At 45.2% G+C, this 115,720-nt stretch overlaps 1 protein-coding gene across 7 annotated transcripts; it reads left to right on the forward strand.

Moving 5' to 3' along the window:
* Window positions 1-1,894: 1,894 nt before the first annotated feature.
* Window positions 1,895-89,400, forward strand: RAD17 (RAD17 checkpoint clamp loader component). 7 transcript variants are annotated; one of them, XM_032970784.2, is made up of 18 exons: window positions 1,895-2,007; window positions 4,275-4,365; window positions 23,238-23,477; window positions 34,965-35,048; window positions 35,287-35,431; window positions 36,307-36,461; window positions 37,215-37,267; window positions 37,817-37,942; window positions 41,134-41,203; window positions 42,281-42,392; window positions 51,802-51,819; window positions 52,495-52,686; window positions 53,827-53,912; window positions 59,403-59,549; window positions 60,124-60,267; window positions 66,282-66,402; window positions 86,388-86,445; window positions 88,401-89,400. In XM_032970784.2, exons 3-18 carry the CDS (start codon window positions 23,238-23,240, stop codon window positions 88,600-88,602), a joined length of 1,953 nt encoding a protein of 650 aa, XP_032826675.2. In that variant the 5' UTR covers window positions 1,895-2,007; window positions 4,275-4,365; the 3' UTR covers window positions 88,603-89,400. The 7 variants fall into 7 exon arrangements, with proteins under 7 accessions (XP_032826675.2, XP_032826671.2, XP_032826672.2 ...); XM_032970780.2 differs by having other exon boundaries at window positions 4,275-4,361; XM_032970781.2 differs by having other exon boundaries at window positions 1,923-2,020; window positions 4,275-4,361.
* The last annotated feature ends 26,320 nt before the right edge of the window (window positions 89,401-115,720 follow it).

Below are 115,720 nucleotides of genomic sequence, written 5' to 3' on the forward strand. Positions count from 1 at the left end.
GTCTCCTTGTCACTCTGTCTCAATGTATTTGTGATGTTTTCACTCGATGTCTGTGTCTCCGTCTCAATGTCTGTCACACTCAGTCTTTGTGTCTCACTCTATATTGTTGTTTGTCTCACTGTATCTGTCATTGTCTCTGAGGGTGTCTGTCTCACTGTCTCTCTATCTCACTGTCTGTTTTTTTTCACTTTGTCTCTGTAACTTTGTTTCTGTCTCACTTTGTCTCTATCTCACTGTCAATGTCTGTCTTGCTGTCTCACTTTGTCTTCGTCTCACTCTGCCTCTGTCTCACTTTGTCTCTGTCTCACTATATCTCTGCCCGTCTCATTTTGTCTGTCTGTCTCACTCTATCTGTCTTACTCTGTCTCACTTTGTCTACCTTTGTTTCTGTCTCACGTTGTCTGTCTCACTGTCTCTGTCTCTTTTTGTCTCTGTCTCAATGTATTTGTGATGTTCTCACTCGATCTCTGTGTCTCTGTCTCAATGTTTGTCACACTCAGTCTTCGTGTCTATGTCTTACTCTGCCACTGTTTATCTCACTCTGTCTCTGTCCCACTTTGTCTCTGTCTCACTCTTTCTGTCTCACTTTGTCTTACTTTGTTTCTGTCCACTTTGTCTCTCTCATTTTCTCTCTGTCTCACTCTGTTTCTGTCTCACACTGTTCCTGTTTCACCCTGTCTCACTGTGTATTTGTCTTACGCTGTTTGTATTCCTCTGTCTATCTCACTGTCCCTGTCTGTCTTACTCTCTCTGCCTGTCTCACTATCTGTTTCTGTCTCACTGTCTCATTTTCTTTGTCTCACTTTGTCTCACTCAGCCTCTCTTTCTGTCTCACTCTGTCAATGTCTGTCTCACTCTGTCTTTGTCTTACTCTGTCACTGTCTCACTTTGTCTTACTCTGTTTCTGTCCACTTTGTCTTACTGTTTCTGTCTCACACTTTGTTTCACTGTTTGTGTCTCACTGTCTCACACTGCTTCTGTCTGTCTCTGTGTCTCACTCTGTCTCACTGTGTCTTTGTCGTACTGTGTTTGTCTTACTCTGTCACTGTCTGTCTCACTTTGTCTGTGTCTCATGTTGTCTGCGCTTCACTTTGTCTCTCTCTGTTTATGTCTCACACTGTGTTTCTATCTCACTGTCTCACACTGTCTCACACTGTCCCTGTTTCTGCCTCAGTCTGTTTCTGTCTTACACTGTCTCTGTTTCTGTCTCACACTGTCTCTGTTTCTGTCTCACACTGTCTCTGTTTCTGTCTCAGACTCTCTGTCTCTGTCTCACACTGTCTCTGTCTCACACTGTCTGTCTCAATGTCTCGAGCAGCCGCCGTACGCGACCGCCACACCGGTGTGATCAGAAAATATTTGTAAAATGTAATTCTCATCAGGCCCCATGGCGTTAAGTGCAGTCTCCATTCACTATCAACATTATTCCTGGCCTATGTGCTATGAATGAGGGCCATTGCCCGAAACGTCGCCTATTCTACGTTAATATCCACAAATCTAGCTGTTGCCTGATGAAGCTAATTGTAATTACTGGCGAAACGTCGTACTCAGATTGTAAACGTTGTGGCTTGACTCTCAAACACACCGGTGTGCTGTACTAGTGACGAATTGGCACGTTCTGTTTTCGTGACAACCCTTACAAGTTGGCTGTGTCGGGTGGTGGCGGGTTTTAACGACACATTTATATATTTACACGATCTAACCCGAAAAAAACCTCTTTTGTATCCTACGTGTGTTTTTACATCTCCGTACAGCAGCACACTGACATCGAATGCCCCCGTCGTCCCTGTTGTTACGGGCGAACGCGTTGAGACTTTCGCTTATAAATCAACCCGGTCGGCTCTCGGCCAATGGGAGCGTTGTTTTGGCGTGACGTTCAGCGCAGCCACGCGCCGCCCACTTGGCCCCCCCCCCCTGCCAGAAAGCGAGGCAGAGAGCGGCCATGAGTGAGGGACTGGAGTGGTGCTGCTGAGCGACTGTCTTCGCGCGTCGTTTTGTGTCGTGTTCGTAAGTGTAAAAGGCATGCGACAAGCACAAGCCGGATGCACGCACGCAACACGTTAATGCTCACTACGATTTGGCGCTGGAATCTATTTGTGTTGCTGCTGAATGACGGAATAGATTTGAGGAGTCGGCGTAGACGGATATTGTTGTAGTGACTCGGGAGGTACAGTTCGCTAGTAAGTGTCCGGGTTTCCTCGGTCACCACGCGGGTTCGTGTTACACAGCGTTTAATCTTCGTGTTACACAGCGTTTAATCTTCGTGTTACACAGCGTTTAATCTTCGTGTTACACAGCGTTTAATCTTCGTGTCTGAGTGTGATACAGAGTCTGTTCATGTGTTAGTGTGTGTATGTACAGTACATATACGCGTCTTAGTATGTTTGTGTATTCGTGTGTTAAGAGTCCATATGGTGAGTTTTGTGGCCACTCCATACCGTGTGAAGAGTGTTGTGTCCACCCCATACTGTATGAATGGTGTTGTGTACACCCCATACTGTACAAACAGTGTTGTGTCCACCCCATACTGTGTGAAGAGTGTTGTGTCCACCACACACTGTACAAACAGTGTTGTGTTCACCCCATACTGTGTGAAGAGTGTTGTGTCCACCCCAAACTGTGTGAAGAGTGTTGTCCACCTCGTGCTGTATGAAGAGTGTTGTGGCCACTCCATACCGTGTGAAGAGTGTTGTGTCCACCCCATACTGTATGAATGGTGTTGTGTACACCCCATACTGTACAAACAGTGTCCACCACGTACTGTATGAAGAGTGTTGTGTCCACCCCATACTGTATGAAGAGTGTTGTGTCCATCCCGTGCTCTATGAATAATGTTGCGTCCACCCCATACTCTATGAAGAGTGTTTTGTCTATCCCGTGCTGTGGTGATGAGTGTTGTGTCCATCCCAAGCTGTGTGAAGTGTTGTGTCCATCTCGTGCCGTGTGAAAAGTCTCGTTCACCCCCTACTGTATGAAGTGTTTTGTCCATCCTGTGCCGTGTGATGAGTGTTGTGTTCATCCCGTGCTGTGTGAAGTGTTGTGTCCATCCCATGCTGTGTGAAAAGTGTTGCGTTCACCACGTGCTGTGTGAAGCGTGTTGTGTCTACCCCATACTGTATGAAGATCGTTGTGTACACCCCATACTGTATGAAGGGTGTTGTATCCACCCCATACTCTATGAAGAGTGTTGTGTACACCCATGTATGAAAAGTGTCGTGTTCATCACGTGTTGTGTGATACGTGTTGTGTTTACCCCGTGCTGTGTGATGAGTGTTGTGTTCATCCCGTGCTGTGGTGATTAGTGTTGTGTCCACCCCGTGCTGTGTGAAGTGTTGTGTCCATCCCGTGCTGTATGAAGAGTGTTGTGTTCACCCCATACTGTATGAAGAGTGTTGTGTCCATCCCGTGCTGTATGAATAATGTTGCGTCCACCCCATACTGTATGAAGAGTGTTTTGTCTATCCCGTGCTGTGGTGATGAGTGTTGTGTCCATCCCAAGCTGTGTGAAGTGTTGTGTCCATCTCGTGCGGTGTGAAAAGTCTCGTTCACCCCCTACTGTATGAAGTGTTTTGTCCATCCTGTGCCGTGTGATGAGTGTTGTGTTCATCCCGTGCTGTGTGAAGAGTGTTGTGTCCATCCCATGCTGTGTGAAAAGTGTTGCGTTCACCACGTGCTGTGTGAAACGTGTTGTGTCTACCCCATACTGTATGAAGATCGTTGTGTACACTCCATACTGTATGAAGGGTGTTGTATCCACCCCATACTGTATGAAGAGTGTTGTGTACACCCATGTATGAAAAGTGTTGTGTTCATCATGTGTTGTGTGATACGTGTTGTGTCTACCTCGTGCTGTGATGAGTGTTGTGTTCATCCCGTGCTGTGGTGATTAGTGTTGTGTCCATCCCGTGCTGTGTGAAGTGTTGTGTCCATCTCGTGCTGTGTGATGAGTGTTGTGTTCATCCTGTGCTGTGAATAGTGTTGTTCATCCCGTGTTGTGTGACGAGTGTTGTGTCCATCCTGTGCTGTGTGATGAGTGTTGTGTTCATCCCGTGCTGTGTGACGAGTGTTGTGTCCACCCCATACTGTATGAAGATTGTTGTCCATCCTGTGCTGTATGAAGAGTGTTGTGTTCTTCCCGTGTTGTATGAAAAGTGTTGTGCCCATCTTGTGCTGTGTGTTGTGTCCACCCCGTGTCATATGTAGAGTGTTTTGTATACATCCCATGCTGTGTGAAGAGTATTATGTCCATCCCTTGGTGTGCTCTGCATGCACAGGAAGGCCACTGCCAGGTGGCGTTGGCTGAGTCCCGTGACCCGGCCATCATGATTCCAGGAACCATGCAACAGCCATCGAAGCGAAAAGCAAGTACAAACAACGTCCTTACCTATATTTGTAAATTCACCAGCATTGTTTCGACTGCTGATGAGACCCTGAATGTTGAAACGATCCAATGTGTTATTTTACTGAACCAGTTTTGCCTATAGGATGCACTTCCTGAAATATTTCTGAGGATAGACACATGGGAATGAGGCATTATTTATTTTAGGTCACTTGTTTCAATGCTCTGATCCACATTTTACTCTTCTTATGTTATGTTGTTTTTAGCAGCTGTAGGGACATGCTGTTTGCTATGGTAAAAGTTGATTTGCCTATTCTTGGGCCTTTCGGTAAAGTCAGTAGATAAGTTCAAAGAAAATACCAAAAAAGCCACGACGTTTCGATCGCAACACAAGCAATCATCATCAGGGGAAAAAATATTGCAGGAAAGCTGCTGAGGCAGGATGTTTTACAGGTTTGAAATGGGTGTAGCCCAAGGGTCATAAGCGAAGTGGGCAGGGCTAGTGATGTTAAAGTGAGAAATTTGCATGTAAATGTAAGATCGGAGAACTACCTCCACGACGATGAAGCTTCGGAGGTGGCCATTGTATTGTGAGAGATTAACATGTCAATGTAAGATCGCAGAGGCACCGCCACATCGAGGAAAACGAGCAACGGTGGCTGTGTTAGTGAGACATTAACCTGTTAATGTAAAGACATTTAAACCGTTAATGTAAAACCAGAGAGTCTAAAATAACTACTAACATCGGAAGGTAGGATGGAAACATCACAGCCAGTTATGACTTAAACTGTTTAATAACTTCCTTCCAATTATTGCTCAGTTTGTACCCATCTTCTCGGTTGAAATTGTGTCTGTGTAGAAATATATGGATGGCTTCATGAACGAATCTTTGTTGATAGCCAGTGGGCTTGCAAAATACCTTCGCCTGAGAGAAATAAATTTTGCGTGAGCCCACAGCGTTAAAACAAGGATCAGCCACGGCCGAGGTATTGGTCCTACCGTGTTTCAGATCTGCCTTATGTTCACGAACACAGTCCGAGACATGTGGCTTAGTTTCCCTAATGTAACTACTGCTGCAGACACAGCTTAGTTTGTAGACGCCGGGGTATTGCATATCAGGGATCACATCCTTCACTGATGGGATCAATCTTGATTTGAAGCTTTCGTGATTGCAGGAATCTATACTCATTGGTTCTTTCGGTAAAGTCACATAGATAGAAAATTATTAGATCACGAAGCTTCGATCGCAACACTAGCAATCGTCATCAGGTGAGACAAACACAGCAGGAGAACTGCTGAGGAAAGAGAAATAGCTGCTGCAACAAGAGGTTATATAGCTTGAGGTGGGCTCAACCCAAGGGTAAGTGGGCGGAGCTAGAGATGGAATTTGTATGTAAATGTAAGAGATTAGCATGTCAATATGAGACAACTCCAGCAACCGGGGGATGTGCCAATGAGAAGATTAGCATGTCAATGTCAGAGAACCGGGCAACAAAAACAAAAAACGGCAAGAGCAACTATGAGGAGAGACCAGCATGTCAACGAGAGAGAGACACATAGAGAGAGAGAGACACACAGAGAGAGAGAGACATCCACATAGAGAGAGAGACATACACAGAGACACGCACAGAGACACACAGAGGGACAACCACAGAGAGACAACCACAGAGACACATAGAGAGACACATGCACATAGAGAGACACAGAGAGAGAGAGACACACACCCAGAGAGATACAGAGAGAGAGAGACACACGCAGAGAGACAATCCTCACACAGAGAGAGAGACCCACACAGAGAGACACACAAAGAGAGAGACACAAACACATAGAGAGACACACATGGAGAGATACACACAGAGATACATAGAAAGACAACCCCCACACAGAGAGAGACACACACACACAGAGACATGCAGAGAGAGAGAGACACACATAGAGACACATACAGAGAGAGAGACACAGAGAGACACAACACAGAGAGACAATCCTCACACAGAGAGAGACACACACACAGAGACACGCAGTGAGAGAGAGACAAACACATAGAGAGGCACACATGGAGTTATACACAGAGAGAGAGAGACACATAAATAAACACACAGAGAGACACAGAGAGAGAGAGAGACACACACAGAGACAACCCCCACACAGAGAGAGACACACACAGAGACACGCAGAGAGAGACACACATAGAGACACATACAGAGAGAAAGACACAGAGAGACAAACAAACAGAGAGACACAGAAACATCACAGCCAGTTATAGTCTGTTAAAAAAACGAGAGCTCCTGCCACATCGAGGGAAAGGGGGCAACAGTAGCTCTGTTAGTGAGACACTTAGCCCGTTATTGTAAAGACATTTAACCTGGTGATGTACTCAGAGAGTTGGAAATAACTGCTGATATCAGCAGATAGGATGGAAACATCACAGTCAGTTAATACTATCTGGTTAATAACGTCCTTCCAATGATTGCTCAGTTTGTACCCATCTTCTCGGTTGAAGCTGTGTCTGTGTTTATATATCTGAATGGCTTCATGAACACATTTCTGATACCGGTGGGTTTGCAGAGTGCCTTCGTCTTAGTGAGCTCTCGGATCACAAATTTTATGTACTGCGTTAAATCGAACCTGGATTTTGTGTTTGCTCATGATTTTGGAAATCTTTTTTGTGACCCCTGCTATGTATGGCAAGGTCATGGTTTTGATTGGGTCCTCAGATGGTTCTTTCCCAACGGTTGGGGTGATAGCTTTACGGATTGTGTGGACTGAATATCCATTCATCTTGAGAGCTTGTTGTACGTGTTCCACTTCACAGGCTAGGTGATGACGGTTGGAAATACATCGAGCTCTATGGTGTAGCGTTTTAATGAGGGAATTCTTCTGGGATGGATGGTGGTGGGAGTCAGTTTTTAGGTAGGCATCCGAATGGGTGGTTTTCCTGTAGACAGTGTCCCATTGAGCCATCTGGTCTCTTTTCAATTAAAGCATCCAAGAATGGTAACTTGCCATCCTTTTCAACCTCCATGGCGAATTTGATGGCTGGGTGGATGGAATTGATGTGGTTGATGAATTGGTTCAGTTTAACAGCGGATTCCATAACTTCAAGGATTACAGCTTTAAAAAGCTGGATGTTACGTGGTGCATATCCTACAAGAATTGCATTCATACACTTTTAAAGCATAATATGAATACTTTCACAAGCTGCCAAATAGTGTTCATGGTAATTTGAATAGTTGCACTAGTTATGGTCATACAATAATGCTGGCACTATGATAATGAAGAAGAAGGGAAGAGTGCAATATCCCATTTTGTCTGAATTGTTGCCTTAAAAAATAGGTTGAGGGAGATATTCATATTTGCAGTTTTCGAAGTCATTCCGAAAGTTAAACAGTAGATTGTCTCATTCGGCGTCACGGGTTGCCAACAGTAGGCTGAATGTAAATGTTTAATTCAACCAGTTGTAGTAAATAGAGCTGTTAATATTGAAAACAATAGGTCTGCATGGTAATGCAGCTAGGTGGGATCTCACATGGTGGACTAATTGCTCTGTTTTAATAACTTTTTTGAGTTCTTGTGAAAACTTGTTGTTTATACCTTTAGTTTGTATGCCATTTGTTCATTTAATAATTGTTAAAATAGGATTTAGCCCTTGTATATAATTTTAGTACAGCATTGTGAGTTGAAATTGACATGGATGATGCTTTATAACACGAAATTATGATTGTTATGTCAAATGCGAGGACACATCCAAAGGTTGTTTAAAATGTAAAAGCAATTATTTGAAATTAGACATCTTAATCATTTCCGATATGTTGGAGACTGTTTCATGTCAGATACACATTCTTAACTGCTTCAGAATCAGAATATTTATTTATACCGAAGGAATCCGATGAGCTATAAAGTGCTCTTTCACAGATGTCCAGTAAGGGAGTCAGAACGTTACAACAACAAACAATACAAAACACGATAGGAGCGCACATTATAGCTCAATGAAGTGGCTTATCATGTCCAAAGAAGCAACATAGTTTAGACGCATGTTTCGAAATGTGGAGGGAAAAAACGGAGGACCCAGAAAAAATATCCACATGATCACGGGGAAATTATGCAAACTCTAATTATATCGGCGTCAGGGTCGGGATCGAACCCCACATCCTGCATGCCAGGCTAGGAACATAACATGTATCGCAAGTCTGCTGCGCCCCACAACCGAGGCTGGTGCTGCCAGGGTGAGCTCGGCAAGTCTACTGTGCCCCACTACCAAGGCTGGTGCTACCAGCGCCAGTGGGAGCACGTCAATGGTGACCTGGTCGAAACCATCCCCATAGAGGAAGACTTTAAACACAGAGAAAGCCCGGTGGGAGCTCGACACGGTTCGTCCCCCGCTCAACACCATCAGTGAGTGGGAGCTCTGCCCGGCTCGTCCCTTGCTCAGCACTATTAACAAGTGAGATCTTGATGTGGTTCGTCCCCTGCTCAGCACCACCAGCGAGTGGAAGGTGGATGTGGTTCGTCCCCCGCTCAGCACCACCAGCGAGTGGGAGCTGGATGTGGCTCGTCCACTGCTCAATGCCACCACTGAATGCGGTTCGTCCCCCACTCTGCACCGCCAATGAATGGGAGCTGTATATGGCTCGTCCACCGCTCAACACCAACCAGCGGAAGCTCGACGTGGCTCATCTCCCGCCCAGCACCACCAGTAAGTAGGAGTTCGGCGCAGGTTCATCCACCGCTCTACGCCACCTCCGAGCTGCAGCACAGCGTGTGGTCTGCTCCTTCACTGGACCTCATGTTCATCGGGGCACTCCATCGTAGGTGCCTGCGGGTGTAACGCTCAAAAAATGTTGACGTATATGTGTACATGTCCTCCATGAATATGGGGACGTGTGCTGATGGCGTGCACCATCAGACTGCACCAAGTTGGTGCCCAGCTGCTTGCCTTCCCTGGATGTGCACGAGTGTCTGGACTGCACTGTCCGCCGAACCCACTGGACTACGGCATTGGGCGCCATGCTGTTGCCGCCGTAATTATTTTGTCGTCCACCGCAACCTCCACCGGCCATACTGTTGGTTGGTGTTCACCCAACCCAGGTCCTGCCTGCTTCTCTTGCTTCGACCTCCATCAGGCCACAACTCTGCACCATCTCCACACCGACACCAGCCTCATCTCCAAGCTCGCCAACCTCGGCCTCCTTTGTGGTCATCGTCGCCGTTGTCGGTCCCTTGGCTGCAGGGGTGGCAGGAGCTTTGCTTCCCGGCAAAACTTTCCACTCGCCACAAAGAAATCTGGACCAAGGTTCCATCACACATGAATTCACCTACCTCATCCTTCATTTGCTTTGGCCTCCTAAATTCCCACTCAATCACCAATAAATCTGTCCTTATCCACGATATCACCCAAGATCACCAAATTGATCTGCTCCTCATCACCGAGACCTGGTCCAGACCATTCCTCCCTCCTACTATCACTGCAGAAGTTTCACCCCCCGGTTACAGCATCTTTCACGTCCCTGACGCAACGGATCGCCGAGGTGGGGGCCTGGCTGTCGTATTTTCTCATATTTTCATCAAACCTCACAAATTATTGATTGTTTCATCCACCTATGTATTTCAGTCACTGTCCCTCATCAATAGAAACTCTGGTTTTTTCTCATACTTATCTTCCGTCCCCCAGTAGGAAGCATCCCTGTGTTCCTTAGTGAGCTGTCAGATCTCATATATTTCCTACCCAGATCACCTCACAGGTTCATACTCGTTGGTTATTTTAACTGCCCCTGTCCTTCCCAACATTGCATTGATCAACGCTTGGCTGACCTATTCATTTGCCACAACCTGGCAGTTGTAAACTCCAGCCCCACCCGAACCTCTCCCACTGGTATTGAGAGCATGCTGGACCTAATATATGAACCTGACTCGGACTGTCACATCTCCACGACGAGCCAAACCAAGGTCATCTTCTCGGTTCACCACCTCATCCTCACACATCTCCACTCACCCAAGCCACCTGCTGCAAAATCATCCTGCATTACTCGTAACCTGAAGGACGTTGACTACCGCACCCTTAGGCTCTCACTCGCAAACATCCAATCTATTGGATCGCCTTCTGACCCAAACATCTGTGCCAACCAAGCAGAAAAAGACCTCGGGGAAGCTCTGGACAAATTTGCACCACTTAAATTTAGGTCAGTTGGATCATCATCTCATGACTTGCGTTTGCTGTCGACATATGCCAACTTTGGTAAACCATCACAGGAGATGCTGTGAGCGCATCTTAGTGCGCAGCGGTTTGGCATCCTATCAAGTCGTTTATAACACTGCCTGCAGAGCAGCAAATAAACTCAACCTTGCCACTTGCGCCACATATGTATCTGAACGGATTCACTTGGCTTCAGGAAATCAAAAGAACATCTGGAAAATGATGAATGACCTCCACCCTGGCCAAAAAAGCCTCGCCATCACCGTTACTCAACATGCATACCTGGTCTTTCGTTTTCGCATTTCACACGCACCTCACCAATAAGCTCACTACCATAGCGGACACCATCAAATTATCCCTCATTCTTCACCCCCACCCTCCTTCCCTACCTGCCCCTTGTAGCACCCCTCCAACTGTACTCCTGTCTACTGTCACACCAGTGTCCCCTGGCCAGGTGGCTGCCAACTTTGCTCACTTCACATTAAATCCTCACCTCTGGATACTTTCCCAAGTTTACTTATTCTGCACTGCAACTTTAAAATCACACTCGTACATTTTCTTGGGTCTTTCGGTAAAGTCACGTAGATAGGTTCAAAGAAAATAACAAAAAATAACAAAAAAACTACGACGTTGCGATCGCAATACAAACGATCGTCTTTAGGAAAAGGGGGTTATTTTCTGCAGTCATGAAAGCTTTAAGTCAAGATTTACACTCGTATCGACTATCACAAATGCTTCTCTACCGATTGTTTCCTATCCTCTTTTGAGACTTGGCAAATAACTCCCATTATAAAATAACCCTCACCTAAACTATGAAGAGCCATCAAACTATCATTCCATCACCTATCTGTCTACTTCCTCTGAGCTGTTCGAGCGCTTTACGCTCGCACAGCTAAACCCCACATCACCTCATCTCCAAATTTCTTTCCTCATTAATCAGCTTAGTGCAAAACATACTCTGCTGAGACCGTCCTCACTTGCATCCTCAACTGCGCTCTGCATATCATTGACTGGTTCCATAGTCACCATCATTACCCTTGACATCTCGTCTGTTTTGGACACCATAAACCACAACACCCTCATCGATGATCGTTCCTTCAATTTCGGCATTACTGGTACAGTACTCATCTGGATACAATCTTTCATCTCCGAAAGGTATTGCACCATTATATTTGGCAACTATTCATGCCCTTAATTCACGACAGGCTGCAGCGTCCCTCAGAGACCGCGACTATTCTCTGCATACACATCACCGATCGGACGACTCATTGATAGCTTCGGAATTCACCATTACTCATACGTCGACGACACTCTTTTTCCCCCTTCACCCCATCTGATACCTGGACTTGCACGCCTTTCTGACTGCTCTTTCAAACTCCAGCACTGGATATCATAGTATCTCATTGAACCCTTCCAAATCTGAAGCCATCCTCATTGGTACCAGACAAAAGCTAACCTATCTTTCACCACCTACAACCATCCTAATCGCTGGGTCTGCTGTTAAATTCACTTATCTAAAATTTCAAGGTGTCACCATGGATTTCATCTTGTCATTCAATACTCACACCAATCTGGTCATCAGAAACTGTAACTACCACCTTAGAGCCTTTCATCATCTTTGCCTATTCATCACTACAGATATCTCAAACACGCAAGCATGCAGCATTAACAGGTTGATGCATAGACTACTGCAACTTGGTAATCACACGGTCCTCACAAAACAACCCGAATAAACTTCAACGTCTACAAAACCACCTCACACGCACTGTCCCCACCTCCCACAAACCGCGTCTGACCTCCGACTTCACTCTCTGGGCCCTCGAATGGCTCCCAATCCCCATCAGAATCACCTTCAAATCGCCTGCCTCTGTTACACTGCCTACAGAACCGGTTGCCTTCCATACCTTTCGGACCTCCTGACGCCCTGCTCCCAAACCACCTTCAGTACTCTCCGCAGCTCTCTCCAGGAGTTACACTCGACACTGAGAGTCAGGACCACGATCGCCACGCGTCATTTTTCTTTTGTCGGCACCTCCACCTAGAACGCCAACCTCCTCCATATTCACAGTACTGACTATTTATCTACCTTTAACCGCCTTCTCAAACAACATCTTTATTTTACTTTTACTAAACGGATCTCTGAACGGGGTCCACGCCTGAGGGTCTCTGCCATCGGGCAAGTGAAAATTGGGCGCATTACAAATTAGCATTATTATAACATCACATCACCCTGGTATCCCTTAAATAAGTCAAGTAAGTTAAAATTGCATTCGTACATCAATTCTTAAGTTTGGGAAAAGCAGGAAAACAACAGCAGAAACAGTCCCAGACCACACCAAGATAACACAGTCCCTCAATAAAATTGTACATTAAAATGTAACTACTACATTAAATTTTGCGTTAAAGCTTTCGTGACTGCAGGGATTCATATTCTTGGTCACGTAGAAGGGAAACAATAAAATAATAAAAATATAAAAGATGTCAAGCTACCTTTTTTTGATGTCCTAATAAAAAATAGACCTGATGGTTTACTGAGCCACTCCGTCTACAGGAAAGCTACCCATACGGATGCTTACCTAAAACCGGATTCCCACCACCATCCATCCCAGAAGAATTCCCTCATCAAGACTCTGCACCATAGAGCCCAATGCATCTCCGACCAGGAACACATTGCCAGTGAACTCAAGCGCATACACCATGCTCTTAAGGCTAATGGTTACTCCGACTACACAATCCACAAAGCCATCACTCCAACCATGAAGAAGGACCCTCTTGAGGAGCATTTCAAAACCATCACCTTACCTTACATTACGGGGATCACAAAAATATCTCCAAAATCTTGAATAAGCACAAGATCCAGGTCCGATTCAACACATTACATAAAATCCGTGATCTGGTTCCATCTGTAAAAGATGTGATTCCGGACATACAGTACCCTGGCTTCTACAAACTGAGTTGCCTCTGTGGTAGTAGTTACATTGGTGAAACCAAACAACATGTATTGGACCGTATCCGTGAACACAAAGCAGACCTAAAACACGGTAGGACCAACACCTCGGCCATGGCAGATCACTGTTATCATTCAGTGGGCTCACATGACATTGACTTCTCCAAGACAGAGGTTCTCTGCAAGCCATCTGGCTACCATGAGAGATTCGTTCATAAGGCTATCCATATATATAAACACAGAGACAATTTCAAAAGAGAAGATGGATTCTGGCTTAGCAATCATTGGAAGGATTTGATAAACCATTTCGGGTCTTAATTGATTGTGTTCACGCTTATGGTGACTTTCAGACCGCATTCCATTATTTTCCTCTCCCCCCTCTTTTCCGAACATAGATGGACTCGTTTATCCGAACAGCTGCCAAAATCGCTGTCCGTGGTACTAACGTTAAAAAAACGCCACTTTTTTCAAATTTTCTTGCTGTGGTTTTCACACCTGATGATGATTGCTTGTGTTGCAGTCGAAACGTCGTGATAATTTTATTGTTTTATATTTCAATTTTTTAAATTATTTTATTGTTTCCCTTCTACGTGACTTTACCGAAAGAACCAATAATATTATTACATTGTTATGAATCAAATTTACAAATCACATTGGCAAATGTAGCTGTATCTAGCACTATCTTCTGCTTCAGAATATTTTTTAAAGGAAGGTTTATGATGTTAAGGGAGGAAACAAGGTTCCAAAACGTTGGTGCTGCAATGGCAAGCAAAGGCTTTGTCACTTATTCCAATTATTGTTCTTGGGAGAGTTGAAAGATGGATGGACATCTTACGTTTTTTGGATTTGACAATGGGGTTAATGAAGTATAGTGCTGATTTGCCAATAACGATGTTATGGGTGAACAGGGCCCAATATAGATTTCTTCTTGCATCAAGTGATGTGATATTGGATTTAAGTACGAGCAGTCTTCAGGTGATGAACCCAATTCTTTCCTGAAACCCGTTGTAAGTCGGAATGCAATAATGCACTTTATTTAAATGCCCATATGGTCAGTGTTATGAAATGTGTTACGATTCAACAATAAGGGGAGGAATTGTTAAACTCATAATTAAGAAGAAATATTTAACATTTGCATGTAACACTAAAAAAATACTGTATAGCGAATAAAACATAAACTAAAGTCATAAATAGAACATATATTTTTTATTTTCACTTGCCTTGAGTCCTGATGCGAGCTTGTATTGTACACACACACACTGGACACACGCACAGACACACAATGACACACATGCACTCCAACGAGAACGATCCGCCTATAGCCTTAACACACTTCTAGATTTAAAGCTTTCGTGACTGCTAGGATCCATACTCTTTGGTTCTATTGGGTAAAGTCACGTAGGTGAAAATAAAATAACAAAAAATCACGACGTTTCGGCCACAACACAAGCGGCCTTCATCAGGTGAAGGTAACACACTGTTAGGGCAAGTACTGTTAGTGTTTAGCACTTATGAAGGCCAGTATGTCACACAAGGGGGTGAGTGTGGCCAACACCATGCCCGGCCGCCTTTGTTTCCCCAGTGGTGATGTTGACACACCACACCAGGTACTGTTGTTGTTCGTGAGCAAGAATCAAAATTGGGTCACTGTTTTCGTAGTACAGTGCGCTAACCGCGACACTACTGCTTCCCACAAAGAGGAAGAATCCGCCGTATAGCGTTAACAGACTTATTGGGCAAGTGCTGTTTGCGAGCACCTATGAAGGCCGTAACGGCACACGAGGGGGTGGGTGGCCAGCACCACGTCCGACTGCCTTTGTCTCCCTAGTGGCGATGTTTATGCACCGTATCAGGTACTCATTTAAGGCTGAGTCGACCTAGGGGAGGCCCAGGACTAGTTCAGATAATTGTCACTGGTGTTGGCCATGAGCGGGAATCGAATTCGGGTATCCAGGTTCGTAGCGTAGCACGCTAACCGCGACACTACCGCTCCCCATAATGTTCATTTAGTAAATTAAAGTATTTGAATCACTCCTTGTTCAAATTGTGTTGTTTCTGATATTCGAAATAGGTGAAGAGACTGAAACTGGATTTTTGTTTGAGGAAAAGATCATGATCGTTTTTTAAAGATTTACGAGGATGACAATTGATGTTTAATTAAATTGAAATCGTATTGTTTTCATGGAGAAATTTTAGACAGATGCCATCCAGGCATCCACCCTATGACCAGACTCCGCCATCCACACTTGTCTCTCGCTGCCTCTCGTAGCTGGCCACATGGGCTACCAGCTCTGGACTAATTCTTCAACCACATCAATTCCATACACCCAGCTATCAAATTCACCATGGAGGTGGAAAAGGATGGCAAGTTACCATTCTTGGATGTTTTAATCGAAAAGAGACCTAATGGCTCTGGGACACTGTCTACAGGAAAGCCACTCGTATGGATGCCTACCTAAAACATGACTCCCACCACCATCCATCCCAGAAGAATTCCCTCATCAAAACTCTATACCATAGAGCTCGTTGTATTTCCGACCATCACCACCTAGCCAGTGAACTGGAGCACGTACACCAAGCCCTCAAGATGAATGGATATTCAAACTAGACAATCCGTAAAGCTATCACCCCCAACCGTTGGGAAAGAACCATCTGAGCACCCAATCAAAACCATCACCTTGTCATACATAGCAGGGGTCAAAATCACGAGCAAACACAAGATCCAGGTTCGATTCAACACAGTACATAAAATTCATGATCTGATCCCATCTATGAAGGATGTGATCCCTGACATGCAATATCCTGGAGTCTACAAACTAAGCTGTGTCTGCGGCAGTAGTTACATTGGTGAAACTAAGCGACATATCTCGGGTTCGCGAACATAAGGCAGATCTGAAACACGGTAGGACCAATACCTCAGCCATGGCTGATCATTGTTTTAATGCTGTGGGCACACACAACATTTATTTTGCCAAGACGAAGGTACTCTGCAAACCCACTGGCTATCAGCAAAGATTCGTTCATGAAGCCATCCAGATATATAAACACAGACACAATTTCAACTGAGAAGATGGGTACAAACTGAGCAATCATTGGAAGGACGTTATTAACTAGTTTAGGTCATAACTGGCTGTGATGTTCCTTTCCTACCTGCCTATGTTAGTTATTTTCGACTCTGAGTTACATTCACTAACACAGCTACCGTTGCTCGTTTTCCTTGATCCGGTGGTGGCTTTTGGCGAGCTATCTCCAAATTAACATTTACATGCACATTTCTTACATTGGTATGCTAATCTCTCGCAATACAATGGCCACCCCCACAGCTTGGTCGTCGTGGGTATGGCTCGGCTCTCTGATCTGACATTTACATGCAAATTTCATCTCTAGCCCTGCCTATTTACCCTTGGGCTACACCCATCTCAAACCTTTATAACATCCTGCCTTAGCAGCTCTCCCGCCATATATTTTTTCCTGCCTCAGCAGCTCTCCCGCTGTAGTTTTTCACCTGATGACGATTGGTTGTGTTGCGATCGAAACGTCGTGATATTGTTATTATTTTTATATTTTTTCTATCTACGTGGCTTTACTGAAAGACCCAAATATTAATTCCTGCAGTCACGAAAGCTTTAAGTCAAGATTTAATAGTCTGTAATTATTAGGATTTTCTTTGGAACCATTTTTATATACTGGATCAATAAAAATGCAGATTTCCACTCGAGGAGAAATGTACCTTTGGTAAGTAAGAGACTGAAAATATGTGAGCGCTTTGAAATATGCCACAAATGCAAATTCAGGCAACTCGTCTTTTCCCATGGATGATGATTTCTGAATTGATACTAGCTTATCCAATACATCTAGTTCAGATAAGGGACTAAACGAGAAGTATGGACAATGACTTTCACAAACATTTTCGGTGTTGGTGTATGAAGAGGAATAAGTGAGTAATATGAACAGTGGTATATTAGGAGAAATGTAACTGATGTGGTTTGTCAAAGATATGCCCTGCTGATCCAAAATGAGTCTTAAATCCATTGACAATTGTTTTATAAACAGTTTTTTGACATCCAATACTGGTTATTCGAAGAATATTAGCTTTTTTTTCAACTGAGTTGAAAGTTTGCCAGAAAGGTGTTGGGCTTTTTTGGTGAATTCAGAATAGTTTAGTGGAAGTAAGAAAATCTAGTGTTTCTTACTTGGTAAGTACATCTTTTTTATTGTGCTATAGTTAATCTAATCAGGGGGGTTATTTGATGTTTTTGCTTTATTCCAGGCTACATCGGGTGACTGGTGGAGACCTTAGGAAACGAACAATATCATTAAATTGTAGAATATTGTAGATTGGAGGAAAGTAATAAACAGCATGTGGAAGGTGCCATCGTTTGAGAAAGTATAGGGGTGTGTTGTGTGTGATGGATCAGGTAACAGCGACAGTGAGCTTGATGGATTGAGTAACAATGGGGTAAAAACGCAGAGCAGATTTAGTGGGTGGAAAATGAGCAGCAGTCCACGCCACCGGCTCCAGACAACCCAGCAGTAGCACAAACACTATCCACGGGAGGACCTCTCGAGCAGGTGCACATCTTGACTGTTATGGCCACTGCACAGGGTCTTCATAAAGCAAACTCCCAGAGCAGTGGCTGAGGCAGCCAAACAACTGGGGTTGTGGACCCACCCGGAGATGGTAGAGGCGGCGCTGAAAATGCATGGCGCGGAACTCGGTTCCGTGTTCCTCTTTATGTTGTCACCCCGCTGGTAGAACTCCCTGGAACAAGTGGCACAAAGCACTTCTCTGCGTCGATGAATACCACGCCAAGGGCATGCCAGTGATGCCAATGGCACTAGAATATAGATCACACAGTACACTACATACCGCACCACATACCAAATTGCACCACGGACTGTAATATTTATAAAATGCGCACAAATACAAAAAAGCAGATATAGACACGTAAATACTAACACAAAAATACGTATCCAAAATAACTACCGAAAATTATTTTAAAAGTTAAACTGAGAATTAAAAAAAACTATACAAAAAACTTTAAACTTAGAATAGCAAAATAGACTAAACTGTTAAAACCTGAGAATCTTAAAAACATTAAAAAACGTTCAGTATAAAACTAAGGATAAGTTAAATTAACAAATATTTACACTAACCCACGCATACATGAACACTTTAACTTTAAAAGGGGGTCACCTTGTGCCGTAAGGTCGAATACGACCTCTGGTGACATCCACGACCAGACTGCCATCCACACTTGTCTCTGGCTGCCTCTCAGCGGGGTTAGTGCAAGGCCAGTGGTGTTCTAGATGTTGTCCATCCACCTTCTCTCGAGGTCGACCTCTGCCCTTGCTACCTTCTCCATTCCGAAGCAAGACCCATTCCTCTAGTCCAGAGGTCCTCATAACGTGTCCAAAGTATGTCAATATCTGATTCACGAATAAGGCCTCGAGTAGGAGATTGAGACCATTCTCTCTTAGGATGAACATGTTTGATATTTTGGCTGTCCATGGTATACGTAGCATTCTTCTCCAGCACCACATCTCAAATGCACTTTTGCTCACTCAATCTCGGTGTCCATGGCTCACATCCATATAGGGCAACAGGAAATACCAGAGCTTTGACAAGCCTCTTCTTGTTGTTTATGGTAATGCCCTTGTCTCTCCATATCTTATTAAACTGTGGCATAGCTGTTCTACCGAGAACTAGCTGCTTTCTGATCTCGTAGCTACACTCCCCGTCTTCAGCAGTCAAGGAGCCCAGGAATACATTTTTCACAACTTTGATTGGTTCGTGGGCAGGGCTAGAGATGGAATTTGCATGTAAATGTAAGATCCAAGAGCCTGATATTCCTCACGACTATGGTGTTGAAGAGGCGGCCATTGTATTGCTACAGATTAGCATGTCAATCTGTAATTTGCATATACATGTAAGATCGGAGAGCCTGATATACCTCACAACGACGGTGCTAGAGATTAGCATGTCAATCGGTTAATGTAACCCCACGACTTCGGTGCTGAAGAGGCGGCCATTGTATTGCTAAAGATTACAGATTAGCATGTCAAAGTGAGACAGCTTCCGCAAGCAGCAGCTGTATTAATGAGAAGATTGGCATGGGACGTCTTTTTGATTTACTTGGACGACTTCATCATTTTTGGACGGTCTTTTGAGGAACATTTTCAGCGGTTGGCACTGTTTTTTTCAAGCATTCAGGGGGCAAGCCTGAAGCTTAAACTGTCCAAGTACCACCTAGCGCAGTCCTCTGCCAAATATTTGGGGCACGTCAGCATGGTAGGTGTGGCCACAAACACCGGCAAAACTCACTGTGTTCACGTTTGACCCACACCCGTCTCAGTATCGGATGTTCGGAGGTTTGTTTGATTTGTGTCATACTCTCGCCGTTTTGTACTGGATTTTTCCGCCATTGCGAAGCCATTCCATGCACTTACTGCCAAGGGTCAGTTTGACTGTGGTCCTGAGGAGAATTTGGCCTTTAGGAATTTGCGAGGGTTTCTTATGGATACTCCAGCACTGGCTTAGCCTGATATGGGGTTTGGGGGCATGTTATCGCAGGCCCAGTTTGACCGGAAAGTCGTGATCGCCTATGGCATTTGGGTGCTGTCGCTGGCTGAACAGCGGTACTCCGTCATGCGCCGGGAACTCCTAGCAGTTGTACATTTCGTCGGCCGATTCCGCCCTTATACGGCCAACGATTTGTGGAGAGGACCGACCATGCGGCGCTGCAGTTTTCATTAGGCAATCAACATCCTTCCGGTCAGATGGACAGATGGATTGAGTGCCTGCAGGAAATCTTTTATGACGTGGTCCACAGGAAAGGGATGTGCTACGCCAACGCAGATGCCTTGTCGGGCCTGCCAGCTAGGACAGCTTGCACTTGCTCTGGGGGTCTGGTAGATGCAGGCCGGCTCCGAATGAGACGCCGAGCCTTGTAACGCCGATCGACACGCATGCAGGCTCCTCCAAGGCTACGTTGCTGGACTGTGATATAGGGCTTAGCCGGGAGGATTTGGTTGCAGTTACAAATGGAAGCGGCACGTTAGCGTCGTTTCGTGCCCTGGTTCACTCTCGCCCCGCAAGTCAAATTCTTGCTGCGGCGTCATTTGCGAATGTTGATGGACTGCTTATGCGATGGGAACTCGACACCCAGCATCACTGGCTGGTTGTTCCTATATACGTACGGGAATGGCTGGTGGCGGAGGTTCATTGTCGCCATCTACTGCACTTGGGTGAATGCAAGACGCTCGCCACGCTTAGAAGTCACTACTTCTGGCCAGGCATGTCAGCAGATGTACGCACGTAGATAGCTGCTTGTGCTGAATGTGCTCGCCTTGTGACTGTGCCATTGCAATCTATCGCTGTCTCTCAGGTGAATGAGCTGGTGGCTATTGACATTTTAGGACCCTTTCCTCCTACTGCTTGGTGTCACAAATTTTTGCTCGTGGGTGTTGGGTATTTCACCCGTTGGCCTCTGGCATGGCCCCTCACCGATCGGACGACTCTGTCTATTGTGGTGGTTTTCCTGGAGAAGGGTGCCTTGGAGAAATTGCTCACGGATCAGGGCCGCAATTTTTTGTCGAAACCGGTCCAGGAGATGTGTGACATTTTGGGTATGAAGAAGTTGCTCACATCACCGTACCACCCACAGACTGATGGAATGGTGGAACGCCTGAACTGCACCATAACTGCTATCCTGTGCCAAGTCGTCGATAAGTCAGACCGACTTGTACCTGCACATTGGGGGGGTTCTCACAGCGTACCGGTTAGCACCCCATACCTCCACAGGATACTCCCCCTTTTTCCTAATGTATGGGCTGGACCCGGATCCCTCCCATTGACTATCAGCTGGTTGACCTCCCGAGGGGGCAACTAAGTGGCTGACAATGATACGCCGTTCAATGCAGCAGTGGCAGTCGGCAAGGGAGGCGGTGCAAGTGGCGGTGGCGTCCGCTCGCTTTGTGAACGAACGGATTAGATAGAAGGTCGTTACTACTTTTCCTTTTGCAGTAGGGGACAATGGCTTGGTTGCATTACCCGCAGGTTTTCTTGCGGACATGGTAGGGGCCTGTTAAAGTTGTTGAAGCTCTTCAGCCCCAGTCTATACGTGTCCAATTGGGCTAATGCCAGTGGTATGTACACCCTGCGCGGCTGAAGCCTGACGTGTTGAGACCCATCATTGAGATGCCACTGCTGGCCGACGCACCACCACACGCACCGCCACCACTCACACCTACAGATTCACCCCTATCCACTCCATCACCTCCACTGTCACTGGCATGGTCAGGGGGACAGCCAGCCACGACGGGACCCCACTAAAGGCTGATGCATTCCTCCCCCAGGGCCGCATGTGACAGGAGAGCCTCGGACGCTGCTGTTGGCACCTATCACTTGTGCACAAGTCCAGAACATGCTCCTGCGGTGATGGGGGGGGGGGGGGGCGACGATGTGGCATGACGAAGAGACCTGGGGGGATTGCTCGGGATGATTCTCCTTAGGGTTCCCCAAGGCTGATGCATTGACGGAGATATGGTTGCTGTTGACATCCTGTACAGGTTGTCGTCCGTGCGTTGTGTCACCCTGGCTGTTTTGTGTGTTTTTGTTCCCCCCTCCTTCGCCGGGGTTACACTGTGGGTCTTGATGCCTGCAAGATTGTCAATAATTTTTTTATATAAAATATTTGTGATTGTCTATGCTTATGTTGTTCGCCCTTTCCCCAGTTGTTGTGTTACACAAGCGCGGGTTGTCATTTGGGGGGGGTGTGCTACGGGTGTGCGTCCGCATGCTGAGATGAGACGCACACGGACATTCGAGGGCGATGCGTTCATGGATGACTTGTGCTGGCACATTCTTTATTTGGGCAAATGGTGCGGTGTATCTGGACATTGGGCTTGTCCCGGCGCCACGCAGCGGGTTTGTTCCGTCGAGGACAACTTTTTTTTTTCAGGGTGGTGGGGTGATGTAGGATACTCAGGGCTGCTATAATTCGGAAGAGAGAAGCAGTACATAGTTGTCAGCAGAGTCTCGCAGCTCTTTTATTGGAGAACGAGCCGCTGGCCGCATGGTGTGCGCTGCGATAATTCGGGAAGAGAGAAGAAGTACATAGCTGTCAGCAGAGTCTCGCAGCTCTCCCATTGGAGAATGAGCCGCTGGCCGCATGGCGCGCTCTAGGAAAGGTCCTTACAGGGGACATGATTGGAGGAGGAGAGAGCAGGAAGAAAGAGGCCGGGCGAAGAAAATAGCGGGAGTCGCGGGGAGAGAAAGCATGGAGATGGCTGCATGAAGTGAAGCTGAAGAGAAAAATAAAAAGGGTTAATACTTACCTGTCTCCCTCGTTGATTTCATTACAAATGTATGATAAATACTGTATTAAAGAGCTTAGCTTTGAGGCTGATCTTCGGCAATTCCACACAGCTGTGTTTGTTGTTGTTGATGTTATACTCACCTGCATATTCACTCACCTGTACACTTACCTGTACATTCACCTGTACTTTCACTTGCCTGTAGACTATCTCAATTGTATGCTTGCTTGTACCATGACCTGTACACTCACCTGTACACTTATGAAGTTTCTTGGTCTAACTCCAGAAGAAAGAGATGAATCTGGGTCTGTTTTCTGAAGTGCGTTGAGATTCTTTGACTGAGTTTCAAAAGATGTTTTTTTTCTAGCCACATGCCATCTTTTGATAGCACAGTTGTAATTTAATTTGTGATCAAACCTTTCCATATTTCCTCTGCACAGATGGATCCGCCATGGGTGCAGTCATCCTTTGAAGGTATCGGTGGAGACCTGTCAAAGGCCAGTGGTTGTAGAAATACAATCTCAAGCCTTAGACCACACATACCAGTTGCAAGCAAAGTGAAGTCCCGACGTGGTGCTGCTGCTGCTTCTTGTGCTTCTATGGCCAAAACTGGGTGGCGACAGGACTACAACAGAGATAGTGCAGAGAGCTGGGTGGAGCGGCATGCGCCAACAACAACGGTGAGGCCCCCCCAGTGGTAGGCTGGACCACACTTGTGACCACTCTTCCAGGACTCCTACTTCTAAAGGCTATTGCTTGAGGTCCCTCTTGACCTTCATTGTTGAAATAAATTTGTTCATGCAGCCCCGAATGGGGTGACGCCCGCTTCACTAGGCTATGCCCAACAACCTAGGCCATACTGCTGAGACACGACTTGTACCTTGCAGTAAGTTTTGCGTATCAAGTATGTTTTAAGTTTTGTGTATTGGTAGTGTAGCGGATAACACTTTGCACTACTAAACTGGCAACCCGAATTCGATTCCTGCTCATGGCCAACATCAGTGAGGGGATTATCTGAACCAGTTCTGGGCCTCCTCTCGTTCAACTCAGCCTCAAATAATTATGTGGTGGAGCGTGTAAACATCACCACTTGGGAGACAATGGCAGACGGACGTGGTGCTGGCTACCTTTACCCCCTTGTGCACCGTAACCAGCCTTCATAGGTGCTCGCTAACAACACTTGCCCAAACAGTCTGTTAAGGCATCTCATCCTGCCTGACAGCCATGCAAGCCTGGCTGACAGAAAATCTCCTTTCCCTAAATCTTTCAAAAACCTCCGTGCTTTTATTTCCATCCTCTCGCTCAACCCTTCCTGCACCCTTCATTTCTTTACCCCCCCCCCCATTAGCCTCTTCCCAAACTCTACCACCCTCACTCTCGGTGTTACCTTCGATTCCACTCTCTCCTTCATTTTTAACATTGCCAACACCACTCGCACATGCCGTTACCATCTGTACAACATCAGAAAATTCCGCCCATTCATCACTACCACACTCCCTTGTCTTCACTCGTCTGGATTACTGCAACTCACTCCTGGTCGGTCTCCCTGGTTACGCCTGTATCCCTCTACAACACATACAAAACGCAGCTGCACGGACTGTACTCAACCTTTCATACACTTCTCACAGCTCTCCTTCAATAAATTAACTGGCTTCCTTTCTGTCACCGCTATCTTTTTAATTTTTCACCCTAGTATTCAAAGCTTTGCATGGTCTTGTCCCGCCCTACCTCTCTTCTCTCATTTCTTTAAATGTCCATTCACGCTCCCTTCGATTTCAATATTCCCGTTTTCTCACTGTTCCATCACCTTCTTGCGCCCAGTCTTGCTTTAGTTCTTTCTCTCTTCTTGCCCCGTTGCACTGGAACAAACTCCTACTCCACATCAGGCTCTCACCCTTGCTTTTTACACCTTTCGCTCGGCCCTCAGGTCCTTTCTGTTCTATATTGCTTTTTCTCTTCCACTGCCTCCACCCCTACCGGTTCCTTCCCCCGCCTCTAACCTCCTCCCAGCCCCCCAGTCCTCTTCTTTCTACGACCCTAATTCCTGACCGGCCCAGATGTCTCGCTTTCTATTTGCACCTAACCACATCTCTTCCCCAGCCCTACACTGTGCTTCTCCATCAGCCCAACTATCCGGCCACTAGACCTCTGCCCCACTACCATCCTTCACCTACCCTCATTCCATGCCTGTTTTACCACTTCACGCATGTGCCCCATACCCCACTATCTCTCATCCAGACACCCTCACCATGACATTCCACCTTATTCTGCCTTACCTATCGCAGTAATAGCAGCTCCATTCCTAGCCCCTGTCCCTCCATCTATTCCATCACCTCCCTCACTGACCGCCGTCAGGGTTGCATTTTAAACCGCCCTGGAAAGGGCGTTATATTAATCCGAAATGGAATAGAATCGAAGGCTATACAGTGGATATTTGTTTTTTGTGTTTTGTGTTGTATGTGTTTTAATGGGGTGTATGTGATGTGTATGTACATATGTTGAAATTTTTTCACACCACATGTAGCCAATTCTGCTAATCAGAAGTGTGGGGGAAGGACAACAAACTAAACATAAAAAGCAGTGAGAGTTTTGTATGTGCAGATTATGTACATGTAAAGTTCATCCAATTAGCATGGTTGGCTATGTACCTGCAAATGATGTTTGACATACATACATTTGTCACTTCGCTGCTGAATGAGGGCTTCCCCACACCATGTGGATTGGTGGGAATGTTTTCATTGGCTAGGTCCCCATTGACTCAAATGGCTGGCAAAACTACACCAAAACCTGAGAATCCGGATCCTTCCTAAAAGCATGGTGGAAGGCAATAGTTATTGCCATATTCAAACTGGGCAAACTGGCCAAAGACCGGGGAAGCTACAGGCTGATGTCTCCCCTATGCACAACCTATAAACTCCTGGAATGTGTCATCCTCTGGAGAATTATCCCTCTCATAGTCAGCGATCCCCAAAGTATGAGTGAGGTTCTGGCCTAAACGCAGTTGCCACAACCTTGCAACGCGCATCGAGGTTGGATTCCATAAGAAATACAAGATTGTATTAGCCTTTGTATAACCGTCTTCAGCTGACAACATGGTCTGGATTCAAGGCCTGATGCTGAAGCTTGTAAGGATCATTCCCTGCATCAAAACACTGCCTGCTATGGACGATGCTGAGGAATAGGGGGGGGGGGGAGCTACGTGTCCATTTGGGTGACAAACTCACCTGGCCCCATTTCCCCAATAATGGTGTTGCCACAAGATTCAGTACTCGCACAGAGGATCTTCAATGTCTACACAAACAGCATGCCACCATTGAGTAACTACACATTTTCATATGCGGATGACCTTGGCTCAAGCCAAGCCTCCACAAAAACTGTCACTGCATTTCATCTTGATAACAGAAACACTAAGTGCATCCTGAAAGTATTATTTTGTGACAAATCTGTGACATGATCCCACTAAACTCTAAATATGATCTGATCCCACTTGGCAATCTCCCATTTCATTCTCACACTTCATCTCTTCACCGTCAAATTCATTGTCTTGTTTACACTCTATTCTATTTTGGATTTATAAAGCGCCTGTCACCAAGGTGCTTGACAATGCTTACTGACTACGGTACAAAATGGCAAAATAAAGGATGGGGTAGTGACTTGTGGAGGGAGCGAAAGGTGGAGGCTGCGGCTAGGCAGGGGTTAGGGGCGTTAGGTGGTGCTGGTAGGGGTGGCGGAAGAGGAAGGGAAAAGAGAGTTTGTTCCAATGTAAGGGGGCAAGCGGAGAGAAGGAGCGAAAGTGAGATTGTGCACAGGGTGGAGGAGGGACAGCAAAAAGATAGACAGCTTGTGACCAGAGCGGGCATGATGGGATATATAAGGAAATGAGAGAAGAGAGGTAAGGGGTGGGCATTTCACACAAAGCTTTGAAAACTAAGGTGAGCAATTTAAAGAGACAGCGGTGATAGATAGGAAGCCAGTGAAGTTGTTGAATGAGAGAAGCAATGAGAGGTGAATGGAAGGTTAAAGGTGGAACTGCTGAACCAGCTGGTTCAGCAGTTCCACTGCTGGATTATTTTTTCCGCCTGAGGACGACCGCTTGTGTTGCGATCGAAACGTCATGATCTTTTATTTTTATACCTACGTGACTTTACCGAAAGAACTAAATAGTATGTGTCATTCATGCTTGGATGACCATTAGGTAGGATGAGATGTGGTCGGAAAGGTCGGGAGTAAGAGCCTTGAAGGAAAAGAAGATTTGAGTGTCGTCTGTGAATAGGTGATATAAGATATAGAAAAAATGGATGCGAGGGGGGATGTGTAAAGGGAGAATAGGAGAGGACCAAGTACAGAACCCTGGGGGATACCAACTGTGACGGGGGAGTGGGAGAAAAAAACATGCTCTTTGGTTTTATTCGGTAAAGTCACGTAGATAAAAATAAAAGAAACAATTAAATCACGACGTTTTGGAGGCAACACAAGCTTCCTTCTTGAGGTGGAATAGTCAACGCAGAATATCTGTGTCAGGGACACAGTTCAGAGACGACCGGGATTATATACAGGTTAAGGGGGGGGGGGGGAGGAGTCAGTAAGGGGGCGTGGGTGGGTGGGAGGGCTGGGTTAAGCAGCCCTTTGATAGACTGCTGGGGCAACAACTACTTCGCACTGCACAAGAGTGGGTAAAACCCACCTTTTGTTATGCTGCGTGGGGGGTCGGGGGGAGGGAGAGACATGTTGCATGTGTACATCTCCATTTTTTGAAAGCAGTGGCAAACGGCTGTTTAATTATAAGGTAGTTAAAGTTTGCTATACAACTACTAAGAAAAGGAAATGGCTGTACCAAAAAATTGAAAGGCATCTAACGTTTGACTTGATTTAAAACATCTTTCCAGTGATTGCTCAATTTGAAACCATCCTATCGGTTGAAGTCGTGTCTGTGTTTGTAAATCTGGATGGCCTCGTGGACAAATCTCTCATAATAACCGGTAGGTTTGCAGAGAACCTTGGTATCGGAGAAAACAATATCATGATCACCCAAAGCGTTGTAACAATGATCAGCCACGGCAGAAGAATTAGTTCTGCCGTGTTTAAAATCTGATTTGTGCTCGCGAATTCGGTCAGAGATATGTCGCTTCGTCTCCCCGATATCGCAGTCCGGGGTACTGTAAGTAAGGAATTTACTGACGGGATCCTTTACTGACGGGATCAGATCACGGATTTTGTGCACTGTGTTGAACCGGACCTGGATCTTGTGTTTGTTTAGAATTTTGGAAATCTTTTTAGTAACGCCTGCTATGTATGGTAACGTGATGATTTTGATCGGAATGTCAGGTGGTTGTTTCTGTATGGTGGGAGAAACAGCTTGGCGGATGGTATGGTCAGAATAACCGTTCATCTTGAGGGCCAGATGTATATGTTTTAATTCACTGGTCAGGTGGTGTTCGTCAGAAATGCAATGAGCCCTATGGATTAACGTTTTGATGAGAGAGTTCTTCTGAGTCGGGTGGTGGTGGGAATCAGGTTTCAAGTAGGAGTCTGTGTGGGTGGGCTTCCTGTAAACAGAATGTTCCAAAGAGCCATCAGGCCTTCTCTCAAACAGGACATCCAAGAATGGTAGCTTGCCATCTTTCTCCACTTCCATGGTGAATTTGATGGAAGGGTGTCTGGAATTGATGTGGTCTAGGAAAAGGTTCAAAGCTGGGAGGCCGTGTGGCCAAATGACAAAAGCCACAGGGTGGATGTCTGGACGGCGTCTGATTCAAATTTCTCCATTAAAACATTGGCTATCACTTGTGATAAGGGGGAACCCATGGGCGTACCCTCATTTTGTTTGTAAAAGGTGCCATTCCAAGTAAAGTAGGTGTTGGTCAGGCAGTGCTTCACCAACGCCGGTACATCGGGGTCAAGTCCATGTTGGACCAAATCTTCGATTATTGTGACATATACCAGTAGATGATATCTCTCAGGTCGATGTAGTCCTCAAAGGCATAGGACACATCCAAGCGGACGTTGCAAGAGCTCAAATAGCCACTATTCTTAAGAATGCTAAGAAACCCATTAGCAACATTAGCAAAAATGAACGCTCTGAACTCGCGAATTTAAAAAAGAGAGATGATATAGTCATCCTTTCGGCTGACAAAGGCAATGCCACTGTAATTATGGATAAAAATTCATACAACAAAATCCAGGACCTACTCAATGATGGGAGTTACTCAAAAATTATAAATGACCCTACTAACAGCCTAACGATAAAAACCAACAAGATCATCACTAGTTCAACTTCCCTAATTGAACCAACCAAACGTCCTTCCCTAAAACCCTCTGCTGCAAGACCTCCCAGATTCTATGGTCTTCCCAAGATCCATAAAGAAGGTACCCCACTACGACCCATCGTGTCCACTATCAACTCACCTAATACAAACTGGCCCGTTTTCTGTCAGATACTCTGCTTCCCTTCACTGGCAAGACCAGATCAGCATTACTTAACTCAACCAAATTGGTCTCTATGGTTAAGGACATTGCACTGTCTCCTGACGATATCCTCGTCAGCTTTGATGTGGTCTCTCTGTTCACCAAGGTCCCAGTACCTGATACCATAACAATAATCGAAGATTTGTTCCAACATGGACTTGACCCCGATGTACCGGCGTTGGTTAAGCACTGCCTCACCAACACCTACTTTACTTGGAATGGCACCTTTTACAAACAAAATGAGGGTACCCCCATGGGTTCCCCCTTATCACCAGTGATAGCCAATGTTTTCATGGAGAAATGTGAATCAGACGCCATCCAGACATCCACCCTCAGCCCTTCCCTGTAGAAGAGATATGTGGATGACACTTTCGTCATTTGGCCACATGGTCTCCCAGCTTTGAACCTTTTCCTAGACCACATCAATTCCAGACACCCTTCCATCAAATTCACCATGGAAGTGGAGAAAGATGGCAAGCTACCATTCTTGGATGTCCTGTTTGAGAGAAGGCCTAATGGCTCTTTGGGACATTCTGTTTACAGGAAGCCCACCCACACAGACTCTTACTTGAAACCTGATTCCCACCACCACCCGACTCAGAAGAACTCTCTCATCAAAACGTTAATCCATAGGGCTCATTGCATTTCTGACGAACACCACCTGACCAGTGAATTAAAACATGTACATCTGGCCCTCAAGATGAACGGTTATTCTGACCGTACCATCCGCCAAGCTGTTTCTCCCACCATACAGAAACATTCCGATCAAAATCATCACGTTACCATACATAGCAGGCGTTGCTAAAAAGATTTCAAAAATTCTAAACAAACACAAGATCCAGGTCCGGTTCAACACAGTGCACAAAATCCGTGATCTGATCCCGTCAGTAAAGGATGTTATTCCTGACTTACAGTTCCCCGATGTTTACAAATTGAGTTGTATCTTTGGGGACTGCTATATCGGGGAGACGAAGCGACATATCTCTGACCGAATTCGCGAGCACAAATAAGATTTGAAACACGGCAGAACTAATTCTTCTGCCGTGGCTGATCATTGTTACAACACTGTGGGTGATCATGATATTGTTTTCTCCGATACCAAGGTTCTCTGCAAACCTACCGGTTATTATGAGAGATTTGTCCACGAGGCCATCCAGATTTACAAACACAGACACAACTACAACCGAGAGGATGGTTTCAAATTGAGCAATCACTGGAAAGATGTTTTAAATCAAGTCAAACGTTAGATGCCTTTCAATTTTTTGGTACAGCCATTTCCTTTTCTTAGTAGTTGTACAGCAAACTTTAACTACCTTATAATTAAACAGCCGTTTGCCGCTGCTTTCAAAAAATGGAGATGTACACATGCAACATGTCTCTCCCTCCCCCCGACCCCCCATGCAGCATAACAAAAGGTGGGTTTTACCCACTCTTGTGAAGTTTGAAGTAGTTGTTGCCCCAGCAGTCTATCAAAGGGCTGCTTAACCCAGCCCTCCCACCCACCCACGCCCCCTTACTGACTCCTCCCCCCCCCCCCCCCCCCCTTAACTTGTATATAATCCCGGTCATCTCTGAACTGTGTCCCTGACACAGATATTCTGCGTTGACTATTCCACCTCAAGAAGGAAGCTTGTGTTGCCTCCGAAACGTCGTGATTTAATTGTTTCTTTAATTTTTATCTACGTGACTTTACCGAATAAAACCAAAGAGTATGCATCCTTGCAGTCACGAAAGCTTCAAATCTAGAAGAAAGAACCATGGTTGAAAGAGACAGTGGATGAACGAGAAGTGCGGTAAGAGCGGAGCCAATGAAGTGGGGTGCTCGAGATACCGAGGTTAGACAGTTGATAAGAGGATGGAGTGATCAAGGGTGTCGAATGCCGCAGACAGGTCGAGCAAAATTGGGGAGATGAAAGGCCCAAGTGGCGTGAGTTAGCCAAGTGGTTGTGCACGTCGAGGAGAGTGGCTTCAGTGGAATGGAGAGGGAAGAAACCAGACTGGTGGAAGGGATAGAGAGAGTGAGTAAGATATTTAAGAAGGGAGTCGGGTGTGAACTAAGTGTTCAAGGAGTTTGGAAAAGTAGGAAAGCAAGGAAATAGGGTGATAGTGTGCAGGGATGGAAGGATCTAGGCAAGGGGTTTTGAGAAGGGGTAGGATGATGGTGGTTTTGAAGGAGTCGGGGAAGATTCCAGATGAGAGGGAACCAGTTGAGAGTTAGGAGGAACGGGAGGATAGTGGGCATGACAGATGGCAGCAGGGAAGGCGGTAGGGGATCAAGGGAGGAAAAGGTTGGGTGAATTTTGGATGTTATATTTGACACCTCCAAGAGGGAGGACAAGGGTCAACTAGTACATGCGACGCTGAGCAAGCGGAAGTAAAGATAAGGTCAAGCATGCTACTGGAGGTGTGAGTTGGAGGAGAGGAGACAATGTGTAGGTTGATAGAGCTAGTGAGAGACATTAAAGTCGAGGACGTAGATGGGGATGTAAGATAAAGGTTGAAGCCTCCCAGAAGAATCAGCGGATATGAGATAGGAAGGATAGTGGAAGGAAGGCAATCCAAGTCGTCAAAGAACAAGGAGAGCTGACCAGGGTGGCGGTAAAGAATTAGAAATTAAATTGCAAAGGGGAAAGAGAAAGAGGATAGTTGGAAATCGAAAGAGGGAAACATTGGAACAAAACAACAGATGGATGCAATGGAATCCTGGTAGAGGAGAAGAGCCAGATGGTCTTGGGGAATGGATGAAGTTGGTGTGGGATGTGGAAAGCGCAGCTGGGATGGCAGTATTCAACGTGGATATCCAGGTTTCTGTAATTGCTCGGGCTTCAAGGTGTTTTGAGAAAAAGGCATCTAGGGTGGAAGCGGACTTGTTATGACTGAATGGCAATTCCAGAGGCCTAGCTGATGGGTGGAGGGAGCGGGGTAGGGTGGTGCGGCAGGGGGTTTGTAGAGTAGAGGGATGGCGATGAGGTTAGAAAGAGTCACACATAGTAAAGATGGGGGGTGTATAGAGGGCAGCAGATGGCGGGGATGGACGATAGGAATTAGGGAATTTCAGGGGGTAATCGATTTAGGGGGTATGGCTGTAGATGGTGGGGATCTGGGCATGGAGCAGGCTATCTGCTGCGCTGCTCGACCCCTTCCACCCTGACAGCCCCTTCGGCAAGGTCTTTGGAGTTGACCTCTTAGGAGGTCCTGCACCTTTCACAAGTGGGTTGTGCTTCGCATGACTGGCATAGGCTGGCAGCAGAACCCCCGGAGAAATACCCTGGTGTACATGAGCCAACCAGGTTTCTGGTTAATGCCCACCAGACATTTTTGTGAGATATCACGATGGGCCGCCTTGCACAGATTGTCCAGCAGAACCCCTGACGTGGGCAGCAAGAGGCACGGCTGACCTGTGCACAGGTAGACGAGGAAGCCGCCCTGTACCAACACATGGCCGCTCAGTGAGCGGGCTGTTTGTTGCGTGTGTCGTAAGGGCCCATCGGCCGGACTCAACTTCCCGGAGCCAGTACGCCCAGCCCGATTGCCCTGAAGGCTGTCTTTTGAAATACCTTACACTATCTCTTTTGGCCTTTCCCCCACCTTATCTTGCATCCCTTATCTCTTTTATGTCCTGCCTCGTGCTCTTCGTTCACAATCTTCCCTATCTCGCTCAGGCCCTCCTCCCTGTGCCCAATCTCGATTTCGGTCCTTCTCCCTCCTTTCACTCTACCACTGGAATCAACTTCCCCTGTACATTAAGAAGTCCCCCTCCTTAATCACCTTTCTTTCCTTTCTTAAAGCCTCACCTTTTCTCCATTGTCCATTCTATTCCTCTTCCCTTCCCTCATCCCTCCACTGAGTTCCATCCCTCCCCTGCCCTTTTGTGACCCCACATGCCCTCTGTTATGGCCACTTATTCCTCGGCCGTTGTACACCCTTGCCATATAATCAGTCAGTTTGTGTTACCGCTTTTAAACTATGTAGAGCACATGTAAAGCACCTTGAGCTGAGGTGCTCTATAAATATAAAATAAGATAAAATTAAGATGGCGGTCAGTATGGGTGTCTGACTGTGCCACTGCCCATGTGTCTCATGGAGAAGTGAATCAGGACACCCTGACCAGTCCATCCTCCCGTCCATCTGTCCTATCTGAGTCCCCCACATCATCGAGTGGTTCCCTCGCTATCTGCCCCCAGGTCCCCCCGGGCAACGGAAAATGTTTGTGGCGACTTGGCCTTGTTCGAGGCCGAGTCCCACCTGGACTCCAACATGACTGCCGGCAGGGTAGCGATCACATGTGATATGGACGTCTACCTGCGCTGCTCCCTTTGTCTCTTCGCGGTGGTGTATTGGGAACCCTACCCGCTCATGGTATCCTTTTACGATAGCCTATCCCCCACCTTGTTGGGTGCCCTCTTCCTTTTGATGTCCCCCACTGGACCCTGCTGGTGTCTCTGGGTGTTTTGTAGTGACTGGCCCTGGTTGAGGTCTGGTCCCACCTCTCTGTCCACGACCTCTATTGGCCACCTTTGTGATCGCGATTGTGTGTGGCCAGCCAATAATCTTCAGCTGAGGTCACGACCTGCTTTGGGGCTGGTGGGGCACTACCAGTATGCTGGTAAGTGCTGGTTGGTGAAGACAAGGAGCATATACAGACTGCCATGCAATGGAGGGCCTGTACTGGGGGATGTCTGCTGTTGGAGGGGGTATTTTGTTTTTTTGTATTGTTGGCACATGACCTGCCCCTACTGAACATCTTTGAAAAAGAGCTTTATTGCTGATCGGATTCCTATAAATAAAGATTATGATTGTGATTTAAGTTTGTGGTCCCCTCATGCTTCATACAGCACTTCCGATTAGCACGGTTGGCTACATACAGTGCGAAAGAAGTTCAACATACATGCATATGTAATGTTTTCCAGAGACACTTTGCATAGGCAACTTCTTTATTACAATACAGCACTCCAGTCCTGATACACTGTTACTGCCTAGGGACACAGCCTACTCCTAGCGTGCCGTGACACTGGCTACACTCTCGGGTCCTCCGCTATAATTACCCTAGGGGAGGCTACCCTGACCCGACCCAGCCAAGGTGCAGGTCTAGACCCTGGCTTCCTCGGACCTCGCCCTTACAAGGGCGTGGGGCCGGGAGTCCCAGAGTCCCACCACTGGCCCGCACAGCGTCCTGGCCCTTACAAGGACAGTGGGGCGAGGGGGTCCAGGGTCCTATCTAGCTGCTGGTCTTCGTTCTTCGGCTGCGACTGGTCCCGTATCTGCTGGGGAGGTCCTCTTTTATGCCCCTTGCCCATTGAGGGGTGGGGCTGCGTGGGATCCTAGAACCCCCGAAGCCCCCCCCCCCTCCGTTGGGGGTGCCGAGGGGCTTAGCTGTCTGGGGATCCTGAGCCTACAGCAGCCCCTCCCCTCTTGGGCTGGCACTGCAGCCCCTCCCCTGACGGTACGAGGTACCGTTCCATCTATGGCGCTACACATACAAACAACTAATCCGTTGCACTGACATTGTGTGTCCTGAACCAGGTAACTGGCCGATTCAGAGCTAAGGGTGTTGCTCTTGGGCAACAACATCCACGCCCCACCCAGCTGCTACTCTCACCCCTCTTGATTCCTGTAGTGTTTTCATATTTATTTTTGTGTCATGTATGTTTATTTAATATGTATGTTTTTCATTTGTGGTTGGCATTGTGTTTGTTTTTCAGATGGAGCTGGCTGTGCACAAGAAGAAGGTGGAGGAGGTGGAAACATGGCTAAGAGCTCATGCCTTGCAGTATAATGCTCGCAAGGTGAATGTGGAACACCCAGTGCTACTTAGCCACACCTCTGTACCCTTTACACCATTATGCACACCTCCATATATAACTGTTATCATCTCCCAATTCCTTCTTGAACATTGGCATACCCTTCACCCATATATGCACAACCATTGTTCACACCCTGCTTGCTATATACCTACACTGCTGCGCATATTACACGAATATATCAGCACTTCCTGGACTCACACGCTGTACGCATGTCTCGCAGGGCAGCATCCTACTGATCACGGGTCCAGCAGGTGCGGGCAAGACGGCCACACTCCAGGTTCTCTGCAAGCAACTGGGGATCATTATCCATGAGTGGATTAACCCACTCGAGATTGGGGGCAATGGCTTTGGCAAGGAGACATTTGGTACGTCACCACACCAATTACACTCGTGCTGCAAAAACTGCACACACTATACTTGATATTTGGCCACCAGCTCACTGTCCGACATGTATTTGCTACCCGGCTGGAACCAGTTAATACATTTGCAAAAATATGCAAAGTTGTATTGATTAGGTAATTAGTGATTTGCCTCCATTGTGAATCGATTTATTGTCGTGATTTGCTTCAAGAATCAATTTTACACTATCCAGCTAAGATTGAAATTGTTCCTGCAATAGCTCTGTCCATCTGTCTGTCCACCTGTCTGCATCATGTGGTCAATGCAATTTTAGAACACAGTTTTGTGGCTTTTATAAAACTGTATAAATTCATGATATGGTTCCAAAATACTGGGCAATAAAACAACTAATAAAAGTATTTTCGGCCAAGATGTGGACATCACAGAGCATGTGTGCATCTCCTGATGAGGTCATCTTGTGAGGTCATTGGGAGGCATTACTATCATCTTGTGCGTCTCAGAAGATCACAAATATTATCATCAACCATGATACATTCACTGTGAAACGAAATCCTCCCCAACCTACCACAACCCCCATAGTCATGCAATGTAATAATGTACTTAGCGCCGGCACACGAGTGGATTTCATCGCTCCACATCCATGATGGGCCTCCTCCCAAATGCATTCTATCCCGTGGTTTCCAATTCTGTCATTATTTTAAACCAATGACCATCATTTTGTCTCCTATCATGTACACTACAATGCATTCCTTTGTATGTAATTGTAGATCCTACAAATTTGAGAATATGTTTTGAAGGATGCAGTGTTAAAGGTATGAAGGTTGGCCATAGGAACATAGGGGCATGCGGGCTTATGGTAATAGTTGATGTCACTTGTCAGGGTGGGAGAGGGAGCCTCGTGGCTTTGGCAGTGGTGTGCAGACACAGGTGGCTCTATTCCGGGAGTTCCTGTTGAGAGCAAACCGATATCGTGCACTCTGCCTCAACGGGGGGGAAGCCAGTGTGGAGCCAGAAGCGCGGCTTATCCTGCTGGAGGTAGGCATTATTTTGCACGTGCACACATGCACACACACCTGCTGGTGCACAAACAAAAGCATGTACTACATTGAGTCCAATAATATCCATGAAAATTATGTTTCCAGCAAAGTCCGACTTAACCTCAAACACGTTTTTCAGAAGGGTCCTGCAATCGGATGTTTAGTCCAATTGGCTTTGAGAGGAAATGGGAGAACCCTGAATTTAAAGCTTTTCAGTACCCATGCTTGCTAAACACTTTTGCCTTCCCAGTGCTGGTGCTAACCACACCATTTCACCAGGTATCCATTTTAGGGAGAATTATCCTTAGGAGGACCATGCCAGGTTTCAACAACCACTTTCCACTGTTCTATATATGCATAGTCAGGCAATGGAACCCTGATTGCTATAATTACAGCACAGTAAGACCTCTCCTCACACAAAGATACGTTGGTTAGCCTCATCATTAGATCTGGCACCATGCAACAATATAGTTTGGTCTCGACTATGGGACCTTGCAAATCCAGCTGCACTTTGCATCCCACTGCTAATGCTAACCATAACACAACAGATAACATGTTAGGTTTCCGTGACATAAGGAAGGCCCTAGACAGGTTCACATACATATTGATGCTGGTGTTATGCATGACCAATATTCGATCCTGATCACTGGAATCATAACATATAAATCACCACTCCCTGTTCCCCGCACACAAAGTGCATACACCGTGTTTGCTGTTACATCCATGACTATGCTTATCTCTTTCCTCCTAGGATATTCCAAACCAGTTTTACAGGGAGCCCTCTAGCCTGCATGACGTACTCAGGTAAGAGATGACTGGTAAAGTGAAGTGGGGTTTGACCAGAACTTTTGAGTCCTATGTCCCATGAGGGTTCACAGTCGCAATGTAGTAGAGCAATAGTTATGAGTTGTAAAAAATTGCAGTTTGCCATTGAGCAGTGGTACTACAACGGTACTACCATATTCCCAAGCCATAGGTTAATTTTACAATGATTTAAAATCATAATATGTGTGTATTAACAGAAATGTATAAAATTCTAATCACAAAATGTGTAATGAAGCAACCAAAGAAAGTTGCTGTTTCACCAGCACATTGTTCGTTTTCACTAATCGATAGCTCCTTTTATTCTGCAGCATTTGAATTGGTAATTCACCATACTAACCAGAGCTGGCTTCCATTGCCTTGTGTACATTATATCCGTTCTTCGTCTCATTGTTATTTTGTACAGTATGTTGAGGTGCATGAAGCTGTTTTTTTAATGATGGGCTATTGGTGATGCTGCTTGTGCCATCACCCTTGTACTCCTGTTATCTTGTGATTCCTTTCCCTCTTTAACCTGATGGGCTATTTTAGAAAGTTTTCTATCTGTGGCCGGTGTCCACTGGTGCTGGTGGCGAGCGACTGCTCTGGGAGTGAGTACAGCCTCCGAACCCTACTCCCCCGTGGCATTCAAGAGGATCTAGGGGTTCATGTTATCAGGTGAGGACCAAGTCTGCTGTTTGTGTTATTCAAGTCCACATCAAGAATATATATTTGCCGAAATAATTTTTCCTTGAAGATAATTATAAATATATCATCAGAATGTCTAGGTACACAAGTTGGGTCCCACCCATCCTGCGGACGAGGTTATTCTTTTCAAAACCACAATCCTGAATAAAACTCCTTTTTAGCTGAAAGGGGTGCCGAGGTGGCAAAATGTTAACTACCTCACTTGGTATACAGGATATCGTGGGTTAAATCCTGACCCTGACGCCTGTATATTTGGAGTTTGGACGTCTCTCCTATATTGATAAAGCAAGAATCATTGACATTACGATTGATAATACACACCTCTAGACAACGTGAAAGCCAATAATAACTTCATTAATGCGAAAATCTATCAATAATTATTATATCTCCATATATATAAAAGGCAAAGTTGTGATTATGTGTGTCTGTTCAAAATGTTTAGCGTACTTCCCGACATGCAACAAACTTGAAATTTGCCATGTGGGTACTTTCTAGACTGTACACCATGCAAAAATTATACAAATACACTTTTTTGGGGGGGGGGGAGGGGGGGGGGAGCTTAATAATGCAACAAAAATTTTGCACGGCAAGTGAGCTGTGACGTCAAATCTGTCATGTGACCCGCGCATGTGGAAGCATAACGCATTGTAGTGAAGTGGTTAGCGCGCCGCGTTACGAACCCGGCGACCCGGGTTCGATTTCCGCTCACGGCCACCACCGGTGACGATTATTTGAACCGGTCCTGGGCCTCCCCTAGGTCGACTCAGCCTCAAGCTATTAATTGGTGTGTGAACATTGCCACTGGGGAGACAAAGGCGGCCGAGCGTGGTGAATCCAAGTCCCGGGCGAAGCCGGGTAGTAAAGCTAATACATTATATAATACATTAATAACACACAAGTAAATACAAAAATAATGAATAATAATTACAGTGGTACCTCGGAGATCGAACGCCCCAGAATTCGAACAATTTGGTGGTCGAACAAAATTTTCGGCCATTTTTTACCCCGGACATCGAACAAAAATTCGGAGGTCAAACAACTGGAAAAACCTGTTTGGGCCGAGCCACGTATCCAGGGCGACCGAGACAAAGGCGAATGACCCAGTTTACGCGTAGCTCTGTCCTTTATAACTGTCAAGTTACTGCCCCCCCAATATGACTCCTCTCATCCAGCCCATGGACCAACAGGTAATTTCCAACTTTAAAAAACTCTACACGAAAGCCCTTTTTCAAAGGTGGCAAAATGGGCTGAGTTACACAATTTTGTAGAAAAATATCATCCAGATAAGGCAGTAGCCAGCAGAGCAGGTGATTTTATAATGATAATGCATTGAGTAATTTCAGAAACATCTTAAAACGGAGGCAGAAACAATCTTCTCTTGATCAGTTTTTAGTAAAAAGGCCCTCAAGTGAATCACAGTTAGTGCTCGAAAAAAGGCAAAAAAAAGAAAGAACCCCAGAAGGGCAGTTACCCAACGTGTTTATGGAGGGGGACTCCCCTTCCAAGCAACACTGACACCTCCTCCTCCCCTCCTCACCACCTTCCACTCAAGCCGTCCACTCTCCTTACTACAGGTAAAGTGAAGTTCAATGTTAATTTATTCTATTAATTATAACTGTTTCTTGTTTTTGTATGCTTTTATGTACTGTACTGTATTTTAATATTGTAAACTTTGTGTAAAAATGGCCCATAATAGGAGCATCCTTGGGTGGGGAACCAATTAATGCTATTTCCATTCATTCTTATGGGGAAAATTGATTCGGTGTTCAAACAATTCGGTGTTCGAATACGGTTTTGGAACGAATTAAGTTCGATCTCGAGGTACCACTGTATATAATAACGAGTTAATAAACCCTGTCTTCGCCAGGAAAAAGTTTTCAATTAATATAATAATTAACCTGATATGATTATTTGACAATTTTTTCGATGTTAAGACACTAACAACTACACCAAAAAAATGTTGTTTCATAGAGCGTTAATCTCTCACATTAACATAGCCACTTCCATGCCCTCGTCGAGGAGGCCGCTCTCCGTTCTTACAGTTAAATGCTAATTTCTCACATAAACATCACTAGCCCCGGCCACTTCGTTTATGACCATTGGGCTACACCCATTTCAAACCTTTTGAAACAGTCTGCCTCAGCAGCAGACCATGCTTTCCCACCTGATGACGGATGCTTGCATTGAGCCCGAAACGTCGTGATTTATTTTATACCTACGTGACTTTTTCCGAAAGAACCAAAGAGGATAGAACAATGGTTCTCACTTTAATTTTATTTGCTGTTTAACGCTCTATGAAACAAACAAAACCGCGATCTTATATTTTGAACAGTTTATGAATGACACACGCAAACATGTTCTTGGTTCATCTTCTTTGGTTCTTTCGGTAAAGTCACGTAGAATGAGAATAAAATAATAAATTGATAAAATAAAATAACACAATAATATTCTCACGACGTTTCGGCCACAACACAAGCGGCCTTCATCAGGTGAAGGGACGAGACTGTCTGGTAGGACAGCGCTGGAGTGAACGTGGCTCTTTCACTCCAGAACCAAAGAAGATGAATCATTGCAGTCACGAAAGCTTTAAATCGAAATATTCTTGGTTCTTTCGGTAAAGTCACGTTTAAGGGAAACAATAAAATAATGAAATATATTGTTTCCCTTCAACGTGACTTTACCGAAAGAACCAAGAATATGAATCACTGCAGTCACGAAAGCTTTAAATCAAAATTTTACACGCAAACATGTTTATGGAGCACTTAAATCGAGATTTGGGGGCCTTAAAATGAAAAATCCCAGATTTTTCAGATTTTTTCCTTGCTGTTTGTGGCCTAAAAGCTACCTTTGTACCAAATGTCAGCTTTCTTCCTTGTCGGGAAGCACCCTAGAGGTTTTTGAGACATACATTAAAATGAAGGTTTTTGTATAGATTTCCACAGTATATGCACGTTTTTATGCTGTTATATTTAGGATAGTGGTGTGGACAAATGAGACGAAACATTAATAACAAAACTAAAAACACGACTTTCAAATATAGTCTTAATCTGAATGTAATTAATAGATTTATTAACAAGGATGGGTGGGGAAAGGGGAGTGAATCACTAACTGCCTCCCTAGAGTCACCTCAGTGTGTATCTGTGTGTGGTGTTTGAGTGCAGCTTCAACCCAGTGTCTCCCACCAGCTTACTAAAAGTGCTGATGCGTGTGGCCTCTGCAGAAACTGCCCAGGTGGGAATCTTCCTTTTTATGTAATGACTAAGCAATGGATACCCATTGTCATGCACTTCTGAATAATGGGGGTGGCTTGTTTCTTGGAAGTTTGTCTTACCATTTTTAGAGCACAATATAATTTATTTTTGTGCAATTTTTCTCTTGTCTGGAAACATATGTGATAGCAGCTTAACATACTCCTCACATGCTACTGTCAATGAGAACACATCACCCGAATATGGGAAAACCGGGATTAGGTGATGTTGCGGTGATTGTTACACTGCACCATAAACCTGACCAGTTTGATGAGTATATGAGTTAATATTCATTTCGGAATTAACCCAGATACCAAAATATGTGTAAGGTTTAACATCTGTCGCGGTAGAGCCACACAGTGTGCCAAGTGGACTATATGGGGCATGAGAGGAAACATAGCTGGGAAAGGATAAGTCTTGATTTAAAGCTTTCGTGACTGCAGGGATTCATATTCTTGGTTTTTTCGGTAAAGTCACGTAGAAGGGAAGCAATAAAATAATAAAAATATAATAAATAAAATTCTCACGACGGTTCGACTGCAACACAAGCAATCATCATCATCATTACCAAAAGAACCAAGAATATAAAGGATAAGTCCTTCGCGTCCTTTGCATTTAGCAGGAGTTGGAGCCAGATGAGGTTATTTTAGTTGCTGGAGAACTTGAATGATGGCAGGTAGGAATTTGATTAAAGAAGAGAAATGTCAAAGTGGGTTGAGGTTCATTCAAGTGTTTGGCACAATGTGTTCGAAATTACTTGGAGTATGAGGCTTATGCAGGTTAGCTTCAGCTTTGGGTGGGACATTGCAGTTTCTGGTAGTTGTAGATATGGTGATTAGAAATTGGGATTTTAAGCTGTGTTTTATATCGACTAAGTTGATGGCAATGGTTAGTGGTAGGAATTCAGTTTTTTCGCAGGTACACGAACGATGTATGTCCATGTGTGCTTATGTCAGCGGTCGGGTGTGATGCTGGCCGTGTTGGCCTTTATAGGTGCTTGTGAACAGCACTTGCTCCAAATGTTTATATGGTTATACAGGGGATATTTGTCTTTGTGCAGGTAAGGGGGCGGCCATGTGTGCTGAATCAGACGGTTCTGCAAGACCTGTGTGCATCAAGTGCAGGCGATATCCGTGGTGCTATCAATGCCCTGCAGTTTGCCTGGCAGTGTGGTGAGTGCACCAGCAGCTTCACTTTCTTCATGAATGCGGTGATGAAGAGTAACCTTTAAACGTTACCTGTAAACAACATGAGCAGTTTTTGAAGCTTTCGTGACTGCAGGAATTTACTCTTTGGTTCATTTGGTAAAGTCACTTAGAAATAAATTTAATTAAATAATAATAGAATACGATGTTTCGATTGCAACACAAGCAACCATCATCGGTGTGCTATACGAGGGACGAATTGGCATGTTCTGTTTTCGTGACAACCCTTACTAGTTGGCTGTGTCGGGTGGTGACGGGTTTTAACGACAATTTATATATTTACGCAATTTAACCCAAGAAACCTCTATTATGGATGATATTGGACGCGAAAGCCTACACGTTAAACTTTCACTATCCATAACATTTTTATTAAAAAATACGTAGTTAATTTGCATAAATGCCAGAGATTTTCTTGTACAGCTATTCCTCAACTTACGAATACCCGACTTACGAGCACCCACACTTACGAACCAGATTTAATCAAATATATATCGATGTGTTTTTTTGGTTCTTTCGGTAAAGTCAGGTAGAAGGGAAATAATAAAAATATAATAAAATAAAATTCTTACGACGTTTCAGCCACAACACAAGCAGCCGTCCTCAGGTGAAGAAACAGAACTGTCGGAAAGACACATTCTTAGTTTTTTCGGTAAAGTCACATTGAAGGGAAACAACAAAATAATAAAATATATTATTTTGTTGTTTCCCTTCAACGTGACTTTACCGAAAAAACTAAGAATATGAATTACTGCAGTCACGAAAGCTTTAAATCAAAAATGTCGGAAAGACAGTTTTCAGTTTATTTATTTTGGTATAGCCCTGTGAGCCATTTGGCTCTTGAATCGGGTGCAACCACAACAAACAAAATTAACAAAGACACGAACAAGAAAAACATCTTAAAGTGACTATGTGACTGTGCAAACAGAAAATCCATGAAAAAAACAGCAAAATATTCCTGAAAAAAAGCACCGTACACCAACGCTGTGTGCAAAAATTCCCAGTGGGATGCAAGTCAAACAACAACAACTACAAGAAAACGTATATTAAGGCCATCAGTCTAACTCCGTACTACAATAAAAACAAACATGTCTAAACCAAAAAACTTTTCGAAATCACCAAAAAATAAAGCCATAATTGCAACGTCACAGTCATCACAGTGCTCCAATGAACACTGCTCAGCTTGGCAGCGTATTTTAAGCTGGGTGGGAGTAGCAGAGCGCCTTGACAAAGGAGTTTACATATCAACAGAATAATTTAGCATTGAAGTAGCTATGTTAATGTGAGAAATTAGCAGGATGTTAAAGTCAGAAATTAGCATGTAACAGGGATATTAGCATGATGTTAATGTGAGGAATTGGCATGTAAATGGTCACGGAAGTAGTTGTGTTAAAGTCAGAGTTTACATATCAGAGGCATAGAGTATATTGACGCTAAAGAACTGCAACTACCCAACTATCATACAATAAACCGATGTGAAAGAACTAAATATAAACTACATCAATATAAATTTTGATTTAAAGCTTTCGTGACTGCAGTAATTCATATTCTTAGCTCTTTCGGTAAAGTCACGTTGAAGGGAAACAATAAAATAATTAAATATATATAAAACAATAAAAATTCTCACGACGTTTCGACCATAACACAAACGGTCGTCATCAGGTGTGAAAAGCAATGTTTCTTGCCGTTGCTTTTCACACCTGATGACGACCGTTTGTGTTATGGTCGAAACGTCGTGAGAATTTTTATTGTTTTATATTTATTTTATTGTTTCCCTTCAACGTGACTTTACCGAAAGAGCTAAGACTACATCAATATAATCAATGTACTCACTATATTATCCACTAAGCAGAGCTACTAATCTAATTTATTTTGTAATATAGTATCATAATTGTATAGTGAATATACAGCAGTGTGGTATTCAGTAGGGTTGGTAAAATAATACATAGTGTAATATTACAAGTCTAATATTATAATCTAAGGTATAGGGTAGTGTATAGTAACGCAGTTTATAATTCAATGTTGGGGTCTGTCTAGAGCAGTTTATAATAAAAAGATTAGTTGGAGGCATGTAATATTTTTTGCGACATAGAAGTGTAATGTATAATGACTTATTGTTAGTAGATCAGCTTAGTGGAGAATATATTGAGTACATTGATTATATTGATGTAGTTTATATTTATACTCTTTGTATTTTTTGGTAAAGTCACATAGGTAAAATAAAATAATATAATAATAAAACAACTAAATTAAATCACGACGTTTCGGAGGCAACACAAGCTTCCGTCTTCAGGTGGAACAGTCACAGCAAAATATATGCAGCTATTTTGCTGCCCATGGGCTTGTAATTCCCAACATGCTGTTCTGGCATTGGTGCATCCATACAACATCATGGATGCACGCCAGGTCCAAGCAAGAACATCTGCTGGATTACACAGTGAAGGAGCAGTGGGTGCGTGCCCATGTCATTGACACCAAGACCTACCATGGAGCTGATCTGCCCACTGACCATTGGCTTGTTATCTGTAAGATTCACCCGCCATTCTTCCACTCCGGTGTTGGGTGTCCATCTAGCACCCCATTCAAACCCACAGTAGCCTGGTCTCAGCTAGCTAAAGACAAAGGAACTCCTTGACATACGCGATAGATGCGTTTCTGGAAAAGTGCGCGTATCTAAAAATCGTGTATGTCAAAAGCAATTTTCCCATAAATAATTGTAAAGGAGGGTGTTAGGGGATTTCACTCACACTCGCAGACATAATCACCTATATTATCCTAGCTTATATTAATACAATGCATGTACATAAAATATAATACTTAAATTAAAATCATGTAAACTGTAATATACGTCCGATAAAATAATTTTTTTAATAAAGAAATACAGTAAAAAATACAAAAGCGTTAAACACAACACAAGTAAACTTTAGAGCGTGTGATCTCATCGAGAGACATGAGTCAAAGGGAAGAGCGCTGGTGTACACACGACGAAATGCTGTGTAGTATAGCACACTAGTTATAGTTATTGTATCGCACTGTCTGCTGGCAACGCCATAAAATTATGGTGCCAGGCTAGGGTGGCATATGTCGCTTTGCGGATGACATTATTCCGAAAATTGCCTCGCGTATGTCAAAAGGTCTAAATACAAAGCGCGCGTTATTCCAAAATGGCGTACAAATGTGCGTAAACCAAGGATTGCCTGTAGTTGCAAGCAAGAATTTCAACATCACTTGCAGCTGGGGTTGGCATCGTCCCCCCTCCTGATGCTGTGAGGGGAAATGGGTGAGGTTCAAAACTGTGGCTCATGTAGCTGCAATGACTGCGTTGGGTATCTAGTCCAGACTTCCTGGCAGAAGCAGGATTTACAGTATAATCGTAAATCTCGAAAAACTACTCGCTTCTAAATCTTTTGTAATCATTTTTGTATTACTTTAGTATAAACACAGGTGTAGTGACATCGCCGGATGTCACCATGAAGTGGGTGCAGTACTGGCCCTAGAGGGGCACGGCGTGCAGAGTAGCGACATCGCCGGATACCACAATGTTGTGGGTGTAGTACTGGCCCTAGAGGGGCATGGTGTGCGCTGAATAATAGCGCTAGATGGCACCATGCTTTAAGTGCAGTGCCGACCCTACAGGACAGGTTGTGTGGGTGCCGCCCGAAGGATGGGGTTGTGTGAGGCCATGACACTCTGGTTGACCCGGGAGGACATGTGACCGGTTAAGTTGACAGAGGGGCCCCAAGTGGGGGCTTGGGGGGGGTCACTTGATTTGGACCCAGATCCTTCCCGAGGATTCTGGAAGGTGGACGTGGCCAAGGGCGGAGCCGGCCATGCCACAGAGAATATAAGCCGAGTCTCGAGAGGGGACCAGGGTTGTTGTTCATCCTGGAAGAAACCCTTTGTCTACGATCTCCGTTCAACGAGTCTCCAACACGTGGACCCGGGCCGAAGTCCTGGTCCGTAGTAACAGTTACGTAGTAACTAGTTAGTTAGCTGGGTGGTCATCACCTTAGGTTGTTATTCTGTTAAGGGGAAGTTACCCCGTGTGTTGGAATTGAATAAATGTGCCTCCAAAGTCTATACCTGCGACTCAGTTGAACCCATTACACATGTTAATTTTGATTCATATGTTGTTGTTTTCTGACTTTATGTGAACGAAAAGACACAAATTCGCCCGTTTTCTCATTAAAAATATGAACATTTCAAAATATCACTGTCCTGTTCACAAAAGCAAAGTTTGTGGGGAATAATAGCCATTTTCTATACTTTTTAGGCATAAGCAATTAGGAAATAACACTTAATACCAGGGAACAAAAATTGTGTTACATAGTGTTGAATAATGATTCAACATTTGTTTGCCAGCTTCTCTAAGGAGAGGCTTGCGGAGTCCCAATACGTTTTAGACCCGGGCGGTCCTGTACAGATGCCATATTCACTGTACTTCTACTACAGCAGAGGTGTAGGGAATTCCAACCAAACCTACATCACTCCCTTATTGACCTGGTGAAGACCAATGATTTCATAAACAGGCCAGGGGTCTGGGCTGTTCGTGATTTCGGAGTCCCTGACTCTTTGGTCACAATGATTAAGGGCCTTCATGATGATGGGCAGCCCCAGGTAAAGCTATGTGGCTTGAAGTCAGAGCCATTCCCTCTTCACCTTTGGGTGAGACAGGGATGCCCTGTGGTTCCCATATTATTTAACATCTTTGACCATGTAGTGGTCATCCATGTTATGTATGCTGATGATCTGGTAATTGTTGCCTACTCAGAGGAGGAGTTGGAGGTGCTACTGCTGAACCTGGAGCATGCCAATAAGAGGTGGGGTCTTACCATCAGCCCCACCAAAACTATGTACCTGCCTGGGTATTTTGGGCCATCAAATACTCCACCCCCTCAATTCCCCATTGGTGATGGGGCAGTTGTGGAGAGAGTGGAGAGTTTTCCATACCTGGGCAGTGTGCTTATGACCAGCTCCGGTTTTACATCAGAGGTCTCACTCTAAATCAGTCCGGTGGCATTATCTTTTCATCGGCTGCGTAACAATGTATGGAAAATACCTGGTCTGTTGCTACACATGAAGCTTTGGGTCTCCTCGGCCACAGTCATGTCCTCCCTTCTCTACGCTTATTAAACATGGACCCCTCTAATGCAACATCCGTGCCAGTTAAAAACATTCAGGCTTGCCTGCGTACGATCTATCCTGGGTTTAACCAGACTGGATTGTGTGAGGAGCTCACACATCCTTGAGAGATCTGGACAAAGTCCCATTGGTGAGCCCCTCCGGGAGGCAAGGCTGCATTGGCTGGGTCATGTAGCCCGCATGCCCAGCCACCGCATGCCTAAACAGCTTTTGTTCGGCCGGATAGAGGGGGCTAAATGGGTGCGGCACTGGCTAGAGAAGAAATGGAGTGATGTGGTCCAGGAAGATGTGGAGCTGAGTGGACTTGCCGATGACTGGTACCACCGGTGTCAAGATCGGCCTCTGGAGGAGGCTCGTGAAGGACGCTACTGGCCAGTTGGAGGCAGTCGCCCTCCAGCAACAACTGAGAGCAGAGGAGTGACGCTGACAACGAGCAGAGCGCCGAGCGGCTAAAACACAGCAAATTAGCACAGTAGGTGCACAGGTAGTGCATCGTCGGTTGGTTATTTCATTCAGCCCATGGCACCTGGGTCTGTCCCATGACCTCCTGCCAGCAGGTGTTCAACACTTCACGTGGCCTTAAAGTAGACCTATCCTGGTGTTGTATATATTGGGTCTTGAAAAATTAATAAAAATAATAAAAATTAAATGAATTTATGTAATTATGCAAATCATTCTATGATAATCAGGAAGGTGTAATTGTAATAAGTTATGCAAGTGTATGTAATTATGCTAATGCATGTGATTATGATAACTAGGTTCTTCCTCGTTGTCTAGGGTTGTATTATCAATCGGGATAATACAATGAATTGTATGAAGTTATGCAAATGTGATGTAAGTATGCTAATTAAGCTGGGCTTCGTTATCTAGGGTTGTATTATCAATCGGGATAATACAATGATTCTCGCTTTAACTTTTGCTGATTATGTCTTAGTGTTTATGTCAGGTCTCAAAATTTAGATCTCTCCGCAGGATACAGTTCTTATAATTGAGATTATTATGCATGAACTTAGGAAGGCATCACTCAGACTCTTCTGTGTTAAGCAACTTTAATCTCTAAACAAAAACATAACACTCTAATATGCGAACTCGTATACTAGGAATGTCAACACAGTACTCCAGGAGATGTCCTCCTCATTGATCCGTACATTTAACCCTCAATCATTACATTTGTTAAACTGGGTAACAGAACAATCGGTTAATTCCTCAGAGTAAAGTGAGCATTCACGGCGATGGGAAAAAAGTCCTTAAAAATTAATGTGACAATATTCATACAAACAGTAATAAAGAAACATGTCCTGAAAATAAAGGTAGACCTCAATGAATTCATTGGTAAGATTATGCAATTAACGAAATGTCTTGGAACAATGATGTGTGGCAGTGTCTTGTTGTCTAGCAAATGCTTATCAATTGGCTAAGGCTTCAATGCATTAACGGGCAAGATTCTGTGATCAAAATAAATATTTCAACACAATAGTCTCCCTGTGAATGTATAGATTTGTAATATAGATTTTTCTAAATGTTTAGTTTCAGCAATGAATTCATTGGTACAGTTATGCAATTAACAAGGAGAATGACTAAAATACTTCTAACGACCGTATCCACGTAACTCAATGGGCAGCAGTGCTTTTCACGATCAGCTAATAGTTAACGCACCACCTTAGGATGGCCACGCTTTTTGAAACACAAAGAGAACTTTGGAGTACTCTTATTAGTCCCGATATGTGTGTTATGTGTGGGTGGGCGTTTTGTTTCCTTGCTCAACTCTTTGCGTTAAGCAGACGCCGAGGTGGGGCGTTTCTTGTACCAAAAATGCCTTGGTTCCCTGCTGGGCGATGAGTCGTGTGTGTGGGCGTGTCATACACACGGCGCTCCCTCTCCCTCTTGGCAGCAGCAGCAGGCCCCTCCGCTGCTGGATAAGCTGAGTCGGCACGACACTTGTCTTTGAAGGTGCCTGATTGCGCTCGCAGCTCGTCCGCAGGTCGACGGGGCCGACACTCTTGCACGGTTGCTCTCTCCTACTCCATGCTCTCTGGCGGTGCACAATTGCGCTCGTAGTTCGGCTGCTGCTGCTGGTTCTGTGCAATGCTCCTTTGGTCGATGCTTGGCGCTTTTCCACGCTTTTTCCAGGTTGATTGCTTGTCGTTGCTCGTCGCTCTTTCTCTCTTGGTGCAGCTGCTGGTGGGAGCTGGCACTCAATGTAGAATAAAACTTTTGGCGATGCTTCGTCTGTCAGCGCCGAACTCGTACTCGGTGACACATCGCTACTCTACAAGCCTCGCCTTGGTCGATTGCGGGGCCCACCCCCGGAGCTTGCCGCAGGAACACTCAATTTCCATTGACTTCGTAGAATCGTGGCTTCTGCCGATGCAGCCCTCTATTAATGTGCCTGTCACGGGGGCAGATTACCAGAGCCTGCCGCTTGCAGAACTTAATTGCATGATCTGTGTCCTTGCTTATATGTGAAATTCTCTCCCCTCTGCGCGTCTCTTGTGAAAAAAAACAGATGCCCTCTGTCTCATTCTCCTCCCGTGGCCGCAGCCGCCTGGTTGCCCCCCCCTTTTGACTTTTGACTGGCTGCTTTCGATCACCATGTTTATGTTTTTTTTGCATCCCCCCCCCCCTGCCTTCGTGGTGTTTGCTATCTCAAGGGGAGGCACCCTCTCTTCATACGTATTTTATTGCTACCATGTGTTGTGTCAAATTGTTGGAAGATAAAGGTGGCTGGGAGGCTCTGATTCCATGCAATACATATTATCTGGTCTTGTGTGTTTGACCTATTTTCCTTGTATCTCTTTTGAGTTGCCCTAGGTCTAATAACTCACGATTATTATTTGGTTTATGTTTGACCAAGATTTGTAATGTACCAAAGTTGTTACCACCGGTATTTCAAGGGTTATATTAACCTTTGCTCCCTGTCTGTATCCAGTGATCCGTGCTTTTTATTCTCGAGTTATATTTTGATATCCTGAGGTTGTAGATGTAGCAAAGTTTTGACTTAACCCTTCGTGATTGCCAGAACTCATGTACTTTGGTTCTTTCGGTAAAGTTACATAGATAGAAAGATACAATTAAAAATATATAAGGTGAATAAGAGTAATATAAGTAATAATAAAAGCCACTAATGTGGACTGCAGTCTGGTTCTCAATCTGAGAGTGCTGGGTGTATAATGTGGATTTATTCTTGTTGATAATTTTCGAACTTTTACCGTTGGAGGAGAAAAAGAAAAGAAAAAAAACGGCAGTTAATGTCCGTTTGCCCTGTGGCTCTCGTCTGTGTGGAAATCCGATTGGGGTGGTGTAAAGGCTATTTCAGCAAGTTTTGATTTGAAGCCAGGCTGTTCCTGCTGGAGATTTGTTTGTGAACTGTCCAAAACGTCCGAGGAGGTCGTGACTTCATGGTCCCCTGCCCCGTGGAGATTTTCCAGATAGTCATTAACCTCCCTTTGCCCCGGGGTTTTATTATTTAATGGACTCCAGATGCTTGGTGTGGCTTGTGGGAGGTAGCGGTGTGAAAGTGTTTGTTTCATTTTATATATATTTTGGCAGAATTATTCTTAATATACATTTTTGGAAAAGGCCTATATATACAACACTGGCACAAGCGCCTTGGTGATGTCACTGCCACTTAGTGGCGAATGGTGGTTGCTGTGTGTGTAAAAGTGGTGTCGCGGTCAGAGCGCTGCGCTATGAAGCTGGCCACTGTAGTTCGATTCCAGCTCACGACCAATACCAGTGACGATTATTTGAACTGGTAATGGGTCTCCCCTAGGTCGATTCAGCCTCAAATGTGTACCTGGTGCAGTGTGTAAATATCACCACTGGAGAGACAAAGGGGGCCGGGCGTGGTGTTGGCTACCTACCCCCTCGTGTGCCAATGCCAACCCTCATAGGTGCTCTCTAACAGCACTTTTCCTAATCTGTTAAAGATACACGAGGGATTCTTGTCGTTGGTGACCCCCCACCCCCCCCCCCCCCCCCCCCGTGTGTGGGTGTGGAGAGCAGTAGTGCAATGGTTAGCACACCAGTAAAAAGTGGCCAGGTGTGGTGCTGCCCATTCACCCCCGCGTGTGCCGTTCCAACCTTCATAGGCACTGCTCACCAACAGCACTTGCCCTAACAGTCTGTTCAGGCTATACTGGAGATCGTTGTAATTGGTGTGTCTTTGTCTATGTGCGTGTGCCCCGTGCATGTTTTTGTGCAATTGTGGTGACTCGTGCCCCTTCTAACAAGCAAGCCAGCATCAGGACTCAAGGTAAGTTAAAATAAAACAGATTTTTGTTTACATTACTTTATTTTACGTTGTAGTAACTCTGTAGTATGTATTACATGCAAATGTACAATCTTTTTCTTATTTATGAGTTTAACAATGCTTCCCTTTTTTGTCAAACTGTAACTTTTCAAAACACTGATCGTATGGGCATTTAAATACAGTACATTATTATGTTCAGTCTTATGAACTGTTTGATTTACGAATGGGTTTCAGGAATGAATTATATTCGTAAGTCAAAGATTACCCATACTCAGGGGCGGAGCCAGGGGGGTGACAGGGGTGACATTCTGCGTATAAGTGTACGACACTTGGTCTGGCGGACCCCGTGCAACTGCATTGTCAGAGTGTGTCGCCAACCGATGGCGTCTAGTTCAACAGCCTGACTCTCTAATCATTCTTGAAATTAAAATTTGTTGAATGTCACCCCGGCCTGAAATCCTGGCTCCGTCCCTGCCCGTACTCATAGATACCATTTTCTATGCCTTTAATTCGCTTGGTATCATGTGTTGGTTGGCAACCTCATGCTATGACGGGATGTATTGTACTTTCGGATAGGTTTGTATGTGTGGAATTATTGTATGTGGCGTGGTGGTTTGTGGAGTTTGCGAAGTGTTCGTGTAGATGTGAATTTATCATTTCGCGTACATGTGTGTGCAGACACATCTGACAGTACAAGCTCTGTATTTCCGCGGAAGCTGTTGCGAGGAGGTGTTGGGTTTGGACCAGGGAGGCGCGGACGACGAGGTACAGAGTCCCCCACAAGTCCTGAGGAGTCAAGGACCGTCTTCGGGGGAAGGGATGTGTCACTCTTCCTTTTCCATGCGCTCGGGAAGATTTTGCACTGCAAGCGTAAGTACTCATGTGCACACACACATGAACATTACTGTATTCTACAGGCAATAATGCAAGATAAGGCTCGTGTAGTGCCATTCATTTTAATTTCAGAATAGTCCTGACAAGTTCATCTACATGCAACATTTTACTTGCATTTTTTAAGTAAGAATTTAAATGTAGCATCAGTCTGGTCTTGACTAATGCAGATTCAGGTAGAATTCCTGTTTTTTAAATGAATCATTAATTTAAAACAACACAAACGTGCAAGAAGTACTCGGCTAAATCTTTACTTAAAGCTTTCGTGACTGCAGGAATTCATACTCTTTGGGTCTTTCGGTAAAGTCACGTAGATTAAAAAAAAATCACGACGTTTCGATCACAACACAAGCAATCGTCTTCAGGTGAAAAAATACAGCAGGTGGACTGCTGAGGCAGGAAGAAATATATCGAGAGAGCTACTGCAACCATAGGTTATAAAGGTTTGAGATGGGTACAACCCAAGGGTAAGTGGGCGGGGCTAGAGATCTTACATTTACTTGCAAATTCCATCTCTAGCCCCACCCACTTCACCTGAAGACGATTGCTTGTGTTGTGATCGAAACGTCATGATTTTGTATTATTATTTTATTATTTTTCTATCTATGTGACTTTACCGAAAGACCCAAAGAGTAAGTACTCGGCTTTTCTGCCTAATGCAAAACCATCAATACATTTCAGATATTTAAATACAATCATTATTAAGTGATAAGTCATTTAAATCATATTTAACATATGGAACGTATAAAATGTATCACATAATTTCACAAGTCAAAATATAAAACTAATGCTCCAAGTCGGAGTACCACATGGAAAACATCACCTTTGCGAGAAACATTTGAATAACTTTAGTTAATACAAGTGTTTCCTTTTTAAATTAATTGTGACTGAATGTGTTATTGGGCAGAGTATGGTATGCCATTGGTATATGGTGATGCATATCATGTTTTAATGCATAGAAATGTAATATTTAAAAGTCACCCAGTATTGAATAGACAATTGCATGCATTTACTTAGCAATGAATTATAATTTATTCATATTTACCAGAATTGAATAGCATGTTGCCAGTTGAATTGTGTACAAATTGCAGTTGTATGCAAATGTGTGCATGTGTGCAGGTGAAAACGGCCCTATCTCAGAATCCCACGCTCTCCCCACTCACTTGACCCATCAACAGAGAAACATGTTGGCAGTTAATCCTGAGGTCAGGTAACACATGTGCTGATCCACCCAACCGCAATATCTCTTCACATGACCTCACAGCCTCATAACTTCAGCATTTGACATGCACATTTATTTGTGTGTATGCAAATTGTAACTGTCTCGCCCTATCCCTCTCCTCCCATGATCATAACGAGGGGACAGGCCGATTAATAAAGACAACAATAATAACTAGATATTACTAAATGTGATCAATTATAACAAAATTTACTCCTTTTTATCCATAATATAACATTCACTTTCGAATCACCTTCCCATTACTTGCATATACATTGAATTAACTTGAAATTTTCAAACTAGACAAATGAGCACTCGCATATATAATAAAGTAAGTACCACGGTGTTAACGTCACCATCTTGTCTTTAAAAAAATGTACAATATAAAACTCAAAAGTAATTAACTTATACTTGTAATTATGACCAGATACACACCAACCGACCCCACGTTGCACAACACCTCACTGCTCAATCTCTGTAGTTGGGATTGAGTGGAAGTGTTAATATTCTGCACCCACGCCTGAATTACTGTATTTAATAAGTTATTAAAATCGTATTTAATTATCAAAATCTTAACTGTGAATATATTTACTATCATTAAACAATCAAAAGCTAATTCACATTACATTCAGTTAATTCATGTTAGAATAACAATACCAGTAACTATTAAACGGTTATATATAACCATATTTTAGCAGAGTTTTAAATCTGTTAGCTGTACAGCCTCCATCCGAATCTGAATAGATGACCTGGACCCTGAATTGATTACTCCACTGGTAGGCGTAGCCGACTGTGCAGTTACGCGAGTCTGGGTCCAATCCATGGTCATTAACTCCATTGCTAATTATAAGTGTAGTTCATTACATTATGCTCATCCTGCCTATACAAACAAATGTTCATGGATTTTTATTCAATTGTTTCTTGCACTCTCACAAAAAATGCATTGTGGAAATTACATTACAAATTTATGTAAAGCTAAATATGGCTAGGTGATATAGTTAAAGTGCACAGTTCGACATTGGAAGTTTGTAAATTAAAATTATGGTCTGTAATGAACACAAACCTTAATATCTTTTAGGTTAATAAAGTAACCAATACTATAGAAAATTAACAGTGGCTTTCTTATGGTTTGATTTGCCCCTGAATTAGGAATGGGAAATTTTCACCACTAAGGTTACATTGATCTGGAAATGCTCAGGTTCAAGGCTGTATACATTATGAAAGTCGGTAGCTCAATGCCTCATCAGTGGACTCCATCATACGCACATACCTAACTACAGGCAGTCATCGACTTACGAAGACCCGCACTTATGAACCAGCTTCCATTTTCTTTTTTAACATTGACTTAAAACGCGAACTCGTACTTGCAAACTGAACTGTGGAACTATTTTGTTCAGCGGAGCGATCCTCCGCCAGATGTAATGTGTCAACCTTGCGATGCGAGTGAGTGTTTGTGTGTGTGCGTGCGCACGTGTGTGTATGGGAAGCGGTAGTGTAATGGTAAATATGTTGCGCTATGAATCCGGCAACCAGAGTTTGATTCCCGCTCACAGCTAACACCAGTGACGATTGTCTGAACCGGTCCTGACCTTCTCCGAGGTCGACTCAGCCTCAAATGAGTACCTGGTGTTTGTAAACCTCACCACTGGGGAGACCAAGGCAGCCGGCATGGTGGTGTTCGCCACCCACTCCCTCATGTGCTGTGCCGGCCTTCATAGGGGCTCACAAAGAGCACTTGGCCCAACAGTATGTTCAGCCTATACGGGGGATCTTTATCTTTGTATGTGTGAAAGTGAGGGTGGGGAGCGGTCGTGTAGCGGTTAGGGCGCTGTCCTACCAACCTGGCATCCCAAGTTTAATTCCCGCGCACGCCCAACACCAGTGACGATTATCTGAACAGGTCTTGGGCCTCCTCTAGGTCGACTCAACGTTAAATAAGTACTTGGTGTGGTGTGTAAACATCGCCACTGGGGAGACAAAGGCAGCCGGGTGTGGTGCTGGCCACTCATTCTCTCGTGCCATGCCAGCCTTCATAGGTGCTCGCTTACAGCACTTTCCCCAGCAGTCTTGTTCAGGCTATACGGAGCATTGTTGTTAGTGTGTGTGCATTGGTGTGTGGAAGGATGCCCTGGTGGTCCCCCTCTTTAAGAAGGTGGACTGCACAGACTGTAAAAACTACAGGGGCATCTCACTCCTCAGTGTGCCGGGAAAGGTCCTGGCAAGGATTATTCAACATCGCCTTGACAGGCATGCTGAGGAGAGGCTTGCGGAGCTCCATGTGGTTTCAGGAAAGGGCGGTCCTGCACAGATGCCATATTTTCTGTCTGTCTACTACAGCAAAGGTGTAGGGAATTCCAACAAGACCTACATCTCTGCTTTATTGACCTGGTCAAGCCCTATGGTACCATCAGTAGGCTTGGGCTCTGGGTTGTTGCTTTCGGAGTCCTGACTCTGCTCACGATCATTAAGGACCTTCATGATGGTGAGCGGGCCTGGGTAAAACTACGTGGCCGGGAGTCGGATACATTCCCTGTTCACCTTGGAGTGCAACAGGGATGTCCTCTGGCTACCACATTATTTAACATCTATTTCGACCACGTAGTTCGTGAAAGACGTTATTAACCAGTTTAAGTCATAACTGGCTGTGATGTTCCCATCCTACCACCTGCCGATGATAGTTCTTTTCGGCTCTCTGATTTTACATTAACAGGTAAAGTTTCTCACACTAACACAGCCACTTCGCGCACCGACCTCGAGGTTGCTGCTCTGCAATATCCCATTAACATGCTAATCTCGCACATCAACATAGCCACCTCAGCGCACTCGCCGTGGAGGCCGCTCAACGATCTTACATTAACATACTAATTTTTACCTGGCAGCCCTTTGATTGGTGGAAAACCCACCACCGTCGCGGTCGCTGCCCACCACTTACATGAACATTGGCTGCTGACATTTGGGCAACGCCCATTTCAATCTTTTATAAACAATTTGCCCTTCGAAGCTAACCCCCTTTTCCTGATAACAACTGTTAGTGTTGCGATTTAAACGTCATAGTTTTTTTATATTTTCTTTGAACCTATTTACGTGACTTTACTGAAAGGCCCAAAGAATATTAATTCCTGCAGTCACGAAAGCTTTAAGTCAAGATTTTGGCTCCCTATTGGTCAACCATGTTATGCATGCCGATCTGGTAATTGCTGCTCAATCAGAGGAGGAGTTGGAGGCGCTGCTGAACCTGGAGTGTGCCACTAAGAGGTAGGGCCTTACCATCAGCCTAACCAAAACTAAGCTCGTGCCTGGGTATTTTGTACCATCATACACTCCACCCCCACAACTCCCAATTGGTGATGGGCCAGTCCGTCTACTACAACACACCAGGTAGCTTTCACACAACGTAACGCTGTATGGAAGCTACCTGATCTGTCGCTCCACATGAAGCTTCAGGTCTTCACGGCCACAGTCATGCCCTCTCTTCTCTACGCTTGCGAAACGTGGACCCCCCTAATGGAATATCTTCGCCGGTTAGAAACATTTATTCTGGCCTGCCTACAATCCATCCTGGGTTTAACAGGGCTGGATTGTGTGAGGAGCTCACAAATCCTTGAAAGATCTGGAGACATCCATATGTGAACTCCTCCGGCAGGCAAGGCTGCGTTGGCTGGGTTATGTAACCCGCATGTCCAGCCACCGCATGCCTAAAACAGCTTTTGTTCGGCCGGATAGAGGGGGCTAAATGGGCGTGGCCTATGAGCTAGAGAAGAGATGGAGTGATGTGTTATGAGAGGATGTGGAGCTGAGTGGACTTGCCTATGACTGGTACCAGTGGTGTCAAGATCGACCTCTGTGGAGGAGGCTCTTGAAGGATGCTGTTGGGCAGTTGAAGGAAGTCGCCCTCCAACAATAACAACGGAGAGCAGAGGAGTGACGCTCATAACAAAGCGGCGCACCTGGCGGCTAAAACAGCAAGTTGACACAGTAGGGGGCACAGGTGGTGCATTGGCCAGTCATCTCTATCTGTCAACTCACGGCACTTAGGTCTGTTCCGTGACCTGCCAGTGGACGTTTGACACCTCACATGGCCTTACAGTGCATATAGCCTGGCATAAGCGCTGTCGTGATGTCACCGCCACTTAGTTGCGAATGGCGGTTGTTGTGTGTGTGTGCGTGCGCTATATTTGTGTGCACTTGTGGTTACTCATTGTACCCCTTTCGACAAGTAAGCCAGTATGAGGACTCAAGGTAAGTGAACATAAAACTGATTTGTTTATACTTATGTTTCTTTATTTTATTTTTTATTCACGATACAATTTTTTTTTAGTGTTACATGCAAAGGTACAATGTCTTCTTATTTATGCATTTAACGATGCTTTCCTTTTTTGCTGAACCGTAACACATTTCATCACACTGACCGTATGGGCATTTAAATACAATACATTATAGTGTTCCGACATACAAACCGTTCAACTTGCGAATGGGTCCAGGAACAAAATTTGTAATTCGAGGACTGCCCATACACACATGGTAAGGCCTCTACATCCTCGGGGACTTTGTTCTTGTAAATCTGCACAAGAGTAAAATTCACAAATGTAGATAATGTTTATTTGGGAAAAAGGTTTCCGTGTCTCACTGATGATATGGGAGAAAATTCAATATTTCATAACATTAATCCTCTTCCGTAAACATTCATAACCATCTACTTATTTAATTGTACAATACTACAAATAGATAATAACACAAATAATACAACAAAATATAATTTATTAAATTAAACATCAATAAACTTTATTGTAAATTTGTAAGTTTTATTTACCTCGACACAAAACGTCATGGTCACTTGATGGTTAACGATACGCCGTCTCGGTGTCCGTATGGCACGTCCTCAATGAGTGGACAGCAAGATGCATCCGGTAACGTCTGAGCACATTTGCCTTGTGCTTGGGTGTGTCAAGTATGTGTTACATCTGTACACATTTGCGTTGTGCATGAGCGTGTCAAGTATGTGTCACATCGCCACGTGCATCTAGGTGTCTGTATATAAAATCGCAAATAATCAATTTAGCAAAATAAGTTTGACTGTACAGTATACTTAACTAAATACACATGTACTTTACACATTGTCTTGTTCAGTGTTTTCCCCGGTTAAACAATTGTGTTTGGGTTATATTAATTGAGATAGCTCATTGTTCAATGGACTGAATGTTACTTCATTTTGGCAATAAAACAATCTTTACTGACTTGTAAAACACCTAATCCTGCATTATAATGTATTTACTGCTGCATACATAACACCTGGGTCTGTCTGGGGATTTAATGTCAGTGAATCTTCACTGTTCCTGGTATTCATTCCCTCAAAGTGAATTCGGCAGGTGTACCTACACTTGTTGATAGCTGCATAAATTATGTATCCATGCAAGCATGCTCATGCTTGTGTGTACTTGTGAATGCGTGTGCACCTGTGATTTGGACACATTGGCAGGACGTGGTGGAGAGGAGCCAAATGTCGCCCGAGCTCTTTACACTTTACCTACACCAGAACTACCTGGGATTCCTGCACGATGCTGAGGATGTTAGTGCGGCTGCACAGCACCTGAGTGATGCGGATTGTCTCACAGCTGACTGGGCGGTATGCACGCAGTCTCACAAACACCCTCGTAATATGCACACATTTTATGGAATGTTTTTCCTTTGGGAAATTAGTATTGGCGAGTGGATAAGAAAAGTATCCTTAACCTAACTTGGATTGAACATCCCTCAGTAATGCTTTTTTCCATTGCCCTAATTTTACAGAACACAAACTTAAAAATACATATATAATCCATTGATATCAAAAAGTGATGTGCAGGCATAGGAAAGTTACGGGAACCTTTATAATCATTTGATTCTGAATAAGATAATCTCAGTGTTGCTCAAAACTTCAATTATGGAACTCATTCCTGTGCTTGGTTAGGAGCGACACCAAAATGCCTCGAGGCAAGGACCAGTGTATGATAAGGCATGTTAAGAGTAATGCTACACGCAAAAGGGGATTTTTAAACAGCGAAAATTGTAAATGTGACCATGAGCTTGGTCCTCCCATTATGCCTTGTGGGTCATGTTACATCACTATTCTGTATGTAAAATGCACACAGATTTATTGTAAAAATTCGGATTATATTACTTCAGACAGCAGTAATCCCGACTTCTACCCACCGGTGCAGGTTAGAGTTGAAATGCGAGATTATGTGGCGGCAGTGGCCACGCGAGGGCTGCTTCACAGCCACGTGGGCAGAGCGCGGTCTGGTGTGGCTGGAGTCGGCTTCCGGCCTCTCCACAAACCAGAGTGGATCTCTGTGCACAGGAAGGTAAGTCTGTGCACGTGCATGTTCGTGGAGCCCACACACAACCATGTTATGTAACTTACACAAGTCACAATCACAACTTTTGCTGTGGCACAGGTAATCGGTGGGTGGGGTTCTTGATGTGTGATAGGAAGATCTCAAGCCAAGTGGACTTGCCATCATTTGGCACCAGCAGTGTTAGGATTTATCTCAATGAAAAAGGCTAGAGAATGATGCTTTTAGTATCAAGCAGTTGCCACTCGCCAGAAATAGAAGGAACATTGCTCACAATGAGCAAAGCATCTGACAGCGAAAGATTAAGTGAATATTTGTGCCTCTCGAGTCACACAAATATACAGGTTAGGCAAGATGATATGGATAGGAAAGACATCGATCTTTTAAATAGTAAAAGAAAAATATCAATGTTCACGAAAACATGTGAACGAAATATCAGTGATTTTTCTGTTTGATATTTTTTTACCATAAGCCACTTAATAATAATGCTATTTATAATGTGCAAAATATTTTTGAGACACATGACCCTGTGACTGAGGCATGGAGTCAAGCTCATTGTTGCTTGAACACCACGTGATACAGGTGGGGCCTTTAAGTGTGTTAAAATAAAGTGCATCTTCAATATTTGATAGTGATTCTTATGATTGAAGAAAGAACTAAATTACAAAACATCAAAAGGCAGACTGAGGTTGCAGGTTCAACACAAGACAAACTTGCGTTACTTTCCAGGTTAAATCATCAGATAATAATGATTTATAATTTGAGAAATAACAATGGCACAAGGCTGATGTTACAACATCAACATAATGAATAGCAAACTTACATCTATTTTCAGAATATACACCTGTTAGTGACATTTGAAGAGGGGCCAGTTTTTTTTTCATCAAAGAACTGAAATGTATTTTCGGCATGAAGAATATAACATTGAAAGTTAAATATTAAAAGGAACACATTTATGTTCCAATGTTATGGAAGGGACCTTGAAGTCTGCCCTTTAAATGTCTCACTATCTGGCAATAGTTGTAGGTGCTGCTCCAATATCTCTTCTAATCTACATTCTGCACGTGCAGTCCACCAATTGAAATGGTCTCTTCTTGGCTACATCTGCCACAATTTGATACATGATATCACAGCTCTGTACTACTGCCACATAACTTATTCAGACTAACACCTGTGATAAAGGTATGTGAATTCCATCCTTCATTACTGTTATCAACTGTGTTTTAGAAAAGCCTATCATGTTCCCAATGTCAAGCCACAATAATTAAAGTCAAGTGTATTACCTGGCTAAAGCCCATTGAGCTTTATAGATCTTTTTAAAAATCTGTAATGGTCCAGATGAGCCCCTAGATAACAAACCTGCATCTGCAAATTCCAAGTCTGAGATACAGATTATTAAATCTGATGCCTGGAGTTATGCTATCCCTTCCAGTGCATTTCTATAAGAAGGGCCGAGGTGCGGGTTCAGTGTGGTAAGTTGTAGATGAAGTGTGCAGACGCATTTTAGAGCTGTTGGAGTGGAATGAATGCATAGGCTGCGAGACCAAGGAGAGAATTGCAGTAGTCTAAACTAGGTAAGATGAGTGAGTGTATTAGTAGTTTGGCAGTGGACTGAGTGAGGAGGGGTGAGAAGAGGGGGAGGAAGGTGATGGTGGGTGGTGGGTGGAGGGGAAAGAGCAATGGGGAAAAAGAGAACCTGGGTTTTAGAGCGGTTGATGGCAATAAAGTGAAGCGACATCCAAGACTGAGGGGCGGTTAGGCAGGCTGAAATGCGAGAAGAGAGGTCCGGCGCGAATGTGGAGAAAGAGAAGAATATTTGGATGTCGGCGAAGAAGTGGTGGGGGAAGTTAGAGGAGATAAGTGTTTCAAGAGAGGAGATGTAGAATTGAGAGCACCACGATGGCGAGATGTTAACTACCCCGCCCGCTATACTGGAAGTTGTGGGTTCGATCCCAACCATGACGCCTTTATATGTGGAGTTTCCATATTCTCCCCGTCGTTGCATGGATTTTTCTCCAGATCCTTAGGTTTTTCTCTTCACATTTAGAAACCTACGTTGAGAGTATTTGGCTTTTTTAATTTCCACATGATAAGAGACTTGTTTGAGCTATCATTTGTGGCCAGGTCACTTCTGAAAAAGAGCTATATAGCTCACTGGGCCTTATCTGGTAAAATAGTTTATAGTTTGGAAAATAAATAAAAACAAACTCAATGCTTCTTTGCATATTCCCAGTTCATGAACAAACTTGTATAGCTACCACATTATCTGAGTGGACTGCACAGACTCTTTTTATCAAAATGGCGTCTGACTACTTGACATTTAATAATTTTATTTGAAGCTTTCGTGACTGCAGTAATCCATACTCATTGGTTCTTTTGGTAACGGCAAGTAGGTATAAAATAAAATAAAACAGTCTGCCTCAGCAGCAGACCATGCTTTCCTACCTGATGATGGACGCTTGTGTTGCGCCCGAAACGTCGTGATTTATTTTATTTTGTACCTATGTGACTTTACCGAAATAACCAAAGAGTATGTATGAATTTGGTGATTTTATGAATATTAACGATTTGGGGTCGAAATTTATATTCAAACATGGGTTCTTTAATATTGTGGTTGAATTTAGCACCTTTGGTTGCTGTGGTCATGTGAATGAATTTCATACAACATTTACAGTGAGGGAAAAAGTATTTGATCCTCTGCTGATTTTGTATGTTTGCCCACTGACAAAGAAATGATCAGTCTATAATTTTAATGGTAGGTTTATTTGAACAGTGAGAGACAGAATAACAACAACAAAATCCAGAAAAACGCATGTCAAAAATGTTATAAATTGATTTGCATTTTAATGAGGGAAATAAGTATTTGACTTCTCTGCAAAACATGACTTAGTACTTGGTGGCAAAACCCTTGTTGGCAATCACAGAGGTCAGACGTTTCTTGTAGTTGGCCACCAGGTTTGCACACATCTCAGGAGGGATTTTGTCCCACTCCTCTTTGCAGATTTTCTCCAAGTCATTAAGGTTTCGAGGCTGACATTTGGCAACTCGAACCCTCAGCTCCCTCCACAGATTTTCTATGGGATTAAGGTCTGGAGACTGGCTAGGCCACTCCAGGACCTCAATGTGCTTCTTCTTGAGCCACTCCTTTGTTGCCTTGGCCGTGTGTTTTGGGTCATTGTTATGCTGGAATACCCATCTACGACTCATTTTCAATGTCCTGGCTGAGGGAAGGAGGTTCTCACCCAAGATTTGACGGTACATGGCCATGTCCATCGTCCCTTTGATGCGGTGAAGTTTTCCTGTCCCCTTAGCAGAAAAACACCCCCAAAGCAAAATGTTTCCACCTCCATGTTTGACGGTGGGGATGGTGTTCTTGGGGTCATAGGCAGCATTCCTCCTCCTCCAAACATGGCGAGTTGAGTTGATGCCAAAGAGCTCCATTTTGGTCTCATCTGACCACAACACTTTCACCCAGTTGTCCTCTGAATCATTTAGATGTTCATTGGCAAACTTCAGACAGGCATGTATATGTGCTTTCTTAAGCAGGGGGACCTTGCGGGCGCTGCAGGATTTCAGTCCTTCATGGCGTAGTGTGTTACCAATTGTTTTCTTGGTGACTATGGTCCCAGCTGCCTTGAGATCATTGACAAGATCCTCCCGTGTAGTTCTGGGCTGATTCCTCACCCTTCTCATGATCATTGCAACTCCACGAGGTGAGATCTTGCATGGAGCCCCAGGCCGAGGGAGATTGACAGTTCTTTTGTGTTTTTTCCATTTGCGATTAATCGCACCAACTGTTGTCACCTTCTCACCAAGCTGTTTGGCAATGGTCTTGTAGCCCATTCCAGCCTTGTGTAGGTCTACAATCTTGTCCCTGACATCCTTGGTGAGCTCTTTGGTCTTGGCCATGGTGGAGAGTTTAGAATCTGATTGATTGATTGCTTCTGTGGACAGGTGTCTTTTATACAGGTAACAAGCTGAGATTAGGAGCACTTCCTTTAAGAGTGTGCTCCTAATCTCAGCTTGTTACCTGTATAAAAGACACCTGGGAGCCAGAAATCTTTCTGATTGAGAGGGGGTCAAATGCTTATTTCCCTCATTAAAATGCAAATCAATTTATAACATTTTTGAAATGCGTTTTTCCGGATTTTGTTGTTGTTATTCTGTCTCTCATTGTTCAAATAAACCTACCATTAAAATTATAGGCTGATCATTTCTTTGTCAGTGGGCAAATGTACAAAATCAGCAGAGGATCAAATACTTTTTTCCCTCACTGTATGAATACAAATAACACATTTGTACACAATTCAGCATATACATCATTAACATGATAATAATGAATGTCATCATAGGACCTCCTTTGCCAGTACCAAAATATGAGAATAGGTTTTCCCCTTTTTTCTGGCAACAAAACATTTGTTAAGATGTTAAAACATCAAACTGAAACCTTTTACAAGGAATCATGTCTGCATTAACCACAATACTTGCGGTCAGAATGCAAACAAAAAACATACTCTGATAATATATGCATTGTCTTTGAAACTGATTGGTCCACACCAGAGACAGCTTTCTTTTGAGCCTAGTCTCAAAATGGTGTTAGACCAGAGGACGCCAAAAGGCTTAACACCTGTTTTGTCAGAAAAAGGGAAAACCTATTCTCCATATTGAATGTCAATTGATGAATTGATGCATCATTGCATGCCCTCTCTCACCAAAATGGGATATTTTACTGGAGTCTATGTTACAGTGTAGTGGTTGGTCACTGAGCAGTAGCTGCTCCTCTTCCAATGGTGTATGTTGCATCATTGGGAGATTTTCCTCTCAGCAGACTGGATGTAGCACTGAGAACACTGATCACTGTAGATGATGATGCTGTGGCCTGAATTTACAAGTACACTAACACTAGAAGAAGAAGACTCTCCCGATGTTTGTAGATCCCAATGGGCTACTGGTGGCTCCTCTGCCTTCGGATCCTGCAATCTCAGATCAAAGCTGTGGTATCTCAGATGGCTCCTGCTCTAATGCTGAGAACAGGGTTTAACTCATTCCAGTTGACTAACCCATTAGGTCTGGGACTTGGTAGCCTCTATTCAGCAAGTTTTTACCACTCCACACAGAACATAGGTTTTTCCTAAAACCTTGTGTGAGGGTTCATTATTATACTTACATTACCAAGGTATATCATGTTATCTACTTAAATAAACCCTTCATACCTGATACACACTGGGGTCATTCTGAGCCAGACCAGTGCAGTTCAGGAGGCTCCAAGTTGTTTTTTGACTGCAGATCCCAAGCCATGATGTGTGTGATACTTTTGTAAAATGCAATGAACGATTTGAGACGCATGTAGATTCATTCATAAATTTTATAATGCATCCAAATTGAACTTAAGGACGTTGAGAGGCGTGGGAGAACGCCACTGCACACAGTGAGAGAGGGATTGAATTCCAGAAGACGAGAGCTGCAACAGAAAAGCAATGTTCACATAGTCTGGTTTGAGAGATGGGCTTAAAAAGGAGGCCACTTGAGGCAGATCGGCAATTCCAAGATGGAATGTATGATGAGACAACATAAATTAAATATGCCGGTTGACCCAGCGCGTGTGCTCTGTGACAGAGGACAATGACTTTGTACAGAATGTGTTTTTGAACTGGAAGATGGTGAAGTCGATTTTGAAGCTCAGAGAAATAAATTAAGGGGTCACGTCTTGTGCTGAACATCGTGCGGCAGGCACGGCAGTGCTGGATGCGCTGGAGACTGATATTTTTCATAGTCCAGTATAGATCCGACGGTAGAGCAGGCTATAGTGTTTGCCAACTCCATGTTAAGGAGAGCACGAATATTGACGAAGCCCAGCGTGATGGTAATTGGACACTGATTGAGTTGTACTGGCTGACGTCACATGTAATGAGCGTGTCATTAGCCCTGCCCTCAACTAGATTGATATTTTTGAGGCCAGCGTATCACAGTTTGGTCCCGGCTCAGTAGAGCTCCTCATTAACTCAGCTCGGATGTGATTTCAGTATGTGGAGGCAAGGCTGGAGGCAAAACAGCTGTTCTCCTCATTCTGCCTGCCGCCTCTTGCCCTGCACCTTGAGCTACTGCCGTATCTGGCCCTGCTCAACACACCACTCCGAAATCCAGGCAAGTCAGTGCTCTGATCATCAATGGCACGCACACATCCATACTCATGAAGGTGATATCCATCTCTCCACATAAAAAATACTAGTATTTCTAACAACCCATCAGCTGAAACGCCTACTGGGAGTGTATAATTTCAGCAGTATTGATTCAAGATGAGCAAATTCTGGATCCTTTTAGACATACAGGCAATCCTTGACTTACAAACACTTGATTAACAAACACCCTCATGTAGGAACCAGCTTCCATGAAATATATATTTTTAACATTGACTTAAAACGCGAACTCGCAATCACAAACTGAACCGTGAAACTATTTTGTTCAGTGGAGTGATCTGCAGCGAGATGTAATGAGGCGGCCTCGCGCAGAGAGTGAGTGTTTGTGTGTGTGTGAAAGTTAGTGTGTGTGAAAATTGTATGTCAGTGCGCGTGCCCCCGTGTATGTGTGGCAAAACAACCCCCTACCTCCTCGCGGTGCCGGACGGGCAAGTCTGTCGTGGACAGTGTTGTGGGGGGAGGGCCAATTCCGATTTGCTCCTCCCCTCATGGCGTCTGTGACCACCACAGGGGCTAAACGGGGGCTCTGGACGGGTGCGAGGGCCTGGTAACCCCTCCACCTTCAAAAATTTACCACTAAACCACGTCTAAAATATCTAACTAATAAGCTTGTGCCGGAGGCCCCGGGGGGACAGGTGTCTATGATTCTCCTGGCCAAACCCCAATTGGCGGAGCCAGGAGATTGAATCTCTACCCTCAGGGGTCCTCCAGAAACAACAAAAGCCACTTCGTGTGGCCACGTGGAATGTTCGAACGCTTACTGCGGAGAGGCTGCCACTCCCCTGTTGGGAGCTGGACCGGTACCGCCTGGATCTCTGTGGCATTCAGGAGGTCCGGTGGACCGATTCTGGCTCATGCCACCATAAGGGGTGGACAGTCCTCTACTCGGAGCAGCAGACTGCCAAACAACAGGGTGTGGCTCTTCTTTTGAACAAAAGAATGAAGGGGGCGTGGGAGCGTGGCGGTGAGGTGTGGGAAGCTGTAAGCCCCAGGCTACTTTGGGCTCACCTTCCCATCATTCGGAGGCGAGGAGTGGTGGTCATGGTTACTTATGCCCCCACCGAAGACAAACATCCGTGGAGGGATGGAGGCAAAGCCGATGAGTCTGATGCCTTCTATGACCTGTCACAGGTGCTGGCTAAAGTGGCCCCTCGGGATAATCATCTTGTTGGGTGACTTCAATGCCCGAGTTGGTCATGATGCTGGCACCTGATCTGGAGTGATTGGAGGGCATGGGCCAGATCAGCTCAATAACAACGGTAGGAGGCTGCTAGATTTTTGTGCAGCCCATGGGCTTGTAATTACCAAAACGCTGTTCCGGCATCGGCGCATCCACACAACATTATGGATGCATGCCGGGTCCAAGCAAGAACATCTGCTGGACTACATAGTGATGGACCAGCGAATGCGAGCCCATGTCCTTGACACCAGGACCTACCGTGGAGCTGATCTGCCCTCTGACCATCGACTTGTCATCTGTAAGATGCATCTGCCATTCTTCCGCTCTGGTGGTGGGTGTACACCCAGGACCCCATTCTAACCTAAAGTGGCCTGGTCTCAGTTATCTGATGAAAGTTGCAAGTGAGAATTTCGTCATCGCCTGCAGCTGGGGTTGGCATCGTCCCCCACTCCTCCTGATGTCGAGGGTAAATGGGCGAGGTTTAGGACTGTCACTCATGCAGCTGCATTGGCTGCTTTGGGTACGCAGTCCAGACCTCCCCAGAGACCCTGGCTGACAGAGGAGGTGTTCAGGATGGTTGAGAAAAAGCGACAGGCCCACTGTCATTGGCTACAGAATCCCACGTCAGAGAATGAGGAGGCTTACTGCAGCCTTCGCTCCGAGGTTCGGAGAGCCAAAAGGCGCTGCAAGGATGGGTGGTGGTCGTGGGTTGCTGAGGAGATGGAGTCTGCCTCAGTGGCCCGCGATTACAAATCTCTATTTAACTCCATCAAAAAAGTAACCTGCAGCGCCACACCCATTACCATCATTAGGGGAAAAAACAGTGATCCAATCTCCGACCCCCAGGAACAGGTTTGCAGATTTGCTGAGCATTTCTGTAAGGTACTGGGGGAGGGGAAACCCCTCAGCCAGGAAAACATCGTGGCACAAAGTGAGGATGACCCTGCTGAGGCTGCGGTGCCTCAAATATTGGAAGAAGTCACCCTCTGTGAGTGGCTGGCTGAAGTGCCATCTGTTGAGGAAGTACTGAAGGCGATCCGGAGTCTGAGACCAGGAAAGGCAAGCGAAATGCTGAGGGAGGGTGGCATTTGTGCACAGACTGCCCTATATGACATCATAACAACAGTCTGGACCACTGGATGGGTTCCACAGGATTGGAAGGATGCCCTGGTGGTCCCCCTCTTTAAGAAGGAGGACCGCACAGACTAACAACTACAGGGGCATCTCACTCCTCAGTGCCAGGAAAGGTCCTGGCAAGGATTATTCAACATCGCCTTGCCAGGCATGCTGAGGAGAGGCTTGCGGAGCTCCATGTGGTTTCAGGAAAGGGCGGTCCTGCACAGATGCCATATTTTCTGTCCGTCTGCTACAGCAGAGGTGTAGGGAATTCCAGCAAGACCTACATCTCTGCTTTATTGACCTGGTCAAGGCCTATGATACCATCAGTAGGCCTGGGCTCTGGGTTGTTCTTTGTGCTTTTGGAGTACATGACCCTCTGCTCACGATCATTAAGGACCTTCATGATGGTGAGCGGGCCCAGGTAAAACTACGTGGCCGGGAGTCAGAGCCATTCCCTGTACACCTTGGGGTGCGACAGGGACGTCCTCTGGCTCCCACATTATTTAACATCTATTTTGACCACGTAGTTCGTGAAGCCTTCAATAGCTCTACCGGGGAATCTCCATATGGTACAGATATAATGGGAGGCTGATCGATGCCCGGGTGCGGTCAAGGGATGGCTCCCTATTGCTCAACCACGTTATGTATGCCGATGATTTGGTAATAGCTGCTCATTCAGAGGAGGAGTTGGAGACGCTGCTGCTGAGGCTGGAGCGTGCCACTAAGAGATGGGGCCTTACCATCAGCCCCACCAAAACTAAGCACCTGCCTGGGTATTTTGTACCATCGGACACTCCACCCCCACAACTCCCAATCGGTGATGGGGCAGTTGTGGAGGAAGTGGAGAGTTTCTCATACCTGGGCAGTGTGCTTATGACTGGCTCCAGTTTAATAGCAGAGGTCTCACTCCGAATCAGTCGAACGGCAATATCTTTTCATCGGTTGCGTTACGCTGTGTGGAAGCTACCTGGTCTGTTGCTCCGCACTAAGCTTCAGGTCTTCTTGGCCACGGTCATTCCCTCCCTTCTCTACGCTTGCGTAACGTGGACCCCCCCTAATGGAACATCTTCGCCGGTTAGAAACATTTAGGCTAGCCTGCCTACAATCCATCCTGGGTTTAACCAGGCTGGATTGTGTGAGGAGCTCACAAATCCTTGAAAGATCTGGGCAAGGTCGCATCGGTGAGCTCCGGCAGGCAAGGCTGTGTTGGCTGGATCATGTAGCCCGCATTCCCAGCCACCGCATGCCGAAACAGCTTTTGTTCGGCCGGATCGAGGGGGCTAAACGGGCGCGGCACGGGCTAGAGAAGAGATGGAGTGATGTGGTACAGGAGGACGTGGAGCTGAGTGGACTTGCCGATGACTGGTACCAGCGGTGTCAAGAACGGCCTCTGTGGAGGAGGCTCGTGAAGGACGCTACTGGGCAGTTGGAGGTAGTTGCATCCAACAACAACGGAGGGCGGAGGAGCGACACTCACAACAACGAGCGGAGCGCCGGGTGGCTAAAGCACAGCAGGTTGGCACAGTAGGGGGCACAGGTGGTGCATCAGCCAGTCATCTCAGTCATCTTAGTCAGTCGACCCGTGGCACCTGGGTCTGCCCCGTGACCTGCCCACGGGCGTTCGACACTTCACGTGGCCTCAAGGTGCACATGGCCTGGCACCAGCGTTGTGGTGACGTCACCGCCACTTAGTGGCGAATGGCGAGTGTTGTTGTTGTGTATGTGTGGGAGCGGTTGTGCAATGGTTAGCACGCTGTGTTACCAACTCGGCAACCCGAGTTCGGTTCCCGCTCACAACCAACACCAGTGACGGTTATCTAAATGGGTACTTGGCCTCCCCTAGGTCGATTCAGTCTCAAATGAGTACCTTGGTCAGGGTGGTAAACATCACCACTGAGGAGTCAATGGTGGCCAGGCGTGGTGCAGCCCACTTAACCCGTTGTGTGCCATTCTGGCCTTCATCGGTGCTGCTGGCTAACGGCACTTGCCCCAACAGTTAAGGCTATACAGGGGATCGTTGTTGGTGTATGTCTGTGGATGCGTGTGCATTGCGTGTGTGTGCAATTGTGGTGACTCATTGTGCCCCTTCCAATAAGCCAGCATCAGGACTCAAGGTAAGTGAAAAAAAGTTGTACATTCCAATTTACAATATTTCACGTACATTTTTCAGTTTAACAATGCTTCCCTTTTTTGTTGAACCGTAACATTTCATAACATTGACCGTATGGGCATTTAAATACAGTACATTGTTGTGTTCCAACTGATGAACTGTTGGACTTAGAAACGGGTCTCAGGAACGAATTTTGTCCATAAGTTTGATGACTGCCCATATACTGCCTCATCGGCAGTCAGGCTTGCTTGGTTCAATGTTGTAACATCAGAAGTTCACCTGTTTATTTTGTTATTTATATTCTAGTAATTGTTATGTTTTAGGAATGGTCAGTAGATTGTAATGTTTAGATAATAATTTCATGTTTTAATGTGCTGACCATCTGTCCTATTGACCACTGACAATTATCAGTCACTGTGGTCAATAGGATAGACGAGCTATAAAATGTAATGGTTAATTACCTTTAAACTAATTTGTTGATGTATTTTTACTGTTACAATTCTCCAATTTTCTGGCTTTAACAATGTTTTAATCGTACATGATATAAACCTCATGGCGGGACCCCGGAGTCCCGAATAAACGGAAGTCAAAATCGTAAATAATTAATTCATTTTTGGCGACTCTGTCCCAACGTGCACATAAAAGCCACAACCCACCTGGCGCGGATCATTCTGTTGTCATGTCGTCCAAGCGCAGCGAGGACAAATGCACAGAAGAACTGAGCAAGCGAATGCACTCCATGCTCGGGTATGGGCAGGATCATAAGTCTTATCCAAAGCTGCAAAAAACTGCCTACATGACTTAAGTCCTTTATTTGTCATAATGGTATGCATAATTCAGTTAAACTGCTCTCTTCATTATTATCTGTGACCTACCAATGTCTGCAGCCAGGATCAATCGATGACAATCCTATTACCTGCAGATATTTAACAGATGAGATGCATTGCACCGTTAATTTCTCCTGTTGGATAATACTTCTCTTGTCCGTATGCATCTGTGCAGATAGGTTTTTCTTTGCGGTTAAGCCATAGTCCCCACATAACAATGCGGAGAAGAGGAGCGGCGACCCACTACTCTGTAGAGTAACATTGGTATAAACGCTTGTTACAATATGAACAGTGCATTGAAAACCGCATACTAGTTTACGTACTGTTTACAAAGTGTGTTCACAAATCCACACTGAGAAACAATTGACAGAGGGGTGTAAATGATTTTTTCGATAGTGTATTTAAATAGAGGTGCTGCAGGTAAGTAGTTTTCAGTTTTAAAGGCATAGTTTAACAAGACAACACTTGCCACTATCCTTCAAACCCATTGATGAAAAAGAGTAAAGTTTTTGTTTACATTATAATATAATGTTTATGCGAGAGCGGGGGGCTTATGGGACCAGGGGGTCCAGCCTTAAGGTTCATATATATAGTTTAATAGGTAGGCCTTACCGACCAATGTCAATAATATTTTTTTTGGTTAGATCTCATGAATATAAATGTGTCGTTATATATTTATACTAACGAGAAGTACCCGGCGTTGCCCGGGCGAGGAAATGTATTTCAAAACTTCTCTTAAAAACCTTACATATACATACACAGATACTAAGCTATTGTGAAAGCCCGGTGGGCCGTTTGTATGGTTCTCCAACAACAAAATTATAAGATGCTTGCAGAAGTCCAAAAAGTAATAGAAAGTAGGGGGTAAATAGTTTATCTAAAAGGTTTCCGAAAATTGTTGACCCCCCGCCCCCGAGTGCATACTGACTGTGGTGGGACCTGCTATCACTACAGCATTGCATACCGACTTTGGTGGTACCTGCTTTCACTACAGCAGTGCATACTGACTGGTGGTACCTGCTATCACTACAACAGTGCATACCGACTGTGGTGGTACCTGCTATGACTACAGCAGTGCATACCGACTGTGGTGGTGCCTGCTATCACTACAGCAGTGCATACTGACTGTGGTGGTGCCTGCTATCACTACAGCAGTGCATATCGACTGTGGTGGTACCGGCTATCACGACAGCAGTGCATACCGACTGTGGTGGTACCTGCTTTCACGACAGCAGTGCATTCCGAATGTGGTGGTACCTGCTTTCACTACAGCAGTGCATATTGACTGGTAGTACCTGCTATGACAACAGCAGTGCATTCCGACTGTGGTAGTACCTACTATGACTACAGCAGTGCATACCGACTTTGGTGGTACCTGCTTTCACTATAGCAGTGCCTACTGACTGTGGTACCTGCTTTAACTACAGCAGTGCATACCCACTGTGGTGGTTCTTGCTATCACTAAAGCAGTACATACTGACTTTGGTGGTACCTGCTATCACTACAGCAGTGCGCATACCGACTGTGGCGGTACCTGCTATCCCTACAGCAGTGCATTCCGACTGTGGTCGAACCTGCTATCACTACGGCAATGCATACTGATAGTGGTGGTTCCTGCTTTCACTACAGCAGTGCATACTGACTGTGGTGGTACCTGCTTTAACTACAGCAGTGCATACCCACTGTGGTGGTTCCTGCTATCACTAAAGCAGTACATACCGACTTTGGTGGTACCTGCTTTCACTACAGCAGTGAATACTGACTGTGGTGGTACCTGCTTTAACTACAGCAGTGCATACCGACTGTGGTGGAACCTACTTTCACCACAGCGGTGCATACCAACTGGTGGTTACCTGCTTTCACTACAGCAGTGCGTACTGACTGTTGTTGAACCTGTTTTAACTCCAGCAGTGCATACCGACTGTGGTGGTACCTACTATGACTATAGCAGTGCATACTGACTGCGGTGTTACCTGCTATCACGACAGCGGTGCATACCCACTGTGGTGGTTACTGCTATCACTAAAGCAGTACATACCGACTTTGGTGGTACCTGCTTTCACTACAGCAGTGCATACTGACTGTGTTGGAACCTGCTATCACTACAGCAGTGCGCATACCGACTGTGGTGGTACCTGCTATCACTACAGCAGTGCATACCGACTGTCGTTTAACCTGCTATCACTACAGAAGTGCATACCGACAGTGGTGGTTCCTGCTTTCACTACAGCAGTGCATACTGACTGTGGTGGTACCTGCTTTAACTGCAGCAGTGCATACCGACTGTGGTGGAACCTACTTTCACTACAGCGGTGCATACCAACTGGTGGTACCTGCTTTCACGACAGCAGTGCATACCAACTGTGGTCTAACCTGCTATCACTACAGCAGTGCATACCGACAGTGGTGGTACCTGCTTTAACTACAGCAGTGCATACCGACTGTGGTGGAACCTACTTTCACTACAGCGGTGCATACCAACTGGTGGTACCTGCTTTCACTACAGCAGTGCATACTGACTGGTTGAACTTGCTTTAACTCCAGCAGTGTATACCGACTGTGGTGGTACCTACTATGACTACAGCAGTGCATACTGACTGCTGTGTTACCTGCTATCACGACAGCGGTGCATACCGACTGTGGTGGTACCTGCTTTCACTACAGCAGTGCATTCCGACTGTGGTGGCACCTGCTTTCACAACAGCAGTGCATTCCGAATGTGGTGGCATGTGCTTTGACTACAGCAGTGCATACCGACTTTGGTGATACTTGCTTTCACTATAGCAGTGCATACTGACTCTGGTGGTACCTGCTTCAACTCCAGCAGTGCGTACCGACTGTGGTGGCACCTGCTATCACGACAGCAGTGCATACCGACTGTGGTGGCACCTGCTATCACTACAGCAGTGCATATTGACTGTGGTACCTGCTTTAACTACAGCAGTGCATACCCACTGTGGTGGTTCTTGCTATCACTAAAGCAGTACTTACCGACTTTGTGGTACCTGCTTTCACGATAGCAGTGCATACTGACTGTGTTGGAACCTGCTATCACTACAGCAGTGCGCAATACCGACTGTGGTGGTTCTTGCTATCACTAAAGCAGTACATACCGACTTTGGTGGTACCTGCTTTCACTACAGCAGTGCATACCGACTGTGATGGAACCTGCTTTCACTACAGCGGTGCATACCGACTGGTGGTACCTGCTTTCACTACAGCAGTGCATACTGACTGTGTTGGAACCTGCTATCACTACAGCAGTGCGCATACCGACTGTAGTGGTACCTGCTATCACTACAGCAGTGCATACCGACTGTGGTCGAACCTGCTATCACTACAGCAGTGCATACTGACAGTGGTGGTTCCTGCTTTCACTACAGCAGTGAATACTGACTGTGGTGGTACCTGCTTTAACTACAGCAGTGCATACCGACTGTGGTGGTTCTTGCTTTCACTACAGCAGTGCATACCGACTGTGGTGGCACCTGCTATCACTGCAGCAGTGCATATTGACTGGTAGTACCTGCTATGACAACAGCAATGCATACCGACTGTGGTGGTACCTGCTATGACTACAGCAGTGCATGCTGACTTTCGTGATACCTGCTTTCACGATAGCAGTGCATACTGACTGTGATGGTACCTGCTTTAACTACAGCAGTGCATACCCACTGTGGTGGTTCTTGCTATCACTAAAGCAGTACTTACCGACTTTGTGGTACCTGCTTTCACAATAGCAGTGTATACTGACTGTTGGAACCTGCTATCACTACAGCAGTGTGCATACCGACTGTGGTGGTACCTGCTATCACTACAGCAGTGCATACCAACTGGTGGTACCTGCTTTCACTACAGCAGTGCATACTGACTGTGGTTGAACCTGCTTTAACTCCAGCAGCGCATGCCGACTGTGGTGGTACCTACTATGACTACAGCAGTGCATACTGACTGTGGTGGTTACCTGCTTTCACTACAGCAGTGCATACCGACTGCAGCAGTATATACTCACTGCGGTGTTACCTGCTCACTACAGTAGTACATGCTGACTCTATAGCAGTATATATCGACTGTATAGCGCAAACTACTAACTTGACAGTGCTGTCGTGAGGCCTAGTCCCATGCAGAGCCCCCGGCCTCGTCTAGATTGCCCAGCCGGCCGAGTTGGCACCTTGGCAGGCTGGGGCTGGGCCGCTATCCTCGCCCTCCCCCACCATCCCCCCGCCTGCTCTACAATAATAGTATCTAAGCACTATGATATTAGTATTTACCGACCCTATAGTATAGGAATAGGTTTTACCCTTTTAACTGGCACAAAAACTGACACCTTTATTCAAGGCATCATGTTTGCAATAACCACAACCACAAGCAGTCAAAATGCAAACAAAAAAGACATCTCTGATAATAATATGCACTGTCCTTGAATTTGATTGGTCCACACCCGAGACAGCTTTTCTTAGAGCCTAGTCTCCATTGGTGTTGGACCAGAAGACGCCAAAAGGCGTACAACTCAAAAACAGCGCACTATCAGAGTATTGAGGGCTCGGGGTGAGCATTTACATTATGAGACCTCCTTTGCCAGAAACAAGATATAGGAATAGGTTTTACCCTTTTAATTGGCACAAAAACTGACACCTTTATTCAAGGCATCATGTTTGCAATAACCACAACACAAACAGTCAAAATGCAAACAAAAAAGACAACTCTGATAATAATATGCACTGTCCTTGAATTTGATTGGTCCACACCCGAGACAGCTTTTCTTAGAGCCTAGTCTCCATTGGTGTTGGACCAGAAGACGCCAAAAGGCGTACAACTCAAAAACAGCGCACTATCAGAGTATTGAGGGCTCGGGGTGAGCATTTACATTGAGACCTCCTTTGCCAGAAACAAGATATAGGAATAGGTTTTACCCTTTTAACTGGCACAAAAACTGACACCTTTATTCAAGGCATCATGTTTGCAATAACCACAACACAAGCAGTCAAAATGCAAACAAAAAAGACAACTCTGATAATAATATGCACTTAGTTTTTTCGGTAAAGTCACGTTGAAGATAAACAACAAAATAACAAAATATATATAAAACAATAAAAATTCTCACGACGTTTCGACCATAACTCAAACGGTCATCATCAGGTGTGTCGGTTTGCATAAATTTATACGGGGAGGGTTTTCACATAACTTTAAGATCCTTCAACAAACTCCGGGATAAGAAAGCTCAGCTGATCGAGTCTCTCACCTTCCTGAAGAGATGCCGCGACTCTGGGGTAATACCAATCGCATTTACACTCACCTCTGCTACTGTAACTTCTTCTAATGCGAAACGAATTCTTTTCAAAACTAGCTTAGCTCTTATCTCAGAAAAAATCAGACTTATACGCACAGAACTAGATCAGTTAGACAAGACACTCTACAAATCACACTTATCATTGACGGCAATAATGTCCACATCGGATTGGGAACATGTAGACAATATGACTGCCTCTTCAGCTGCTACTATGTCGACCAAATGTAAGGAAAACCTGATTTCCAAATTTAACCTCCTCTTAAACAAAAGACCGGACCCACACACCAAAAAGTTAGACGTTAATAAAGTCGTAATTAATCGCAGTAACAGTTCTATTTCCGATGGTCTGAAATCCGTTTTAGCTAAAGGTCTAAACTTTGCAGTCACACCTAAACACATACCAGTTAATGATATAATTGCCCAAGTAGACGTTGCTCTCAGGGGCCTGGGTCACATCGCTGCAGACGTAGCAAGATCTGAAATCGCTGCAACCCTCAAAAACGCTAAGATGCCAGCTAGCAACCTCAGCAAAGATGAGCGTTTTGAATTATATAAATTAAAAAAGAGGAATGATATTGTAGTTATCTCAGCTGACAAAGGCAATGCTACTGTTATCATGGATAAAATAGAATACAACAACAAAATTAAAGAATTACTCGACGATGGTAGTTATACAAAAATAAAAAGAGATCCCACCAACAGCCTCGTCACACAAACCAACAAAATAATTTCTGATTCAACCGCATTAATTGATCAATCTAAACAGTTTTCGTTGAAACCTTCTGCTGCCAGGCCACCAAGATTATACGGCTTACCAAAAATACATAAAGTTGATACACCTCTTCGTCCCATAGTCTCTACTATCAGCTCCCCCACCTACAAACTAGCTCGTTTTTTGTCTGAAATCCTGCGTCCTTTCACTGGAAAGACCACCTCTGCGGTACAAAATTCTACTCACCTGGTATCAACAATCAAGGGTATTTCCCTGTCCCCAGACGACCTGCTTGTCAGTTTTGATGTAGTTTCCTTATTCACCAAGGTTCCTGTACCTGACACCATTGCAATCATTGAAGACTTGGTTCATCAAGGACTAAACACTGAGGTACCCCCCCTGGTGAGACACTGTTTAACCAATACATACTTCACTTGGAATGGAACTTTCTACAAACAAATTGAGGGCACCCCAATGGGCTCCCCCCTTTCTCCAGTTATAGCTAACATTTTCATGGAGAAATTTGAGACTGACGCCATCCAGACTGCCACTCTGCGCCCAACCTTATGGAAGAGGTACGTGGATGACACTTTTGTCATCTGGCCACATGGCCGGCCTGCTCTAGACCAATTCTTCGACCACATCAATTCCATACACCCAGCCATCAGATTTACCATGGAAGTCGAAATAGATGGCAAGATACCTTTTTTGGATGTCCTAATTAAAAAGAGACCTGATGGTTCAATGAGCCACTCTGTCTACAGGAAAGCTACCCATACGGATGCTTATCTGAAACCGGATTCCCACCACCATCCATCACAGAAGAATTCTCTCATCAAGACTCTGTATCATAGAGCCCAATGCATATCCGACCAGGAACACATAAGCAGTGAACTCAAGCACGTACACCAAGCTCTTAGGGCTAATGGTTACTCCGACTATACAATCCGCAAAGCTATCACTCAAACCATGAAGAAGAACCCTCTTGAGGAGCCTTTCAAAACCATCACTTTACCCTACATTGCTGGGATCACAAAAAAGATCTCCAAAATCTTGAATAAACACAAGATCCAGGTCCGTTTCAACACATTACATAAAATCCGTGATCTGGTTCCGTCTGTAAAAGATGTGATTCCGGACATACAATACCCTGGTGTCTACAAACTAAGTTGCCTCTGTGGTAGTAGTTACATTGGAGAAACCAAACGCCATATCTCGGACCGCATTCGTGAACATAAAGCAGACCTTAAACACGGTAGGACCAACACCTCGGCCGTAGCAGATCATTGTTCTAATTCAGTAGGCTCACATGCCATTGACTTTTCCAAGACGGAGGTTCTTTGTAAGCCATCTGGCTTCCATGAGAGATTCGTTCATGAGGCTATCCACATATACAAACACAGAGACAATTTCAACCGAGAAGATGGATTCTATCTTAGCAATCATTGGAAAGATTTGATAAATCATTTCAGTTCTTGATTGATTGTTCACGCTTACAGTGGCTTTCAGACAGCATACATAAAAACAAATTTCGTCTCCCCCCTCCTCTTTTCAAAAAATAGATGGACTAGTCCTGGCAAACAGCCAATCGTTGCGCGTGACGCAAACGTTATATTTTTTATATATATATATAAATAAATAAATATGCCGTTTTCAAAATAAATTTATGCAAACCGACACACCTGATGATGACCGTTTGAGTTATGGTCGAAACGTCGTGAGAATTTTTATTGTTTTATATATATTTTGTTATTTTGTTGTTTATCTTCAACGTGACTTTACCGAAAAAACTAAGAATATGAATTACTGCAGTCACGAAAGCTTTAAATCAAAATTTAATCGCCTCTACGGGGAGGGTTTTCACATAACTTTAAGATCCTTCAACAAACTCCGGGATAAGAAAGCTCAGCTGATCGAGTCTCTCACCTTCCTGAAGAGATGCCGCGACTCTGGGGTAATACCAATCGCATTTACACTCACCTCTGCTACTGTAACTTCTTCTAATGCGAAACGAATTCTTTTCAAAACTAGCTTAGCTCTTATCTCAGAAAAAATCAGACTTATACGCACAGAACTAGATCAATTAGACAAGACACTCTACAAATAACACTTATCATTGACGGCAATAATGTCCACATCGGATTGGGAACATGTAGACAATATGACTGCCTCTTCAGCTGCTACTATGTCGACCAAATGTAAGGAAAACCTGATTTCCAAATTTAACCTCCTCTTAAACAAAAGACCGGACCCACACACCAAAAAGTTAGACGTTAATAAAGTCGTAATTAATCGCAGTAACAGTTCTATTTCCGATGGTCTGAAATCCGTTTTAGCTAAAGGTCTAAACTTTGCAGTCACACCTAAACACATACCAGTTAATGATATAATTGCCCAAGTAGACGTTGCTCTCAGGGGCCTGGGTCACATCGCTGCAGACGTAGCAAGATCTGAAATCGCTGCAACCCTCAAAAACGCTAAGATGCCAGCTAGCAACCTCAGCAAAGATGAGCGTTTTGAATTATATAAATTAAAAAAGAGGAATGATATTGTAGTTATCTCAGCTGACAAAGGCAATGCTACTGTTATCATGGATAAAATAGAATACAACAACAAAATTAAAGAATTACTCGACGATGGTAGTTATACAAAAATAAAAAGAGATCCCACCAACAGCCTCGTCACACAAACCAACAAAATAATTTCTGATTCAACCGCATTAATTGATCAATCTAAACAGTTTTCGTTGAAACCTTCTGCTGCCAGGCCACCAAGATTATACGGCTTACCAAAAATACATAAAGTTGATACACCTCTTCGTCCCATAGTCTCTACTATCAGCTCCCCCACCTACAAACTAGCTCGTTTTTTGTCTGAAATCCTGCGTCCTTTCACTGGAAAGACCACCTCTGCGGTACAAAATTCTACTCACCTGGTATCAACAATCAAGGGTATTTCCCTGTCCCCAGACGACCTGCTTGTCAGTTTTGATGTAGTTTCCTTATTCACCAAGGTTCCTGTACCTGACACCATTGCAATCATTGAAGACTTGGTTCATCAAGGACTAAACACTGAGGTACCCCCCCTGGTGAGACACTGTTTAACCAATACATACTTCACTTGGAATGGAACTTTCTACAAACAAATTGAGGGCACCCCAATGGGCTCCCCCCTTTCTCCAGTTATAGCTAACATTTTCATGGAGAAATTTGAGACTGACGCCATCCAGACTGCCACTCTGCGCCCAACCTTATGGAAGAGGTACGTGGATGACACTTTTGTCATCTGGCCACATGGCCGGCCTGCTCTAGACCAATTCTTTGACCACATCAATTCCATACACCCAGCCATCAGATTTACCATGGAAGTCGAAATAGATGGCAAGATACCTTTTTTGGATGTCCTAATTAAAAAGAGACCTGATGGTTCAATGAGCCACTCTGTCTACAGGAAAGCTACCCATACGGATGCTTATCTGAAACCGGATTCCCACCACCATCCATCACAGAAGAATTCTCTCATCAAGACTCTGTATCATAGAGCCCAATGCATATCCGACCAGGAACACATAAGCAGTGAACTCAAGCACGTACACCAAGCTCTTAGGGCTAATGGTTACTCCGACTATACAATCCGCAAAGCTATCACTCAAACCATGAAGAAGAACCCTCTTGAGGAGCCTTTCAAAACCATCACTTTACCCTACATTGCTGGGATCACAAAAAAGATCTCCAAAATCTTGAATAAACACAAGATCCAGGTCCGTTTCAACACATTACATAAAATCCGTGATCTGGTTCCGTCTGTAAAAGATGTGATTCCGGACATACAATACCCTGGTGTCTACAAACTAAGTTGCCTCTGTGGTAGTAGTTACATTGGAGAAACCAAACGCCATATCTCGGACCGCATTCGTGAACATAAAGCAGACCTTAAACACGGTAGGACCAACACCTCGGCCGTAGCAGATCATTGTTCTAATTCAGTAGGCTCACATGCCATTGACTTTTCCAAGACGGAGGTTCTTTGTAAGCCATCTGGCTTCCATGAGAGATTCGTTCATGAGGCTATCCACATATACAAACACAGAGACAATTTCAACCGAGAAGATGGATTCTATCTTAGCAATCATTGGAAAGATTTGATAAATCATTTCAGTTCTTGATTGATTGTTCACGCTTACAGTGGCTTTCAGACAGCATACATAAAAACAAATTTCGTCTCCCCCCTCCTCTTTTCAAAAAATAGATGGACTAGTCCTGGCAAACAGCCAATCGTTGCGCGTGACGCAAACGTTATATTTTTTATATATATAAATAAATAAATATGCCGTTTTCAAAATAAATTTATGCAAACCGACACACCTGATGATGACCGTTTGAGTTATGGTCGAAACGTCGTGAGAATTTTTATTGTTTTATATATATTTTGTTATTTTGTTGTTTATCTTCAACGTGACTTTACCGAAAAAACTAAGAATATGAATTACTGCAGTCACGAAAGCTTTAAATCAAAATTTAATCGCCTCTACGGGGAGGGTTTTCACATAACTTTAAGATCCTTCAACAAACTCCGGGATAAGAAAGCTCAGCTGATCGAGTCTCTCACCTTCCTGAAGAGATGCCGCGACTCTGGGGTAATACCAATCGCATTTACACTCACCTCTGCTACTGTAACTTCTTCTAATGCGAAACGAATTCTTTTCAAAACTAGCTTAGCTCTTATCTCAGAAAAAATCAGACTTATACGCACAGAACTAGATCAGTTAGACAAGACACTCTACAAATCACACTTATCATTGACGGCAATAATGTCCACATCGGATTGGGAACATGTAGACAATATGACTGCCTCTTCAGCTGCTACTATGTCGACCAAATGTAAGGAAAACCTGATTTCCAAATTTAACCTCCTCTTAAACAAAAGACCGGACCCACACACCAAAAAGTTAGACGTTAATAAAGTCGTAATTAATCGCAGTAACAGTTCTATTTCCGATGGTCTGAAATCCGTTTTAGCTAAAGGTCTAAACTTTGCAGTCACACCTAAACACATACCAGTTAATGATATAATTGCCCAAGTAGACGTTGCTCTCAGGGGCCTGGGTCACATCGCTGCAGACGTAGCAAGATCTGAAATCGCTGCAACCCTCAAAAACGCTAAGATGCCAGCTAGCAACCTCAGCAAAGATGAGCGTTTTGAATTATATAAATTAAAAAAGAGGAATGATATTGTAGTTCTCTCAGCTGACAAAGGCAATGCTACTGTTATCATGGATAAAATAGAATATAACAACAAAATTAAAGAATTACTCGACGATGGTAGTTATACAAAAATAAAAAGAGATCCCACCAACAGCCTCGTCACACAAACCAACAAAATAATTTCTGATTCAACCGCATTAATTGATCAATCTAAACAGTTTTCGTTGAAACCTTCTGCTGCCAGGCCACCAAGATTATACGGCTTACCAAAAATACATAAAGTTGATACACCTCTTCGTCCCATAGTCTCTACTATCAGCTCCCCCACCTACAAACTAGCTCGTTTTTTGTCTGAAATCCTGCGTCCTTTCACTGGAAAGACCACCTCTGCGGTACAAAATTCTACTCACCTGGTATCAACAATCAAGGGTATTTCCCTGTCCCCAGACGACCTGCTTGTCAGTTTTGATGTAGTTTCCTTATTCACCAAGGTTCCTGTACCTGACACCATTGCAATCATTGAAGACTTGGTTCATCAAGGACTAAACACTGAGGTACCCCCCCTGGTGAGACACTGTTTAACCAATACATACTTCACTTGGAATGGAACTTTCTACAAACAAACTGAGGGCACCCCAATGGGCTCCCCCCTTTCTCCAGTTATAGCTAACATTTTCATGGAGAAATTTGAGACTGACGCCATCCAGACTGCCACTCTGCGCCCAACCTTATGGAAGAGGTACGTGGATGACACTTTTGTCATCTGGCCACATGGCCGGCCTGCTCTAGACCAATTCTTCGACCACATCAATTCCATACACCCAGCCATCAGATTTACCATGGAAGTCGAAATAGATGGCAAGATACCTTTTTTGGATGTCCTAATTAAAAAGAGACCTGATGGTTCAATGAGCCACTCTGTCTACAGGAAAGCTACCCATACGGATGCTTATCTGAAACCGGATTCCCACCACCATCCATCACAGAAGAATTCTCTCATCAAGACTCTGTATCATAGAGCCCAATGCATATCCGACCAGGAACACATAAGCAGTGAACTCAAGCACGTACACCAAGCTCTTAGGGCTAATGGTTACTCCGACTATACAATCCGCAAAGCTATCACTCAAACCATGAAGAAGAACCCTCTTGAGGAGCCTTTCAAAACCATCACTTTACCCTACATTGCTGGGATCACAAAAAAAAAAAGATCTCCAAAATCTTGAATAAACACAAGATCCAGGTCCGTTTCAACACATTACATAAAATCCGTGATCTGGTTCCGTCTGTAAAAGATGTGATTCCGGACATACAATACCCTGGTGTCTACAAACTAAGTTGCCTCTGTGGTAGTAGTTACATTGGAGAAACCAAACGCCATATCTCGGACCGCATTCGTGAACATAAAGCAGACCTTAAACACGGTAGGACCAACACCTCGGCCGTAGCAGATCATTGTTCTAATTCAGTAGGCTCACATGCCATTGACTTTTCCAAGACGGAGGTTCTTTGTAAGCCATCTGGCTTCCATGAGAGATTCGTTCATGAGGCTATCCACATATACAAACACAGAGACAATTTCAACCGAGAAGATGGATTCTATCTTAGCAATCATTGGAAAGATTTGATAAATCATTTCAGTTCTTGATTGATTGTTCACGCTTACAGTGGCTTTCAGACAGCATACATAAAAACAAATTTCGTCTCCCCCCTCCTCTTTTCAAAAAATAGATGGACTAGTCCTGGCAAACAGCCAATCGTTGCGCGTGACGCAAACGTTATTTTTTTATATATATAAATAAATAAATATGCCGTTTTCAAAATAAATTTATGCAAACCGACACACCTGATGATGACCGTTTGAGTTATGGTCGAAACGTCGTGAGAATTTTTATTGTTTTATATATATTTTGTTATTTTGTTGTTTATCTTCAACGTGACTTTACCGAAAAAACTAAGAATATGAATTACTGCAGTCACGAAAGCTTTAAATCAAAATATAATATGCACTGTCCATGAATTTGATTGGTCCACACCCGAGACAGCTTTTCTTAGTGCCTAGTCTCCATTGGTGTTGGACCAGAAGACGCCAAAAGGCGTACAACTAAAAACAGTGCACTATCAGAGTATTGAGGGCTCGGTGTGAGCATTTACATTATGAGACCTCCTTTGCCAGAAACAAGATATAGGAATAGGTTTTACCCTTTTAACTAGCACAAAAACTGACACCTTTATTCAAGGCATCATGTCTGCAATAACCACAACACAAGCAGACAACTCTGATAATAAGGACAGTGCATATTATTATCAGAGTTGTCTCTTTTGTTTGCATTTTGACTGCTTGTGTTGTGGTTATTGCAAACATGATGCCTTGAATAAAGGTGTCAGTTTTTGTGCCAGTTAAAGGGTAAAACCTATTCCTATATCTTGTTTCTGGCAAAGGAGGTCTCATAATGACCCTATAGTAGTAAGTGCACACATTGGGGTGGGGGGGGGGGAGAAGAGGACATGACACTTTGAAGAATTTACCTCATCGTTGTTTTCTTGTACATTTTTTACACGATAGATAATCCCCTCCCCTCCCAACGAACGCGTGTGCGTTGCTAGGGGCTAATACTAAATAGTACTTAATACTTAATTAAACTACTTTAAGGTTGATGGATGTAAAATCGAATAGCGCTGGCATACCACGGGGCTTACCGCGTGGTACCTGGCTATTATTTTTTAAACATAAACCCCACGGTTCGCGAGGCAAATCCCTCGCAAGTTTCGTCCACACACACAGACAGACACACAGACAGACAGACAAAAAATTACAATGCAGACATGATTCCTTATAAAAGGTTTCAGTTTGGTGTATTAACAACTTAACACTTGTTTTGTTGCCAGATAAAAGGGGAAAAACCTATTCTCGTTATTTTGGTACTGGCAAAGGGGAGGTCCCATGATGTAGATGCTCACCCCGAGCTCTCATTACTCTGATAGTGCACGCCTTTTGGCGTTCTCTGGTCTAACACTGTTTGAGACGAGGCTCAAAGGAAAGCTGTCTCTGGTGTGGACCAATCAGTTTCAAAGACAATGCATAGCTTATCAGATTACGTTTTTTGTTTGCATTTTGACCACAAGTATTGAGGTTAATGCAGACATGATTCCTTGTAAAAGCTTTCAGTTTGGTGTTTCAACTTAACACCTGTTTTGTTGCCAGATAAAAGGGGAACAAACTCTTTTCATGACTTACATAGAAAACTAATCTTTAAAAGCTGAGTTAGTAAATAGAAAAGTTCTAATGTGTGTGTAAGTCGATGTCTGTGTGTAAGTCCATGTGTGTGTGTGTGTGTTCATATGTGTGTGTGAGTCGATGTGTGTGTGTGTGTAAGTCAATGTGTGTGTGTCTTTTTTGCCCGGGCAATACCGGGTACTTCCCACGAGTATATAATATATTTTAATATCTGATGCTGTTTCTTGATGATGGAGTACCTTTCTTCTGCAGGTCAAATTGCTTTTTTGCAGGATGTGGGGAGATTCATGCACATTAAGCTGCCACACAGGTAACCATGTGCCTTTGGATTCAGTACTCAACCTCATATGCACTAATAACGGCTAAATGTATTGCACATGTTACATATCTCCTGGATTTGAATACGTATTCCCATGTGAGTTCATGCAAAAGATAATTTTGCATCTCTAGTAATTTACGGCTTGTATTTCTTTCCACAATACATTAAACCCTTAATATTCGTTCAGGATATATTGCTAATAAATGATGAGTCATTAAATCCACGAATATTAATATTGAAAACTTATGGGGAAAATATGGTTTGGGGCATAAACATTCCATTTCAACATAAAGATAGCACTACATAATTTGTCGCAGAAATGCAAAACCGTGATTATAAAACCAGTGACTTAAGGGTTTACTGTACTTTGAAACCTTTTGAGTAACCATGACTCTCACAATTTGATCATATTACTACAATCTCCGTAATAATTTCTTTCCCTGAGCTGCTACAGCATAAATCATGTGATGTGGTACAGCAATTTTGGATAACTAAGCTCTCCTTGTGTCCTAAGCAGAGACATTTCACAATTTGTGAAGGAAACTAAATACTTGGAACCCAGATTTCCATTAATATGTGGGACTCATTGAAAGCATTCATCACAGTGAAATGTATTGCAATAAAATACATTGATTCCTATGCAATAGCCGTAGATGGTGAGAATGCATTTGATTTGGTAGAATGGCCTTTACTATGGCAACCACAAATATTGGACTTTTATGCCCTTAATCATAAATTCATGTATATAGCGCTTTTCATCAAATATCTTAAAGCGCTGTACAGGATACAGCAGCAGCAGACACTCAGCATAAAAATTATAAATACATTTTAAGAATAATTTACTAAATGAACTAATTGTTTAATAAGTGGAAGAATATAAATACATTTTAAGGTGCATTTTTTAAATGTCCACAGACTCAGATCTTGATATCTCATGGAAGAGCATTCCATAGCCTGGGGGGCTACACGAGAAAAAGCTCGGTCACCCATAGACCAAAACCTCGACCTGGGAATATAGAGATCTGCATCCTCAGATCTTATGGACCTTGAGGGGACATATGGATGCAGCATGTCAATGATGTAGGCTGGGGCAAGATGGTTCATTGCTTTATAAGTTAATTGGATTTTAAACCATATTCTATGTGAAACTGTAACCCAGTGCAGGGAGACCAAAACGGGTGATATATGTTTAACACGTCGGCTTTCGCGACCAATATCATCCATAACAGAGATTGCGAAACAGTAAGACTTCTCCAAAAATCTGGCTGTCGCCTGATGAAGCTAGTGGTAATTACTGACAAAACGTCGTGGCTTGGCTCTTCAACACACCGGTGTGCTGTACTAGTGACGAATTGGCATCTTCTGTTTACGTGACAACCCTTACGAGTTGACTGTCGGGTGGTGGCGGATTTTAATGACATATTTACGCGATCTAACCCAAAAAAACCTCTTATGGGTGTAATATAACCCTTATGTCACTGAAGAAGGTATTTTGGTTGACACCCTAGCAGCCGCATTTTTAACATGCTGCAAATTGATTAGCACCTTCTTAGCAACGTGAGGGAGTAAGACGTTACAATAGTCTATGCGAGATGAGTTGAAGGCATGTACCAGCTTTTCTGCATCTGAGGCAGAGAGAAGGGATCGGATATGGGAGATATTGCAAAGATGGAAAAATTAAGTCCGTGTGATCTTTTTAATATATATTAGTAACCATACTGAGCACTTTAAAAGAAACAAAAATAACACCATTAACATTAACGCAGGTACATGTGTTGTATACTAACATTGTGTTTGGCTTGTGTTTCATTTAATGTACGTTTATTCAGATGAAGTCCCTCAATGTAAATGTGGTTCTGTCGGTGCCATCATGCTGCACAGTAGGGAAATATGCATCTCTCCACACATGTATTTTCATCCTCTCTGTGATGCGTTTTTGTGTGCAGGCAAGAGGTGATCACCATTGCAGAGCATGATGGAGGCGGGATTGACCCTGACAATAACCCCACTGACCCCACCTCTGCTCTGCCAGCGCCTTCCAACCAATCAGCTTACAGGGACCTTTCCGCTAGCCAACCCCAGCCAATGGACTCGCATGAGGGATACGAAGATGAGGAGCTTTTCATTGAAGAGTTTGACTCTGACTAAGAATGACGAGTTTGAGATGGAAACCAAACAGCAGCACTATTCTCAAAGAATAAAGACAGACCAGGACTAATGAGAAGTATGGAAAAAGGAATGTTCTGTCATACAGTGGGCTTGAGGTGATCAAAGTCTATATTTATTATTACACTTTTACCCAGGGAGAAGTCTCAAGAGTTTTTCTTGAGGATCCTGTCTAGTTACTGCAGTAGGGGGCAATGTAATCCCGATTTACTAATTTGCAGGTAAATTTTCAGCATTGAAATGTTTTACCAATACCAGTTACATTGAGTATTATTTATCCTTTGGGTTCTCTGGTTTCATCCCGAGGAAATCCAAGCAAAACAGGGAAAAAATACAAACTCTACGCAAAAAGGCACCGGACTCGGGATCAAACCCATGTACTTGATGTGACACACGAGTGTTACAACTGCGCCACCCTACTGCCCTCTCCAATTCCCACAGGATTACTTTTTTGGTCAAATTGCTTTGCACTGTATGCCCTTGGTTCAATTGCCTTTAAGTAATGTAAGAAAAACAATGGATTGGCAGATAACTTCATTGTTAAATATGGAATATAAATGAGACTACATGATTAGTTGGGTCTAGCCTCGTTTTGAGTGTGCTCCCCAGTGGGCCAATTTGTTCCTAGAGCTGCTCCGCTACATTTGCAGTAAATGACCAAAGTGATGTCAGCTGTTAATTCACATTAAAGTTCCTCCAATATCAAGCACAATAGGAGGCCATTCAACCAATGTCTGTAAAATACAAATACATTGTATGAAAATAAATGGTTTGTAAATACTTGGCCAGATCAATGTTTGTGTTAGAACAACAGTGCTCTTAATCCTGTTGCGAGTTTTAATCCCACTGGGGTGGCAGTCGGTGGTACCTCATCCAAAACACTTTTTTTTGTTTAAATAACCTAAGCAGTTGAAAAGCCCCATTTAAGTTCAACCAAAATTGTAACATTCTTTGGGTCTTTCGGTAAAGTCACGTAGATAGAACAATAAAAAATAAAAAATGAAAATAAAATGAATAAAAAAATATCACCACGTTTTGATGATGATCGCAACACGCAATCATCATCAGGAGACAATAGGGGGAAAGCTGCTGAGGCAGGCTGTTTTAAAGGTTTTAAATGGGTGTTGCTCAAGGGTCATAAACGAAGTGGGCGGGGCTAGTGACGTTAAAGTGAGAGAGATTAGCATGTCAATGTAAGAGATTAGCATGTCAATGTAAGAGATTAGCATGTCAGTGTAAACAGCGGCTGTGTTAGTGTGAACCTGTTAATATAAAATCAGACAGTCGAATATAACTGCTAACATCGGAAGGTAGGATGGAAACGTCATAGCCAGTTATGACCTAAGCTGGTTAATAACGTCCTTCCAATGATTGCTCAGTTTGTACGCATCTTCTCGGTTTAAATTGTGTCTGTCTATATATCTGGATGGCTTCATGAACGAATCTTTCAATTTAGTGTGAGCCCAACACGTTAAAACAATGATCAGCCACGGCTGAGGTATTGGTCCTACCGTGTTTCAGATCTGCCTTATGCTCACAAACACGGTCCGAGACATGTTGCTTAGTTTCCCCAATGTAACTACTGCCGCAGGCACAGTTTAGTTTGTAGACAACCGAGAAGATGGGTATAAATTGAGCAATCATTGGAAGGACATTATTGACCAGTTTAAGTCATAACTGGCTGTGACGTTTCCATCCTACCTTCCGATGTTTTTGACTCTGATTTACATTAACAGGTTCACACTAACACAGCCGCTGTTTACATTGACATGCTAATCTCTTACATTTACATGCGAATCTCTCACTTTTACATCACTAGCCCCGCCCACTTCGTTTATGACCCTTGGGCTACAACCATTTCAAACCTTTCAAACAGCCTGCCTCAGCAGCTTTCCCCTCTTTTTTCTCCTGATGACGATTGCTTGTGTTGCGATCGAAACATCGTGATATATTATTATTTTTTATTTACTTTATTTTCTTTCTTATTTTATTTCGATGTAAAGCTTTCGTGACTGCAGGGATTCATCTTCTGGGTTATTTCAGTAAAGTCACGTAGAACGGAGATTAAATAATAAAAATAATAACAGAATTATTATAAAAATAATAACAGAATTATTTTTATTATTTTATCTCCATTCTACGTATTATTTTATTCTATCTACGTGACTTTACCAAAAGACCCAAAGAATATGAATTTCTGCAGTCATGAAAGCTTTAAGTCAAGATTAAAAATTGTAACACTTTTGGCTAATGTAAGTAGTTTTTTCAATGGTTTTCAATTTAAGTTAATTCTGATGGAATACAACAATTAATGAGTTTTAATTGATTCAAGCCATAGGGGCACATCTCTGGCCTCTAGTGAAGTGGGTATTTCGGTATCTCAATGGCCATTTCAATCCACCCTCACCTTTGTTCAAACAGAGGACTCAGGTGGTGGGTAGAGGTTGTGCCTCATGGCCAATCAAAAGGTGCCATGCCTGGGCCCTACTACGACCTCTGGCTGCTGCTAACCCTACAGAATACCGGATTGCAAGAGGCCTGCCCAACTCTATAGCCTCCAAACTAGTGGAGACAACAAAAGGGCCACTTGACAAAAACATCAAGCGAGAGATCCATCACCAATTACACCAGACACCAGAAGAGTCGACGGGTAAGTTCTTTCTTGTAGCCGCTTTCTTTGACATGGCTGCGAAGTTCTTTATCCACTTCGACACCAAATATAGTGCTGTTATTTCACGTGGACAACTTTTTTTTCTCCTGTGTCACTTTTATTCCAACAGAACTCCTCGCGTTCAACACCGCGTAACTCCGTCACAACTCTCCCACTTGCACTGCTCACCTCTCCACCGCTAGCCTGCTCTCTCTCATTCTGATAGCCTCTCCGCTGCTAGCCTGTCTCTCTCTGTTAGCCTCTCCGCTGCTAGCCTGCTGTCTCTCTGCTGGTCTCTCGGCTGTTAGCCTGTCTGCCGCGCTCCACTCTCTCCGCTCTCTCACTCTGCTAGCCTCTCCACTGTTAGCCTATTACGATACACTCTGCTAGCTTCTCTACTGCGAGCCTCTCACTCTGTACTCTGCTAGCTTCGCTGCTAGCCTCTCACTATATACTCTGCTAGCTTATCTGCCACTAGCCTCTCACGATATACTCTGCTATCTTCTCCACTGCTAGCCTTCCACTATATACTGTGTTGGCTTCTCTACTGTTAGCCTCTCGCTATATACTCCACTAGCTTCTCTGCTGCTAGCCTCTCGCTTTATATTCTGCTAGCTTCTCTACTGCTAGCCTTCTGCTATATACTCTGCTAGCTTCTCTTCTGCTAGTCTTCACACTTACACTGAGGATTCCGCTAGCTTCTCTCCTGCTAGCCTTCCTACCCTCGCCTCTCCAACCTCGCCCTTGCCTCCAGTGGGTGTTCAGCCATCACCGCTGGAGAGGACGAGGTGTCGAGAGCGGGGCCCTAGACTTGTGTTTGCTCTTCTCTTACTCCAACCAACTCAACCTCCTGCCTCACACGTTCCGCATTTATTCTTCTCATTAAACGCCCTAATTAAGCTGGTGTCCTCCCGTCGCCTATCGCACGTGGCATCCGTTGCTATGCCTCAATCTGCAGACTCCAAGGCGCATACACCGTGTCTGCATTTGCAACCAGCCAATCACCACTATGCATTCTAATTGGTCGCCTCTCTCTGGATTGCTCTCACAACGCACCGTTGCGTGACTTCACTGTCTGCGGCTCACACGTGCATGCACACTTGGCAAAACCCCACGCACGTTACTCCACTACACTTATTTCGCTCAATTCATACAAATAATGAAATACAAAATGCTTTACAGGACTAAATGAAGGGACTAACAAAATGTAAACGACAATAAGAATGATACGTAAAAAGACATAATGAACTAAAAGTGTAATAAAATGCATAAACAATAAAAGCATCCAAATTCAAATACAATCTAAAAAAGGGATGTTTTATGATTTCGCTAAAAAATATTCACCGATTTTTATTCCCTCAGATCCTCAGGCAAGCTGTTACAAAGGCGAGTACCATATAAGCTAAAGGCTGCCTCGTCATAGGTCTTGGTCCTGGCCTTTGGCATAACCAAGAGACCAGTGCCAGAGGACTCGAGGGATCTACTCGGTTCATACCTTAAAAACATATCAGACATGTATTCAGGTGCCAGTCCACTTAGTGACAAAAAAATCTAATAATCTTGAAATAAATTCTAAAGCTGACAGGCAGCCAGTGTAGAGACTTAAAAAAAGGTGTAATGTGTGCTCTCCTGTCCTTCTGGTCTTGGTCATCATTCGTGCTGCAGAATTCTGAATGAGTTGCAGTTTGACTATTGCTTTCTTAGTGTAACGATTCGTCATAGTTGCCCTCACATGAAAGCTGAAGGGTAAGTTCTTGTAGCTATTCATGTCCTCGTTCTTGGAGTGGCGAGTCCCCGCACGCCACTCAGCTCTTGAAGTGGTCTCTCTGCACTCAACAGTTCATAGAGCCCTGCTTGTGGCCATGGGCGTGGCGTGTCGCCCCCACCCCACTCCAGCAGTAGAGACTGCACCAGGCACGTGCGGGCAGGGGAGGCAGAGCCTCGCCAGTCATACTCCAATGAAAATAGCTATTACGAAAAGTAAAAAAAAGAATCATTTAAAATAAATATTAATATTTTTCCACTGATCTGTTATAAAAGTAATTTCTGTACAATTCCAATCATTTTTATAGTCATAATCGCCAAATTTGCGGTGCTCCACTGTAAATACAGGAAGAGACGAGAGGTGAGTCAGCGACGAGCTCCGCCTCCCCTGATTGCGCAACCCCTCAGGATGGAGCGCGGGCAATAAGCACGTGTCTGTTACTATCTCAGTATGTCACCAATGTAATGTTTGTAGACCCCTTCATTTCATGTCCTCCCATACTCCAGATAACTTATTTCACGTATGTGTATAAAGATTAGGTTCGCTGGTCTCGTCATGAAATTGCAATGAAAAAGCACCAGGGGAGGCAGCTATCACATCTGCCTCACTGCGGGGGACATGTCTAACACGCCCCCATCAGTGAGGACACGCCCCCTCAGTGAGGCCACGCCCCTCTGTGAATCTGGCTCTGACACTAGCCAGTGCCTCCTCAGCCAATGACCTCACCGCACGTCACTGGACTGCACCCACACCTCTCAGCACACGCAGCCCCAGGTACAGCACTCAGCTTCTGGGTATTCACTGCTTGAGACTTGCAGCTCTGGGTGTGGTTCCTCCACACTTCAGCAGTGGATCAGGCCCTCTTTGCTAGTGGCTGGTCTCTGCTGAGCTTGGCTTTCTTTCTCATGTCGCATCCCCCCTACCCCTTCTTTGTTGCCCATTTTATAGCCGGTAAATTAGCATAACTTGGCTTACCCGCACCTATTCTAAAACCGGTTTCACCAGCTATAACTGACACCAGAGGGAAGCCAGGGGTTTGATCCTCAACTTTTACCTCGTCACACTTAGGAAGACTAGACAGGGGAGCATTGCATTAGTCAAGCCTGCTAGTGATAAAAGCATGCATCAATCTCGCAGTAATGGACATAGAGAAAATGCTGCACTTTTTCAATAATTCTGAGGTGATAAAAAGCCGTTTTGGTAACATTTCTAATGTGGGCTTCAAAGTTCAAATCCGGGTAGAAAAACACCGAAGTTTTTACCTGGTCTTGGCATTTTGTGCCAGCGTGCTTAAATTTGTGAGCCGTTTTTCTCTCTGGGCTTTTTCTCCAATAACCAGCACCTCAGTTTTGTCTTTGTTCAGCTGCAAAAAATTTGTGACATCCACATGTTGATATCCTTAATAAACTTAATCAGGTTATCGATGGGGCTGACATCATTAGGTAATACTGAAATGTACAGTTTTGTCATCAGCATAGCTATGAAAATCACGTCCCATGCCTCCTGATGACATTCCCCAGTGGCAGCATATAAAGACTGAATAAAATAGAGCCCAGAATGGAGCCTTGCGGAATGCCACATGTGATGTTTATATTGGAGGAGGAAAGATCACCAAGGGAAATAAAATCTCTACTGGTAAGATAGGCCCTAAACCAATTAACTACTGTACAAGAGAGGCCAACCCACTTCTGCAGTCTATCAATGAGAATTCTGTGATCAACTTTATCAAACGCTACACTCAGGTATAAGAGTACAAGGACAGAAAGCTCGTTATCATTAGTGTTTATTCTTAGATCATTAACGACTTTAGAGCCGTCTCAGTGCTATGGAGAGGACGAAAGCCTTACAAGAATTTCTCAAATATACAGTTGGTATTTAGGTAAACATTGGGTTGGTTAAAAACCAGTTTCTTAAGAATTGTACTTAAAAAATAAAAATTATAAATCGGCCTGAAATTAAGCATTTTGGAATCCAGATTACTTTTCTTAAGAAGGGGTTTTACCATGGTGGTTTTAAGTGCCATGGGGGAAATGCCCGTAAGCGTGACATGATTCAGAATAACTAGCACTTCCTCTGCCACAATTAAAAAAGGTGGTGGGAATAGGATCAAGTGAACAGGTAGAAGGCTTAATGTGCATTACTTCTTTCCTGGGCATCTCTGAGTTAACTGCAGAAAGGAGCTCAAAGTGGTTTCATATAGAGGGGGCACTGTCATGTGTAACTTGGTTGAAACCCACTCTGGCTGTTGTTATCTTGTCTCTGAGGTGTGCTTAAAGTTCTTCACATTTAGATATGGAGATGAGGTCAGAGTGGATTTTAGGGGCTGGATTAATAAGGCTGTCAATAGTTGAGAAAAGCACTCTAGGATGTTTTGATTGTCGTCAACCAATTTAGAAAATGATCCCATCGGGCATTTCTAATTGCATTATTACATGGAGTGAGATGCTCCATTAGGAGGTGGTAGTGGACGTAATTTCGTCTTTCTACATTTCTGTTCAGCCTTTCTACAGTTTCTCTTAAGGTTAACTGCCAGTACACTCACCCAGCTTAATAACCATTGCTAGTCTGCATTATAGACTGCCAGTACACTCGCCAAACCTAATAACCAGGCTACAGTCTACATTATAGACTGCCAGTACACTCGTATTTAGAACCAGGCTACAGTCTAAATTAGTTTTTTTTTTTATTTTTCTTCACTTTTTGTTATTTTTCGATCTACGTGACTTTATCAAAAGAACCAAAGAATATTCTCTTAAGGTCATTGATATTCTAATTTCTCCATGGAGATTTGTTTTTGTCTGTATTTTTTTTGGTTTGGCTGGTGCTATAGCATCAATTGGTATTTAGGTTATTCACTAAATCATCACAGGAGCAGGGTATAATAGGTGGGGGTATCTCATTAATACATTTCATGAAATTTTCAGCTACTCCAGAGGTAAGACAACGTTTCTTAACAACACGCTCATTATTACACTGTCGTGAACACCAATGCAGAGAAAAAAACAGTAATGGTCAGAAAAAGCCATATCAACAATGGAGGATACATCAATTATTAGACCCCAAGTAATAACCAGAATATGGCCGCGATTGTGAGTTGGCCCACTAACATGTTGAATATAATCCATGGAACTCAAAGCTTCATAAACTTCTGGGCTTTGGAAATGACCACGTTGTCTATGTGCAGATTGAAATCACCTACGATAATAATGTTATACTTTGTGCTGATAATCGACAGCAATTCTGAAAATTCATTTAAGAAAGAGGGGCATTGTTTAGTTGGTATATATGTTGAAGTGCAACTGATGACGCTTACACGGTTCTTGAGTAGGGGCGGACGCCAAGGTTTATTAAGGGCTACTGCCGGTAACTTATTAAAGGCTTACACCTAACAGGTGACAACCCTAATATATCCCCAGGGGAAAGGGTACTGGGAGGTCCCTAGCTCCACCCAGGCTATACGTGATCTTCCTCCAGCACCGACCGAGGGATCATCCAACTCGGTCGGCCGGGTGAAGTATCACTCTCGCCTGGTGCTCATACCCTCTACCCTGGATCCCGACTCCCTAACTCTCTCCGTTCCTGGCCCTTCGCGACGACCCCCTCTACGTCACGGGTTCCCCCTTATATATTTTCGTAACCTGACGTCATCCATTCTCACCCCCCTGAGTGACATGACGTCCTCCACTACTCGTCTACATTAACCCCCCCCCCTCCCCCCCGTGAAAAAAAACCAGCCGACCCGGCTGGAACAATTATGTGAGAGGAGTCCATCTGGCGGGAAGCCACCATGACCAGGAACTCTAGATTTGAAGCTTTCGTGACTGCAAGGATTCATACTCTTTGGTTTTATTCGGTAAAGTCACGTAAATAAAATAAAATTAAATCACGACGTTTCGGAGGCAACACAAGCTTCCGTCTTCAGGTGGAAAAGTCAACGCAGAATATCTGTGTCAGGAGCACAGTTCAGAGACAACCGGGATTATATACAGGTTAAGGGAAGGGGGAGGAGTCAGTAAGGGGGCGTGGGTGGGTGGGAGGGCTGGGTTAAGCAGCCTTTTGATAGGCTGCTGCGGGTAACAACCACTTCACACTGCACAGGAGTGGATAAAAAAAATAACAAAAGGTGTTTTTTTTACCCACTCCCGTGCAGTGCGAAGTGGTTGTTACCCGCAGCAGCCTATCAAAAGGCTGCTTAACCCAGCCCTCCCACCCACCCACGCCCCCTTACTGACTCCTCCCCCCTCCTTTAACCTGTATATAATCCCAGTTGTCTCTGAACTGTGCTCCTGACACATATTCTGCGTTGACTTTTCCACCTGAAGACGGAAGCTTGTGTTGCCTCCGAAACATCGTGATTTAATTATTTTCTTTCATTTTGTTTTATTTTATCTACATGACTTTACCGAATAAAACCAAAGAGTATGACTAGGAACCCCAGGGACGCATGCGTATAGAGACAACCCTGGCTGGTAGGGCGAGGTGTGGACCTTCTTCGTCCCAAGGAGGTCACAGACCTCCTTGAGCAAACGGGAAGAAAAATTCCGCCCCTGATCCGTCAAGAGCTGGCGCCCCCTTGTCAAGGACATACCCCTAAACGAACGCCTCAGTGATGGACGAGGCTGATTGGCCCACCAGAGGCCACGCCATAGGCCAACGTGTGAGGTACTCCACGCCCACCAAGAGGTACCTATGGCCCCGTTGGGATGCAGGGAATGGCCCCAGAATGTCAAGTGCCGCGAGCTCATTGACACGAGAAACCCGGATGGACTGCAGCTTGACCCGATCCTGACCAACAGGGGCCTTCCTCCGCGCACAGTCATGGCAACCTTTCAAAATCAGAGCCACATCATCCTCCACACCCGGCCAATAGTAATTTCGTTTAAGGGTCAACAAGGTCTTATGGTAGCCGAGGTGCATAAGTTTCTCATGAATGACCCGGGTCAATTTTCCTCGAAAGCCAATGGGCACCACCACACAATAGCGTTCCAACTGGGCATCCCAATGCATGAGGAGGCCGTCATGTACGGCGATCACTGGGGCAGCCGACAGAGCCGAGCTCCGGGCATTTAACCCAACACGGCGTCGCAGCCTCAGCAGAGAGGAATCCTCCATCTGCAACTTGGACCATACCTCCCGGGGGAGTCCCAGGCCGAAATCAACAGGCAATGCCACACCCGGAGGGGATGCCGCTTCGGCCGATGCGACCACCTGGGCCGCGGTGTCCACTGGGGCCTTACAGCGGCTGGAACCCAGGGCACAAGCGCACCCGTCGTCCGGGGGCAGCCTGGAAAGGCCGTACCCTTCCTGTGGATGACATCGAAGGGGTACTCCTGGAGCACCTCGAGCCAGCGGGACAGCTGACCCGAGGGCTGGTCAATTCGCAGGGAATACTGCAGGGCCGCATTGTCAATCCGGATGGTGAACCGGCGACCATACAAATACGGCCGGTACAGCTGGACAAAAAAACAATAGCCAGCAGCTCCCTCCTGGTGATGCAGTACCGCTCCTCAGTGGGAAACAAAACGCGGCTGCCATAGGCCACCACCTGTTCCACCCCATCGATCACCTGGGCCAAGACGGCTCCAATGCCTGTGTCACTTGCATCGGTGTCGAGGAGGAAGGGTTTAGAGAAATCGGGATACCCCAAGGGCGGCGCATCCACCAGGGCCATGCGAAGCGCCACAAAGGCGTTTTCCTCCACATCCCAGCGAAATTTTGTACCTTTGGCGGAGAGTGCATGCAATGGCTTCGCAATAGTCGCAAAATGCGGACGAACCGACAATAGTACGATGCGAAGCCAACGAAACTACGCACCCCAGCTACAGATGTGGGAGTCGGCCACGTCCGGACACAAGCTGTCTTCACCGGATCAGTGGCAACACCTGACACAATATGTCCCAAATATTTCACCGATGGTTGCACAAGGTGGCATTTTTGTGGTTTGAACTTCAAGCCCGCAGCTCGCACTTTGACGAACACTGCCTCAAGACATTGCAAGTGCTCGTCAAACGTACGTCCAAAAACAATCAGGTCCAAATAGATTAAGCAAGATTCCCACTGCAGCCCCGCCAGAACCATCTCCATGAGACGCTGGAAGGTGGCCAGGGCCGAATGGAGACGCATGGGAAGCCGATTGAACTGGAACAGCCCCTGGGGTGTGCGGAATGCAGTCTTAGGCCTAGAGACCTCATCGAGTGGCAATTGCCAAAACCCCGAGAGCAAATCTAGGGTCGAAAAGAACCGCGCACCCGAGAGAGCATCGAGGGAATCATCCATGCGAGGCAATGGATATGCATCGGCCACCAAAATCTTGTTTAACTTACGGAAGTCGCGCAGAAACGGAGACTCCCGTCCCGTTTCTTGACTAGCACAATGGGGGCCCCCCACGGACTAGTAGATGGAGAGATAATGTCCGCTGCCAACATGTCCTCAACTGCGGAGCGGACGTGATCTTTTTCCGCCGGGCTAAGGCGGTGTGAGTTCAAGCGAATAGGGGCCGAATCACCCGTATCAATGTGATGCGCAAGGAGAGTGGTGCTACCCAAATCGAATTTACTGTGACTAAATACATCGGTGAATTTGCTAATGAGTTCACGGAGCCGCTGGCGCTCCTCGGAGGACAACGAGACATTCTCGTTGCACAACACATCAATCCATGATGCGTCGGTCCCCCCTTTGGGCAGCACGCCAGCCACCACCGCTCCCGGTGGCCTAGTGCCGTCGGGAGGTGGGCCCGGGGTGGCGTGCGCTAACACCGCTCCCACCGAGACGACGATTGGCCCCGAATTCAGGACCTGCAAAAAGGGGCCCTGGCCCGCCGACACAGCCGTCAAGGCGCCAACCAACCCGTTGGACCGTGAGAAAAAATTTGAGGGAGACAGGAGGATGCCTGTCTCCGGGGACTCCAATTTCATTGGTTTGCGCAGCCTGAGGGGTAGCAAGATTTGAGACCCGGGTGGAACCGTGACGGACATTGTAGTCAAAGCCCGCACACTAGCGGCCAGAGGGCCTAACACTGAGGGAGACCCCAGGAATTCCAACCGCCCCCCCGACGGCATCTCTACGCACCCTTGGTCGACCAGGATGCGCACGGGCATCCGAGCCAAAAAATCGGTGCCCAGGAGGCACGGCACGGCCATGGCCCTGGAGACCAAAATGGGCCCTATCACTTCAATTTCGCCGATCGCCACCAACGCGACGACGTGGCCCAAAATGCCGAGGCTGCCGCCGTTGGCGGCTATGCAAGCCCCGCAAACCAACCGCAATGGCCCAACACTGCATGGCAACAACTGAAAAATGGCCTCCGAGACCATGGTGGCGGACGCACCCATGTCCACCAGTATTCGCACCTCCACCCCCTGCACGTACCCCACAACGGCCGAGGACCCCGCAGCGGCGGCCACCACGCGATGCGCGAGGCCCTTCCACTGGCGAGTCCGTCTGGGCCACCCCACCGACTGCGCGGAACCCGAACCCCTAGAGATGATCCCCTGAGGATGGACCCTAGCCCCGCTACATGCGTGAGGTGAGGGGAGCGGCCGTGCGATCGATGCGTCGCAACTTGCCTGCGGCCCCGGAGACCCGCCGCTGGCGTAGGAGAGGAGGCCTTCATGAAGACCCCAGGGGCATTATTGCAACCCTGCTCAAAGTGGCCCATCTGGCCACAGCGGAAGCAGGACACCGGCCCCGCGGTATGCGGGCAAGAGGGACCCGTCCGCCAACGCCTCCGACCGTCGATCAGCGGCTCCCCTCCCGCGGCGGTGGTAGGTCACCACTGCCGCAAGACCGCCCTCTCCCTGATGCGTCGTCACGGCAGCCGGCGCGGGAACCCCCACACACGCCGCCACCGCGGATTGTCGCAGCGCAAGATCCATTTGAATGTTCTGCGCGACGGCCAACGACGTCATTCTGGACTCCTCGGCAATGGCCAATGGAATGACCAGCTCCCCCGCGAGGACCAACAGCCTCTCAAGGGCCAACGAATCCAGCGCCCTCCCCTCCAATTCGGGGTATGCGGCCCGAGCCAGCGCCTGGAGGGCGCAGCGGAACGCCATTGGGGATTCCCCCTCTTCCCGGCGACGCACTGAAAATTTGAGCCATGCGCTAGATGGTGGCTCAAACACCGCAGCCATGGTGAGGAACGCTTGCAGTGCCCGTGAGTCGAGGCACGTAGGCAGCGCACATAATGCCTCCTCGGCGGGCCAGCGCACCGACTGGTAAGCAGCGTCAAAACGCGCCTGAAATTCCATACTGTCGCCCCCCTTCACAGCGAACGGCGCGACGGGGGGCAGCCGGCGCAGCCCCGGGTGAGCCGACCCCGCACCCAGCCCGGACTCACCAGTGGCGCTGCCCGCCGGCGACTTGAAGGCCGCACCGGGTTGCCGAGCCCCGGTGGCCCCGGTACTCGGCGAGGACGTTCCCCCGGGAACCGCATCCACAGCCGCGGCGAGCGCCACAATCGCAGCGTGCAATGCACCCGCGTTCATGCCGGCGGCGACGTCCGGAGCGGCGGCGCCCATGGTTGCGGCCATGACAAGTGTCATGGCGGCTGGTTCTCGCGTCGCAGCAACAATGGCGGCCGGATCCGGCGGTGCATAAAAAATGACGCCCGATTGCCGTGGCGTGTCCGGCGGCGCGTTGGTGGGAATTATATTTTCGGCAGGAGCCGCGATGTCGGCGATTCCGCGGTTTTGTCGAAAATCACCGCCCGCCGAGTGTACGCAGTCCCCCACCTCTGCCAACGCGACGGCGAGCTGCGCCATTGTGAGCTGCAGCGTCTCCAGCCTGGCCGCGATGGCGCGCCATTCGTCTGACGGCGGCGCGGCAGCTTCCCCGACCGCCGCCTCCTCCGGCTCCGACCGGACCGTCTCCGCGGGGAACATCACCAGGGCCCCGATCTCCAGGATCGTCGCCAGCTCTTCCTCGCCGACGTCCTTGTCGCCCAGGTGCACCCCAAGTGTAGTCTTTCGTTTCGCGCCAGATTTAGACATTGCGGCGCGTAACGAAACCACTTATGGCACCAGTTGTTCAGGTGCAACTGACGACGCTGACACGGTTCTTTAGTAGGGGCGGATGCCAAGGTTTATTAAGAGCTACTGCCGGTAACTTATTAAAGGCTTACGCCTAACAGGAAATCGGGTATGGTTTCGAACCATCAGCATGCTCTGCTCCAGACCGTCAATATTATAGCCACAAATACCATTCTTCTAAACTGGAAGAATCATGAATCCCCCACAAGGAAACAGTGGTATAGTACGCTCCTTGTAAGTGTGAGTATGGAACACCTGAGTCATGAACTCAAGGGAAATTAGGAGTTTGATGTCAAATGGTCTCCTCTAGTACGAGCCTGAAGTGAGCAAGCCAGAAGAGGAGGCCAGGGCACAGGGACCTGTTGTATATATTGAAATTTAATGAAAATAAAAAAAATAAAAAAATTGAGCAATGTGTAATTTCCTGAAATTATGCTAATTTACTTAATTATGCAAATTATTTATGATAAATATGAAGGTGTAATTGTATTAAGTTATGCAAGTGAATGTAATTATGCTAATGTACGAAATTATGATAATTAGGCTTGGATTCGTTGTCTAGGGTTGTATTATCAATCGGGATAATACAATGAATTGGATGAAGTTATCCAAGTGTGATGTAAGTATGCTGATTAAGCTCGTCTGCGTTGTCTAGGGTTGTATTATCAATCAGGATAATACAATGATTCTCGCTTTAATTTTTACTGATTATATTTTAGTATTTGTCAGGTCTCAAAATTCAGATCTCACCGCAGGATACAGTTCTTATAATTAAGATTATTATGCATGAACTTAGGAAGGCACCACTCGGACTCTTCTGTGTTAAGCAACTTTAATCTCTCAACAAAAACATAACACTCTAATATGCGAACTCTTATGCTAGGAATATCAACAGAGTACTCCTGGAGATGTCCTCATTGATCCGTACATTTAACCCTCAATTATTACATTTGTTAAACTGGGTAACAGAACAATCGGTTAATTCCTCAGTAAAGTGAGCATTCACGGCGATGGGAAAAGTCCTTAAAAATGAATGTGACAATAGTCATACAAACAGTAATAAAGAAACATCCCGAAAACAAAGGTAGACCTCAATGATATCATTGGTAAGACTATGCAATTAACGAAATGTCTTGGAACAATGGTGTGTGGCAGTGTGTCTGCTTGTCTAGCAAATGCTTATCAATTGGCTAAGGCTTCAATAAATTCGCGGGCAAGATTATCTGATCAAAATAAAGATTTTAACACAATAGTCTCCCTGTGAGGGTGTAGATTCGTGACATAGATGTTTATAAATATTTAGTTTAATCAATTAATTCATTGGTACAGTTAGGCAATTAACAAGAGTGACTAAAATACTTCCAACGACGACCATATCCAAGTAACTCAATGGGCAGCAATGCTTTTCACGATTAGCTAATAGTTAACACACCACCTTAGGATGGCCACCCATTTTGAAACACGAAGAGAACTTTGGAGTACTCTTATTAAGTCCCGATATGTGCGTTATGTGTGTGCGGGTGTATTGTCTCCTTGCTCAACTCTTTGCGTTAAGCAGACGCCCATGTGGGGCGTTTCTTATACCAAAAATGCCTTGGTTCCCTGCTGGGCGATGAGTCGTGTGTGTGGGCGTGTCATACACACGCCGCTCCCTTTCCCTCTTGGCGGCAGCAGCAGGCCCCTCCACTGCTGGATGAGCTGAGTTGGCACGACGCTTGTCTTTGAAGGTGCCCGATTGCGCTCGCAGCTTGTCAGCAAGTCGCAGGGGGCCGGCACTCTTGCTCGGCTGCGCTGGTTACGCACTCTCTCCTGCTCCGTGCTCTATGGCCATGCACAATTTCACTCGCAGCTCATCCGCTGGTTGCTGGTGCCGACACTCTTGCTCGGTTGCGCTGGTTGATCGCTCTCTCCTGCTCTATGTTCTCTGGCGATGCACGGTTGCGCTCACAGCTCGTCTGCAGGTCGACGGGGCCGACACTCTTGCCCGGTTGTACTGGTTGCGCGCTCTCTCCTGCTCTGTGCTCTCTGGTGGTGCACGATTGCGCTTGCAGTTCGGCTGCTGGTGCTGTACCTGTGCGATTCCCGCTTGGTCGATGCTTGGTGCTTTTCCCCCCTTTCTCCAGGTTGATTGCTTGTCGTTGTGCTCGTCACTCTTTCTCTCTTGCTGCAGCTGCTGGTTGGAGCTGGAACTCAATGTAGTATCAAATTTTTAGCGATACTTCATGTCAGCGCCGAACACGTACTCGGTGACACATCGCTACTCTGCAAGCCTCGCCATCCTTGGTCGATTGCGGGGCCCACCCCCGGAGCTTGCCACAGCAAGACTCAATTTCCGTTGACTTCGTAGACTTGTGGCTTCTGCCGATGCAGCTCCCTATCGATGTGCCTGTCACGTCGGTAGATTCCCGGAGGCTGCCACTTGCAGAACTGAATTGTGTGTGTTGTGTCCCTGCTTATATCTGAAATTCTCTCCTCTCGGCTCGCCTTCTCACAAAGGATCGGAATTCCTTTGATTTCGCTCTCTGCTTGTGGGGGCAGTTGTTTGTCCGGTGTACGTGTGTGTTCTGATTTTTTAAGGTAACTGTTAAGTCTCATCACCCCGCCATCAATGGAAACATATGCTCCAAATTGCTCCTGAGTGTGTTTTCCTAGTTTTTCAACTTCTGCAATGATCAAGCTGGAAAAAGGGAGGGGTTCCTTATGCCCGGTTGCGCTCTCCCCCCCTCTTCCCTCGCGGTTGGAGGTGTTACCATGTTTTCCGTTCACTCTTATGCGTTGTGAGTTGAGAGAAAAAGAAACATTATTTTCCACCCCTTATCTTAGTGTGTATCCCTTTTTGCGGTGTTGACTCTTTAAGTGACTCAAGGTATGTTCTGAGCAGTGTTTACAGTACGTCGTGGTTTGGACTTTTCATGGTGTTTGATATTTCAAGAGGAGACGCCCTCCCTGCATTTGTGATTTATTGCTACCACGTGCTTGTGGGAGACAAAGGCGGTTGGAAACTCTGATTTTATGGGATACATTTTATCTTCGTGATGTGTGATTGACCTATTTCACCTTGTATCTCTTCTGGATGACCCTTGGTCTAATACTTCCCAAGTATTATTTGGTCTATGTTTAACCAAGATTTGTGATTTATCATAGTTGTTACCACATGTATTCCTAGGGTTTTATTAACCTTTGTTCCCGTCTGTATCCAGGGATCCGTGCTTTTTATTCTCAAGTTCTATTTTTATATCCTGAGGTTTGAAGATCTGGCTAAGTTTTGACTTAGACTTTCGTGACTGCAGGAATTAATTCTTTGGTTCTTTTGGTAAAATCACGTAGATAGAAAGATACAATAACACACAATATATGGTGAATAAGAGTAAAATAAGGTAAGTCATAATAAAAGCTACTAATGTAGACTGACCCGACCCTTGGCTGGGTCGGGTCAGTTGAGCCTCCCCTAGGGCACAGATAGCCGAAGGGCTGAGAGCCAGGTATCTCTGAGTGAGGGCACGCTAGCCCAGAGGCGTACCTCCCTAGATAGTGGGAGTTACGGGGAGTTCTGTTTAAAGATTATAATAAACCGTGTTGCCTCTAAAGACAACATCTCCAGTCTCCGTGGAACTCACTTCAGAAGTATTTCGATGAAGGCGCTCTTCCGTGACCGTGTGGATGTCGGGTGGAAGAAGAACTGACCAAGTATGCAGCACAACCATGTGTAAGGCGTTGCAAGAAGTGACAATCACAGTCAGGTAGGAGTCGGAATTTCCACAGCAGATCATAGCACAGTGGGTGCTGAACTCGAGTAATTTAAACCACAAAGTCGCTCAATCAACACTCCCTTCTGCACGTTGTTTGCTGGGCCGAGTCTGCTGGTGAGTCTCACTGCAATATCAGGGACGTTTGAGTGAGATATAAATGGTTTGTCGATGCAAGCCAAGAGAGGTTACCAGTATGGCCCACCATTCTCCAGGGATTAGGGGAGGAATTTTTTGACCAGATTGCTCGGCTCGCTCAGCCGGAGTCCCACAAGAGCTGGGCCTAGCTGCAAGCAGCAGTTGCAGCGTCACCATCGCAAGGTGGTGATGCTGCTGTTGTTGTTGCTGCTGTTCTTGTTGCTGTTGCTATTTTTCTTGCTATTGTTGTTGCTGCTATTGTCGCAGTTGCTTGTTGTTGCTGTTGTTGCTAATGCTACCCGCTGTTGCATTTGTGTGATTGTAATGCTTTGATCAATACATTTGATCAATGACTTTGATCAAGATATTTGAATCAATACCTTTGTAGAGGCTGCATTCCGCACCTCCCTCGGTGCTGTTGATTGCGGGAGGGGATTGATTGAGAGTGACAGGAGGAGGAACTGGGCGGGGGGGGGGGGTAGATAAGAGGGTAGCGGGACGCGGGGGGCATGATGACACGGCGGCCATGAGGTTGCCTCAAGTTTAATCTTGAGAGGATGGAACGTGAGGCAGGTGCCTCCACCCTCTCAGCATGCGCTGCCGGTGACTTGAGCAACGGGATGCGCTCGCAGAGTGTGACGATGGCCAATGGGAGGGCGAGAGAGGCCCGCACAGGAGATGCACCCTGACGCCACATGGAATTCCGACCTCGCTTAGAAAAATCACAGGAGAGGCCATCTTCTGCAGTGCTGCAAGGAGCATGATCCAGGGTCTGCACAAGTCTGCTGAGCCCAGAGTTACCAAGAAGTGAACGTCGGGAGTGTTGTCATTATAGTCTTACATAGGAGTGAATAACGTGGTCAAATATATTTGAGTCAGAGAGGAAAACGGAGATGGAGGCTAAAATATATTTATTTTATTATACAGGTGGGCACACGAGAGCCATGTATTAGGCCATAGTCATTAAATAAGTGTATAAATGTTATCACAGAGTTCAGGACCAAGAGATATTTACTTTAACGATATTTAAGGCTTCAGGTAAATTGGTTAACTGGTCAGGGTCTTTTTCTACTCGGGTGCAGCCGAAACGGTAAAATAACACGTTTACCAAAAGAAAACAACCCTCACGCCTATCTGAATGCAGTCACACCACACAGAAACCCGCTCTCATCAAGACGCTCATACATCGGGCTAAGAAAGTGTTAGAGGGTGATAGTCTGAGAAGTGAAATTAAACATGTTAAAGAAGGGCTGCAATTTAACGGTTGCAATGATGCACAAATCAAAAGGACACTGAATGCCAAAACCAAATAAATTAGCACAAGCCTTGAAACTGACGAAGTAATGAAAACTATTAAAATAACATACATTGCAGGAGTAACTGATAAACTAGCAAGATTTTTGTAAAAAGAAGACATTCGCGTCAGATTTGGCTCGATACATAAAATACAGAAACTAATATCTGATACTAAAGATGTATTACCGAAGGTATCAACAGGTGTGTACCATAAATTTTGATTTAAAGCTTTCGTGACTGCAGTAATTCATATTCTTAGTTTTTTCGGTAAAGTCACGTTGAAGAGAAACAACAAAATAACAAAATATATATATAACAATAAAAAATTCTCACGACGTTTCGACCATAACTCAAACGGTCATCATCAGGTGTGTTGGTTTGCATAAATTTATTTTTAAACGGCACATTTATTTATTTATAAAAAAACGTTGGCGTCACGCGCAGCGATTTGGCAGTTTGCCCAGGACTAGTCCATCTATTTTTTTTTTAAAGAGGAGGGGGGAGACGAAATTTTTTATAATGTATGCTGTCTGAAAGCCACCGTAAGCGTGAACAATCAATTAAGAACTGAAATGGTTTATCAAATCTTTCCAATGATTGCTAAGATAGAATCCATCTTCTCGGTTCAAATTGTCTCTGTGCTTGTATATGTGGATAGCCTCATGAACGAATCTCTCATGGAAGCCAGATGGCTTACAAAGAACCTCCGTCTTGGAAAAGTCAATGGCATGTGAGCCTACTGAATTAGAACAATGCTCTGCTACGGCCGAGGTGTTGGTCCTACCGTGTTTAAGGTCTGCTTTATGTTCACGAATGCGGTCCAAGACATGGCGTTTGGTTTCTCCAATGTAACTACTACCACAGAGGCAACTTAGTTTGTAGACACCAGGGTATTGTATGTCCGGAATCACATCTTTTACAGACGGAACCAGATCACGGATTTTATGTAATGTGTTGAAACGGACCTGGATCTTGTGTTTATTCAAGATTTTGGAGATCTTTTTTGTGATCCCAGCAATGTAGGGTAAAGTGATGGTTTTGAAAGGCTCCTCAAGAGGGTTCTTCTTCATGGTTTGAGTGATAGCTTTGCGGATTGTATAGTCGGAGTAACCATTAGCCCTAAGAGCTTGGTGTACGTGCTTGAGTTCACTGCTTATGTGTTCCTGGTCGGATATGCATTGGGCTCTATGATACAGAGTCTTGATGAGAGAATTCTTCTGTGATGGATGGTGGTGGGAATCCGGTTTCAGATAAGCATCCGTATGGGTAGCTTTCCTGTAGACAGAGTGGCTCATTGAACCATCAGGTCTCTTTTTAATTAGGACATCCAAAAAAGGTATCTTGCCATCTATTTCGACTTCCATGGTAAATCTAATGGCTGGGTGTATGGAATTGATGTGGTCGAAGAATTGGTCTAGAGCAGGCCGGCCATGTGGCCAGATGACAAAAGTGTCATCCACGTACCTCTTCCATAAGGTTGGGCGCAGAGTGGCAGTCTGGATGGCGTCAGTCTCAAATTTCTCCATGAAAATGTTAGCTATAACTGGAGAGAGGGGGGAGCCCATTGGGGTGCCCTCAGTTTGTTTGTAGAAAGTTCCATTCCAAGTGAAGTATGTATTGGTTAAACAGTGTCTCACCAGGGGGGGTACCTCAGTGTTTAGTCCTTGATGAACCAAGTCTTCAATGATTGCAATGGTGTCAGGTACAGGAACCTTGGTGAATAAGGAAACTACATCAAAACTGACAAGCAGGTCGTCTGGGGACAGGGAAATACCCTTGATTGTCGATACCAGGTGAGTAGAATTTTGTACCGCAGAGGTGGTCTTTCCAGTGAAAGGACGCAGGATTTCAGACAAAAAACGAGCTAGTTTGTAGGTGGGGGAGCTGATAGTAGAGACTATGGGACGAAGAGGTGTATCAACTTTATGTATTTTTGGTAAGCCGTATAATCTTGGTGGCCTGGCAGCAGAAGGTTTCAACGAAAACTGTTTAGATTGATAAATTAATGCGGTTGAATCAGAAATTATTTTGTTGGTTTGTGTGACGAGGCTGTTGGTGGGATCTCTTTTTATTTTTGTATAACTACCATTGTCGAGTAATTCTTTAATTTTGTTGTTGTATTCTATTTTATCCATGATGACAGTAGCATTGCCTTTGTCAGCTGAGAGGACTACAATATCATTCCTCTTTTTTAATTTATATAATTCAAAACGCTCATTTTTGCTGAGGTTGCTAGCTGGCATATTAGCGTTTTTGAGGGTTGCAGCGATTTCAGATCTTGCTACGTCTGCAGCGATGTGACCCAGGCCCCTGAGAGCAACGTCTACTTGGGCAATTATATCATTAACTGGTATGTGTTTAGGTGTGACTGCAAAGTTTAGACCTTTAGCTAAAACGGATTTCAGACCATCGGAAATAGAACTGTTACTGCGATTAATTACGACTTTATTAACGTCTAACTTTTTGGTGTGTGGGTCCGGTCTTTTGTTGAACTTGAATAAACACAAGATCCAGGTCCGTTTCAACACATTACATAAAATCCGTGATCTGGTTCCGTCTGTAAAAGATGTGATTCCGGACATACAATACCCTGGTGTCTACAAACTAAGTTGCCTCTGTGGTAGTAGTTACATTGGAGAAACCAAACGCCATGTCTCGGACCGCATTCGTGAACATAAAGCAGACCTTAAACACGGTAGGACCAACACCTCGGCCGTAGCAGATCATTGTTCTAATTCAGTAGGCTCACATGCCATTGACTTTTCCAAGACGGAGGTTCTTTGTAAGCCATCTGGCTTCCATGAGAGATTCGTTCATGAGGCTATCCACATATACAAGCACAGAGACAATTTGAACCGAGAAGATGGATTCTATCTTAGCAATCATTGGAAAGATTTGATAAACCATTTCAGTTCTTAATTGATTGTTCACGCTTACGGTGGCTTTCAGACAGCATACATTATAAAAAATTTCGTCTCCCCCCTCCTCTTTTAAAAAAAAATAGATGGACTAGTCCTGGGCAAACTGCCAAATCGCTGCGCGTGACGCCAACGTTTTTTTTTATAAATAAATAAATGTGCCGTTTACAAATAAATTTATGCAAACCAACACACCTGATGATGACCGTTTGAGTTATGGTCGAAACGTCGTGAGAATTTTTTATTGTTTTATATATATATTTTGTTATTTTGTTGTTTCTCTTCAACGTGACTTTACCGAAAAAACTAGGAATAGGTGTGTACCATATTAATTAATCTCATGGGAAATGCTTCGTTGGTCAGACAGGACGAATGATCAGCACGAGACTAAAAGAACACCAAAGGAATATTAAATACTCCCATATACAACTGTCGGCAGTGGCAGAATATACAACTGTCAGCAGTGGCAGAACACGCGTGCCAACAAGGACACTCAATTGATTTTGATAATGTTGAAGTCTTGTGCAAAACTAGTTAAGACTGACCAAGACTAATTAGATAATCTATCGAAATTGAGAGAATTTAAATTAATTTCCACCATTCGAATGGTGACAGGCTGCTTGGAAGCAAATCATCAATACAGTAAAACTGCATGCCTATGTAGTTGGTCCAAGATGAGGTGAGACGGTTCACTAGAGGCAACACGTTTATTCAACTAGTGGAATAGTTATGCATGTTTAATCTCTCTAAACAACCGATTGATTGCGTTATGCGTCGGGAATTAACCACAGGTGCCGCTATCGAGGTGAAACAACGCAATCGTGATGGTATCATGTTAGCGCTGTTTTGAAATTCCAAAATCCCGAGATTGAGTTTTCATATTATCCAAAAATTAAAGTTAGCCAGAAATAAAATTGATTAAAGGAGAAGGTTTGTGTGTGATTCTTCCTGAAATTCTGCATAATATTGTTCTGCGAATGAGATCTGAATCCTGGGGACCTATCATAAGCACACTATCACCACACATAATCCATAACACATAATTCATCATGTTCAATCGAGAGTAATCGTATCCTTATCGATAATACGTAATTAAATAGCAGAGTCGAATCAACTCTTTCTCTCATTCATGCTCACAAGACCTACAGAACTGCATACGATCAATTGCGTTATTCCAATTCATAACAATCCTCGTCACCGAGGCTGGACCACATAATCCATAACGACCTGCATTATAACCACGCCCACTTGCATAAATTAATACGATTATATCTCAAATCGGCATAATTTATGCACATAATTACACTGATTAACATAATTTCGGATAAATTATGCGAATTTCAAATTTCATTTAATTTTCATTATTTTCATCAATTTCATAACACATATACAACAGAAGCGACAGGCCACCCCCACAAGCAGATATTTGTTCCCCCGAGCGGTTGTGGGGAATGGGCCGAGGAAGTCTAGCGCAACAAGTTCGTTGACGCGCGATACCTGAATTGAGTGCAAGAATGGGCGGCAGAGTTTCGCCGCCGGCTTTCGCCGAACACACTGCACGCACCCTTTGAGCAAATCGTCCACATCTGCAGATATGGCCGGCCAATAGAAATCCAGTTTGAGCGTGGCCAGCATCTTCTGCACGCCCAGGTGCAAGAGACGCTCATGCACAGCCCATACAATCGCCACGCAGGGCAGTGGGGACAACAATGGTATAACGATGCAGCCCCCCATCCCAATGCATGAGTAAGCCGTCCCGCAGAACGACCGAGGCGACGCCGCGTCGACCCGTACCTCATCAGCTTCCATCACACAACGCCGCAATTTGAGTAGTGCGCGTCCCCATTCCACGTATTCCAGACCGATGACCACATCCCGTGCGCCCGGACCGACGCCTGTCCCGCCTGTTGCCACATCGGGAGATGCCACGAGAGGAGGTGGCGAGGTCACATCAGTCGGTTTACAGTGCCCGGAACCCGAAAACATCTCAACCTCCAGCCGTTGGCAATCACGACAGGGCATCGGCGTTCATATGGCGAGAACCCTTGCGGTAAGTAACGTGGAACGAGAAGTCCTGCAGGATCCCCAGCCAGCATCATAATTGGCCTAACGGCTGGTCCACACACAGCGCATATTGGAGCGCTGCCTGATCGGAGTGCACCTCAAATCATCTGTTGTACAAGTGGGGGCGATATTGCTGCACAAAAACCACAATGGCCAATAATTCACGGCGCATAACACAGTAACACTGTTTGGCCGGAGACAGCACCCTACTGCCAAATACAACGAAACTCTCGATGCCATTGACAACCTGGGACAAAACAGCTCCGATTCCGGTGTTACTAGCGTCCGTATCAAGGACGAACTGTCATGAAAAATCTGGATAACGCAGGGGAGGGGCGTTCACTAATCCATCACGGATGGCACGAAATGCAGCCTCCTCCCCCCAATGAAACTTATGACCCTTAGCAGTTACCACGTGGAGAGGTATTGCAATTGACGCGAACCTGGCAACGAAACGGCGGTAGTAGGATGCAAAGCCGATTAAACTGCATCCCTCAGTCACCGAGGTGGGGGTCGGCCAAGTTCGGACGCACGCAGTTTTCTCTGAGGTCGGTCGCAATACTCGATTCGTCACCAATGTGGCCAAGATACCGAACCGATTTCTGGATAAGGTGACACTTCTGAGGTTTAAATTTAATGTTAGCAATATGTATTTTGAGAAAGGCGGCACACAGGCGGGCCAAATGTTCATCGAAGGTGCAGCTGAAGACGAGTCCCACTGGAGACATGCCAGGACCAGTTCCATCAAATGTTGGAACGTAGCTGGTGTGGACTGGAGCCCATAGGAAGCCGATTAAATTCTAACAATCCCTGAGGTGTACGAAAGGCCGTCTTGGGTTTTGAGACATCGTCAAGCGGCAACTGCCAGAACCCGGATAAGAGATCGAGGGTGGAAAAGAAACGTGCCAACGCGTCAAGCGAATCATCCATGCGAGGCAGGGGATACACATCCGCAACAGAAACTTTATTAAGCTTCCGAAAATCGATGCAGAATCGTAAGCTACCATTGTGCTTCTTTACAAGTACAATCATAGCTCCCCAGGGACTGGTGGATGGTGAGATTATGTCCGCGGCTAACATCTCATTAACCGCCAGCCGAACATGTTCCTTCTCTGCTGGGCTCAGCTGGTAGGGAATCTGCCGGATAGGGGCCGCATCGCCCGTATCAATGTGATGACTCAAGAGCAACGTGCGTCCAATATCAAATTTCCCTTTACTAAAAATGTCTGAGAATTCATGCAAGAGCACCCGCAACTTTTCTATCTGGTCCGCGGACAAGGTGCCACTCTCAGCACACAGTTTGTCTATCCAGCCTTCATCCACATCTCGGGATTGTCACGTGTAAAACTCAGCGCCCACATTCCCGACGACGCCCCCTTCTGGACGCGTAGGCGATGCATGAGCCAACACAGTACCCTCCTGGATGACCGTGTTGTCCAACCCAGCATTTAGAACCTGAATAAAAGGTTCCTGTTCGTTGGACACTAATGTCTGAGCCGCCACCAAAGTCAGTCCGTGACTGACCTTGTTGGAAGGTCCCAAAACAATCCCGTTCTCCGTAGCCGCAAAATCGAGCGGCTTCCTCAAGCGGAGGGGGACTAATATCTGCGTGACGGGAGGGATTCTCAGCGTTTGGCGCGCGAGCGCCTGCACCGTAGCGTTGGCCGTACACAAACGGGTGGGGGAAGGCAAAAATGCCATACAACGGCCGGATGGCAATTCCAAACAGCCACGGTAAATGAGGCATCCTACTAAGAAAATCGGTTCCAAGTAAAGATGGAACAGCCAGGGACATGGAGACAAGAATATGTCCTGACAATTTAACATCAGCGATGTGTACCTCGGTCATTATCCGACCGATAATACCTAATGAGCCACCGTTAGCGCGAAACACAGTGCATCAACAGGGTCTAGAACCCGACACTTAGGGGGCAATATATTATAAATCAACTCAGAGATGATAGTTGCTGATGCACCCGTGTCAACTAGCATCCTTATTTCCACACCCTTGATAAACCCAAGCTCGGCAGATGAATCCACGGCCGCAGCTATCACTCGATGGGCCAACTCCGACCACTAATCCGGTTGGAGCTGGCGAACCTCACAATCACGCGTAGGACTCCCCCATACCAAAGCACAACCGGGACGCGAATCAAACGCCTAGATGGGTGAGGTGAGGCCAGGGGTCGAGTGTGGAGTGTGTCGCAACTCGTCTTAGGGTGTAGGGAAGCGTAGGATGGCGGCGATGCTGGGAGGCGCCGTCGTGATACACTGCAGCCCGATGACACGTGCCCGGGCAGGCCGCAATTGTAGCAGGTGACATGGTCGCCTCCGGAACAAGACGACGACCTTGGCCGCCGCTGCTCATCCGTCTGTCGCGCCCCATCATCACGCCAGTCGCCTCCACCCCGAGTTGACGCGCATGCCGACAGGGGCTCCCCTCCATCAGGTGGCCCCGGCTCAATGCGGGACACGGCACACGTCACCAGCGCCCTGTCCCAAGCTGGGCTTGGATGCACTTGGTGACCTTGAGAGACGAGACATCATCATCTTCGGCTGGAAGAATGGTGTAGACGGATTTCACCAATGCCAGCAGTCTCTCGAGGACCAACGCGTCGATCCCATCATGGTCCATTTTGGGGAAGGCGGCTTTTGCCAGCACCAAAAGTGCGCTATGGAAGGCGAGGGCCGACTCGGTCTCCCCCTTACACCGTGTGGCAAATTTGTGGCGCATGTTCGCCGGAGGCTCGTAGATGGACGCCATCTGGTTGAAAGCCTGCGTGAGGGTGGACCTCTCCAGCGTAGGGATGGCGAGGAACGCTGCAAGGGCATCATCGTCGAGGGCAGCAGGCAACACCCACAGCACCTCCACCTCCAACCATCCCGCAAAGTCGGCGTTCATGAGGAACCACCACTTGAAGGCCACCCAGTTGCCACTGGTAGCCGCGAACTCTTTAATAAAGGGAAGCCGGGATGTCCATTGGCGCCGACGGTGCGTCTTCAAGTTTGGCGGGCTGCGCGCTCCGTGCCGGCGACAAAATGTCGGCCAAAAGCGCGGGCTGCGCCGCCGAGTTTCCCGCCTGCTGCGGAATGGCGGTGAAGTCGTCGTCCCTGAGTGGCATCACCGCTCCCTCCTTCACCGGCGAGACCGTGGTACTGATCTCCGCGAGGAGTGAAGCCGCAGCATGGAGGAGCTCCGCGAGGCAACCGTGCGCCTCCCGGAGGGTCGCCTCCACCGACGGCGAAGCGTCGAGCACTCGGACAGCGCCCTGCTCCACTGGCAGCGTCTCCCCCGCATCTTCCGGAGCTGTAGGTGGCACGAGATCCTCGTCCTCGCTGTCTGACATCCTGGTACGTGGTCTGCGACGTGTATACATAGTCTACTGCTAGCTCAGTAAAATAGCGCATTGGCCACTTCCGACACCAGTTGTAGTGAGTCCAACTGAGTCGCAGACGTTATTGTTTAGAGGCAACACATTTATTATAGCAACACG

This window comes from Petromyzon marinus, chromosome 44 (assembly GCF_048934315.1).
Source record: "Petromyzon marinus isolate PM22_M1 ecotype Great Lakes invasive population chromosome 44, UKy_Petmar_22M1.pri1.0, whole genome shotgun sequence".
NCBI classification, from domain to species: domain Eukaryota; kingdom Metazoa; phylum Chordata; class Hyperoartia; order Petromyzontiformes; family Petromyzontidae; genus Petromyzon; species Petromyzon marinus.

Bases quoted from the DNA above. Each gene is read 5' to 3' on its own strand.
- RAD17 (XM_032970779.2), top strand. From the start codon at position 8,919: ATGCGGTTCGTCCCCCACTCTGCACCGCCAATGAATGGGAGCTGTATA. The intron at 37,268-37,816 runs GTAAGAGATGAC...GGGCTATTTTAG, and splicing joins AGCCTGCATGACGTACTCAG to AAAGTTTTCTATCTGTGGCC. The intron at 52,687-53,826 runs GTAAGTACTCAT...GCATGTGTGCAG, and splicing joins GAAGATTTTGCACTGCAAGC to GTGAAAACGGCCCTATCTCA.